We start from the raw sequence: 136,710 nt of genomic DNA, 5'->3' as shown, positions 1-136,710 counted from the left end.
GGATCCCAATATAAAGATAACCCAATCCAGCCGCTAGACAATTTAAAGTTAAAGAGTAAAGTTCCTTTTCCCACTTATGGTGGTAGTGAAGGCAGCTGCTTAATTACATGGTACCACACCAAGGCCAACCGCAGAAAAAGAGATGGAAAAAGTCCATACCTGTCAGCAGAAAGTAGAGAAAGCAAAAGAACCTTCAAAGAGAGAAAAGTATAAGGAAAGTGAGGTTGGACTAAAAGAGGCTCAAAGCCTCACCAAGTGATGGTAGGTAAGGGAATGATACTCAAAACATAAACCTAAAAGTTGTTGCTCTTCTGTATATGACAACACTGTATATCATAAGCCTAAAGCCACTCTTTTGGTTTTGGGCAACCATGCTCACATAGCATACTGACAATACAATAATGATTCTGCAGTCTCTGAGCTAAAACAAAGGTGAAAGATCAAAATAAAAGAATTTATTAATCATCATATATATAGAAACAAAACTTCGGTGAAGCCTATGTTAAACGAAGCTAGTTTGATACTCGACCCTACCACCAATATTGCAGCTTGAAATCATGTAACTTAAAAGAGAAGTATTTTGCTTAGACCACAAGCGGTGGCATACACTTTTGCTTAAATATATTCAATTAATATTAGGTATTATCAAACGATGTCATTAAAAATTTGTAATTTAAAATATTCGTATTCTAATTTTTTTCATTTCAAATAACATAATTTTTGCAAGAATTTCAAATTCCTCTACTTTTTGGATGCCAAATCTACAGCGGATTTGGATTCAAATCTAAATATTTTCAAAATAATGCATCCAAATAATGGATTTGAAATTTTACATTCCAAATGACAAATTAAAGGGTCAACTAGCCCTATCCAAACGGACCCTTAAATTATCATCAATATAGATTAAAAAATGATGACATAGATATAAAAATAATTCGAGGCTATATGTCCTGAAAATCCCTCCGATGCACATTGATAAATATGGCATTTATCTTAGAAAAAATAGATTAGATCCCCTTAATCTAATAATATGTATCACTTACCCCTTCAGGTATAAATTGCAATATTAAACCTCTCATTTTATATGAAATGATCATTTTGCCCTTCCAGACTTTTATCCATTTATATAAGCTAAAAGATTTTTATCATAAGAGCAAAATGATCCTTCCACATAAGATTAGGGCGTTGTTTAGTACGCAATTTATACATGAGGGAAGTAAAGCGATACATACTGTTAGATGATGGGTATGGGTGCAATTTTTTCTACATCCTATGCCTGACACATGAATCCACTAAGTCGCGTGGTTCTTTTACTGTTTCACCAGAATTGACACCTCAAAAGCCATTATCTTGGAGAACTGAGTTGCGAAGCTGCTCCACATGCCACACAGCAACTTCTATAAGACAGGCCGTGGACTTGAATTTCAATCAGGTACTAAAGAGCTCTAAGTACTCGGAAGATTTTCAAATCAAGACATAGCTGGCAGGAGGACTACATATGCATAAATAAAAGTTCGTTCCAGCAGAGTTCATCTAAAGGGCAACATAATGGGTGACCTTGCCTCCATAATTCACTGGCAATCAATAAAAAATTACCAAATATCACAATGACAGAGAGAAGGAGAGGAGGGCAATATGAAAGAACCAAACTGGCGATCCTTCTCATCATTGAATAATCGCTTTATTTTAATTTCAGTAGAAATACAACTTCCCAGGTCTGGAGACCATTGGGTTGAAAAGGAACTACATAGTAAGAAAGAACAAGAAAAAGTACAAAATTTTTAAGCAAGAACGTTAAATAAAAGTCATCTCTGAATATAATTATTTTGTTTACCTCTCCAGAAGCATTACCAGCTCACAGTGTGGAGTATGAGGGAAAAGATCGACAGCCGTGGCTTTGACGGGTCGAAAAGGCTCTGAGTTGGGCATAGATTTGGCCCTATGCCGTGCCAAGCCAGCACTGCTCATGTGCCTCCATCCCCTGTTGTTCTTGTTCCCTTTCTCGATTTTGTCAGCAGATGGTGTGCAGAGTTCAATAGCATTTGCAACTAAGCTTTCAGGATTACAGGAAATGTACCTGTAAGGAAACAGAGATTGCAATATTACAATTCTAGGAAAAACAGCTAAACCCAGAAAGAAGAATGAAACTAATTCTGTGAAGAGACTAACACAAGTCTCCGTAAACGTGGATGAGTCCTCAGAACTTTGATCACCTACATCATCACAAAACAAGAATGACTTATATAAGCAATTCATGCTCTTAAGAGTTGCAAAAATCGGAATGCAAGCATTTAAAGAAGAAATGATCTTGTATATAAAGAAAAATAATAAAAGATGTGTCGCCAAGGTCCCCCATACGTGAGATTGCCACAATGGGTGCTAAAAAAAAGATCTAGAGCATCAGCATTGAAATTTGATCTAAAGCATTGGTATATAGATCATTGCAAATACAACATAAAGTAGCATGTCACAGTTGCCACTTACAGTAGGATGAAGTCCAACACGTGGAGGATCAACAATAGCAACAACATTTTTGAATTGCTGCACCGAAGGGGTACTGTTTTCTGAAGTGCAGTTGTTCTGAGATTGGTCACCAGGTCCTTGGCTACTACTTTCAACGCACACAGATGCATTTCCATCATTTTCAACTTCAAGGCTTGTCCTATCTTCACAATCTACTAAATTGTCCAAGGGGGCAATGTTCTTTTCAATATATTTAGGTTCTTCACAGTTGCTTTCAGAGGAATCGACATTTCTATCTTGTTTCTGAGGTGAATTTAGGTGCTGCTTTAAGAGAGATCCCATCACATCCTCAGCCTGTAACCTCATTGATTGGAAATAAGTTATTTTGAGTAAAATATCATAGGCTTAATTAAATCAAAGAAACATTTCATAAGACTAATCAACCAACCAAAAAAAAAAGTTACTGGAATTGTTTACATACTGTCATAAGGGTTGGGGGGGGAGAATATTCACCTTTGCACATATGAAGCTACAGTTCTTGATGCCATTGATTTCAGCATTCCTTGTAGCACTGGAAACAGCAGAAGCATTCATTTCAATGCCAATGACCTAGAAAAATTTGCAGTGCCAAAGACAACTAAGTCATTTTTTTTTCCTGGATAAGTAGCCCAGATATGAATCTCGCTCGAAAGAAGAAAGGGGGGGGGGGGGGTGTCTTTGTATATATGTAATATAACCAATCCGGACATCAGAGTAAAGAAACACAAGTCTCAGCACCATGGTTTCTCCATTTCTTCTAAAATATTTTCAAACAGAATGGCACAGAATTTTGTCCTGTGTGATACACCTCTCAAACCAAGAGAATCAAAGAACCATAAAATTGGATCACTGAGTATTACCTTACCAACACAATGAGCTAATGTAAGGCCAATTGTTCCAGTCCCACAGCATATATCAAAAAGCAAGGTATCAGGACCTAAACCAGCCCAATCCCCAGCAAGCGAATATAGCTTCTCTGCAGCAAGTGTGTTTACCTGCAGCATTATAAGATTGAAGAGTTTTCCAATTGCTTAGAACGAAGTTAAGGTGATATTTGGAGAGAAGGGGTGGGGAGACCTAAGGGCCCTCACTTGAAAAAAAGCTGTTGGAGATATACAAAAACAAAGATTGCTTATGTAGTCATGAATCCTTGCTTCTGCCCCATCATTTGCTGCCTCCTGTCCAGGGTGATTTTCCGCTTTAGGAATAGGAAGTGAACGCAAAGGAGCATCTGCTGGGGCTGCATTTGATATCCCCTGGTGATCCTGGATGAGAATAAACCAACAAAAACAATACCTTCAGAAAGAAGAAAGAAAAAAAAAAGGAACATTTCCAAAATGGAACGAGTGAATAGTCTCAATGAAAGCAATTGGAACTTCAGGAACCCAGTTTTCATGAACCCTGGCATATTATAAACAACAATATCTAATAAAATCTTTTTTGGGGATAAGCAGCTCATATCTGATAAAACCGAGTCCCATAATAAAGGCAAGTACATTAGGCATATGAGATTTAAATTGTTTTAAGGCAGCCATACATATTTAAGTTACAACTACATAACAAAAGAAATAATTACACATATTACAAGAAAATGTCATCCACCAAATACCTATATAGAAATAATGCTGCATTCATGAATAACTGCGAAGGCATGATTTGTCAACAAACAGCTTCAGTTGAATGTAAGAATTCTACTTTGAACCCCGCCCCAAAACAAAAGAAATAAGAGGATGATTTTATTTTGACCTGGAAAACATGCCCCTAATAGAAAAGGTTTTGGATCTGTATTATCAGGTTAGGAATGGTTATGGGGTTCAATTATAACCTATAATGGGATTGAGACTAGGTAGAGGTTAGATCTAAATAATATTATAATTTATGGAAGTACATTATTACGTGATAAATATTATAGTGTCGATTTTTTTTCTTAAGTAAATCATGAACAAGAGGAAAGGAGGTTGGATCTCCTAGTGCCATTGTAACTTTTCATGAAAAATCTTTTCATTTTGTTTTTGTATCATTTTTATATTTGAATAGTGTCACGACCTAAGGATTAATTAGAATGGTTATACTGTATTTCTTTTACTTTAATTGTTGCACCTATAGTCCAGCTATCAATTCTATTAAAATTAGAAATGCCACATGTGAAGCCTTACAAAAAGGACAAAATAGTTTGTTGTAACTACTGAAAGGGGGGATGACCTGTTGCATCCACACCCACGCCAAGTAGCACCTATATGTATTCATCCCATTTCATGGGAGAAGGCATGCAAAAATTGAATACAACATTATGCTATTCTCACTCTCTCGTCTCACTCAATTCTCTTCTCCCTCTGTTCATTCTATTCTTCCTAATCTTCTTCTAATCTCTCCCTCATTCTTTCAATTTCCTCCTTAATTTCCTTTTGTTCTGGCAGTAGTTGAATTGGATTCTTCCGATTCCCAAATTGATCCTGGGTTAAGCCCTAGGATCATGAAAAATTGGTATCAGAGTAGTCAATCCTTGGTTGTGATTTTGATTCGATTATCGGTGGAATTAATCGAGTAGTAATTCGGACGATTCAGTTTCATTTTCCGACGCTGTTAAGATCTAATGCGGAGCCACGTTCCTTAGTTGTGATTCCTGGAAGTTCTCCAGCGATATCGGTAGCAAGATAAGCCGGGCGAAGTACTGACAATTAAAGGTCAATCGGTGAATTGCGGTGATTCCAGCAAACTTGAACGAGTAAGTAATTCTTGGCGTGAGTCTTAAAGGCTAAGCGGAGCAGCGACTAGAAATTGTTGTCCGACCTTGGGAAACAAATTGATCTAGCGTTCCGATGGTGCTTCTGACAACTTTTAAGGGCGAGGTTGAAGCGATCAGAACCCAACCCAAATTCTGCAAGACTCCAGGTAGAATTGTGGCGGGCGATTCTTTCTAGAGCAAGAAAACGAGGCAGACCCAAAGAATTCCGACCGAATTCCTCTAACCAAGAACTGGGCAATCGCAATTGGGTCCAGCACGGTGAGACAAGCAAGGCCAGTAGTGTTCTTGGCATTAAACGAGGTCCACGAACGAAGCTGGGGGTGCAAGAGACTGGATGTTGTGGGCAAGCAAGACCAAACAGTTCCGATCGGATTTTGAAGACGAACAAGGAAGGTGAAATAGATTCGAGAGGTGTTCCAGCGACTCTGGACATCTGGAAGGTGGGTAGGTGCTGGGAGGTGTTAATCTCCAAGCAAGCAAATACCCTCAGTCAAACGTGGAAGGCACCACAGGCGAGTGACCCTCGGCCAATTCCGTGAACATCCTTAATCTTCAATTCCAGCAGTGTGTAAATTACAATTGTCCTAATAGCTGGATCCAAGTTGTTGTGTGTGATTGAGGCTAGCAAACCCAGGCGATCTTAGTTGTTGCTTTGTTGAAATGTTGTCTCGAGTATATGGTATAAGAAGAAGAAAAGTGAAAGCAGTGAGTGATGGTAGTGTGCTAGAGGGCCATTGAAGAATTAGATAGAAGTTTATATCCCAAACTGTAATTAGTGAAAATTTGGGGGGTTAAATTGTAAATATCTAATATCTTCTCTAGTGATAACCGCCCACTCTATAAATAGAGTGTTAGGGGGGGTGTGCGGTCATTCTATTCTCTTCTATTGTAACGAGCGCATTGTATTCTCTGAGAGGAAGGCTAGAATTCTGTTTTTTAGCTCTGTAATCTTGGGAGAGAAGTTGTTTTTGTACTCGGGAATAAGGGGGAGATCTTGCTGCTATACTGGTCTTTCTTCTCCTTAATAAGACTGCTAAGAAGGCTCTTTGAAGGCTGGATGTAGGTTTCCTCAAAGGAAACCGAACTAAGATAAATCCGCGCCTACTTGTGGTTTGATTGTTTCTTGTTTTATTTTCATTCTGTTTTGATTGCTTATGTTTCTGCTTTCAATTCCTATTATCGTTGGGAAGGATAGAGAGTGTTAAGAGAGGCATATATCATCCAAGGGTCATTCCGCATAGTCCTAGGATAACAAATTGGTATCAGAGCTAGTTTTTAGGTTCAAGAACAGTCCAAGAACCTTCAAGATTTCATCTGTTTTGAATTCTCTATCATAGAACAGTGTTATAATGGCTGCAACTAGGTATGATATTGAGAAGTTTGATGGCCAGAATGATTTCGGCCTTTGGAGGATGAAAATGAGGGCATTACTAGGGAATCTAGGATAAGAAAAGGCTCTAGATGAGGAAGAAACGCTGCCTGAAACCTCCACTGAAGAACAAAAAAAGGAAAAAATCAAAAGAAAAGAAAGATATTGACAATAAAGCTTTTAACACCTTGATTTTAAGTTTAGGGGACAAAGTCTTGAGGGAAGTAGCCAAAATGACCACGGCATCAGACCTTAGGAAAAGATTGGAGACCCTTTACTTGACTAAAACCCTATCTACTAAGTTATATTTGAAAACCAAAATTTTCTCCTTTAGAATGGATGAAGGTAAGAAACTGCAGGAGCACATAGATGAGTTTAACAAGTTATGTTTGTTTCTTGAGAACATAAACATCAATTATGATGATGAGGATAAGGCCTTAGTCTTATTGCACTCTCTACCAAAGTGATATGAAACCTTTGTTGACAGCTTAAAACATGGTAGAGACAAGTTGTCTCTAGATGATGTGACCAGAGCCTTGAGTTCCAAGGAATTACAACATAAGGTTGAGGGAAAGAACTTTATACATGATGCTCTTATAGTTGGGACTAGACCAGAAAATAGGGACCCTAAATTTAAGGGTAGGTCTAGGTCAAAGTCTAGGAATGGCAAGAAAATGATAAGATGCTATCAGTGCCATGATGAGGGACATATTAAGAAGAATTGTCCCAAAAGAAAGAGTAAACTCCAAGAGGAAAACCCTGGAATTTCTTCATCTGTGCAGATGCCGTATAAGTGTCTAGAAATGCTGGAAATGTAGCATAGTTTCTAGGTTTAGGGTAGACTCATCATAGGAAATGGTTTTTTTTTCAATTTATAGAGTCATAGTAGGTGTCAGGTGATAAGGTGTTAGTAGGCAATAATCAAGAGTAAAGTATCAAGCCCATTAGAGATCAGTTTCTAGGATCTAAGGGGACCTATCTAGGCCTTGTCTCATGGTGGAGCTAGGTGAGGTAAACCTAGTGAAGATGGTGTGTTCCTAAGAATTCCAAAGCGTATTTGAGCTTGCTGGAAATTGCTTCTGGTGTGAAGGGTTAGGGGTGTGGAGTTGTGTAATAGGTATACCTAGGTCTCCTAAAGCTAGGGTTCTTACCTATGAGGGAAATCTCTACTAATAGGATATGAAATTAGTTGATTCCAAGGGCAAGGGATGGAATCTAGAATGCTGTGTAAAGAAAAACAGCAAGGAGAATCCTTTGGGAATGTCCTAAACTAACCTATGAACCAGGATATAGCAATAGGGAAATCTGGAAAATGTTTTGATCAGATTCATTGTGTAAGCTTGGGCTGAATTGTGAGAGGGAGGAAGCTAGTGTTTAAGATAGCTTTGGCTCTTGCAGTAAGGGTCCTTGTGATCAGTGAGGGGAAAAGGGTGTGTGCAAGGGTTGTCAGCCCATGGTTGATCAAAATCTGGATTAAGCAAGGAAAGGGAAGTAGAATCATCTTGTAGGAAATGAGCAAGGGAATAGAAGGTTTAGAGTGCTGCCTAGGATGGGTAGTGATAGGTGTTAGAATGTTGTCTCAAGTAGATCCATATTTTAAAGCAGTCATATGAGCCGGTTTTATGGGTTTAGTCAGGCGGTTTCTCAGCTTTGTAATTAGTTTTAAGTTTGAGGGTAAAATCGGGAATGTCTAATCCTATTTTAAGCCTTAGAGATTATCACCTATTATTCTATAAATAGGGCAGGGGTCTAGGCTTATGTAAGGTTGCTCATTTTCTCACGAGTAAGTTCAAGAGTAAAGGCTATGTGTTCAAGAAATAGTCTTTGTAATCTTGGAGAGACTTGTAATTGTGAGGCGAGATTGTATTGCTTACATTCTGTATTAAAGAGGCTACTATCATGAGGCTTTAAGAGGCTAGATGTAGGGTTGTCCTAAGGGCAATCCGAACCAAGATAATCTGCTATGTTCTTCTTGTGGTTTGATTTTATTTTCTGTCATTTACATTCTGTTTTCATTGTCATTCATTTTGTTTTCTGTTATCATTGAAATCCGAGTGTGTGCGCAAGGGTGAGGTTGAGAATTCCGTCCAAGAAATCTAACTCTAAGTGCTCCTAAGTTAACAATAGGTCTTAAGTTAGTTTCCAGTGAGGTATGGAATGTTGGGTTTGAAGGATGCTTAGGCTCAGGTTTGAGTGCTAAGGAGCAGGCTGGAAAATAGAATCTCTTGTCCAAATGAATGGCATGGAGCCATGTAAATTTGGGGAGAATGTTGGACTTAAATGGTATATCTCTTAGGTTAAAGGGGTGGAGTGCTGTTGTAGTGTCTATTTGTAATTAAGGAAGTGCTGGAAATGGGAAAAGTCTAGGGAAATGGCTAGACATGGCCATTGGTTATAGCAGCACATGAAGGCTTAATTTGATCAAATAGGTAATCTCTAACAGCCAGTATCCATGTGGAAATTGAGAGAGAAAAGTGATCTTATAGTGTAGCCAAGGGATAATATGCTAGAGGGAAAGGTAAGCAAGGATTGGTTGCTTAGACGGTCTCTCTAGGTATGATAGTAATTCCCTAGATAAGATATAAGATTGTGATAGTCCAAAGGGTAAATTGAGTGCATGAGGAAGCTGTGTCAATTTCAATGGTATGCCTAGGATAAGTAAGGCCGCTTCATTGATAGTTATCCAATGGGAAATCTCAAGGTGTAGTTGAGGTTGTAGTTCAGTATTTGAGATTGTTGGAAGGAGGAGAAGCTGGAAATTCTAAGGCATAGAGGTTGGAATAAGAATAGGACAGCTTATGGCAGCCTAGTTTACCCAAATCTTAAGCATATCTTGGTAGGCTGGTAGTTAGAAGAGTCTCAAGAGGTTGAGCAGTCTTGCTCTGAAACAAACATAAGAAGGGAAGTCAGTGGTAAAGCCTAAAGGCCGGTTTTGGGAGCTAGGAGGAAGTCTAGCAGTGTTTAAGGCCAATCCGGGTAAGGTGCACTGTTGATGTGATGCTGTGTAAAAGTTTGGACCCTTTAGGATTAAGGAATAACATTGAGTATGGATTTGGTTTATGGTGGAGTGTTAGACACCATGCAGAGACCAATCATATTGATGTTAGGAATATATTCACTAGGAAATCCCTTTGAGGAGGATAATATCTAATGAGAGTTGCAGGTTTAGTTATTGCAGCTGGAATTTTATCAAAGGGGTGGTCCATTGTTATGTTTTACAGCATTGATTTGTTTTCTCTGATGTTTGCTTTGTGTTTGAGTAAGCAGGTGCAACGTGAAGATCCTAAGAGAGCAAGATGAGAGCAGGAGAAGTTCATCTATTAGAAGGCCAAGGCTTGATGGATGAAGGTTGAAGTATACTCAAGACAATGGTAGAGAATTGTTGAAATGTTGTCTCGAGTATATGGTATAAGAAGAAGAAAAGTGAAAGCAGTGAGTGATGGCAGTGTGCTAGAGGGCCATTGAAGAATTAGATAGAAGTTTATATCCCAAACTGTAATTAGTGAAAATCTGGGAGGTTAAATTGTAAATATCTAATATCTTCTCTAGTGATAACCGCCCACTCTATAAATAGAGTGTTAGGGGGTGTGTGCGGTCATTCTATTCTCTTCTATTGTAACGAGTGCATTGTATTCTCTAAGAGGAAGGCTAGAGTTCTATTTTTTAGCTTTGTAATCTTGGGGGAGAAGTTGTTTTTGTACTCGGGAATAAGGGGGAGATCTTGCTGTTGTACTGGTCTTTCTTCTCCTTAATAAGACTACTAGGAGGGCTCTTTGAAGGCTGGATGTAGGTTTCCTTTCTTTGAAAGTTGGATGTAGGTTTCCTCAAAGGAAACCGAACCAGGATAAATCCGCGCCTACTTGTGGTTTGATTGTTTCTTGTTTTATTTTCATTTTGTTTTGATTGCTTATGTTTCAGTTTTCAATTCCTATTATCATTGGGAAAGGTAGAGAGTGTTGAGAGAGGCATAAATCATCCGAGGGTCATTCCGCATAGTCCTAGTATAACATGCTCCTTAGCAACGGATCTCGACCACTGCCCAGCTTCCAATTCCTCTTACTGCCACTAAATTTTGTGGGGTCTCAGCTAAGAAATGCGGCAATTCTGGTATCTAATTACAGCAAGGCTCGTAGCAGCTGGGAGTGTAGTTTTGAAGGCATTCCTAAGCCGATGAGCCTCAACCATTGAGTGACAGAAGCGGACAGAGCAGCGAAAGTGTGGTGAACCTTGCTGAAGAACCGAGCAATGGATTTTCCGTGTTTGAGATTTAAGTCAGAAAGAAACAAGGTTGATCGAAAATTGACAGCAAGCAGTCCAGGCTGTCTAGGGTGCATTCACATCGATTATTGGTTGTGATCTCTATTCAGAATTTGAAGGAGACTTCTAGAGCAGTTCCGGTGATTCTCAATTGCTACGATTTGATTGTGATTCTCGGCTGACAGTTAAGACAGTCTAGAGGACTCTTGAAGGCCAATCAAGTCGCTGTAAGTGTGCAATTTTTTCTGCTATTACAATAAACTTGGTCTTGAAGCATAACAGTGGCTGCAATTTGCCACTTATTGGATCAATTTTAGAGGTGATTGGGTGAGGCAGTTACAGAAGGGAATTAGGATAGAAAGAGCTATTGTTTCTTGGCCTATTGCTTTTTCCAGCCAGTGAGATTTCGGCCAGGAGTAGTGCACGAAGAAGTCCAATGGAATCTCAATTGCAATAGAAAAATTCTTCATTTTCAGTTGGAATAGAGCCTCTATGGCAGCCAAAGAAGGCTGCATTTGTAGTTGACTAGCAACATCAAACATGGAGAAAGGATTTTGAGAAGGAGATCAGCCAAGGGAACAAGGAAAAAAGAAGTGGGATTGATGAAGAGTGCGAGGAATTTGGCCGTATGTTCCACGAGAACTACAAGAGTTTGAGATGATACTTATTAAGAAATATCATTACAACTTTCTGGTGGAATACTTCGATGATTATCGTGAAAGTTTTAACAAAGAAGAATTTCTCAAAATGGACCAGCCAAAGGAAAAGTCAAGATGGCGGGAAGGGGATTCATTGCTCACCTCCAATGTTGAGCAGAAGAAGTATACCGGTTTAAGCAAAATTGACAATGAAGATACCAACTCATTACCCTCGTTGGCTAGTGCATGGGCTGAAGGATTTGGTGGTGTTCTGGATCAGAAGTTCGTAGGAAATGGAATAGCATTGAATCAGGGAAATCTAACTAAATGATCCTCAATCTACACAGATATTGGGGTTGGAATCCTTCCTCCTATTTTGGACCTACCAAAAGCTAAGGATTCTTTGGCTTGGGCTAAAATGGGCAGCGAGAGGGTGGAGATAGCACTAGCTGGAGGATATCTTACTACCAACATAAAAGGCTCTAGCACCGAACAATATGATGGTGTTGCTGCCATTTCAAAAAAGGCAAGCCAAATTGCAGATGTGAACCCATTGTCAGTATTAGGGGTAATAGAGGTAACTAAAGAAGAGATTTCGGGAAAGGGAACACAAAAGTTGAAAAGAGAGATGTTGATTTCTCTTTCAGTCAAGGGAAATCCTTTACGAGTTATAACCTTGCAAGTAGTTCTCTCCATCAGTAGCAAATCCAAAGTGGTGAGGAATTTTGGAAGCCGGTTGTAGATGGCGAAAAGCTAAGGGAGATAGTGAAAGAAGTTATAGGTTTTGTCGAAGGCAACAAAATTTCCTCTGCTGTATTGGTTCCTCCTCCAGTGGGAAAATTCGAATGCTGGTCTATTGCATTGACTGATGAATAGATGGTTGAAGACAATGTGGCAGCAAGTCATGATGCTGTTACGGTTGATAGAAAAGAAAAGAAGAAAAAGCCTAGAAGGATAAAGAAGGAAAGAAGCATTAAACTGATAGAGAAAACTGGAATTGAATGAATAAGAACGGCTCAACGTAATAAGTTTCTTGGGAACAAGAAACCTTTCAAGGAGAGGGAATTGTCACGACTCAAGGGTTAATTAGAATGGTTATGCTGTATTTCTTTTACTTTAATTGTTGCACCTATATTTCAGCTATCAATTCTATTAGAATTAGAAAAGCCACATGTGAGGCCTTAGGAAAAGGACAAAATAGTTTGTTGTAATTGCTGGAGGGGGGGATGACCTACTGCATCCACACCCACGCCAAGCAGCACCTATATGTATTCATCCCATTCCATGGGAGAAGGCATGCAAAAATTGAATACAGCATTATCCTATTCTCACTCTCGTCTCACTCAATTCTCTTCTCCCTCTGTTCATTCTATTCTTCCTAATCTTCTTCTAATCTCTCCCTCATTCTTTCAATTTTCTCCTTAATTTCCTTCTGTTGGCTGTAGCTGAATTGGATTCTTCCGATTCCCAAACTGATCCTGGGTTAAGCCCTAGGATCATGACAAATAGCTCCATTTTTTTTATATTCTTGTTTATTTTTAGAGCTCTATGCTTGAATAATTCATTCCCACCTGCTCAATTCAATCCCATTAACTATGCAAGCTTGGATAAGATAAGCGTACATGATAAGAGTTTTAATCTGTCACACGTTTTGGGAGGTATGGGATGATGAGTTTTTATGATTGAGGATGGGTGAGAGATTGAACTAATGAAATCCCGATATCCCTGTTTTGTTGTGGTTTCCTTATCTTTAAAGTCAGTGATTGAACAGAAATGCATATTCCCATTCTCAGTCCAAACTTGTATTGATCAACCCCCAAGGACCAAGTCTGTCTTACCCATCAAAAAGTTTATTAAAAAGAGCATCAGGCCAGCAAAAACCACCACACGGTACAGAGGCAAGCAGAATTCTCCATAAATGCATAACAGAGATACAACTCCAGAAGATCTTTATAAAAAATAGTATCTTCTTCCTGGTTAATACATATAACCTAGAATTCCCTCAGATGCAATGCAGACTGTCTAGTCCAGTTAATCTCTTTATTTTTAATAGCATATACTGGGAAAGGTAAATGTATGCCAGCCCAGTGTTTTATATGAATACAGGGGTTCTTACAGCCTTGCATGTACAGGTCGAACATGCACCAGTACATAATTAAGAAACCAAAATATCAGATACAAAACAGGTAATTATGTGCTTAGAGGTAGTACCTGAACTAATAAGGCAGTCAGGGGTAAAGAATCAGTAGAAGCTCCGAGAGAAAATGCTTGAGCCATCCTCTCAAATTCCCTGTTAATTATTCCATCCTCAAAGCCCAGTGTGCAAACCTAAGAATTCAAAAATAAGGACTAAGGACCCAAAACAAAAATAAATGCAAAACTTCTAAGGATAAGGTTGGTGGTGGTTATATGCACCATTGGTTGGACAATCGAATGAAGTTTTATCTCTCATGAAGAAAAGGGTGCAAACATACTATGATTATTATCTCAAGGGTCAATCCCACAATTCTGAAAATTTAATTCAGATTTTATTCCCTTATTTTATTTTTCATCTTGTGATAGCAGTTAAGCAGAAGTTTGTAAACATGGAAAAGGAGCTTAAAAGCGCAACTTAACCAGTGTTAAACCTGAACAATGAGCATGACCTCTGAATTTTTTCCCTCAGAGTTTTGGAAATCGGCAACCTTGCTTGAAGAGCGTCCTTCCCGTACCTTTATAGAAATCATCAAACAAAATGAAAATTGTAGAGAGTACACCACCACCAAATGTTTCTGTCTTATTGAAAAAGCAGACAAAACAAACTCAAACCCTAAAGCCATTCAATCCAAGTACTTGACTTAGAAGGGTATAGGAGATATAAATAATCTACCACCCATAGCTGTAGGTCAGTTAAACTTACAGTTAACTGGCGCCAAAATCCAGTGTTATTCAATCTGTTCCAAATTGGTAATGCTGAATTTTCTAGAAACTCTTGAAAGATTGTAGCATATTTGCAGCCAATTCTAGAAACATTTGGGCAGTCTGTAGGTTCTTCAACAGCTGTCACACCCTCTCTGAAATAAAAAAATTCATCTTTTTAACAAAGAAAAGATATACAAAAAAGTTTATCACAAAAAGGTGAATTCAACAATACCTAAAGTTCCCAAGCATAAACCCTACAGTTGGCTTTCCTTGTATAGAATATCCAACTGAAAATTCACATTTGTTCCGGTACCCATTTATGAGAGGGGATTCAACTATACCCTCAAATTTGCATGGAAGACCGCCTGCAGTGTTTAAGATGGAAAAAGGAAGCCATAAGATTCCAGAACATTTTATTCTGCTCCAATAAATGATTAAGAGGGTAGGATTTGAACCATCTAAAAATAAAGAGCACATTTTCTATATTTATATAGCCAAGCAAATGCACTTACTGCATGAGCTAAGCTTCCCTCCAGTTGAATTTAGAATTTTTCTCTTAGTCCAATTTTTTCTGTATTGATGGACTATGCACAAACTTAAAAGGAGGAATCTTTGAACAATAAATTTATAAAGACTTCTTTCTCGTTTGAATACATTTTCTGGAAATTATTATTGTACTTAAACATACATGTAAAGGAGTAAAATAAAAGGAAACACTTGAATTTTTTAATCTTTTAAACTAAACATGTAAAATGGGATATTTCTGGAAAGTAAGAGATAAAATGGCACAAAGTACAAAGAAGCTATTAAAATTTTCAAGATCATCTTATTCGAGCGGCCAGCACAATAAGAACAGCACCTATTTCTTTAGATTCAAGAATCCAATCAGGAAGCGAAACACCGTGAGGACAAGCTTTGCGTGCATTCCTAGTCTGCAGATATGAAGGCAGAGAAAGCTCTAATAACTCATAGGCGAAATAGTAGCTAATGAACACAAAATAACATCTCACATCTCATACTAGTAAAAATTGAGAACCTGAAAAGAATTAAAAATAATATAGAATTGCCTCTATTGAGAACTTAATACAGTGATAGCAACAAGAACAGTAATAATAATAAAGGAAGAAAAATAAGCAATGATAAATATTTCTAACTAGTTTTTTGAGAGTTTGCATGAGATTGTTCTTCTTGTGCTCCAGCTGATCAATGTAAGGCATATATGCAAGTGGAGTCACTACATCACGGGCACTTTTTGCCTTCAAAGCAGAAGAATCAGGTTTTGAACCATCATCATTTGTATCAACATCTTCGCAGCTGTTTGAAGATGCAGATACAGCTGATTTAATTTTCTTCTCAAATGACCGGGGAATAACATCTGCAAGCTTTAAATTCTTGTTGCCAACAGATCTTCCATCCAGCTCCTGCCACAATGAAATTTAAGTATCCAAGACAGTATAGTTATAGTAGGTCTTGTGGAAGTCACACTTTTATATTTAGAACAGGCAGTACCTCTGTTGCCCTCTCTACTTGTTGTGCACTTTCAAAATTCACAAAACCAACACTCATCCCTTTTTTTTTCTTGGCTGATTTATAGACAACACCCTGCAAGCAAAAAAAATTCATCAACTTACAGATGAAACATGTGTAATCCTTATCTAAGTCTTTCTTTTAACGCATATCCATTACAAAAATAATCACAAGTCTTAATCCCACTGGGCGGACTCAGCTACATGAATTTTAGACAGCCAACCATGTCTATTCATGGTCACAGCCTCTGTAAGACCATTATAATATATGCCATGTTTAAGATTTTCCCACCAAGTTTTCTTTAACCAATTTCTATTTGTGCTTTAAAAAACAAAAAAGAATCAAGGCAAAGAAGAAACTGAAGAGGGATATTTGCAACAAAGTTGGATGTTTATGGCACACTTCCTAAACATAACTTCTTCTTTTTTCCTGTAAATTTCCTAAGAGTATCCTTTTTGGTCTTTTCAACCTTAACCAACCCTTTTAGGTCCCCAAGATTGTCCCATGAGAGCAACCTGAAGAGCTGGGAAAGTAATCCAGTCATCGCATAGGTTCTCTTGAGGATGATGATGCAAAAGAGTCTGGGAAAGTAATCCAGTCATCGCATAGTAAGAGTATTCTTTTTGGGTCGCAGATGAGGATTAAAACCCCTAATTTTCAAAACCACATTGATTCTTTTGAGGCTCCTAACTCGCTGCCAAAGAGTTTCAGAGTTTCTTCCTCTACCCAGATCAAACCATCCAATCTTCAAATGGCTAGACAAACAAAAGCTGAACCATTTGGAAAGATCTTGTCTTGTTCCTAAACAGAACTTTATCATCTTTAGAACATAAGTGAGTAATATACTAATCTGTGATAACAAAGATTGCGGAAGAATTATAGCCTTTGAGAAATTGCTACCAACTGCTTATACATCATGAGCCAAATTCTGTTACAGAGTTTTCTTTTGCAAAATTAAGGCATTCATGAATTGAATACCTTGCCTTTCCCTTAGCTAGATATCACATATATGCTACCAAAAACCAATTGCTTATAGTCAAAAGTGGCATCTGCCAAATGCACCATGCAACTTAGAGAATTCAGGACTGCATCCAATAGCAACATTGAACCGCAGTCACTGAAACTTACACCAACTTCCACCAAATGCACCATGCAACTTAGAGAATTCAGGACTGCATCCAATAGCAGCATTGAACCGCAGTCACTGAAAATTACACCAACATCCATAATCCTTACCGGCCCTTTCTTTAACTATATTTCTTGTGAATTGCAGATTTCATGTCATGTGAGATTTAAGTTGTTAGACTCCATATTCTGTTTAAACTTTAAAGCATACCTATAAAATTAAACAAAAGGCGGGTTCTAACTGAAAATCCAGAACTTTGTGCTGTTATGTGTCATGACCCTAGGGTTTAGCTAAGGTCTTAGAAGGGATTGAAAGGAATTTGGGGAAGAACAAAGAGGAAATGAAGGGGGAGATTGAACAGAATTAGGGAGAAAGTTAAGAGAAATGAGAGGGAGGATGGAGAGAAACTTAGAGAGAAAACAGAATATTCATTTATCATTCAAAACATGCCCCTCACCTCCATTTACAGCAGCCTTATATAGGCATTTTAGTCTCCTAACAGCCTTGCACATCCAGCCATGTGCACCTAACTAATTGCTAAAATATCAAAACAAACTATTATACCCTATTACAATAATACCCCTTTATTGCTCATAAGGTCATGACAATTCTCCCCTCCTTAAGAGAGTTCTTGTCCCCAAGAACTTGCAACAAGTAGCCATGGCTCTTCATCCAATTCCAGTCTTCTCTATCTGGTTCATCCTTCTTTCTTTCTTCCTCCTTCTAGGTCTCTTCTTCTTCATTTTTTTGGTTCTCAATTGAAACAAAAATGATAATCATTCCAGACAAGGCTGCATCTTCCTCCAAAGAGTAACATACTATTTCCCTTGGGTTCGCAATAGCTACCAAATTAAGGTTGCTAGTACTCATAGTTTGGGGATCCAATATAATGCCAAAACCTGTCAATGTATTCACATCAAATGCCTTCAATGAATTTAGCTGTTCCTTGTCACAAGTAGCAGTTGAAATCTGCAACCCTACAGCCTTCAAATGTCGATCATTCCGAAACTCTAACTAACCAGCTACCACATATATTCCCCTCTTCTCATTATCTTCAAAATTGGCAGCAATACGGTGGCATCGTTTAGGATCAACAAGTCTTCCTTTTGCTGGTGCTGTCTTCGCCTTATCATTAGCTAAGGAATCCTCAGCATTATCCAAAACCATAGGCAATGGAACCTTATCATTAGGAACTCCACCACCCATTCCCTTTCTTATAGAATTCTGATCTTGGACACCCTCCAATCCTTCAGTCCCTACACTAGTCAACAGAGGTAACAAATTGGCCTTGGCTTCCTTGGTTACTTCATCAAATGCTTCCTCATTTTCCTCCTTCGACTGCTCCACTCCAAGGAATTCCTCCTTGTTAAAACTTCCATGATAATCATCAAAGTATTCCACCGAAAAGTTGTAATGATACTTCTTAATAAGTATCATCGCAAATTCTTGCAACTTCTCGCGGAACATTAGACCGAACTCCTTGCACTCTTCATGTATTACACTTCTTGTTTCCTTGTCAACTTGGATGATCCCCTTCTCATATTCCTTGTTGCTGCCAACTGAAAATGCAGCCTTCTTTGGCTGCCATTGAGGCTCCATTCCAACTGAAAAGGAAGCTTTCTTATGCTGCAATTGAAAGCTCATCTGCTCCATGTATGCACTGCCTCCAATAGCTTCACGAGTAGGACACCCTACTAAAAATACAACCTTCTTTGGCTGCCATTGAGTCTCCCATGGCCTCATATACACACTACCTGCCTTGGCAGAACTTTCACTAGCAGAACGAGACACAGGCCAAGAATTTGGAGCGTTGTCCACCCTGCTTCGCCTCCCAAATTCAAACGTCTGAATGAAGGGTTGCTCTCTTTCTTGGAATTTAATCATGTCAGCTGGCAATAGACTAAATAGATCGAACTTTACCTGGCTACGTTGCCGATGATGTCCACCTCCCGAACTCCAACCCACAATGCTATGACAGTCGTCTATCAACCCAGACATCGGAATCAATTTCCGGAAATCAGTCTTCTGGAAATCAGCCTGTTTCTACTTCCATTATCCGTAGAAGTATATAATTGCCGGAGTTGAAATCACAACCAAAGCGACTCACGATCACCTATGTCCACCGTCATCGTCAAAATCGCCTTCAAATATGACTCAAAATTCCTTCAAGTCAGCTCGCCTCAATCACAATTCAGTGGTCGTGGATCACCAACTCAGCTACCCATATCCACTCACTCCAGAATCCCAGTTGAAGTTGCCTGGGTCCTTTTCACCTTATCTACTCGCCAAAATGGAAATGGTTCAACGATCTTCCCAACTGCGCCTCTTCTTTCGGCCTCAGCTGTCCACCTTCCTCTTCAAGACTCGGACAAGAGTGTCCAAAATTCCCAGGCGACAACCGCCTCACATCAGCATCGAAATCACCAAATCCTGCTTCCCCCTTCGATTCCAAATAATAATTACTGAAATTATAGGCCGAGGGTCACTCACCTGTTGCGCCTTTCAATTCAAACTGAGGGGGCTCGCTTGCTTGGAGATTAATACCTTCCAACGCCTAACCACCTTCCAGATCTCCAGAGTTGCTGGAACACCAGCCCAGCCAAATCGCCTTCAAGTTTTCTCAATCTGGACCTAATCACTGAATCGGATTTTCCTACCTTCAACTCGAGTTGAAACCACAACAATGCAGCTACCACCCAATCACCGACCAACACCACTACTGGAGGACCACAGCACTCCTTGAGTTTGCCTTGATCAACAAGTCCTCGGAATCCAATTACGATCGCGGTAGGCTCCGATCGTACCACCGAAATGGCTCGACTCCTTCGCCTCGTCTGTATTGTTTCCGGAATCGCCTCCTACGACTTGTTCCTTTCCGCCACTAATCGCTAGTCAACTTCAACACCTACCGTGGATTGGTGTCCATCACGTCTCTCATTCAAATTCGAGTTGACACTCACCCCCTTGCAAGTCGGAATCGACTCTGAGATTCAATCGAAATATTCTGGTTGTTTCTCTATCATGAATGCACAGTTCACTAGAAGAGAAACTGACGGGTGTCGTCGATATCCGTTGGACCTAAATCAGTAACGGACACCGCCGAGGAAAGAAGCTTTGATACCAATTGTCATGACCCTAGGGTTTAGCTAAGGTCTTAGAAGGGATTGAAAGGAACTTGGGGAAGAACAAAGAGGAAATGAAGGGGGAGATTGAACAGAATTAGGGAGAAAGTTAAGAGAAATGAGAGGGAGGATGGAGAGAAACTTAGAGAGAAAACAGAATATTCATTTATCATTCAAAACATGCCCCTCACCTCCATTTACAGCAGCCTTATATAGGCATTTTAGTCTCCTAACAGCCTTGCACATCCAGCCATGTGCACCTAACTAATTGCTAAAATATCCAAAACAAACTATTCTACCGTATTACAATAGTACCCCTTTATTGCTCATAGGGTCATGACATTATGCTAACTGAAACTTCTTGAATGTTTTAGCATCAAGCAAAAACAAGACAAAATGAGCAATGCTAGAATACATCAAACGCTCGTCTATAGCCAAAAAATAATTTCATTAGTTTACCAGATTCCCTCGCCAATCAAACAACCAATATTATGGAAACAAGACGATTATAAAAAAGCGCATGGATAAAATGAGTGTGTGTGATTACCTGCTCGGCAAGAAAAGCCCTCAATTTGTCCGCAGTCCACTTCATGGGGAGATTCACCAAGCACTTCGATAGAGCGGGGTCGGAAGAGTCGTCATCCAGAGCGTCCGTCATCAGAACATCGCCAACTCCTTCAACGGCGTCGCCCACTGGCTTCGACTTCTCCTCAGCATCGTCGTCGGCATTCAACATCTCCTTTGCCCGCTCGGAAGTCGGATCCCACGTGGTATCGGGTCGGGGCCGGAGCTCCGCCTCGCCGTGGGCGTACCGGCAGCCCTCGCCATGTCTGCACACGCCGTTCGAACGCCGGAAGTATGAGCAGAGGCTCGTCTTCCACAGGCGATCCCGACCTTCTCCTCCTCCTCCCGCATCGTTTTCGTTCTCCGCTCGCTTTCGCTTCTCGCCTGGTTCGACGCCGTCCACCGTGGAGGGCGGTGCTGCTTCGACAGGTGGGCCGGCGGGGCGGGGGTCTTGGAGGGGAGGGTTTAGGGTTTGGTCAGTTGAAGTTGCGGCCATTGGCGGATAGAACACCGTGTAAGGCTCAGTTCAGTTTCTTTTTTGTCTCTGGTTTGCCGTAGTAGTAAAAGCGATTTGGATTTCCCTCCGAACTACACTCGCCACGTCTATGTTCCGCACGAGTCAAGAAAACGAGAAATTGCCAACACAGCCAACTGGGCCGGCCCAATTACCTTGGACTTCGGTTCGGATCACTTTTTATTGGCCCGTGAAGGCCCTTTGGCGGGTGGGCCAGCTTCAACCTCATGAGGTCCAATATATTAAAATTGGGAAAATTTCATCGTAACCATGTTGTGCTTAGCACACGAAATTTTACAAACTTGGATGGGCTACAATTTTACGTTCTCAAAATACATTTGGAAAAAACCAGGAACATATTGAAGTTGAACACCCTTTTTTCTTTTTAACATTTGAAACAGATTGAAGTTAAGACCTTTTCGGTAAAAAAATTAATGCATACATGGGTTAACTAAACTGTCACTCTTTAATTTAATATATAAAATACTAATAATTAAGAATGAAAAGGAATATGGTGCAGCCTTAATCTATGTTACAGAAATAGCTCGTAAGAGTTATTTCCCTTGTTTCTGAAATGTTTCCGAAACGTTTTCTATTCTCGTTTTGAGCCTTATTTATGTCTATTTTTTTTTAGAAGAATGTCCTGTTTCCAACCTTATAGAAAATGTTTCCCGTTTCTATTTTCGTGCAACTTAGATCTTAATCTATTTTTCTTGTTTCATACATAATAATAATAGTAATAATAATAATAATATAATAAGAGGGAAGCACCTTGATTTGTTTTTCGGTTGGCGTGGCATAAGAGAACAAAGATACCCCTTCCCACCCTACACTTGCCCACAAAAATGCCTTGTGCCACTTTTGGCAAGGCTCATCCACATGAAAGCTAATAGATTGCCAAATCAAGGGAAGCAAGCACTCACCTTGGGTGTATGGTTTGTCCCCGCATTTACTTTTTCTTTCTCCCTCTTGGCTTGGGAATTAATATACATCAACCACCATTGACATAAAAATTTTATTCCCAGTCATTGGTATTAAGTGTGTTCCAATCACATGAATTTTACATCTTTAATCAAATTTTATTTATTATTATATTCTCTATAAACTATTATATCGTGCATCTACAGGCTTTTGGCGATTTTTTTGGTCGTTCTCTCCATCTCTTTCTTTTGTTATTAATTTCTTCCATTTTTATTCAGTTGTCTTGCATGTGCTACGATCAATCTTCTTCTCAAAAACAAACTTAACTAATATTCACTTCATTCCAACTTCTTTCTAAAACACCATTTTTACTTCCGTTTCGTTTGGGGAGGGGAGGGGAGGGGTAGGGGAGGAGTTATGCTTCACAAGCTAGCCTTAATTTGATACACCAAAATGTTCGCTTCGCAAAGGTTAAAAGAGAATCACTGTTGTGTAGAGCTTTACTCTCCTCCACAAGCAGTACAGAGACTCAAATTCTATTGTATTTTCCCCCCAGCTTTGTCCCTAAACCCGAAACAATTATCAATCATGTGAGTTACTGTTTATGAAACCTTATTCACTTGAATGGGTATCAATGAGACTCTGGACAACACCAAGAAAACAGATACCTAGAAACATATTCAATTCAAACACGACTGTCCAGCTGGTTTCATTCATATTCATAGCATACAAATTAAAAGCCAGGAAATTGTTTCAACTCATTGACTCTGAATAATAGCAAGCAGGCTTTTTTTCACATTTAATGGGAATCACGGGACACTGGATTGATCCACAAATAAAAGCTTACTATTACCAAACAGGGAGCCTACTACAAGTTTTAAATTCATTGAATGAGACTGCAATTTAAAATAAATAGAAAGCAGCTATGAGGTACAAAACCTGGAAAGGTCTTATGGCAACATAATAGCCACCCTCTTGAAGCAACAAGACTAGATTCAAATTTTGCAACAAATACAATGGCCTTAATCTAAGTATAGTCCTAACCAGCAGGTGTTCTATCGGTCCTTGCAATTAGAGACCTCAAAAGAAGCAAAAATCAGCCAATAATTCTATACCAATTCATTATGGAAATTCTGGGTATGAACTCGTTCAGGGAAAGCACAGCAGAAAAAACAAATGGAAGCTTTTAATCAAACAGGGACTGACCTTGCGTAAAATCAATAATCATTCTCTCAATCTATTCAGAAGTTTCATTTTTGTAATTCAGGGAAGGACGTATAAGGGAGAGTAGATTCTGAAAGAGAACTAGCACCTGAAGGAACACAATATATGTTGCTCTGCATTCCATTGGTGGTAAACTGCTCAAAATGACTACAGCAAGGAAAAAAATCTCTGGTCCTCAAAGAAAAGTCGCAGCATCAGCAACAAGAATCCACATAGAGCAAATGAGAGACTAATATATCCTAAACCAGATGACAACATTGCAGAACACGTCAAATTAACTCCAATTCAAGTAAGCAGACCTGTTTATCCATTGATTATCACATAAGCTGTAACAATTTTGGTTTCTTCAGATCATGGAGACTTCATATGGCACCTTAAAACACAAGCACGCACACACTAAAAGCATCCCGTTCAACTTACGGCTCCTGGAATAACTTCCAGCTCCAACATTGCTCTCAAAATTCTATGCCATTTTCTATATTTGTTTGAAAATAGACGTCCAGAGTCACAACACCTTAAAAGGATATGCCGTAGGTGGCAGGTAAAGGATTCCATACTATAACTGTTTCACAAATTTACAAATATATAATATCAAAAACATTAGGAAAAAAACCAGGGAGGAGAAGATAAAGCTGCAGACAGATTATAACTATCAGAAATCTGCAAATAATAAGTTTCACTCTCATGTTATTTAAAAGAAATAAAGGCTCTGCATTGACGCATAAACAGTGACATTAACTCATGAATTCCTTAATGCATTGAATTAAAATCCTGCAGCAGCCCTGGAGCAAAAACGGAAGCTGATATATAGATAGAAGCAAATGGAAGAAAAAAAGAATTCATAGGATGAGAGATAGATTAAAAACCCAGGGAACAACAAAACTTTGAAATTTATTGGTATGAGGCTGTTTGCTGTAAATCAAAACATGACATGAAAAACCAAGATTATAATCATATTACTTCTAACCAATAACCCATGAATGAAGCCTTCAGGATCAGTGAAGCGAGGAGCACCCAATATAGGAATGTTAAAACAAGTAAAATTGTCATCATCTTGCAAGACACTAACTCAGCAATAACTAACTCCAGTCAATCAGATAAATGTGTGAATGCATAGAAGGCCAGGTCTGATATTCTTGATCCTTCGGGCGTTTCATTCTATAGCAGGAACAGTCAACAACCCATGACAGCACAATTGTACACAAACACCCCAACATGCTCCTTCGCGCCAAGCACCTTCCAGCCCAAAGTGCCATCCTTAATACCAGACTTTGGGCAGCAGGAGTTCAACACGATCGCTTCACCTTCTGGGCCTCTTTGCCCACCCACAACTAGAAGTTCCTTTCCATAAGCCTTAAAAGCCAGGCCCCAACCGTTGGAAAAATCAGCCCTTACTGGAAGCCTTCCCAACAGATCCCATGTGTTCTTCTCCTTGTTGTACTTCTTCACCATGTTTGTCAAATACTCAACTGCATATAGCTGGTTATCAACGACTGCCACAAGCGGAGGTGCTTGAGCAGCCCTATTGACGTTTGGATACATGCCCTCAATTTTCCTCCACTTCCTTGTCTTAGGATCATACTCCTCCCCAAAAGTCAATGAATCAGTAGGACTACTCATTCCACCAATCACGTAGAATTTTTTATCCATGAAAAAACCCGAGCACAACCTACGTGGGGAGTGCATATTAGGTAACATTTCCCATCTACCCGTTCTGGAATCATAAAGTTCAGCAGATTTTAAGATATTCCCTTTCTTGTCGCTTCCTCCAGCAATAATAGCAATTGAACCTAAACTGCCGGACCCAAACAAACAACGAGGCTGATTCATCCCTTCACACTTCACCCACCTCTGACATATTAACGAATACTTCCAAATGGCAAAATCCAACAATTCACGGCCAAAAACAAGCAATTCGCTACCAACAGCCAATGACTCCTTATCTGCATGGTTGAAACACTCATCACATGGGATTTTAGGTAATTTCATCCACTTATTTCTCATGGGATCAAATGCTTGCCATTCCCTCGGGTCACAGACCAGATACACCCAATGCTCCATGATTCCAAGCTGCTTCCTCAAATCATACATGTACCCACTTTTCATTAGCGAATTAAACCGTATATTTAGGCAAGACAAGGAAGGATAATCAGATCTACAAACCCGGGCAAGACAAATTAATGCAACGTCATCATGTAGGCTAGGTAGAAGAGAATCACTTGATCCAAAATTCTGTAGACCATCATCAACTCTTCCCTCCGACCCCGTTTCCAGGGCAGGGTTTTCTCCTCCTTTTTCTTCCTCCACCACATGATCTGGGCAATGACTTCTCTTCCTATAAGAAGGACACAATTGTTTCTTCGACCTATCAGTTTGTAAAGCCATGCTATCAAATCTTTAGTATACCCCAACTAAACTATGCAAATTCGTCTCAAAACCAACATCATTTTGAAGTAAATTCGCTAAAAAAACCAGTCCACTTAAACAGTTTCACTTCCAGAATTCTCAATCATTTTCCCAGTAACCAGAGAACAAGTTGCGATCTTTGCATGCCACTGTTCTCCGCCTATCAATTCTATCCATCATTCTATGAAATCAACCATATCATTCACATATATATCACATTCCATATTCACACAATCAATTCAACATGCGGAACTTACAGGACATCTACAACGAAGCAAAGCCCTTATCTCTCAATCCAGTGAATTCGACCGATCTCAGGCGATTAATTTGAGCAGATCACTAGGCGACGACTCCGGACTCCGGAAACACCATTAAAATCCAAATAGTTTCCAGTTCATATCGTCCGAGAATCTGAAGAGAGCTACTCGAAGCACACGAAATAACAAACGGCAAATTCAAACCAAACAAAGAGGCTTTTACCTATATTGCAGAGTTTTCGTTGGATCAATAAAAGGTCAACCAAGCGATTCGCTTCCGAACCGACCGGATGAAGAATCATCCGGATCTCGACGCGAGCGGCCGGATAAGCCGGCAGTGAGTCTAACCATCCAGAGAGAATTGTATACAAGACAGAGTTTAGGCTGAAAATAACGAACCTTCGGTCCGGTCTCCGAGTGTCAGAGCACCGTAAACGGTGGCGGGAGTTGTTCTCCGACGAGCATGCTGCCGGCGGAATCCGATTTTAGAGAGAGAAAGACGGTGGAGGGAGCGAGAGGGAGGGAGAGGTGGGGGAATGAGAAAATTGTCGATATGGTTCGGCTCTTATTAGAACGCAGAAACGGACTGGGTAAGAACAAATGCATTTTTCTTTATTTTCTTTTTATTGAAAATTACGTTTGCCTCTCAATATTTTATGATAAATACAAAAATTTCCATCATTTTCCCTTTAACGCTTATATGCCCTTATTATCTATTTCATCATTTAAGTCATAGGACTTTTGCTGTTATTTCCGCTGAGCCTTCTCTAGTTTTTCTAAAATTTTCCTCTCATTCCGACATTCTATCAAATTGTTCAAAATGTTTAACAAAATTGATCTTAGAACATTTATAATACAATATAAGATATAAAATCTAATGATTTTGATTTGTTATCTGACACGAATAAAATGAGAATTAGTTTGGAACTTACATATCATCTTCTACAAACTTTATCAGACAACATAAAAATTGCTCGACGCAAATAACATAATAGAGCCTTTAAACTTAATATATAATATTATAAGAAATGTTCCTTTGATAAATAGGATTTGACACGTAAACAACATGAAAAAAAATCTTTTGCTAAAATGTAAATAAACTTAGTATAAGATACACATAGTATTATAAGAAAAAATCTCCTATGAGATGAAATGTTTGACATTTAACATCACGTGAGAGGATATTCGTTAAGACATTTATGAACTTATATCATGTCACACAAATTAAACGCAGTACGCCCTATAATTAAAAAAGTTAAAAAAAATTATAAAGTAACTTATGACCAAAAAAAAATAAAAACATTATTCTACCACTTCTTTTATTTTCTTCCTCTTTTCTCCCTCTCTCGTACTAAATAATATAATATAAATGTACGTATCTACGTTTATGTATCAATTTATTCTCATTTGTTATTTTTATGGAATTCAAATAATTGATGTCGAAGACATTAATAATATGTTATTTACAAAACTACTAATGTTTTGAGGGTTAATCAATTACATTAAGCATTATGGGTCTTAATTCTTGAAATTATTGGCTCTAAATGTGCCAACATTAAGACTTATTTGTTTATGATTTTTACCTCTTTTCTATTTTCACTATTGTTCTTACGTGACAATTTTGAAAATATATTTATTGTTTACACGGTATTTAATGATCATATTTCAAATAATTAAATATTTTTCTTTGCATCATTTAACTTATATTCCATATTAAAGTTGATGAAGTCGAACAAACCTTCAAGAAAGATATTGCCTAAGCTTAAACCGCGGCTTCAGCACAGGTTTCTTGAGAATTTTGGTGGACGGACAAGTTAGAAAATGTTTTTTGGGTCGGTTTATGTAATTTTAAAATCATTTTAAAGGAAATTTTATAATAAAGTTAGACTATTGAAAATGAGTTTTAGGCAATTAGAGATACAAGAAATTTCATCTATAACAAGTAAATATATAATTGATATTTTATTAAATTTATTTTTCTCATTCCTCAATCCTCGTTCCTAATCCTAATTTTTTTGATCTAAAGACCGAAATCATCTCTTAACTTAATCATCTCGTCTTTAATCGTGATCGATTGTCCATTTGTTATCATTCTCCTGCTGGCCAGTTGCTCAATGTTTGGTGTGATTGCTCGCGAGGTCATCATTTTCAAGTCTGATTGCTCAATTCCCTTTCATCATTGATTACTACATGTTCGTGGTCGACAATTGCTCAGTACTCGATACTTGGTGCCATTGTTGATTGAATAATTATTTTTTTATAATTTTATATATTAAAAATTATATTTATAAAAAAAAACTTATGTTTTTTTATTTCCATATTTACCCTTATTTTTGTTTTTTACTTTTTTAAAATAATATCATTTTTCATTTTCATTTTCAAGCAATTTAACTTGTAACAATAGAAAAAAAATTTCACTTGAAATTTGAAAAGAAAAGCTTTTTTCTTATAGTTAATTCAAAATTAGAGCAACCATATAAACAAGAGAGGAAAAAATAAAGAGAATAATATTCCTACTCTTTTATTTCTTTCGACCCAAAGAGATGGTCAAATGTGGGCTCACAATGACAAAGAAAGGACTTCGATGATTGGTCCGTCGGGGGGGCGACACCTACAAACACTCCGACGTTTCAATAAATAAAAGAGTAAATGGGCAAAGTATCAATAGGCTAAAGAAAAACATACATTGACTCTGATGAAAACTAGTTTATATAGAAGAATGTGAGGTCTTCCTGCATGCATGCGTCGTGTGTTTGCAGGGTGATCGGACTGGACATCTGACGTCAAAACTTCTTGATGACAACATGATATCGATGAGACTGTCATTAATGTGGAAGAGATCTACTATAAATGAGTTAGGATGAGATCTTAAATAGGTACGGGAGTATCTAGCATACGGCTATAATGATGTTATTGTAGACTAGTGTAGGGGCAAGATCGAGCCGCGGGCTAGCTCATGGGTCGAGGGTTGAGATTGAGCTACGGACTGAGGGTCGAGACTCGGCCATGAGCCGAGTGATAATACTAGCCTGGGACGGTTCACTTTTCTTGACTAAGCTTTGTTATCTTTATTCTTTGACTCTTTAGATTGTCCATTACATTGCAAATCATATCTAATTTGTGTAATTATATTGGATGGATTTTCTATATGACCCCTTAAAGCGTTCTTAGCCAAAACACATGATTTTTTTAGAGTTGGTCAAAGCCATGGAAGTTGAACTGTGACAAGTGTGCTCCTGCTCAAAGGCCATTCAATATGTGATGTACAGGCTCATGCAGGTCCTAGTGAAGGGATTTTTTCTTACAACACTATGTATGAAGCCCTATATTTTAACAAAGATTCCTTCAAGTAGAGCCATCTGTCAAACCAAACCCTTCCCCTGATCATGGATCATTTCTGGTAACACTATATCTTGAGCCTTATATCTTATATTGCATCAGATCAATTTTCATAAGCATTTTGAATGTAAAGTTAATTGTTCTATTAGTATAGTTACTATCAGGATAGCACTTGTTATTTATGTACAACTAATAGAAGACTAATTTTATTACTAGGTATAGCAACAAAAAAAAAAAAAACTTATTTTATTACTAGGTATAACAACTTTGGTGGGACAAGATTGTAGGGTTGTGGAGGAGATGGTGGTCAATAGAATCACTCCACCTTCCAATTAAAATTGGATTTGCTTAAGTGATAAACAAAGCTTTTAACTTTGAACAAAGGTAAAAAAGAGGTAAAGGTTTTTGATCAAACAGACAGGTCAAAGTGACGACCAACCAACCAACTACAAAAGATGTTCTTTTTCTGTAAGGTGTGACCGGGCCTTGGGGCACAGCCCAGTTCCCAGCCAACGGATGGGTGCCAAATTAGCAGGTGCCAGGGCCACTGAATTGCCCACAAAAATTGTGTTTTTTGGGGGGGGGGCGTAGTGATCCATCCACTTTACAGTTGGGTGATTCCCCAATGCCAAGGCAAAGGCATAGGCATAGGCATAGGCATAGGGATAGGGATAGGGATTGATTGCAAAAGAGTGGAAGCCTGGGGTGGCCTGGTGAGAGTGGTACTTTGGGCATGCAGTGGGGAGTAATTAACCCACAAAGCCATTTTTCTGTACTTGCTGCTTTGCTTGGCTGGCAATGGCCTTCAGTGCCTAAAAGTTGTGGGGGCCCAGCCGCTGCTGTCCCAAGTACATTGGTGGGTAACAACTTTTGTCTTTTTATCAACCAATTTCTTGTCTAAAGGGTAAATATTCCATAATGTTTGTCTGCAACATTGAATCATAGTAATTGCATTAGGATCATGGTAACTGTAAATGTAAGGACAAGATGGTAAATGAATTATTATTTTAATTAAATAAATTGATGACTTCAAAATCATTTCTTCTTAAGTTTTTTTTTTTTTTTTAATGGTCCTCTTGACTCTTTTATTTTTTTACTTTTCTAATTAAATTGAAAAAATTCAAATTACTTATAAACTAACTCATATCTAAATTCTAATTTCCTTCCTTCTTTCTTTTTGTGCATAAATAGATTTCATATCACTTTTAACAATAATGTTATTTAAAAATAAATTAATTTTATAAATAAAAAATTGACCATTAACTAAATTAAATATAAGAATAAGTAATAATTATACGTACACTATAAAATAATAATCACTCATTATATTAGAAAACGAATTAAGTGATAAAAAAATTAATACAAAATCACACACAAAAAGACAAAATTTACGGGACTAGACGAAGAATGCCTATGTGCATTAAATGTTTTTCAGTAATTTGAAAAAAAAAAAGTATTACAAAAATTATGCCTATATATTTAGATAAAAATAAAACTTCTAATTAAAATAGAAATCCTAATCTATTTAAATTTTGGGGTCACCCCCTAACCCCTGGCAAGGGGCAGTGTCCTCTCCCCTTGACCCTGCTCGTTGAGAAAAATTCTAAAAAGTCTAACGAATTTATCGATTAGGTTATTGAAAAAGGATAAAAAGATGATTTTACCCTCACACCTTATTCTCTTTTTTCCCCTCTCATAGATTACCCCGTCCCTGCTGTTCTTGTTTTCTCTCGTTGAAGAGAGCAAAATCATCTTTTTGTTCTCTTTCTGTAAAGAGCTCGATAGACTCGTCGAACGTTGTAGAACGACTCACTCGTTGATTGGCCAACAAAATTCTAACACCATACCAAACCCTTATAAGTATCATAAATCTAATTAAGCTTTACATATTCAACACATTATCAAGAGGAAAAATGTAATAAATGCTTGTGGGATACTGCCATCATCTTAAATAATCTCTAAACGGGCTATGTTAGGGGATTAAACAATTTTTCGTGTTCCATTTAGTTGAATGATGATGATGGAAGCTGAGGTCACGATGCATTGCACGTTTATATATACATATACACCACCTACATGCTTAATGGACCCATAAATAAAGGATAATATGATAGTGACTGGCCTCAATGATGTGGGTTCAATACACTTATTTGTTTGAGACACAAATAATTGAAGCAAATTATATCGATAAAAGTATTACTAAAATATTATTATGTTTATAGTCTTTTTTTTTTTTATAAATCAAGAAAAAAGAGTGTACAAGAGAGAAGAACACATGGTCCAATACATCAACAATAAGAAACAAAAAATTAAAATATGGTGTTGGTTGGAGAGACAGAAAAAGAAACCCTTCTTATTGTTGCATAAATTAGAATAATTTTAGATCGGATTTTTTTGTCGAAGAAATTTGATCTCAAGATCAACTAATAATATGTTGCTCACGAGCTACACATCCCCTTCTGACAACTTAACAGGAACAAACACTGAGAATAAAAATGTCAGTTCCATTTCTAGCAATATTCCATCCTATCCCAATCAATGGAGATTAAAAATAAAAAAAGTTCCACTTATCTCCTTCGAACAGAACAGTGATTTAGTTACCATTCCCTGTTGTAATAATCAACAAAAGAACCGTCACTTTATTCCGCCTTATCACTCTCATTTCATGCATTTGCACACAATGACACCATTTTGGCATATAAAACGGATAGACGGCAATCAGCATGATTGGACAATTTAAGCATTTGAACTGAATGGCAAGCACCTGAAAACTGTACCACAATATGCCTCTGATCTAACATATCGAAGTGTCCAACAAGAAGCTCTGGAAACTAGTTTTCTTGATGGTAAATGAACAAGAACAAGGCTAGACTACTACACAAAGTGACACCCAGCTGGGAGCAAACTAAAGGACTCATATCGGCACCTCAATATCTGATCTCTAGCACCCTAAAAACTGAAAAGGACTGGTCCGCGGCGAACAGGCCATATCCTAGTCGGCATCCCACCTACCTAATGCTTGGTGTCAACTACAGTTCTGGTTGGCAAATCAACCACTTCTAACATCCCTCATCCTTTTAACTCTTTACTTATATGGCTTTCCTTTTTTACTCTTTTCTGTTTCTTCCTCTGGTAGTTCTTCAGATATGTACTTCCATGTTGGAGCCAAACAAAACCTCAAATTATGACTACAAAAATCCAAATCCAACAATTCAAAGAACGGTGTCATTATGAGCCTGATCATCTCTTCTGCTCCCACTACACCCTTCCCTCTGCAACCTACTGCGCTTGCACCAACACAAGTACTGAGGTATAGGTCCTCCTCCTCCAATTACCCAGGGATGTTCTGCAACAGCCTGCAATGTCATCCTCTGACTTGGATCTGCATAAACCAAGTGTTTCAACATGAAAAGAGAGTGCAAAATATGCAAATTTCTAGCCTATAAAGTACCTGCTGGAAGAAAAGTAAAAGATCCAAGCTGGTAGGAACTCACCTTTGCAGAGTAAACCCTCTATTAATTCCTTTAGCAAGTGGTTCATACGACGAGGAAGAGATAAAGAGTTGTTAACAATCTGAGAAAAGCATTTGTTCTCCGTTTAGATCAACAACAGTTAAACATAATAAAATGAAATTTTACTTATAATTTTTATTATCACATTGCCAAAGTATTGTGGTACTGGTCATTACTATAAACATTATAAAGTGACAAAATTAACAAGAAGAATGATAAATATAAATCCACAGATAATTACTCATCCAGCAATATGAGCCATCCACAGTACCTTGTCATATGTATCATGGAGAGAGTCCCCAAGAAATGGGTATTTAGCAAATATCATACAGTACAAAGTAACTCCGACTGCCCATGTGTCAGCAGCTTTTCCATGGTATTTTGAACCTGTTAAGGACATAAAGGCAATCTGGGTGGTTAACATAATCTGTGCACCTTGGGCTTGAAATTTTGAAAATATATAAACCCACAGGAAACTAACCTAAACAGCACTCCGGTGCAGTAAAAACAGGAGTCCCTGGAGAACGACGAAGCTCATCATTATCATCCTGCATATGAAAGCCAAATCAAACAGAGAGTAAGGCAACCAGTAATAATATTTCCTAGTGATCGCAGCAGAAAAACAAGCACAAACAGAGAAACAACGTCCTCTCATAAAAGATTAATGGATTTGCAATAAATATCATGCCTTGCCAATATATGAAGTTTCCGACTCTCTACTACAGATGGCAAATAGGTTCAAAACATGAAAATGATGGGCACTAAATTTAAGCAGTTCCTTTCACTTTTAATGTTAAACCTTTGTTTCACATTAAAGAGAGAAAAATATGTGACCACCTTTCATAAATATTTAAAAATTACTCCAAGAAGGTTCAGAAAGAATTTTGATAGCATTTCACCACAGCATCTACTAACTATTTTGTTACTTGAAATACTTGAACATAGTCTGAATTGCCAGTCTTTTTTGCCAAAACAATTGTTCGTCAAGTCAACAAAAGCACTTCCAATATGAAGTCCCCAGTGTCAATGATGAATTTAGCATTCACACATATGTATGGGTAAACTTCCTAGAGAAGAATATCCAACAAGTGGATGGAACAATCAAATTTTCCAGGAACTTCAAATGCATTTTCTTAACAATTGTAGGATGTCTCAACAAATGACTGGATATATGGGTTAAAAAGGCAATTTATTATAGCAAATGGTTAGAAAAAGGAGGAGGTGAACATCCAGATTTTCACCATTCTAATATATTCAGAGGACGCAACCAGCAAGTGTTAGAACTCAAATGTATGCCATATAACAGTTACAACTTTAGGTAGGCTAGATATATATCCCTCTGTATGTGTGCTAAATTGCGCAGAGGTAGCCTAAAGTTAGAATACCTGCTAAAACATAAAACTCTGAAGCTACAGTCTAAAAAAAAATTTGCATTCACAAATGGTTGTTGTACCTCTACCTTACAAGTCATATTAAATGGCTGACCCAGCCTCTTGACCATTCAACTACCAGAGCATTATCAATATCAAGCTGAAATAAAATAAATGTAACAAAGTTAAAGCTCAATTTGTATTTGGGATGTTCCATGGTCAGTGAAAACTATCTTATCTGCAATGCTTGGAAACCAATAGTGCTCTCAAGATCTTATATTAGCAAAGTAAAAAATCCCCCTTCCTCTGTCTCACTTGTTTCCCTTTATCCATATTCAGTTTCACAACCATTCCAACTGGTAGCCATTCTTCTCTTCATTCTGGAAACACACCTCCGTAATTACCTAATTCTCAAATATGGTTTTTAATCAATGACATTGCAATATTAATATCAAAGTTCATACTTCAACAACAAAATCTATTAATGCAATAGGGATGAACACAAAAAAGCAAGTAAAACATCAACTGGTATTGTTAGCATAACTGCAAAAACATAAGATCAAGTCATATTAAGGTCAGTAATGAAACTTGTTATCAGCCCTTTTTTAAGTATCACAACAATAATTATAGAGGTTCAACCAAGCCCATTACTACTCTGTGGTATACTTCACTGAAGCTTAGATAAAAAATAAATTGCTCCACTACATTAGTGAACTTGAATCATTTTCTCTCTGGCTTGACTCAGGTAAGTCTCTTCCTTAGAAGCTCAAGTTAATTGATTCATTTAGTACACTTAAATATTGCCTATTAGACAATTCAACATAAAGTTACCAGATTATTTAACCAAGTTACAGCCATTGCAAAGTCTATGATTGGCAAATTGCTTATAAGATGAACTCAAATTTCTTGGATATGTTTAGGTGCTAATTGTTATTCCTGATTTTAGAAAGAGAAAATCATTGTGAACAGAAGCTAACAAAGAGGTGTTTGTCAGGAACTTGAACCTGATGGAACCAATTCTCTTCAATTGATGAGAATTGGGAAAGAATTTGGGGGAGAAAATGAGAGAAGAATGGAGGGAGCGATAGAGAAAGAAGGTTTGAGAGGGAGAGAAATTGAGAGAGAGAGATTGATCTGAAATGACTGGAAATTCTCGATAATTCTTATTAGGATGGATTAGTTGCTTATATACTAATCCCAGCTGCAGTGTGAAGTTGGCACCAAGCCAATTTACAGGGTACAACCCAAACAGCAGCTTGAAGGTGTAACACCCCTCCCACCACAGGTGTCACTAGTGAATAATCAACCAAACTACTCACATGTCAAGGTAATAATAAAAAGAAGGGCTATGTTTCAATGAGAAACGCCCTAGGTAGGAACTAGGCTTCGCCCCTCCCTTCTCCTCACTCAAGGATTCGGGGAACAGAATATCAAAGACCTCGCAGAATTAAACCCGAAACCTTGGTGAGCGTCACCCTTTTCTAGCTTATGATGATGAGCTAAGGATGACTTACCCAGGACTCAACAAGAAACAACCAAACCACAACTCACTTTACTTCACTATAGCTCAAGGCCTTAATTATTAGAAAAATACATTTGGCCTAATTATTAACCCATTTCTCACTCCTAAATTCCCTTAGAAAATATTTGGGTTAATCTCCCCTTTGAAAAATTTAATCAATTTCTAAATTTAATCAATTTCTCCTTAGCCAAACCTCCATTTATTTTTCCAAAATATATCAAACTTCCATCATTTAATAAGTAAATTTTTGGAACTCAAACACCAATTTTTCCCTCCATTTTCCCAAATTCAAGGAAAATACTCATTTATTTTATTTTTCAAAAGATCGGAATTTCTTTCCAAAATGCTTCAAATTTTACATTAATTTAATAAATATTTTTTGGGCCCAAATCCCCATTTATTTATTTATAAAATATATTTTTAATCCAGAAATTCCAGCAATTAAGGAAAAACCGAAAAACAGCAACAAATGGGCAGCAGCAGCAGCACCAGTTGCCCACCCACAGCGCGCCTGCCGCGTGCACGAGACGCACGCGTTGACCGGCCGCAGGCACGGACCGCCTGCGCGCACACCAGCTGGCAGCAGCAGCATCTTGGCCTTTTTTTTTTTTTTTAACATATTTTTCAGAATTTCAATATACCCCAAAATACCTCCAAAACATCAAAGTTTTCCTCCATTCTCTCACATCAAGTAATCATACACATCAATCAAAATGAAATACAACTTAACCTTACATCACAATCCAAAACACATAGGCTACACAAACTAAATCTTCCATGCTCAAAGCCATTAGCCTTCCGAGATACTCTTTTCTTTTGAAGTTTCCCCACCTACAAAGAGGTCAAATTGACCTTATGAGCCATTGCTCAGTAAGGGTGCAATGCATAAGTAAATGAAGAATGAGAGAGCATGTAATGCAAAATGGTTAGTCTTCCATGCCCTCATAACCTCCATAGGTTAAGGCATCAACCAACCATTCCCACAACACTAGTCCTCCATATGGCCATAGGTACACTAGAACACATATCCTGCAAGTGTTAACCACTACATGCAACTCATAAAGAAAACATTTACCAATGCATGCAAGACCACCACCCTTGGGGTCATTCCTTACCTCTTTTCTTCTTGGAGCTTCAAGCCCTAACCTTCCAAGATTCTCTTTGATTCCAATCACCTTAGGAAAAAAATAACCTTAGATCATAAGAAAAATAAAGGTTGCTAAATGAGGGGAAAAGAAGACCCTTTCTCAAGAACACTAGAGCTTACCTCTTACTTAGTCTTTCTTCTTCCTCCTCTAATCCCACTTACGGCCAAAGGAATTTGTCCTCTTACTCCTTCCTCTAATTTATATTACTCCAATTTCTCTATTCTTTATTTTTTTTTTTCTATTCCAAAATTTAATCTAAACTCTTGGATCTTATTGGGTTGAGAGAACCAATCTCCACCCTTCACTATAAGCATAATCCATGTGCTTAATAAACTTTAATCTCATCCTTTGATCTCATAGGATTCAATCTCTACCCTTGAGAAGAAACACAATCCTTGGTTAAAAAGACTTTAATCTTAGCTATGGATTTAAAATAGAGATTGAATCTCTACCCTTCAAAGAAGCACAATCCATGTGCTTAAAGAAAACATCATCTTAGCCCTCGATTCTTACCCAAGAATGGTCTCTACCATCCATTCTAATCCTTTAAAATTAATTTTTCAATTATGTTGGCAATCCATGCCAACTTTCAAGACTCATTTGTGGCCCTTGGATCAATTCTCATTCCAAGACCAAATCTCATCCATTGGATCCATCTTGAACTTTTAATTTCTCCCATTTATTTTAATTCTTCCCATTTTCAACAATAATTGCATGACCATTTTCTATTTTCCTTTGCATTTTCTTTATGCAACATAATGATGGCTCTCATTGAAGGCAAGAATGACCCATTTTATGTTTCTTTTAATTAAATCTCACTTCTCTTTTAATAAGATCTTGTCAAGTGTCATCCATACACTTGATTAGCCATCCTTTATTTCTTTAATATCTCTATATATCCAAAACTAAAATTAGGGAAATTTCTCACCGATTAAATTCCCAACATGGAGCTATTTTTCAAATTACCAAACTACCCTTGATGGCAAATTTATCCATTTTACTAAATCGTCCTTTCCAAGAAGCCTTAAATTTCCTTTTTATCCCTTTTTCTCCTCAAGGGCATTTTTGGAAAATCCCAAATGCCTCTAGTCCTAATTTATTCTTTATTACCCTTAAACACTCATAACACCGGGTGTTACAGAAGGTACAACCAGCTACTTAACTGCCATACAAAAATAATAAGGAAGCCCTTTATAGAACATTAGGGTTCCTGATAGTGTTAACACTATGAAATAAAGGGAACAAAAGAAAAGAAAGAAGAAACAAATGATAGTTTCATTTTCAATGTCCTTCATACTATTACAAGAGAAGAACATATGCATACATGTTAATATTCTAATAAAAGTCTAGTTTATAGAAGAGCTCAGTACCTCAAAAATCTGGCTGACACTGAAATCACCTATCTTCACTGTACCAGCAGCAGTGACCAAAAGATTATCAGGTTTAATATCCCCATGTACAATATTCTGTTGAGGAAAGACAAAAGTCCAGCACAGATAATTTAGTGTCGTGAGAAGGCCTAGACAGGCAAATCAGAATTGAATATTGATTTAAACAGGCTACATAACATGATCAGTGGAATATTCATCCTTTATAGTGATAAAATTTGCAACACAAATGTGATTTAGTATCGTGTCTGGATATGTCAATGAATAGAATGTTTAAATAAAAAGTATAATGGGTACAATCCAGCAGCATTAATTGATAGATGCTATGAAATGGATATGAAAACTGAAACACCCTTCACAATTCAAGATAAAAAGACTAACAGATCCCACACAGCCGAAGACATCAGCTATAATTCAAACATATGAAATTTGGGCTTTCTAGAAACATTCCTAATCGGCATTTCTTTTTCAGGCATTTCTCAGCAAAGCATAAAATCCAGCCAAAATAGGACAAGCTGGTATGCTTGTATTTTTTATAAAAATATTACATGTTTAAAACATTTAAAAGATACTACAATTTTCAAACTATTTATAAAAATACTACAAAAATTTTCAAATTAACAACACTTCTTTTTACCAAGTACACTTCACTCCTCATGGGAGAGAGTTCCCACATTGCAAAAATGCAGAGCACTTTTGCACTTCAGAATAGACCCGTGTGCTTTGCACTTGTGAGAATCGCTCCTCATGAAAGCGAGTTTTACTCACTCAATCAGTTCATGTTGGCATTGTTGCTCACATGGAAAAATTTTGTAGTATTTTTACAAATAGTTTAAAAACTGTAGTATTTTTTAAATTAAGTTTTAAAATTGTAGTATTTTATTTTTACAAAAAAATCTGGCACACTTTGAGCTTCTCAATGAGGAAACTGGCCAATCAAGATTTGACAGTGCATCCGCTAACCACTACAAGTGACACATGCTAGTATAACTGTTCTTTATAACAGTTAAAACTTAGTATAAAACTTCATGATGTTGCAAGAAAACCATTCATAAAACATGAGTAATCTGAACAATTATTTGTTGCTTTCAGGTAGTAACAAACAATGATGGATTAAATTTACTTAAAATTTCAAGTGATTATACAAGCCAACAGGATGCAATACATATGTATCAAATCTAGAATCCAGATCCACAATATGAGATATGACATCGCTACTAGTTTTAGAATTAAGTTGGGAAATTCTGTACACTATCTTCAAAATCAATGCTAAAAAACCCAGATCAGGGTATCAAATCATAACAGATAGAGGTTCATGGTTCAGCGGTCAGGCCAAGATGTACTTTTATGAAATAAATAAATAGATTTATTAAAACATAATATAAAAATTTTAAAAAGATAAAATTTATCACATAATACTTAATAAATTTAAAAGTGTATTACCATTGTTGTAAAATTTGAAAAAAATTATATAGCAATATTAACACAAATTTACGATGAAAATAAAATAAAACTCAAGATTCAATATTTATATTACAAATAAAAAAATTTAAAAAAAAATCCATGTATTAACAAAATGATAGATGGCGTTCAAATAGTAGACATCAACTCCTTTCAAATATCTCAAATTTTTATTATATTTTCTAACATTTAAATATAAATAAAAAGGTTTTTTTTTTAAAAAAAAAGCCTTGGTTGGTTAACAAGCTGGACATGGTTGATTCAGCCAGTCATCAGTCCAATCATAGTTCCTGCCCAAAAAAGAAAATGACGGCCGACTGTTTTTCCATGAATTGAGCTAATTTTGACTGGTCCAATTCTCAAAACACAGTTTACAATAAGTAAAATTGCACAAAGAAAAGTTGACTTGAATATTACCACGTAATTAAAAGATAATTTCTTTTCTTGGAGTATATGTTTCCAATTAAATATACTATAGACCACACAAGGATGTGCAAATGACAATAGCAAAGAGCAAATAGAGGGACCACATGTTGGAAAGAGACAAGTACAGTAAGTTGGTCTCACATGATCATGGAGATATATCAACCCAGACACTATATCCCGCAAGTATTTTCGTGCCTTGCTTTCTCCTAGGCCATGTGGAGAACCAGAACCTTCACAGACCCACTTGCCTTCCACATATTCCAGAACTGGGCAAACAAAAGAAGTGAATGACCATATGCACAAGAAAGGCAAGACGGGAGAGGAAAATCAAATAAAGTTGCAAGAAATACCCATGTAGAACTGATCTGTGGTAGGGTCATTGATCACCTCAATTAGGTTAACTATATTAGGATGGCCCAACATTTTCATAATCAAAACCTGCAAAGCAAAAGAATTGACACATTTAGCAACTGATAAATGAGAGGACAGAACTGTCCAAGAATATAAGCACATATGATAGTAGTATATGCTTAATAGATTGAAAACCCAGAAAGAGTATATATACCATCTCTGTATCACAACCGGAACAAAAACTATTCAATTTTTCAAAAAACCTCTCTGATTCATACCAATGTTTTTATGAAATGGATGAATACCAAATATATCCTACATATTTCAGTGATGCTCAAGAGTCTTTTTCATCCTTTCCCAAATATCTTGTGCAACTTTCATGCTTTTAAAATCTACCTTTCTTCTTCAATAGTCAAACCTACCCAAAAATTATTTAGGATGGTTATAAAAGAAGCATGCACATTTTCAATTTTTTCTTTTTTCCTTTTTATAAATGTTTTTGTAAAAATCACTGCTACTTATCAGATTCTTCGTATTTCCTGCTCCAAATTATTGTAGATATTTTCCAGAATCACACATGCTCTGTATTCTGAAACTTTTCTAAATCTTGATTTTGTGTATGGTAACAACAGAAGAAGCAGTGCTAACATGATCTATCTAATCCACCCAACACTTTCATTGACAACGAGAAGGAAGCCCATGAAAGAGAGTATGAGAATTATAGTTATCTGCTACAAGTTCTCAACACGTTAAATTAAATGTCCTTATCCAACCAATACGTAAACCACCTTAAAAAGCTTCCAGTTATACCATCCATGTTGACATGTTAGATAGAGTTCATGAAAAATTATGCAAGTTAAATTACAACATAAGCAAATACCTCACGAAGAACATCATTCATGGCAGTCTCACGAGGTCCAACTCGCTGTTTTAACAAATGAGACTTGTGAAAGGCCTGCAAGTTAGAAATTGGACATACGCAATTATTTGCAATACCATAATAATTTAAAGAATGCATTATAGATATGAAATTGAACCTGTAATCTCAATTTCATAATGCCATGCAGTTAATATCCCATTAGATACCAAAGAACAACAACGACAAGCCTTAATCCCATTAGGTTGGGTCAGCTACAAAAATTCTAGATCTCCAATTAGCCCTATCCATGGTCATATCCTCTATAAGGCCATCATGTCCTATATCATGTCTATTGTCTAAGAGTTTCCTACCAAGTTCTCTTTGGTCTTCCCCTCCCTTATTCCCTACAAATTTCTTCCATTTCATCCACTTGCCTCACAAGTACTTCTATCAATCTTCTTCTTACATCTCCAAACCATTTCAATCTTGCCTCCCACGTCTTATCTTCTATAGACGCAACTCCCAACCTTATTACATATGATCTCATTTCTTCTTTTGTCTTTTCTTGTATGGTTGCACATCCACTATAGCATTCACATATTAGCACCACTCATATTTTGCAGATATTGGCACTTAATTGGCCAACATTCTAAGCCATACAACAAAGTTGATCTTACAATCATCCAATAAAACTTCCCTTCTAGCTTTGAAGAGATTTTACGATTGCATAAAGTGTTGTAAGCACCTCTCCACTTTAACCATCCCACAATGATTATTTCCCCAGTGGGCGCGGGGACAATTAATCTAAGATATTAAAATGATCTTTTTGTTCCTAGAAACTTGGTCTCCAAGTTTCACAATACCATCATCCACACCTATATCTTAACTTACATTCCACAAACTTGATCTTTGACCAACTTAGTTTAAAACCTTTGGATTCTAAGGTGTTTCTCCATAATTCAAGTTTATTATTCACACTTTTGTCTCATCATCAAGAGTCAAGACAAATCATCTGCAAATAACATACTTGGATGTGTTTTATGAATTATCCTTAACAAGAGCAAAGAGGTGAGAACTCAAAGCAGATCCTTCATGTAGTTCAATTGTAATTGGGAAAGCCTCAGTATTTCCACCACAAGTCATGTTTCTGCTTGAAGATAATTTGCCCTCAAAATATTCCTTTCTTCTCCAACACCTTGTGCAAAATTTCTTGAGGTATATTGTACTAGGATTTTTCCAAGTTTATAAATACCATATGCAAATATTTCTGTTTATCTCTAGTTCTTTCCAATAAGTAGACAGATTCCAGGCACAAACCCAACCTGGTTTATAGAGACCTTAGTTTCTCTTCTTAAACTTTGGTTAATTACCCTATCCTAAAGTTCAATCATGTGGCTTTTTTTTTTATCATTTCATAATCTTCACTACTTTTAAGCTTCTCTTGTATTCTTCTAAATAGGCACTAATGTGCTCTTTTTCCAATGGGGCATCCTTTTTTATTTAAGGATGGCATTAAATATTCATATTCGCTTTCCCTATATACTAACCATATATGTGATAATATTCGTAGTCTCTTCTCCTAGAATGACTTTTACTGAAATAACATTGTCCATTACTCTCTTTTTGACATCCACTACCCATCCTTTAAAGTCTTATCCAAAATAATCTCCCCTCATTTCCCTACACGATCTTTGCCTGAGTACCAAAGTTCATATCCAGACTCTGCCAACAATTTACCCATTTCACCAACCCATCTTGTATCTTGGTGCAAGACCCATCTAGTAGAAAGCATCTTTACAGCCTTGACAAATCAGCGTTGTATAGTATTTATTGATCTTTCATTGTTGCTTTGTACCTATTTGGTCTTCATATTTATATTTGTCCCAAGAGTGAGCTAGGGTTTGTAATATCTATATCAAAACTTCTTTTCAGGTTGTTGGCTTCTTAGAGCCTGAACAAATCTAGGTGAATGCAATCGAGTTTTTTGGGTGAACTTATGAGAAAACCTTGGTGGATGGGTTGGCAGTGGTTCACAAGGTGGGTTTTGCCTAGTAGAGTAGAAAAAGGTATAGAAAAAGTGGATCACTATAATTCTCTCTTGCAAACTTGCATTAACTGTTGTTGCATATTTGCATGTTACAAATCATATTTTGGCACCAAACTATAAACAAGATTCAAAGAAAATATTAAAATTTGTTGAACTTAACATACACTCAATTCAGACCCCTCCTAGACCCTAACCACAAGGTATCATCACTATGATCTTGGACCAACTTCTTTAGTCTCATTCGTCCACCTTTAGATACCAATGAAAGCAAATTTACTTCCAAATTGAAATTAATTAATCCAAGGTGATACCAAGTGAACAAATGATGAGATCACCTGAAACTTTTACGTATGGTTTGTTGAGAATATCAAGAAATGAGATTCAATCTAAATCAGGCAATTCATTCCTCAAAAGTACCTTGAGACGATTGTTATGAATAACTTAAGTATAAAAGAAAAGAAAAATAATATGCCTTTATGCTGATAAATAGCATATTCAAACACTATATCCCCTCATTGATAAAAACCTATTTAGTAAAAGCAGAAAAAATTCTCCTGGAGTAAGAAGACATTTTTCACCTAAGAAGCTAGGCATGGACTACAAAGTTCTAATGACCTTAAACAACACAGGTATATTCAACAATCCACAAGTTCCAGCATGGTGAAAATACTACCTTAATTGCATAAAGCTTCCCGTCATCACTGCTTCTGTAAAGAACCTGCCCCATTATCAAGCCACAAGATTAAAGAATAGCAACCTGGAGCAAGTGAAAATATACAGAATATCATAAAGACGTATGCTTACCACTTTTGCATAGCTACCAGAACCAATTTTGCATACACGAACATATTGATTAATCATCTTGCTACCATTTTCATCCTGATGAATAACCCAAATAAGACCAACATATCAAGCCTTAAATGTTGAATAACCCAAAAATTAACAATAATCATTCATACTAGAACATCAACTTTAAATGTCAACATTCCTATATGTAAGGTTAACCAACAGACTTTTGGTGCAACAGCAGACACAAAATATAATAACCCAGATAATATAGTGGCAAATAGACAAACTAGCAATGGCATACACATGAAAATTGCCAGGCAATTATTCTAGAGTAGACAATCCTGATCTATACATAACAAGTTACCTAACAAACCAACAAATTATGTAAGAAAAGAGAAAGTACAAAGAAAACACGAGCAATTATCATCATTTGAATTCTTTATAGTTATTGTCCCTAAAATTGTCTAATTAAACTATTAGTAACTGAACCAAATCATAACCTATAATAGTCATCAATATTTGATAACCATGGAAGACATTATGGTTCATAGGCCTACGACAAAAACAAATTCATGATAGGCATTAATAAACAGAAACAGCAGCATACAAAGACAGTTGACAATCTTTTGTGCCATGCTTTCAACGATGGATAGCTCTAAACAAATTATTCAGCAACAGACCAAAAACAAAGAAATACTCTTGTGGATGAAACAAAACAAAAAGTAGAGAAAAAAGCAATATGGAAATTTTCAGTAGCCTAGAGGAAGACCAACAAAACTAGGTGGGAGAATCTAGGTGTGGTATTAATTATAAGGGCCTAGCACAAGAAATGGCAATAGATAGAAATGATTGCCGAGCTAAAATTCATCCAGTTGACCCAACCTAGTGAGATTAAGGCTTAATATGCTGAAATTCAAAGGTTGAAACATGAAATGACAAACTTCTTTTCTCAAGTGTGGAAAATTCAACAGTATAAGACAAACTTGTTTTCTTCAAATGCGGACATCAGCATCAGCAATGGTAGCCTAAGAAATTCAAAGCCATCTCTTTCTCTATTTATCTAGATAGCTGCAAATCAAAAAAGTGAAGCATCATGCAGCCTCTAAAAACACGTTTCATATTTTCTCTTACATAAATTAAACTTATGCAATTTCCCTGATTGTATTATTTATTATTTATTTTGCACATTAAATACTTATGTTAGATAATTCAAAATTTAAAACATAGAAAGGCATCTTACTGATAAAATACATAAAAATAATGGTGCCATCTAATAGAATAATTATTCTTTCAGACCATTACTACATTATAGTTTCTTCAAATGTGGACTAGAGGAATGGTAGCTAATGTACATATTTAAAGCTTATCCCTTTCAACCTTTTTATCTAGATTTCGACGAGATTCAAACATGATGAATGTGGCAAGCCTCTAAAAGTACAAGATTTACTATTACGTGCCTATTCAAATTTAAGAAATGCATTTCCCCATTTGTATTTGTTCAACTGCACCTTCATGATAGTCATTAATAACAGAAACTGCACAAAAACTGGCAGTAGCTCACAATCTTTGTTCTATGCTTTTAGAGATCAATAATTTCTAAACAAATTAAGCAGCAAAACAATTTGCTAGGGTATTAAAGAAAAATAAAAGTAGAGAACAGAAACATAGCAAAAAATTTTAATAGCATCGAGGAAGACCAAGAAAAACTTGGCAGGAGTCTATTAGGTATGATAATGAGTTATAAAGGCATTCCAGAGGACACATCATACAGAAATGATTGGTGAGCTAGAACTCATGCAGTTGATCCTACTCCATTATAATTTAAATGTTGAAACATGGAAACTACTCTTCTTGATGAAAGTGATACAAAGAAAGAAGCCCTTTCAATGAATAAATTTTATTAACCAAGTAAAATGTGGGGAAATAGTCACATTCATTTCATAACAATGAAGAAAGCATTATGCAGAAGGCATCATTAACAAAAATACCAATCAATTTGACATAGATTCAGGCTTCAATGCTTGAGCTTCAAAACTACCTGCATTATAAAATACTGTTCACGAAACCACAAGAAGCTGGAAGCATGAAGTTACATGCTTTACTCTAATTAGACCGGCTCAGAGAATACTATTCCAATTGGACAATACACACACAAAGCTAGAGGTATTCATGTATGATAGGGATGGAGCAATCTTAATCTTTACTATATGAATTGAAAAGAAAACAATATAAAAAGACCACTCCCAGGTGCACCTTAGAAGTACTTCCAAAATATAGTCCTTAGTCAATCGATTTAATTTGGAAAGCGAAACAAACAAAATCATTTTGAAGTTCTTAGTGGCATAAAGCTGCATGCATGACCCTATAAATAAATTGGAGGCATAATAGCATTCAGAGGCATGACAATATTGGAAACCATAAGAAGTAGGATAGTAGCAGACCATTTAATCTTTATGTTACACCACATCTATCCAGTTAATCAGATTTGGGTTTCCATCAAGTGAGATACTTTTATTCTTTAAAACCACTTTAGCCTAGTAGCATCTCGATGGCAACCTTCCATGTTCCAAACTTAACTAGTTGGCTTTGGTCTTGGTACTTTTACAACCATGAAAGCATATATGAAGAGAAGTAAATGCATTGACGGACAACAGATAGCAAAAAGGGAGCAAAGCATGAATTGAAAAAAAAAAAACTAGTATAAGCTAAAAGGCATTCCCTCACTACCTCTGAATGAACAAGTTTATGGGTATCCTTAACAGGGAATTCCCTACAAATCAATCCACGTTGAGTTCTGTAGAGAAGAATATCTTCTGAAGATTTTGTTGGGCTTCTCATATCACCATCATCTCCATGTCCAGAATCAGATATATCACCATTATATGAGCAATTATCCTCATTTTCTAGGTCTTCATCCAACAAAAGCTCCTGTGACAAGTTATTGCCCATTGGTGCATCAGGCCCAACTAAACTGTCAGATCGTCTTGACAAGGCAAATCCAAAACAGCTACAGCAGCCCATTTGAGTCACGTTTGCAAAATAGCTCGTAATAACCATGAGAAGCTTCAATTTTTGAAGTGAGAAATTACAATTTACAGAGGCAACCAACAAACTCGATGGCAAAACCTGAACAAAACACCTTGGATTAATATCAAACGTAAAGACAACAATGCTCCTACACATGGAGCAATTGCGTGGGGAAAAATACCTTTCCATGACACAAATCAAGTCAAACATGAAAAGAGAAGATAATTTATTGTTTGAGAATAGGATTGAATGAAAGTAAAATACTTCTAAATTCGTTCTTTTTTTCATATATGTATTGATGAAACCCAAAAATAGATAAATCTGACCAAAAAAAAAAAATAGATATCCAATTCCTTCATTCTGATTTTCTTTTTCCCTTCCTAATCTTTTACCTCCACTAATCCTAATTCCAAACACGGGGAAGGTAAACTGGCTGTCCAGCTAATTCCCCATAAAAGAAGAACAAACTAAATTTAGTACAGTACATGCATTTATTTGTGCTCGTGTACTGAATTGGGTATAAACATGCACAGTTTCTAGATGCCAACCTAGTTTACGAAGTTCCACGGGCCCGAGCCCCAGTCTGCTCAGCTATTCGAGTGGATGCCATTCAGCAAAAAGAAGGAAACAACAGATCACATTGACGCCATTTCTGCTCAACGCTAACATCGCGACGGCTCCACCATAAAGAACTATATCAGGATAATCTTCAGCCCTCGCCTCCCCCTATACCGCCATTTATGGAAAACAGAGAGAGAGAGAGAGATAACATTAGGAATCCCATGAAAGTTGAAGGAAACAGGAGAACGAACAGTATCTATGACTTCAACAACATATGCATATATATTGACAAATAAGAGGGAATCGAAATTAGCTTCACCCACATTTGTTCCATAAGGAAAGTGATTAAGAACCCTAACTCCAGATCACTAGGCGAAAAAATGGATCAAAACATCGTTTCGAGATGGAGAAAAGAGGAAATTGGGTGTCCAGACTTGGATTGCAGCAGCGGCGAGGAGCGAGAAAAACCCTAGAAGGAGATTCTGGAGCGGAGGGATGGGATTTGAAAATGGGAAGCGACATGCGAGAGAAGGGGTGGGAACGAGAAAGAGCCGAGACAGAAGAGATACTGTGCGTACGAGTGCATCGCGAGGGATACGGACGCAGGAGGCTTTTTCCTGACAAGGAGCGGGCCGGGCGTGGCGTGGGTCGTGTTCGTGCTAGAACTTCCAATAGATGACACGTGGCATGTTCTACCCCTGACGTGGCAAGCCGAATACTTCTCTTTCCGCCAACAGGACAATCGTATTATTATTATTATATTAAACTTGTCTTTAAACCTTTTTAAATTTAATGTAATATATTCTGTCACAAATAACGTTAATTAAAAGCATTTATTTAATTTAATTAAATTAAATTAAACCAATCAGCGGCAGGGATGTAGCAGTACAATAATTTATTTTCTTTGGGTATGTGAGGTTAAATTTTAAAATTACTGTGGATTTAATAAATTTTAGGATATTTTAATAAATTTAAATATTTAATACTTGACACTCAATAGAACAAGTGACTTATGTTTTAATTTGGCTAGACATAACATTAGATTAATCTCTTATAATATGTTTTACTTTTAAATGATTTAAATATTAATAAATATATTTCACTCCATGTCTTCCTTTAAAATATTTAAGATAGTAATGATTACTATAATATTTAGAAATCTTATGAATCTAAGAATAGGGTTAGAGTTTGAGAATGTTTTAAAAATATATGTTGGATTGAATCTAAAGATAAGATTAGGGATTGATAAAATTTAGAGCGAGATGTGACTTCTCAATCGACGATTTGTTTGGAATGATCAATGAATTACTTATGATAAGTAAATCTCTCTCTGATGATTGACGTTTATTTTTTTTCTAGATTTAAAAGTTATCTAGTAAATAAATTTTGACACAAATATATTCTTCATGTAAATGATCATGTAACTAGACTTCGACTTTCAATGATCTCATATGGTTATTTGTTTGGCTTGATGATCCAAATTTCTAGCAGAATATGGAATTGTTTCCTTCTAAACATTGAATCAATAATTTACCATATTCATCAATTCGTCCAAAGTTGGCGATTTCAACTGTCGTAACAGTTATAGGGGTAGGGATGAGGACTACGAGGGTAGTCCAGATGATTCAAAGAAGATAATGAATCAAATATGCAACAAACATAGAAGCAAACAACTCTGTTGATATCAAATCAGGTTTCAATTCCTAAAGCAGTGTTGGATTAGATACGGGCAAGAGGGCAACCTTGTGACGCCTATAAACTCCAAAATCATGTTGCCATGGGTTAGGTTTTTAATCTGTCCATTCAATGCAAACTATAGATTTGTATTTCACAGACTAACTTCGAAACTTGCCAAGCTCGGATGAGGCCCATTTGATGATCCCCTAATTTTGGCGATTCCTAAATCTACGACACTCCCAAGGATTTTGGTGTGATTGAAACAATACACACCACCAATATAATCATGTAAAAAAAATCTTTGAAATTTGTATTACAAACTAGGCATTTGATTTTGATTAGCAATACCATCAATTTAGAAAACTTGATTCTTTGCAAGGGATGGGGGAGTTCAAATCCTAGAAGGATAAGTCTTCGTAGAAATCTTTGTTACAATCCAACTATTAGTACTAATGTTATAATTTTTTTTTCTCCTAAAAGCTACAGCTACACACCAAGAACAAAAACATATATATATTATACGTTTTTTTTCTTTCTTTATTTATTTTGTTAATTTATTTATCTTTATTTCTTTCTCCCTTATATTTTTCCTTTCATGGTTCAACCAATAGATAATGTCATCAGTCACAACTAGTATTTTTATATGATTATTTTATAATTAGAGAGAGAAAGAGAGAAAAAAAAAGGGTAAAATTATAATTTAACTTATTTTTAATAAAAGTGGAGGTCAATGTCATTTTCTAAACATGAGAATACTCTATGCAATTAAGGTAAACATCACACTCACCATTATAATTTATTGAAAAAATATATAAAGCAAAGTTAGATCTATTAATTTATTTATTTTTTTTATCATTTTTGTTTTTAGGGTTGCTTCCAAATTATTATTACATTAAGAACAAATTGATTGTATATCTTTTAAACTTTGAATTTTTGTCTTAAAATACTCATTTATATTTTGACAAATAAATTCTTAAACATTTTTGAATTAGCTATAACACCCTATTCATTACCATCAATGTTAAATAAATTGATCATATACCCCTAATATTTTATTTTTTCCCAAATTAGTCATGCAACTTTCTTGAAATAGTTAGGATATTCCTTTGTAAGAGATAGTGTTTTTCAAAACAATTTAAGTTAAAATGATCTCTAATCTCTATTTAATTTAATTTAATTAATGTTGTTTTTTGCATATGGGTTGTCGTGGACATTTTTAACAAAAAAATAAAATTCAGGTGGTGGTGTACGATCAATTTATTTAATATTGTTAATAATTAAGAGAGTGTCCCAAGATTTAAGACTGATTCAAGAAAATATAAAATCTAGATAGTATTTGGGGTGTAAGGTTAGTTTATCTAAATATTAAATATAAATATCTAACATTTTCATCATCACATTTTCAAATTTTAAATATTTTTTTACTTATTTTAAATTTGTACCTTTTATCATTGCTCTTAATATTCAAAAAAATCAGATTGAGATATTGAATTAAAAACATGACAGTTCAGTAGTTATATCATGGTTGAATTGAGATTTATTTTATATTATAAATAAATATATATTAATGAATACCTATATATATTTTTAAAAATAAAATCAATTACATAATATTTAATAAATTTAAAATATATTAAGTAAAATAAATTATCCTATAAATAGAAAAAGTTTGTACAACAAGAAGATTAAGTTATTAACATACATAAATTTATGATGAAAATAAAATAAAACACAATTTCAAATATTTAAATTACAAAAAAATCCATATATTAGCAACACGATAAGTGATATTCAAATACTGGGCATCGACTGTTTTTAAATATCTCAAATTATTGTTACATTTTTTAATATTCAAAAAATTAATAAAAAAAACATACCTCGATTCATCTAATTGGGCCGGCCCATTTTGACAGCAATTTTCAATGACCAATTTAACATTCAATTTATAAAGCATTGATTTCCTTTGGTGTTTAGTTGGGTTTTTTTTTTTTAATTTTAATAATATTTTATTTAACAAATAAAAAATTAAACTTCAAATATAAAATATAATTTTAGACTACATAACACAAGTCACACTTCTTATACATATAAATAAGTTTGAGCCTTCAAAGTATGGCGCAAGTGATAAAATTCTCAAATTTCTTAAGAAGTGGTGGAGGATTAACTTTTGGTAAAAGCAAAAATGTCTTATTTAGTAAGGATTGACAGTATGTATGCTTGAGAGTTTATAATCTACATCCAATTTATCCAGAGACCGAATCAAAGGAGAAGGTTGGTCTTTTTCGAGACTAGGTGGACAAAATTCGATCACCGAGTCATTAAAAAAAAAAAGTTTTGAGTTTGAAATATACAAAAAAAAAAAAAAAAGTATGAGAAACGTAGATTGGGAAGCCAAAGGCATGTGGCATTGGCCATTGGGTAGTGAGGTGAGATGCAAGACACCCAAAAGGGCATCGCTGCACAAAGCAAAGGAAACAAAAAGCCAAAAGGGAAGAGCATCACTTGGCGTTGGCGTTAATGGTGGAGAAGATGAAGCCTCAAGTAACGCACGCTTCATCAACCTTAATGTTTGTATGGGCCGGTGAGAAGTTTGAGTTGGTAATTAAAGGATGCTGAAATCTGAAGAATGGAGGGAGGATCTATCTAACAGGGAATCCCATATGTGCAAGGGTTGTCTGTCTCTCCCTTGACTTGAAAAATGGCCATTATTGAATTCGTGGTTCCTTTTGAAACAAACCCCCCCCCCCACCATTTGGCTGCAAGCATGTGAGCCTTGCTTATTCAAGTACTTTTAGCTTCTTTTTTTTTATATATAATTTAGAAAATATAAAAGGAGTCAATATCATTTTGTCGGTCAAAAAAAGGCAATAAGTATTTGCCAACTCTTATATTTTAGGGTGGATTTGCTAAACAAACAAGATGGGGATGAAGATTGGGGCTAAAAAGAGAATCAATGAAATAAGGGTTAGTAAAATTTAGGGGTTGTAATTTTCATGGTTTAGTTTTGAGTTTATTTTTAGTTTTATATTTTAAATATTTATTTTGAGATTATTAGAAATACATTCTTTTTATCTATAGTATTTTTCGAGTTTTGAAAATTTTGAAAGTATTTGTGATAAAAACAGACAAAATCATTTTGTTATTTTGAATTTTTTTTATAAATTTATTTTTTATTTTTGAAAATACAGTTTTAAAAATATGGAAGTAAATAAGTTTTCCCTGTTTTTAAAAATTAAAAATTGAAAATAATTTAAAAACAGTAAAAAAAATATGTTCTTAATCATTTAAACTCAAAAAAGGGAATGGAAGAAGGGTGGGTTATCTGATGAAAACTCATTGTCAATATGTACCAACTTTTGACACATCTTAATAATCCTTAATTAATACAGCAGCAGAGGCTATCTTCATTGGCATTCTTCCACATAAACTTGTGGATTACATATATGGTGGCTTCACACTAGCATGGTAGTTTAATTAATAATAAAATTATGAAGCAAGCAATGCGAATAGCTTCACGTGGTACGGAGGCAATGTTGCTAAGTAAAATTATTTATTACTCTTAAATTAGTATCCAAGGGTACAAGAAGTTAATACTTCAACAGTTCAGCAAGTTATACTATTATTTATTACATAGATTTGTAGTTTACCCCTCTCAAATCTATACTAGGATGGGAATGTGCTTTCAACGTTGCAAGCAAAGACAACTGTTCTCTAACCACTAGCTCTTTTAATATTCATGCCCTGTGCTTGAATTGTTCCCCAAAACCATGAAACAAAAGCAGGTCAAAATTAAGCTCATTGAGATTTGTGTACTTGGAAGGTATCTACAGCCGTCTGGTCAAAGTCATTCATACACTGGATGAAGCAAGGTCACAAGACTTGAGCCTAAATTCTAGGCCTTTACACCCCTACCCACACCATTATATAGGGCTCCTCTTCAACCCAACTGAATCCACGTTCCCTCCATATGTATTAGACAACCAACAGAAGAAGAAGAAGAAGAGCAACATCCAAATCTGCAGAGAGATGGATAACAAAAGGTCATTGATTGTTGTTCTACTTGTAGTGCTATTCATCTCGACGGAAGCCATCTTTGTTCATGCACAAAGCAATGGCAACGGCAATGACCATGGAAATGATAACAACGGCGAAGGCAAAGGCAGCAACGGCGACGGCAATGTCCATGGAAATGATAACAACGGCGAAGGCAAAGGCAACAACAATGGCCATGGAAATGACAACAACAACAAAAAGGACAATAAGAATGGAAAGGACAAGGAGAAGAAGCCTTCCAAGGATAAGGATATGACCCATTATAAAATGCTGAAAGAATTAACACCATATGGCCAGCAACAAGCTCAATGTGAAGCCAAAGGAGCCTGCTACAACAAGGTCCTTGCATGTCCAGCACAGTGCCCGGAGAGGAAGCCTAAGAAGAACAAGAAGCAAAAGGCATGCAGGATTGACTGTAGTAGCAAGTGTGAAGCCACTTGCAGATGTAAGAGCTCTCAAACTATATCCACATACCATATTCCATCCTCTTGTTTCCCATTTGAAAAATGTCGTTGATCTTCATCTTTCTGGCAGGGAGGAAAGCAAACTGTGATGGGTATGGTTCTCTTTGCTATGACCCTCGCTTTGTTGGCGGTGACGGTGTAATGTTCTACTTCCATGGAGCAAAAGGAGGCGACTTTGCCATTGTATCCGATGACAGCCTTCACATCAATGCTCACTTCATCGGATCCCGCCCCCAGGGAAGGACTCGTGACTTCACTTGGGTTCAAGCACTCTCAGTCATGTTTGACACACACACCCTTGTCCTCGCAGCAAGAAGAGTCTCTCACTGGGATGACAGTGTCGATGCTCTTCTCGTAAAGTGGGATGGCCATGAGGTTCAGATCCCTGTGGATGGGGACGCAGAGTGGAAGATTAGCACTGAGGACAGAGACGTGGTAGTAGAGAGAACTGACGACACTAACAATGTAAGAGTGAAAGTTTCTGGGCTGGTGGAGATGGCTGTGAGGGTCAGACCTATTGGGGAAGAAGAAAACCGAGTTCACAACTACCAGTTGCCCGCTGATGATGCTTTTGCTCACCTAGAGACACAGTTTAGATTCTTCAACCTCTCAGAACTTGTTGAGGGGGTTTTGGGGAAGACTTACAGGCCTAGCTATGTTAGCCCTGTGAAAAGAGGGGTCCCCATGCCGATGATGGGTGGGGAAGACAAGTACAAAACTCCATCATTCTACTCAACCGTTTGCAATGCTTGCAGGTTCCAGAGGCCATCTGGGTTCTCTGCAATTTAAGGACTCAAAAACGCATTCGATTTGGTACATTTAAGTACTATCTTTACTTATTTCCTTCTAAAATTTCTTAGTTGGTTCTCTGTATTTCAATGAAATGTGTAATAAGGGGTCACAAAAAGTCCCCAAAGAATTTCAATGTTATTGAGTTTTCGTTTTTCAATGAATTGTGTAATAAGGGGCCACAAAAAGTCCTCAAAGAATTTTAATGTTATTGAGTTTTCTCCATTCTGATCTTGTTCACATATTACTCTATGTTCAAATTCAACAAGTGGCTTCAAGATTAATTAACAACACTCCTCACGAGACCTTAATTCTATCAAAAGTAGTAAATTACATGAACTCTAGACTTTTTCTCATCGCAATCAATGGTCATATTCTTTATAAGGTAATTATATTTTTTTTAAAGATTTTTCACTAATTTTTTTTTTGTCTCTCTCTCTTTTTTAGTTAAAGATTTTCTCCATTTTATTTGCTTAGCTTACTAATATTTTTATTGATTTTCTCACATGCCTTAAATTATTTTAATAATGACTCTAACATTTTATTTTTAATAGATGTCACTCAAATTTTATAGCGTATAATTTCTTCTTTTCTTTTAATTTTTCATATGCAAAAATTCATAACATTCTTAAGATTGTTTAAGCAAGACAAAAAAAATTCTTAGAGATATCTCTTCACAGGAGGTGCAGGACAGAACAAAGGCAAAAAGTTTCAATCAGTGGATCTTGCCATAGTTTATTTCTATTGTTTGTACGGATTGGTTAGAAAAAATCTATAGATCTCAATGTCTAATTATAACCGTGGCAATTTTGTTACTCTCGTATCTCTTTTACAAAGAGCATCTAGAATACTAAGATAGCATTTATTAAAATAAGATAAAATTATATTAAAATAATATCTGTAAAGTTTAAAGTAATTTATCTGAAGGGAGAAGAGATAAATTTATCTGAAAAATTTAAAATAAGAAATCGCATGACTTTTTTTTACATAAATTTAATAAATACAATAAAAAATACTTTTGTTCGAGATACTTTCTATATCTCATTTTTTTCGATTTATATCTTAGTTAATAAGCACTTCCTAAACATATAAAATAAACTACTGCACCTAGGTAACTTTGCGACTGTAAAGCATGTCACACTGTCTAATTTTTAGCTAAATGCAGCCCGGACCTATAGGCAAATTGAAGAGCCCATTGTCTCAGGGCCTATAAAATATGCCAATTCAAGGGGTCCATAAATTTGAAAAGAAAATTACTATTTTACCCCTATGTCAAAATGACCATTTTCCCCCGTATAAATCTCTGCCCACCCCCCAAAAAATCTGTAGAACACATTAATTTCTCTGGCAAATTCTCTCTCCTCCTTTCTTTCACTCCTCACCTCCCAAAAATTTGATTTTATAGTTTGAAATCAAGACCCAACAAATATATTTAATTGGGTTTAATTATTTATATTTTATTTAATAATTTAAATTTATAAACTCAATTATGATTAACTAGAATCTCTTGTAATGAGTTATAGGTAACTAGGATTTTATGCATTTATTGAGAAAAAATACTCGAACAACTTGATTATGTAAATTTGATTGATACTTTTGTCTCCAAAACTACAAGGAGAGTAGTTTTTAATTGATTAGTTAGAAAATTTTTGATTTTATTCTAATATGGTATGAATATTTTTTTATATTTTATTATAAAAAATAAAATTTGAATGTATATTATGGTTCGGGGGTCCATTTTTATATTTCGAGTCAGAGCCCCAAAATCTCAGGTACGGCACTGGCTAAATGTCAGCTTGGTCTAAGGGAGTACTAATATTGTGGAGACTAGCATATTGGGGATTCCTGGAAAATCAAAAAATAAATAGGTATTTCAGAAAAATACATCTTAATTTTGCGACAAAAATAACAAGCAAGAACAATAATTTATTTACCAGTTTATTTTACATTTCACTTTAGAAATCCATATCCAAATATAGCATAAGAGAATTTGATGGGAGGTGACTAGCAAAATATAAAGCCTATATGTCCTGATGCAATATTCATTATTAATGTATCAGTTCTTCTTGTGTTTTTTTTTTTCCCTTTGTCAGTGACCTATTGGCAAACATACCATTAAAAAAGTTTCCATCAAGCCTAGAAGGTTGTTGCTTAATATGCACCACGAGATCACAAAACCAGGTGTGAAGTACTATATTCGCACATTTCGACAGCCATGGAGTATGTTTGTTCTGAGTACTAAAAGGTAATCGTATACATAATTCCTTTTTTCCTGGAATAGATGCAAACAGTAGATAATTTCTGACTAAGACATTAACTTTTGTTTAAGGAGAAGGCAAAATGTAGGATGAGGCACCACTTCTTTTCTGGCGGTCAAGCATTTTATTTCAACATTATTGATCAATCAAGTTGTTTACTTGATTGTACATTTAGGTAGGGCCAAAGCTTTGCTTGCTCCTCCCAAGGTAGACAATACTACACTGCAAAAACTTTTCATGTACAGGAAGCTTCTACTGCTAAACTTTTGGTCACTCCAACACATGGGTCCCCAAATGTATCAATTGAGACTCCGATGCTGCAACTCTTTGATCCAACGCAGGTCTGTAAAAGAATTGTGCTTGTAAGTGAAATCCAATGGAAGGAGATTAGATTAAACATAAAGCCATGTAAAGAACAAAAATGATCTGTATCAAAAGAGTAAGCAAAAGGGAACCTTCTGTATGATGGAAAGAGCTCTGGTGCTGCTGCACTTTCCGTGGCTAAAAGTTCCACAAGTCCCATGAGGAGTTCCAAAGCTTGCAAACTTGATCGAAGAAATGACTTGATTAGGAAAAGGGCATTCCAGTGATAGCATAGGCCCTGGTCCCCTTCCAGTCGTCTGATCTGCATTCCACATGTCAACAGGTTGTGGGTGAGACTCGGAAACGCGCGAGCACAAATTTCCTATCTGTCTTGTGGCAAAAGATAATTGTGTTGGATCTCCACCCATTTCCTCAAACAACACCAAAGTATTCCCACTTGGTTGTAACCATGAACGAGGCACATGGTACCTGCGATGAGACCAACATTAGGAATCATTCATCTATTTGGACAAAGTACTTAGAGCAAAGATCTTATTAAATGCTTTTTCTTTTGGTTTTAGTTTAGTAAAAAGTGCAACACTTACAATTGCTGAGATGGTTTCCCACAGTTCTTGATGCATTTATTTGAATTATATGGGCCTCTATAATTACAGGAATCCGTACAACCAGCATTTGAAGACGTATATGTTGGCCAAAAACGTCCAATGCTTTGGCCGTTCACCCATGCCTCACCTTTTCCCATTCCCGTGAAATCTATTGCAATTGGATCATTGCCAGATGGGCCATCAAAGTTTGTCTACAAAACAGGAATTGTAGATTAAAGAGGAGTTAGAAGTCTTGCATAATAACCTAAATAAAAAGGCATGAGAAAGAAAGTAATACAAGACTAGAGGTGCAAGATATCAAGCGATGCTAGGACATTTATGGAGCATAACTAATCACGTAGTTCATATATTCAACAAAAAAGGTAAATGTAAGAAACTGAGAACAAACAATGCCTTGCCTCATCTACCAAAATCCAGGACTAACCCAATTCCCTAGTTGGTCCATACAACTTTCTTTTTCTTGAACAATTTTCAGTTGGATTCTATGTATTGGAACCTGATATAGCAAGATGATATATCTCAAAACATTATTATATTCATCAACTTTTAGCAGTAATCCAACTAACTAATATCCAGTTCTTCATTTCCCACTAAAATAATAAGCCAATGCTTCTTATTGGTGATTATCTTTCTTTCTTGAGTTATTGTATATTGTCTGTAAAAGTAACCTTAAACTACATTGCTTTTTGTTCCATAATAGTTCATATTACAACCAGGTTCATTCTAATTAGCAACTAAGGCAAATTCTTCAAGCTTTATTCTTGTTCTACGTCTTTTCAGTCCACAAGTAAGCTTTTAGTATCTTTAGCACAATTACCTGTTTCCTGTTAGTTCACTTCAAAAATATCTTACAGTCAAAGAACTCTTTTTGGACAACCTGATAAAGTTGTAGTGCATAACCTTTTACAGCTTTCTGGCCCTAGTTCTTTTAATTTTCCTAATTATGAGCAAAAGAAATAAATTACCTTGTACCAAATCAAGGGTTGCTTCTTGGGTAAGGTGGGTTCTGATACCCAACCTGAAGAACCCCCATTAGAGAGGCCTAATTCTTCACCTTTCAGTCCAACCTGCCCCAAAAGACAAAATTGCATGCATTCTTCAAGTCAAATCAAACATATACCCTTGAAAAGCCAGGAAAATATGCAGTAATGTAAGGATTAATGGTAATGATTTGCTGTTTTACTCATTGTACCCCCTGCATATAACCAGGTCATAGGGAGAAATTTCATGAATGTCACAGTGCCATTTTCCATATGACAGTTCATCTCCTAAATTTACTGAACAAGTACCATTTAGAAATTAAGTAAAAGACGACATTGTAAAAAGCCAAATCAACTTGCCTGATACTTCCATTGTTGTGAGGAGAGATCAATTGTAGATCCATTATTTACACCTTTCAGCTTCACTGGACCAGTAACCCCAGCACCTGATTTGTCAAAGAATGCCCCATAGTTCTGGACAATGTTAATAGGCTCTGATTAGATAATTCTTTCTAGTGTTGTTATGATTGTTGCCAGCACAAAATTGGTAGATAAAAAATTTCTCCACATGGAACCCAATAGTTGAGAATGTAGTGCAGATAAAGGTCTCCCCTTATGAATTCCAATACAAATCTTAATCAGGAAGGTCAAACCTGAAGTCCCACTGTCAAACTCAAGAGATCAATTGTGTTCTTTCCAGGGATGAGTGAGATGGGAAGCTCAATGGCAACTTTGGCATTGTTGCTACTGCCTTTTCCACTCCCTGCAATTGATCATTTGAAAATTTTACATTCATAAGGCACAAAGCAAGAAGAGGCCACTATGATACGAGTGACCAAAACTATTATGTTTTAAGCAGACATTTCAAGCATTTAGCAGCCTTAAAGAGTATACTTAGCAGATATGTTTAATCTCATAAATTTCCAAATTGTTCTAACAGCATTTTAAATTGAAGCAAAGGTAAATATGATAGGTAAAAACTATAATTGATTTTGGGGATCTAGGGGGATGTTCATATAGATCGTGTTCCATTACAACTATGCCACATGGTGATGAATCCTAATAAGATGTCACTTTCTCAGTATCATTTTTGCAGGTGATCAGATTAGGTTTAAAGTGACATCTCCAAAGTAACAGAGTAGAAGTAAAAACTGCAAAGAAACAATATATTTGAGAGGGGGGGGGGGGGGGGGGACACCCTCCCCAAAACTCATTTCCTTGCAACAAACACTTAGTTTCCATCACCTGCAAGTTTCCCATTAACAAAAGCATGAAGAGCATGGCCAAGTGACTCCACATGAAGAACTGTTTGAGATCCACCTTGAATGTCAGTGCTGCAATAAATATTCAGGAAAGGTTATTGAATATATATTTGTGCAATAAATATAACAGCTGACAATATATATATATATATTTACAACTACTGGCTTTCAGATCATTATGAAACAACAGATTTTAATACCTAAGTGAATACCACAGATAGTCACTTTTGTCGGCTGTTGTATTTATTTGTTCCAATAACCCAAGTTTCATGAAGGCATTGTGACTTGAGATACCAATTGGTTCATTAAACCAACTCCAGCCTGCTTTAGAAGCATCAGCATCATCATTTGAAGGTTGAGTCATGAATTTTAGAACTGTAGCCTGAGAATTAATCTGCCATAGGAAATAGAAAATTATCTGATTTGATTATTGGAATAAAGAGAGAGTTTATTTATATGGCCTCATATCTAGAGAAAATGATTAAAAAATCAGATATTGTAAATCTCACATCAAGAGGAAGAAAAAGGATGTAAAGATGTTCACAAAAATAAGAATAGAGACAAGATGGGTTGGAAACCTAAACACTTAGGGGAGAAGGGGCTTCTTTTCCTGAAAGGGTTTTAAAGTAGATGATTACATGGCTCTCTTTCAGGAATAGTGACAGAACTGGACACAGAGCTAGTATCAGATATCAAGTCCAAACATTAATCTTAACTTCTAGAATTGGCTCTCTGGAAATTTAAATTCAAGGGACCTAGAAACTTGTGTTCTATTTTTTCCCCATCCTTTTCTGGTTAGGTTTATGCTTCATGTCAAATCATTGCACAATGGCAATACATATACTGGGATGAGAACTCCAAAAGGCTCCAACATGTAGATGACTGTAACTCTAGTAGCATAGAACATTAGGTACAGCATTAAAACACTTGCACGTAGCTATCACAGATCCAAACCAATGATGAAAAATTCCTAGAATGGACCAATACTGTCATAAGCCATTGCATAAAAGGGTTAGATGCCTCTTTCTTTACTAATTCACAGTTTGATTAGCCAGAATTCTAACAAAGAATCAAGCATTAAAACTGAATACCGGTTAAGTTCTTAACTGGGTATGTATAAAATTGCTAGAACAGACACATAAATAAAGTGGAATAAACATCTTATCTTGATCAGTAAACTTAGAGCTACACTGTATTTATGTTAAAGCAAGGTGTCCTCTATCAAGTCCATGCAACGCTGGACAACTAAGTTTGAAGTTCAAGTTCGTCGTCAAATGACCTGTTGAGTTGTCAGAGAGTACAATTTTTGGAAAAGAAAAATTTTCCTCCTATAACTCAAGGAATATTCTTGCCTCACCACAGGGTTTCAAATTGATTGTGATAGATCTTGCCACAGCCTCATAATTGCTTTCCTTGATTATTCATGAATGGAAAAAAAAAAAAACTGCAACTCCGCAGTTCAAATATCAAACAAAATTATCAACAAGTTCTCACAACAGCATCATCCATCTGTGGTCAAATTCAAAACTCATTATGTTTGATGCAACATATAAGGATCAGAAAGTAAGTCTCCATCCAACTTGTTTTTGTTTTCACTAATGTCAAAGAAAGAAAATAGTAAACTCTACTAGAGTGACATCCTGTAGTCTCAAACCAAAAGAAACAAGCATGCATCTGACAGAGTTTTTCTGAGTAGCATGGTAAAACATGGGACATATTAAAACAGATTGAGCTAACCTTTGCAGTATTAAGCACTACATTTTTGCAGTCAGGTAAGATGCTCACAGACCATGCAGGTAGATGATATGAATTGCCATTGAAGTTCACAGTTGCATCAGATTGTGTACCCACATTGGCAAGAAAAGCAGCACACAAACCTGACTCAGCTTTATAGACACTTGCCTGAAACATCAAAAGGCCATCTTAAGATGAATAAAAAAAAATTCAATGAGCATACAGGAGGCATTATAACATATATCTATAAAACTCTTTTGACCAATATATTTTCTTTGTTCTCATAGCAATGTAGTTTGCCCTGGCATGCAGCCTCTTCATCATAACCCTGATTTATCACTGGGCTCAAGACACTACTACAAATAATGCTTATAATGGATGAGGCCCTGAAGCAGCATAAAGATTACATTAAAAACAAAAACCAACATTTCATCATTCAATTTAATCTTCATGGTTCCATATATAAGAATAAGGCACAGGTGTTGACAGTTCTCGTATTCACACTGAAGTGGCTGGAAGGGAATACAGTTTTTAGACTTCATAAATTGGGATATAAAAGTGAACACACATGCATTCCTCTAGGGAAATGATAAATCATGTCTGACTAATTTCTTAGAGAAGCTGAGTGGAGGTTAACAAGAGTTCAATTAAGACAAGATTCTTCATATTTGAGAATTTGTAGTTAAAGGTTTAACTTCTCACAATGTGTGTTGACTGTTGGCTCTTTTCACACAAACTCGTGCACTACATAAAAAGCCAAGCAATGGACTTGCTGAAGTTGAAAAGGTGGTATGCTCGTACCAATGATAACACTTAGAAAAAAAAAACCCAACAGTAACATAGTTGATAACAAAGCTATTAAAAGAAGTTCAGAAGTTCAATGTTGGATGAAATTTGACAGAATTGGGGGTGTTCCAAGTGCACATGGCTCTCAATTTTGCGAGGGTCAAGGGAGGTTTGTTTTTGTACACAGCCTTACCCTTACTAAGCAGAGAGGTTGGTTCCACAACTTGAACACATGACCAAGTCAAAAAGGAGCAACCTACCATAGCTATCAAGACTAGTCTTCATGAAATTTGATAGAATGAAACACCCACTTTTTTCCTTCAGTAAGTTTGGGTCTAAAACACATCAGTAGCAACTATCAAGTAATAATTCTCCATCCAAGCCTTATCAAAACTTATGGCGTCTGTAACAGGGTATGGAACCATTAGCTATTCATGTAACCAAATTGGTGCAGCCATCATTCGTTTTTCTTTTTTCTTTTCTTTTCTTTTTTTTTTCTTTTTTTTACAGAAACAATCTCAAACAGATCAGGAAAATTTTTTGTCCATGTGGTTACCTTTTAACTCTCACTTGGTATAGAAATTTTAGACTGCTTAATAATCATGGAAACTATTCATGTGATATTGACCACAAAGTAGAGAATGGTAGATATACCTCCAAGTTTGAACCCAAAGACGTAATTGTTGGATCAGTGGCTACCATTGCAGGTTCACAAAGTTTTATGGCTTTATGCAGATCTTTTAGGTGGCCCCACTTGGGTTGTCTAACAATTCCTGCCGGATTAGGGGAAAAATTAAAAGCCTTACATGGAAGATTAATTCAACTATTAAAAGAGGTGGAAGAAAAGTAGGAGCATAGTAATTTAAAGCTTGATGCATCTTTCAGACAATAAAAATACTAATACAGTAACATGCGTCAACCTCTAAGACTTTTAATTGCAGTAATTCATGAGATGGTTATAGTAGTAGTACAGTGGATATGAGATGGAATAATAGTCCTTATTTACACTAAAAACCACAGCCCAAAGTATTTGCAGAATAAGCAAAAATTATAAATGTAAATTGAAGAGGAAGAAATTCATACCATACTCATCGATTGGAGCATCATAATCATAACTTGTAGCAATGAACGGTCCACCAGTAGTCCGGCCAAAGTTAGTCCCACCATGGTACTGATCAAGGGAGGAAAACATATTTATTATGAAAACCATGCTATACCAGGATAAAAATTATCAGGTTCAAGGAAATAGAATAAAATTAGACTACCATATAGTAATTTTGGAAGGTTCCCCCTCGTTGGAAAAAACGTGCCACAGCAAAAGCAAGGTCTTCCACAGGTCTGTGGGGCACAGCTCCACCAAATGAAAGAAACCTGATGTTGCAGAAAACACAGAAAAGTTAAAATGAAGCAAAAGCCAAAATGTTGATAGAAGAGATTTCTGATTGGAAGAAATAAAATATTTTGAGGAACTAAGAAGCCAGACGTCTTACCATCCACTCCAATTCTCAGTCCACATTTTTGGTTTATTGGCAGAGTTGGGGGTGAATTGGTCACAGTAAAACCCATTGCAAGTGTTGATCTTTTAGCATTCAAACAACAAAATGTAGGTAGGTAAAAGCATCAGACAGAGATACTTGAACCATAAAATAAAGCATACTTCCCAAATACAAAATAACACACCCACCCAATAGAAACTATACATAAAATTGAATAATTAACTCACTATAGGATCAGGTGCATCTGATTGCTGGCACATCACCCATGGTACTCCAGTATCCAAGGATGTAGCCATACTTGCTGCCCATTTAATATAAGTTTTTGCAGCAGGTCCATATGCTGCATCAATGTTCCCATATTCATTTTCAATCTAGCATAAAATTAACAATTACCCTCTTATTAGCCCACTCAATTACCAAAAGATGAAATCTAATAAACAGAAAATATTGAGGTAATGCCACACAGAAGCTACAAATACAGAATGCTGAATAATATTGCAATTCAAACTGAATTGTTAAAGAAAGTAACAGACTAACCTGAGATAAGATAATGGGTCCACCTTGAGATGCAAAGAGATTTTCTTGCTTCATCATGTCCACAATCTTCGCTGTGAATCTCTTCATTTCAGCCTAAAACAGAAGATACTAATAAGGATGCATGGACCGGCAGCTTAAATTTTTAAATGCAGGAACAGCGTTAAGACTTGAGGCTATACCTTGAATGGCTCATTATCAGTTCGGAATTGAATTCCAGGTACGAAATGCAACCAAAGAGGAAAGCCACTGTTCAAAAATGACAAAACAATTTGTCTATAAATGAATGTTCACCGATAAGAATTGTATAGGCCAGACACGATAATATCAACGGAGCGGAGTTATAAAACTGTATTACTTTACCCGTAGTTCCATTCAGCACAAACATAAGGACCGATGCGCAGATGGACATATAGCCCAGCTTCCGCAACCAATTTGACAAATTTAACTAAATCTTTTCTTCCCTCAAAATCATACTGAAATGACACAATTCATTGGAGTGAGTTCTCATTTACTCTATCTTTGAGTTTGATGATTCCATCAAAATAAGGAGAATTCACCAAATCCCTGTTTGGTAGCTTAGAAAAATTAGGAAAGTAAAATTTACAGCTCATCGATAGCACGAACAAAAATATCGTTATCGGCCTATCTTTTTCTTCCGCTTTGCTTAACAGTAAAATTGAGACCAATTGCAAGAGAAACAACACCTGTTCTCGAACAGGTTCGTGCAAGTTCCAGAAAACGTAGGTCTCGATCACATCCAGTCCTCCATCCTTAGATTTCTGAATAAGGTCCGGCCACATCTGCACGAATTTTTCCATGTACAGTACATACATTTAGATACAGACATCGGCAGAGAGAGAGAGAGAGAGAGAGAGAGCGCCTACTTCTGGAGTGCTGCGAGGATAATGAATGGAGCCGGAAATGAACACCCTGCGCTGGCCGTCGATCACCAGAGCACGGTGGTCGTAGGTCACATTGGCGGCAAACGTCGCCGCCACGACAAGGCCGACCGTCAAAAGCCACAGAATCGAAAGCCTCGTCCCTCTCATGGTCATGGCGATGAGAAACAACACCTTCAGCCGTTGCAACTGTTCTTAAAACCTGTTTTCGTAAAATACTTTCGTGGAAGCAAGAATTTACTTTGATTTTTGCTTTGCTTGGCTGCGATGCCTTTCCTGTTGCTTAACCGCCTTGTAAAACGCACGGAAAACACGATTGCTAAGGTGAAACTGAGAGGGAATCAAAATGTAGGAAGGGAGCTAAGCTATCCTACACCGGAGACGACACGCCTCCTCTCGTATGCTTACGCGAATGTGTCATCCTCTTCGTCTGCTTCTGCTCTGTCTTCTTCTTCGTCGTCCTTCTTTCTCTGCCGCTTTTAACACTCACTAAGAGCTCAATTCCCTTCACTCTTGCGGGACAGATCATTTTCCGCCCGTCCATTCCATTGCTTTCACATTTGCAAGGCACTTTCCCATTTTTATCCTCGCCATTTGATGTATATTTCTCCCGCTGGCCACACAGGTCTCCCTCACGCCACCGACGCGGTTCAACTGTACTTTTACCGCTGACACCGTAGCAAACACCATAGCAGTTGCTATTTCTTCATTAAGTAATTATTATTATCATTTCATAATCTTTCAGTTAGCAAATCAGTAAGGATTTTTTTTTCAATATTTACGGACCACATGGACTTAGGAGGGGTGCTTTATCGCCACGTGTCTCGGGAGCTGGTTGGGCCCACCACAGCAGTAGTGGAGTTGTAGGCCGATGGAGTCGGTGCGAATAATCGCGAGGCTCACCATCAAAGTGATTTCTGACGTGTAGTCCTCGACAGCATTCAGCATCATCAGCAGCAACTCAAAATTCTTTGAATTGGTGATTTCCCACCCAGCTTAAACTTTGCTTCGAGGTGCTCAACGCCAAATCTAGGTACTAGTCACCGATTCCACTCCTACTACTACCCAACAAAACAAATAGAATTGGGATTAGGGGTCACAGGTTGCTCATTTAAACTAATTGGTTATTGCTCTAGTTACAGCCAAAGTGCCTGCCTCCTATCCCATCAATCGGCCGCGCCCATTGCCATCAATCACGGCGATGATTGAACCAGGTTTAGATGGCAACAACACAACGTGGTGGACTCCTTGTCGCAATGCTTTCTACCAAAGATCCACTACTACCACTGAACCAGATATATTATAGGGACGATCTGTTAAATTAATGTTCAATTTGCCGTGATAGCTATATCAAAATCAATAATAAACATATAAATTAAAAATATTAATTTCTAATTTTTGTATGTACACATTATTTTAATTATATTATAGATGTCACAATCAACATATTATATTACAAAAAAATTACTGCAATGTAATTGTTGCGTTATTACTTGCTATGTTGATTTTGTTGCGAATTATGCGTGTTCATAATGGATCGAATATATTTTAGCACTCGTTTATAAATTTTTAAATACATAATAATTTTATTATTTTATTAAATATTATGAAATACAGTCCATTTATAATCAGTAATGTTTCATAACTAAAATCAAGATGCAACATTGTCTAAAAACAAGAGATATTTATTATATTTTAATAATGACCTTAAATCAACTAATAAAAGTACTTGAAATTGAAAAAGAATATCATAAATGGATCTCGTAAAAAATTCAAAAGTATTTATATCTTATTAACTAATATCCTAATAACACTGGCTAACATTGTCCATAATTTAATAGTTATTAAAATTTTTAAAGAGTAATAAGTGTATCTTATTTTTAAATAAAATACCAGTATTGTGCCTAATATCTAAATAATTTAATTAGTTAATTAAATTGTTTTAAAATATATTTTGTTTTTCAGTATTTACAAATAAAATAAAACTATCACATCTTAAATATTATCCTTAAATTAATAATTAACATTACACAATTTAATATGATTGAAGTTTTTGATTTCTAATTTTCTTCTCCAGCCAGTTTGATCACCATTTTGGACGTGCCAGCTGCCCCGCTGTCCTTTTGCATGACCCATCTGTGTCGTTATTCAATGATTTCGTATTACTAAATTTAGACCCCAAAAAAAGGTTAATTTGACAAAAATATAATTGATTTAAAATATTGAAAATAAGATAGGCATTATATTTTTAGTAAGAAAATTTTATTTTTAGTAATTATTTTCATAATTTGAAAATGATGCAATACCATTTGAATAAGATGGGCATTATATTTTGAGGAATGCTAGAGTAAACAGTTACAAAATAATAATAAGTATATTTTATTTTTAAAATAAGATAGGCATTTATAATTTGTTTGGTAGGGGTTGGCCAGGGGACCCAATACTCGTAATGAGGCTGATATAGAAATAAATAAATATTATCTTTTAACAGAGCTTTCCATTTAAATAAGTCTCGTACCTTCATATTTTTAAGACACTAATTAAGTGATTAAATTATAATAAATTATGATTCATACTAGTAAATCGTGAATTCGATTCTTTATCTTACACAATAAGACAAAATCTCTACTTGTGATTTACCTCATTTGTCAAAATAAATGGCACGAGCAATGAAAAAAACATGCAAAAACAATAATACCAAATCTCGCCTCTCCATGTTTTCATAATTTACAAAATGTTATTTTAGATTCCACGATGTCTCTCCCAATCTCTTATTATTATTATTTAGAGGATCATTATATTCTTCTTATCATCATCAAAAATATATAAATTTTAATTTACATATTATAACAACTAGACGAGGCACTATGAGATTAAGGTATACAATAACATAAATATCATTTATATTTGTCTAAATTTATTTGAGAATTTTCAATTACTACCTTCAATTTGATTTTTTAATTTAATCAAGGTATAAATGGAGAAACGTAATGAAAATTTCACCTAAAACTCCCTTTTTGTTATTTGTGCGACTTTAAAGTGCTGAGTTCCTTAATTTTTGTAATTTATTTGGTGATGACCAAAAGCATAAATATTTTATTTAACTTGACTCTAGTAACTATTTGACTCCTTAGGGTGGATTTATTAAATCTTTGAACTTTTAATTTTAGAACAATCGCACATATTATTTGATAATATGTTATGTGTAAATTAAACGTAGTTTGACTGTGGATTCCTAATGAAAAAATGTCACGTATCTCAATGCTGCAAGAGAAAAGGCGATATCGACGATAAACGACGTGACAGAGGTAGAAGTTGGCAACCCTGTGCTTGTTTGTTAATATCAATTATAAAAAATTGAATTGATTATAAATATATTTTATTCTTATACAAAATTACTTGTCAATAAGAGCATTTTTAATTTAAAATAAAATGTAATAATATATGTTATTTGAAAACAGGTAGAAAAAGGTATCGTGTTAAATAAGTTGCTTTGTTTTAATTATGGGATAATTTACTTATAGTTTCGAACTTGAAACTAATTTAATCATTATACTTTTTAAGGAAAAAAAAAAAAGGTTCCTTACGGCAAATAGCCCGTTATTCAATTTCACAATGTTTTCTGTAATAAAAGCCCATTAGGAGGGCCAGGATGAAGGCCCATTGTCATATAAATAGCCCAATTACTATTGGACTCTGGAATTTGAACGGCTGTGCCCTGACGCTGATTGAGGGGGTTAGAGAGAGAGAGAGAGAGAGAGAGCGAGGGAGAGATGGCGAAGGCCAAACGGAAAGAAGATGAAACCGGGAGAGGAAAGAAGAGGAAAACAATGGAAGATCAGAGCAAGGTGCAGGTGCAGAGTAAGAATAAGAACAGAAAGAGTAGTAAAAGTGTCAGTAATGGCGTAAAAGATCAGATAATCGAGGACGATGAGCCGGAAGTTCTGGTCGCACCGAATTCGAGTTCTGACTCTGAAAACGACCAGGAAGACGAATTTGCTCGAGTTGAAGATACCGAGGGCGAGGAAGAAGAAGAAGAGAGCGCTGAGGCAGCGAGGCAGCAACGAGATGGGAACGAGAAGAAGAAGAGGAAGAAGAAGAAGGGGGATACGGATAAGAATGATAAAAAGAAGAATAAGAAGAAGAAGAAGAAGGGGGAGACGGACAAGAATGAGAAGGAGAAGAAGAAGAAAAGGGACACGGATAAGAATGAGAAGAAGAAGAAGAAGAAGAAAGGGGATACGGAAAAGAATGAGAAGAAGAAGAAAGGGGACACGGAAAAGAATGAGAAAAAGAAGAAGAAGGGGGACACGGATAAGATTGATAAGAAGAAGAATAAGAAGAAGCAGAAGGATAAGGATAGCAATGCGGAGAATGAGATTGATTGTGCATTTCCTATGAGCCGTGTCGGTAGGATGATAAAGAGCGAGGATCCTGATATTCGCATATTCAACGACGCCATTTTTCTCATCAACAAAGCTTCGGTACGCCTAGTTTCAATATGTTAGGGTTCTTGCATTGTCTATTTTAGGTGCGTGTGCGTGTGCCTGCAATGTATGCTAATTGTCTATGAGGACATACTTGCTCCGATGGTTGTGCAGTACCCCTGTTTGTATCAATTCCTAATTGATAGTCAATGTTTAAATTAGGTAACATGATCGTTGTTGGACAAAAACCATCATCACCGTACCGGAAACCTCTTTATTCCCTTTTTCAAGTCTGGAACATTAAGAAGTTTGAACTTATTGGCTAAGCAAAACTAGGATTGGCAGTCACTACATACTCAGTAACGATGAATCATGTTCACAACCACAAAACTTCTTATTCCAGGCCACATGTTTCAGATTGAAAGGGAGTGGCCCCTGATCTGAAACCCCACATTCCAAAGCTATAGTAGTATGATCATGGACCTCAAACTAGAAGCAAGTTTGAACCACATCCAAGAAATGGTTTCCCAACTTGGGGACAAGAGAAATCATCTATCAATATGGGCCATAGAAGAACTACCCTTTGAAACAACCTTAGTGAATGGGACCCCCTACCAGTAGGTCTCTTATGCCCTTCTGTATGAATGCGGAGAAGGTTCTCATCACTCTTGATCTAGGAGATGCCGCTCCATTCTCGTCCTCCAACACCTAGGGCTTCTCTAGGGTTGCCTCACAATGTATAGCTCCTCCTAATGACCCTTGTGTATTTTTCACTCCAAAGACCATTGAATCATGAGAGCACTACTTAAACAATCTCGAACATTCCTAAAAAGACTCAAGATAGAAAAATTGCCTACTCTCACCTCCGCTTGGTCACCCCTCTAGAGTCCCAAAGAACTAATACACAAATGCAATACAAATAACTCCAAGAAACTGCCGATCTACCCACTGAAAATAACCACAAATTCCTAAGAAAAGCACGGGAAACCTCCTCCATCTTTATTTCCTCTAAAGATTGCTTTTCCTCATCTAAAACCTTTGACTTATCTCCATCTGCAAGGATCATTTAAATCCGGCATTCCAGTACACTAACCTACACAAGACTAAAGATCTAGTAATACCTGCAATTCTCCACCTTGAAGGGTGGAGCTAGGGATGGCAATGGGTTAGGTACGGGGTGGTAAACCATGAACCAACATGACCCAGTTAAGATTACCCCATTTAGCCAGCGGTGGAAATTTAACTCAACCCTGGGACCCTACCCCATGGCCACTGATCAGGTCTGGACGAGGAGGGGATGGGATTTATATAGCTTGCCTCACTCCAACCCTCTACCTATGTTTAAATCATATTTATATATCTTATGTGAGTGTATATTTACATTATTATACATTAATACTCAAATCCTATCCAATTAGTTGTCCATTAAGTAACTTGTTTATATGCTAACTGGTTTTTCATTTGTTTGCCAAAGATGAACCTATCTAGTTGGTAGAGGTCATATGTGATAGATGAATATGATTGACTGTTTTATTTCTCAAGTAATGGTGTATAACTTTAGATGGATATTTTAAACAAGTTTTAGTTGTCACTATAAATCTGTAAACTTTATTTATACTCATGACGTTATGGTTGCTGTGAACATATTCTACAGACGGAATGATTTATTATTTTTGGCTTAAGTTATAACATGGTGTACAACAACAAGATTTCTGTTTTATTAAGTGTCATTTTTTTGTTTGTTATTTTTATAATTTGAGAGAACTTTATGTATTATTGCTACCAAAAAAAAAAAAAAAATCATTATAAATTATTCATATATTACGAGTCTGGCCATTTCCCAGTTGGGGGCAGAACAGAAATTTCGTTAAAGATTTGTGCCTGGCTGGGTATGAATCGGGGTGAGAAAAACCCACCTTGTTGTCACTTTCCCCATTTTAATGCAACTCATTCTGCCTGTTTATCATTCCTTTTACCTGTCTGCCTAATTCATTCCTTTTACCTGTCAAATCCTCTGACCACTCCATTTATACTTTGTGCCTACCAAGCTGATACTTTACATTATTCAACTAGTTTCCTGTTTAGCCTCTTAAAACATTTTAGCAGGTTAATTTCAATGTAAAACTATAGGAACATGAAATAATTAAAGCATTTCCCATTTTGACCAGCCACACAAATCATAAAAAATCAAACAGTGCTGCATTATTCCAAATATGTATATAAATCATCCATATGTGATAATAAACCATAACTTGCATTCCTTAATTTCCAATAATCATCATATTTAAGTAAAATGTAATTAAAAAATATTATAAAAATTTAAAAAAAATAAAAACTAACTATTTTACCCTTGTTGATATTTCTAAACTTCTTTTCTTGATGCACACACTAATACAAATCAGATTGAAACATAAATATTACGACAGGTTGCAAATCACATATCAAAATCTCTACACAAAAATGAACTGTAAGTCAATTTCCGAATCTAGATCTTGACCTCAAATTGCTACTTCAAAATCAAGAATCTTGCCAAAATAAATAAATAGAACTTATTTTAGATCACATGCTTTCTATAAAGAAAAATAAGCAATATAGGACAAGATCTCCAATTAACATAAGCCAAAAGTTTCCTCTAGAATGACTAATATAAAAAAAAAATATATCTTCAAATATGAAGGAATGTATCCATATCTAAAACAAAGGATAATTGCATAAAATCTGTCAAATAAGTGTCCATAGTTACCATAAACATTGTATGTTAGGATGCTAATTTTGTGGTACAGAGGGGGTTGGTTTAATTGGTTTGTTATTTTGGGTTGTGGTACGTTTTGTTGTTATACTTTGAAATTAGTTGGATTGATACTTTGCTATTGCAGAAGTTGGTTTGTTTGGTTTTGTTTTTTAATTCTTTCTGGTGTTCCTATACAACTTATCCATTGAAGGATCCCACACAAATGAAGCTAGGTTTGAACATAAGCATAATTCCAACTGTAATTGAATATACAAGAAAGTGACGTAGACAAGTTGCCTTTTCCCAAATTTTCTTTGAAAGTTATTCTTATTTAAGTTCCCTAGTGTCAGTATCCTAAGATCCGACAAGCAATTTCTCCTCAATGAATGGAAATTAGGGCAGAAATTTGGGGGATAATTGAGAGAAGAACGGAGGAAGAATAGAAGAACAGGAGGGAGCGAGAGAAATTGAGAGAGAGATATCTGAAAATGACCGGATAATTCTCAATACTTCTCATTAGCTGGGTTAGTGTTTATATACTAAGCCCAGATGCAACTTGACATTGTTGCCAAGCCAACTACAAGGTACAATTCAAGCAGCAACTTGAAGGTACAACCGCATATAACTGCCATACAAAATGAATAAGGAACGCGAGGGTTCCTGATAAATACCCCCCTCCCCCCCTAGAATTTATTGTCCTCAAGAAATACAATGACTTCCTTTATTTGTGGACTTCCAGCTCCCCAATATCAGCCTGTCTGTTTCTTCTCTTCCACAGCCTGTATGGAGCAATCTTGAAATTTTTTTGTAATTTCTTCCCTGTCAGCAGTTTTCATGCTCCCCTCTCCAAGCTGCCAGTAAGTGTCACCTTCTTTCCTTCCTTCTCAAAGGTAACCTCCAATTTGTTAAAATCAAATATGATGGGGCTGAATGTGCTCATCCAATCCACTCCTAATACAATATCACATTCGCCTAATTTTAACATCCGAAGGTCAGTGATGAATCCCTCCCCGTGCATTGCCCAACTAAAGTGGGTACACTTGGAATTTCTGTACATCTTACTTCCATTTGCCACAGTGACCAACAAAAGAAGAGTATTCTTCAATTTACAACCCAAGTCCCTGGCAGTGTTTTCATTAAGAAAACTGTGTACTGCCACTATCGACTAATATCATCAGCTTCCTCCCTTTTGTTTGGCCTTCCACTTTTATGATTTTATTAGAGGGACACCCTTCTAAAGCATGCAAGGAAATTCCCCCTTCTTCAATCTCATCAGTGGCTGCTATTTCCTCTGTCAACTCGTTTTCTTCTTCTTATTAGAGGGACACCCTTCCACTTTTACAGTTGTGTCCAGGAGAATATTTTTCTCCACATTTAGAACATAGTCCCATCTGTCTCCTCTGTGAAGTTGATGGATCTTGGGGAGGTTTTTGCACCCATTTTCCCTTACTGATCCCAGAGTTGAAATTCCTAGTAACTGAGTACATCTGTGCCTCTCCTGATTCAAATCCTCTAAACTGAATTATGTTCTTTTTTGCTAAAGCTTCTACTGTTAATTCCTGCAACCAAGCACTGTCCGCAGCCTGTTTGACTGTCCTTGGTTGTAACATCTTGACTGTAGGCCATAATTCTTCGCTCAAGCCACTGATGAAGCTTGAGACAAACTACGTCTCAGTAAGATATGGATTGAGATTGAGCATCAAGGACCTCAATTCCTCAAACTTCACGTGATATTTCTGGACGGAACTCTCTTGCCTCAGTTTATTAAATTCTTCTACTACATTTGTCATGTTTCTATCTCCAAATCTGCCGCAGAAATCTTCAACAAAATCTGTTCAAGTGTAATTACCTTGCAACAGGGTCCAGCTTTGAAACCATGAGTCTGCCACATCATTAAAGTATGCAGAGGCTAGGGTGTTCCTCTGCTGTTCTGGTATGTGGTACAAGGAGAAGAGTTTTTCACAGCGCTGAATCTACCATCTCGGAATCTGGCCTTCGAACATCGGAATGTCCAGCTACCAGCTTCGGCATAGGAAAACACGGCTGATTTTGTGTAGCTGGTATTTCCTGCCTCCTTCCGACAACTCTCTCTAAATTCTCTCCAATCACCACAGGTTCCACCTCCAATTCTACAGAACCAGCTGTCCTAGGAGCTGGTCCGAATCCTGGAAGGATCGGATCAGTCTGTTCCCTAGGAGGAAAATCGGGAGAGATACATACTTGAGGCTGCCTCGTAAACATCACCATGAATTGCTGCATCTGCTCTCGCATCTTATTGCTCATCTCCTTGCGTATTTGTCTGACAGCACAGCTTTTGATCCATGACTTCCAATCTCCGATCCATCGATTCGACTTTCTGATACATCACGAGGATCGCCTCATGATTCCTGTTGGCTCCAACTTCCGGTGAATTCACACGCGATTGAAGATTGGTTACTGTCGTGTTCATCTACTGCAGCTGGGACTCAAAATTCTTCCGTGTACTGTCGGCCATAGCTAGACCTCACAGGAAACAGCTTGAATCAGTAATCTAGCTTCAGTCAAATGTCCGCCTACGATCGCAATTGCCATTGATCAGCAATCGCGTAATGAGTCTGCACTCGCTTCAATTGCTGTTCAACCGCCATCAGCCGCCGTCCTGCTTTGCCTTCACAACTGAGAACGCCAGAATTCTCAGCTGAGGAACGATCAGCATGGATACCTATTGTCAGGATCCTAAGATCCGACAAGCAATTTATCCTCAATGAACGGAAATTAGGGCAGAAATTTGGGGGAGAATGGAGGGAGAATAGAAGAACAGGAGGGAGTGAGATCTGAAAATGACTGGACAATTCTCAATACTTCTCATTAGCTGGGTTAGTGTTTATATACTAAGCCCAGATGCAACTTGATGTTGGCGCCAAGCCAACTACAAGGTACAATTCAAGCAGCAGCTTGAAGGTACAACTGCACACAACTGCCATATACAAAATGAATAAGGAATCCCTTTATAGAACATGAGGGTTCCTGACACCTAGTTTTAAATAGTTCTAACAAAATTCGTACATGGCTTGGGATTGCCATTCTTGGGGATCCATATCTAGTCTTATCTACAAGTAAAAGCTGTAGTTAAAATTGATGCAAGAAATGAATTTCACTTGGTGAGATCAAGTCTATCTACAAGTAAAAGCTGTAATTAATATGTTGTTATTATTGTTTGTAATGATGTTCATATTTTAACTTGTTATGCTTGCTTTCCTTGATCATAGAGAATTCTCTGAATATATAATTTGGAACTGTAGAAGTAATCTGAAATAAAGAAAACCTTAAGACAATAATAAACACATTAACACAGGGTAACACAATCTTTAAAAAGAAAAAAAAAAGGGGGAGGAGAAAACATTAAGAAACAAATTGCTCTAGGAAGGGACAGCTCAAAAAGTGAAGATAAATATGTTTGAGATATATAAGAAAAGACATTATATAATTGCTAAGGAGAAATGATTATAACGAATGTTGACTTGCTAAGGAGAAATTATGCCTGAATGCTTTAGGCTATCTGAATGAACTTGCTGCTTTTGGACTTGTTTTATCGCTTCAGCAATTAAACACCAGTGGGGTTATACCTTGGTAAACACATGAGTTTCATGCACAATATTTCCAAAATGTGCATGGTGTTGAACCACATGTTCACCTTGAAAATGAAAATACTGGTGATGGGGGAAGAGATGATTGTGGATAGAACTATCCATGATTAAATATTGTTTTGGCATGAACTTGTGTTTTCCTCGAAGTTCTGGGTTTGGGAAATATTTTCCAGCCCACTGCTTTTGAGGAAACCAATCAGTATAGGATCAGTTTGTGTCAAAGCTTCTCCCATTATACTATTTTATCTCACCTTTTGTTTTCTTTGGTTGCAGGTAAAGTTTCTTGAATTATTTTGTAGGGAAGCATATGCTTGTGCTTTTCTGGATCGTAAGAATCAACTCGAGTACAAGCATCTATGTAATGTCTCTTCTGCTGCTCTATGGTTATTAGAAATCAATTTGATTGGTTATGGTTATAAATCAGTTATATTTAGCATCTGCAGGAGCTTTAAATGTTTGTTTTCTTTGTATGCATTATTGTGATCTGGTTTTTGGACTGGAAATTCATGAAAACGCCAGTAGTCTTACTGGTGCTATTCACCCAATTTCTATAGCATTAAGACTTTTTTCCCTAGTATTTTCTCTGAGATGCTATTACTGGAAGTGGTTTCTCCCAGTTTCTATGGCATGCAAGTTTATGAGCTGACATTATAATTCCACCCGTGAATTCCCAAATGGTATTTTTGATCTTAGCTGCACATTATATTGCTACTAGGTCATTATCCCTTGCAATCTGTTTGGAGTACTTCATTCTTGGAATTATTGTTTTTATGACCTCCTTTCCTTTTAAGTTTTTTTTTTTCTTTTCCTGTTTATATGGTTTTCTGAGGGTGCCATAATAGCAATGGTAAGGTTGGTCCTCTGGTTCCAGTCGTGAAAATAGCCTCTTTGCAAAGCATTAGTAAGGCTTTGTAGAAAGATGCCCTTCCGCAACTTTCACAAAACGGGGAGTCTTGGTGCACTAATGAGTCTTTTTTTTTTTTTTCTTGTTTAATATGGTTTTGTCTAACTAAGATTGTAGTACTGTTTACCGAAGTAGTCCTGATGCGTTCTCTTAACATGAGTTGAAAACCATGAGCATAATGCGATCTAGCAACGGGCAAGGACCGAGTGCATTCAACGGTGTATTGAATAATTTGAAGTCTCTTGTCGGCACGTGGCATTTGAAATTGGTAGCAATAAAGAATCATGCAGTTGTCTCCAACAGCATTCAGATTGTGGAGCAAGTTTGAATTTAATTAGGAGAGACTTAAGCTTTAATTTTTACGTATTAGAGTAATTTAAAGTTTGGCCATATTTTGCAATGGCAGGTTTTTAATTTGAATCTTTCTTTTGTGTTGTTTCAGCATCGGTTGTTGGTAAGAGAAAGAGATTTGACTTCCTTTCAGGTACTTCCAACCTTCCATTTGCAGCTAATATTTGAATGTTTTCGTAAATGGAGACTATTTGGAATTTATGATGTTATATTTCTGCATATATGTATCCAGATTTTGTTCCCCAAAAAGTGAAGGCTGAGGATGCTTTGGCGGAGGTTTCATCTGCTGGGACTTAAAAAGGCTATGTTTCTCAAGGTGCATATTCCGTGGGCCCTTAAGCCTGATCTTAGGATCCCTTAGCCTAGTTTTGGTCTTCTCCGGGCTGGGGGAGTAGGATGCCACGACAACCTCTGGGTTAGGATGTCTCTTCTTTTCTTTAAGGAGCCATGGATAAATCACCTGAGAGCTCATCAGCTAGCTTACGAGTTCATCCTCGAACTCATCATCGGGTGTCTTCTTTATGCAAGGATGGGCGCAGTTTGGAGAGGATATTAAATACATTAGAAAAGGCCTAAGAAAGCAACCGTGCTCTTCAATTTTTCTCTTGTAAATTGCATATGTATGTATCTCTACTAAGTGGAAACTAATGGGTCATAGGAATTGCTTCTCAGGCTTGGCTCCTTGAAGCATTGTTATAGGGCTACCTTATGTTGAAATGCCACGATTTTAACTGAGTTGCTGCTGCTGCTTCAGATTCAGATTCGAGAATCTTCTCTTTGAACAAAGGCTTTTTTAACTGTGGATTTGTGTGCAATAGTTCCATTATCATGCACGAGCATAATCATAAAACCAACCACCATTGCACGAGTCCTGCCTATCCAGCATTTTCATTTATACAAAATAAGGAAAAAGAAAATTAGAAATGCTGCCGGATAAAAAATGACAGAAAAATTAAGGGTCGTTCTCTTTGTTATTTTTGGGTCTTTTTTATTTTTAGTTTCTTAAGACGTTCAAAATGTATTTTTTCTTATCTATTTTTAAAAATAATTTTTTTTAAAATACAAAAAAATTTACACAAGTATCACAACTTGGCTGTTTTCAGTTTAAATACAGCCACTAAATTCAAAACACCAAAACACACCTCCTCTTCCACCTCTCTTCTCTCCTCTCTTCAAACTCGGATGTCACCAGCCACACCTGTCCCATGCCCTTCACACACGATCCACACCCAGATTTACCATTATCGCCATTATCTATTATGCTCAAACCTGCCATCCATGCTCGCCAATGCCAACACCCTCCACGCCGAGATCTGCCATCACACTTGTCACCATCAATCATTTCTTCCTTCTACCACCACCCTCAACACTCTAATTGAATATTTAATATGATTTTTTATTAATTTTTTCGATAATATTTTTAAAATTTTGAATAAATTAATATTTTATTATTTTATGATTTATTTTTTAAATATTTATATTATGAGTAATCTAAATCTTAAAATTAATATCAGAATTCAATTTTTAGGTATAAACAAATTTACCATGAAAGTAATAGTTGAGTTAAATGAAAAATAATTTTAAAAAGTACTTTATAATTTTAATATATTATATATATTTAAATTATCAACTATCTCTTGTATTGTATTTTAAATTCTTGGACTTAGATTTAAAATTTATTTTGAATCAAATTTAGTAGATAAAATATTATAAAATATTTTTTTAAATTCAAAAATAAACATTTTTTAATTTTTTATTTTAAAAATAACCAAAAAAAACGTATTTTTAATAATTTTAAAATAAATACTCAAAACATAAAATTAAAAATAAATTCAAAACTAAAAATTAAAAGCTGAAATAGAAAGAGACCACCGCTTAAATCTTTGTAAAGTTCAGTATATAGCCATGGGTCAAAAGTCCCAATTTGGGGGAAAGTTGGTCAATGTATACTACTATAAGGTGCTACAACCAAAGAGACCTCAAAAGGAGTCCAGGGCTGGAGCAACTATCCATTATTACCTACCCATATATGGTCAGAAATCTTGCAACGGCGACTCTCTATCGCACCTTTCTTGCAGTTGATAAATAAGATGATCATGGATGGTACTCTTATACAATAGGGCCAATTAACTGACTAGTTTCACTGCACATATGATGAGAACTTGGAATTTGCACGAGGAGTTTACATGCTTTTTTTGCAGCAACCCAATTGGGATTAGCAGGGGCATAAATACTTGCTTATATACGCAAACTGCAACTCAACTTTGTAAAAGCACCTTTAGCAACAAAACCTTTCTGATGATGTTATTTGTAACTTGAGCTGACAGCTTTGCCCGAGAATATAGTCTTCTCCTTTAAACTAGAACTTGTAAGGGCTTCAGAGTTGCTAGATTGTTCCGAGTGCCCGGGTCTTGTCCAAATCTTCACGTGCCCTTCTCGACATGAAGTGAGGATAGATCCCTGTGTGAAAATTAAGCCAGATAGTGGTTCTGTATGGACACGGTGTGCTACTACTGGGGCAAGCTTCGGGACATCTCTTATGCTTGGAGCAGGTTGGAGAGCACCCAATGGGACTACACTGTCCCAGTGAGATGACTGGTTCCCTGCGCTAAATGTAGGGGATGCACCTGGTGGACGTCGGCGAAGTGGCACCACAAGCTCATCCATTGACAGGTCCCACAGAAGCAACTGTGTATCCTGCTTTAAGATAAGCATATAGTTGCAAGCCAATAAATTATACTTCCACTGAACCCAAACAAGGATGTAATTGAGTTCATTAAATGTTGTGACGACATGATATTTTATAATTTTTACCAATGTTTTTCATATCAGACCCTTTTTGGATCTAGTAATAATTTTGAAAAACATTGACATGCAAATCACATCAAAGTGAGGTGGAAGGATATATGAATACAGAACAAGAAAGCATAATGCACTTACTTATGCAGGTATTTACTAATTATATTGGACACTGGTCACCAATCAAGAAGCCATTTAAAGTAAGAAAGCAGCCTGATTCTCTTGATTCCCCAATAAAGATTCACACTGATCTATGCTTAAACATGGTATTGCTTGTCACAGATTGACCAGCACAAACCCACACAAGTGAATGCAGATTTTTCAGTATGCAGAACAGAAGAATAAACACGGCATACTACAAATTCTAATATAGCGAAGTATAAATCTATACTAGAATAGAATTACCAGCAAAAAACAACAATAATAATAATAATTAATACTAGAGTCTAGGCCTTGTTTAATTACAGAAAACATTTTCCAAATTTTTATCTCCAATTTTCTATTTTATCTCCAGTTTTCCTTTCCCAAAAACTTTGAAAAATGCATTCAATTGTCAAATATGAAAAACTATCTTCTTATCTTAGAAGTTGATAGAAGTGTTCCAAAAGGTTATAGAAAACATGACTTTAATTCTTATATATGGAATATGTTGTTTTTAATAATATTATTGTAATATTGAGATATTAACAATTACATTATTATAAAAATTAGAACACTTCCATGAAATAATGCGGTTAACTAAAAATGCCCTGTTCTTACATGCATTTCCATACTTCTATCGAGATCTAGTCCAATTGCTTTACTATTTTAATCTTTTTCAATATTTTCTTTTATTTCATTTGGAAAAATATGTTTGTAAAACATACAAATCTTATTTTCTTCAAAATTATTAGGATGCCCTAAACAAAGCACCTATTTCTCCACCTTCATTGAATAGTGTCGAGAAATACTCCCCTTCATCTCTTTGATGCCCTCATTTACTAGTATTTTTTTATTTTCATCTTCTATCCCTTTCAAAGTTTCACTTGGCTCAGATCCCTTATTTTTCTACCCCTTGCTTTAACTAGTTTATATATATCTATAATATGTTGTTCCCTATCTTTTGTGTTAAGTTAGTATAAACTTTTAACTCTGCTTATCTAATGGCCTTCTTTGCTGCAGCATTTTTTTTTTCTTTTTCGGGGTCAAATAAACCTCTGCAAGTTTTCTTCATTATGTTATGTATGTAAACTCTTGTAGCAAAAATCTCTCTTGATATCAAATTTTCCTTGTACCTCTTAATTCCACCACCAAGACTTTTAGATTTGGACCTTCTTCCTTTGGCTCTCCAAGAACTATTTTGCAGTATTTCAACTAGCAATAGCGATCTCTATCCATATTTGGTTAGTCCCCCCTTCTACTATCCAATCTCTCCTGTGACACTTATTCCTTGGTTTTGACCTTTTAAATCCCATCATCTGATTCTTAGGCTTCATTCTGTATTGTTCTTCCACCTCCATTTTTTGATATAGACATCTAGCACCATGAGTATATGTTAAGTGGTTAGGTATTCTCTTGATATAACTTTAGAATCCTTATAGCATAAATGGTCTTCTTGTCTCATAAGAAAGTAATCTATTTGGGCCTTTGATAAGCCATTTTTATATGTGACCAAGTGTTTATATCACTTCTTGAACTTAAGTATTAGCTATGATGCTCATATTTCATGACAAAATCCAAATTAGCTATGCCTTTATTATTTCTTTCTCAAGATCCATAAACTCCATATGTATTATATTCATTCACTTCTGTCTAGATAATCAAGTCACCTCCTAGAATGATCCTACAGGTATTTCCTTATACCAACTCCTATAAATCCTTCCAAAATTTTGTTTTTCTCTTATCCAAACCCAACTTATAGTGCGCATGTACTAACAATATTTGTAGCCTCTTTATCCTAGAATGACTTTAGTAGCAATAATACTACCTCATTTTTTTTTTGTTTTGTTTACATCCACCACCCCGTTCTTCAAAATCTTATCCATAATAGTCCCACACCATTCCCTGAGTAACAAAGTTTATATATACCTTTGTCAACATTTTATCTCTCTCCAACCAATCTTGCCTCTTGGAGGCACAAAATATTAATTTTTCTCCTAATCATCACAGAAATCACTTCCACAGATTTTACTGTTGAAGTCCTGATGATCCAGGATACAATCTTTAATATATGATCCTCAAATAACTTCTTAATTGTATCTGTCTACAAAAATGTAAGAATGCTTACAGATTTGACACTACATCTGGGCATATTGATGCAGTGACCTTAAATCATTTTTCACTGCACTTGGCAATACACTTTACAAGTTATGCTATGAAATTATTCAGTTCAATTGTTCAAATTTTTTTTCCCAAGTAACACATGGGTGCAATCCCACTTGGTCATATATTAAAGAAGTGTTCACCATGGTCATTGACATGTATAACATTTGCATTTCCTTCATACTTTTTAACACAATATTTTGAGAGATGGTTACAATTTTTGTTCTATTTGCTCAGCAATCTTGTTTTTGTTTTTAAGATGGTATACTTCTATCATGAAAAGCTAATTAAAAAATAGCGTAAGATGGATGAATTTCATAGGGCCATCAGAAACATTCAATTTCCAACTAACTCTGTATGATTCTATTAAGTAACCATACACATCTATAAGAAAACAGACTAAAAATCCAGGTCCCTCCCCTCTTCTAAATCCATAATGCTTGAACCCTGATATGACATGAAGGGATAAATCATAAATCAAATTCCTAAAATGATAAAACATGCAGTAAATCCACTTTTCTTTTTATCAAGTAAACTAATTAATATGAGAACTAGAAAGCAGAACACTTGAAAAGATTATGTTTCACACTAAAAATTCTAATTCTATAAGGAATTGAGAAGACCTAAAATAACTAGAATTACAATTTATCCTGTGCAGTAGCAGCATGGGGCCGAATGAACTCTATATAGCTATATTTTTTACCCATGTCCCTGACAATAATGTTTAGCCATGAAAGCTAAGCACTTTTAGAACCCATATACAGTTAGCTGATTCATGGGTGCACGCCACCTTTTATTAACAATAAGGCCTTTCATTAATATATTTTTTTTAAGAAAAAGCAATAGCTCAAGATAGTTGTTGAGGAATCAGAAGCATATTTAATGATTAAATGAAACCATTAGGTCAGCATATTCACTTCAGCCAATGCAAGATAAAAAGGTTTAAGATGAGGCGAGGCAAGAGAAGGGAATAGAATAACAGAGATTGTGAAAGTGGTGAACAGAGATTGGAAGTAATCTTATCTCCTACAAAATATATAGGGTAAATTGCACTCAGACCCCCCTATGGTTTAGGCCAATAGGCCCCTGTGGTCTAGAAAAATAATGCTTAGCCATGAAAGCTAAGTATTTTTAAGGCCTACATACAGTTAGCTGATTCCTAGGTGCATGCCACCTTTTATTAACAATAAGGCCTTTCATTAATATTATTAATATAATTAAGAAAAAGTAATAGCTCTAGATAGTTGTTGAGGAATCAGAAGTATATATAACGAATAAATGAAACCATTAGGTCAGCATATTCACTTGAGCCCATGCAAGATAAAAAGGTTTAAGATGAGAGTACCCTCCCTCCGGTTCTGGAATTCCAGAACCCACCACGATGGATGGGTCCTGGAATTCCAGAACCCATTTCGCATTGGATTCTGGATTCTAGACCAGAGAGAGAAGCAGGAAGAAGAAGAAGCCAGCAGAACCTTTGCCGGCGAGGGATGCCAGCCTGCTAGGACTCCCCACCAGTGACACCAGCAATGGGTAGCAGCAGCCTGGAAACCCTCTACGGCAAGGGTTCCGCCCGGTTTTATATTTTTGTTTCGATTAAGTTTATATAACTTAATAGCCAGCAAAAACTTTATCATGCGCATATTCTATTAAAGAGAGGATTGTAGTGCTTTTGTAGTTGATATATGAGCTAGGTATATAATAATGCATTGGAAAATCAAGGAAGCTAGTCAAACCTGACCGACAGAACCAAAGCGATACATGACATTTTCTTCTGTGTCTTCTGATGTTGGCGGGGACCAATATGAATCAAAAGCCACTCCACTGACCTGAAGGCATTAAGTCCATGGGTAAGACAGGTATCAAAATAAAGCTAAATAAAGCTCACAATTTAAATAAAGAACTCACCCATGAGTTATGTCCCTCACACCATGCTACTATCTTCCTGTCTTCCATACTCCAAACTTGAACAAGATCATCTTCACCGCCAGTCAAGATGTATTTTCCATCTCCACTGGAACAGGCATGCAGTCAAACACGAAGGGAAATAATAAGTCAAGAGTTGTAAAGGTGACATGAGAAAAATGATATTGAGATCATAAACAAAAATATGCTGTCTAATCAGCTACTTCTTAGGTAGGACAACAATAAAACCTCTTCTACCTCCAGGCACAGCAGAGAAGAGCTCCATAATAACTTTTGCCACCACAGATCAGTTGTTCATTTGCATAATCAAAAACTCGCAAATAACCTACACCAAAATAATGATATCAGCATCAATATATTATTAGCAGTTTAGCACACGTCCAAAAATTCAAAGGGGACAAAAATGCAATACCATCTCGACCAACAGTTGCCAAATATTTCCCATCAGTTGAGAAAGCAATGCTATTAATAGAACCTTGGCAAATATGCCATCTTGCTATTGGATTACTCTGCAAAGAAATCAAAGTTGAACAAATTAGGCAACACTAGGTAGTCCAGATGAATGCTTCCCCTGAAGATTAAGAAAATAGTGTGGAAGGGGGCATGAAAATTATAGGCCACAAGCCATACAAAGCTCAGAATCCCACATTAAGGCACCCTATGTCAGTTGTCAAACATAACTTAATGTACAATAAGAATGGGCAAACATAGAACAGGATAAATACATATGGCACACATGGGTACCCCTCTAAAGATCTCTTGTGCATATGAAGAGAGTCATGTAAGTAGATAACATTCTGGATGTTCTAAAGTAGTGAGCAATATCTTAGATATTTTGAAGAAGTATCCTAGAAGCTAATATTGGCTGCTAGATTGAATCAATCTTGGCAATCTGTTAAAGGTGGGAGGCTATATATACCTCCCCTCCACTCATTCATAATTCTTTCTCCAGTCCTCCAATTCTTTCTTTCCTACTTCTCTATCCAGCTTACTAGCTTTCTTTCACTGTTCTTGAAGCATAAGTTGGGTTAGGCCTACTTAGCTATCAGGAGGCTTGGTTCTAGCTAAGTATCACATGAATTACTTAGGAGAATAATCATACTATGATGGTATCAAAGCTCTGGTTGTGAATACCAAGAGAAGTGATGAATGCTCACAGAGTTTGAAGCTTGATTGGAGGAAATGCGATACAAATGGGTGCTGTGCAAAGCGAAACTCACTTAGGGTCCCATTGAGGCATGAGTGGCTACTAAGGTGGAGGTACCAAGCTTAAGCATATCAACGCCAATGAGATGCTAAGGGGATTTGGTGATTTCCTATGGGGTATGGAGCAATACTTTGAGGAAGTTGACAATGGCTTGGCTCCAAGGTACAGGTTGTTCTGCTCTACCTCACTGATGATGAGTTCAAAGAGGAGCTCAAAAGGCAATTCCATACTGAAGACAAAGGCTTTTTGGTGCAAAGGCTTCTAAAGAAGATACAAGAAAACAGGTCTATTCAAGAGTATATTCAAGAATTCTCCTCCTTACAACTTAAGCTCCTAGGCAAGACCCTGATCAAGTTGCTTTTCAACTTCTTAGATGGATTGTGGTTGTGAGCACAAGAAGACTTAAGGGAATAAAAGGTGCAAGACCTTGCTTCTACCATTGGCGAGAATCATTGGTAGACCATTTTGAGCCCAAGGAATTAGTCATCCTTTAGGCCAAAGCATCCCATAGACCATAATTCTGCCAAAAGTAAGGGAAATAAAGGCCAATGACATGAACCAAAGAAGGGCAATAACAAGCAACAACTAACAAGACGGGCCACAAAGGACAAAAAGATTGAAGGGGTAGCTTTAAGCCTAAGAAGGATTGCTCCCTATGTGAAGGTGCCCATTGGATTGGGTAAGGGATTGTGGCATTGTGCCAAGACAACAGCACTTAGCTCCATGATTAAAGAAAATGAAAGAGAGGCACAGGAGAACCAAGAGCAACCAATGGTACACAATGGGCAGTGTGCAACTCCTGAGCGTTATCAAGGTCAAGTCTTTGTCAAAAGCAGAGAAAAGATAAGGGATGATACACATAGACATGTCAATGTATTGTAGGTGACTCATACCAGGACTGAAATAGGTAATACTCATAACTTCATCGCACCTAAAAAGCCAAGAGTGTTTATTTAAAGGTAACTAGCTGAGGCAGGTTGAAGAGTGGTCATAAAAAAGGCTCTCGCCAAAATAGCTCGTGACATGGTGTTGTGTCTTGGTATGTGGAAAGGAATGGTAGTGCTTGGGAGGAAGTTCCTACAGAAGAAAATGTTGTACCCATACCATTATATAACTTAGTGCAGATATTGAAGAAGGGTATTCCATGCATGGTACACTACTTCATCAAAACCCAAACCCACCAAAAATGTTGTCTGCAATGTAGCTAAGTGAAGATTGTCCTAAAGAGCTAGAAATATTATTAGGAACTAGAATGCTTGATAATTATTCTTTTGGTAGCACCCATCAAAGTTCTGTATAATTGTTTTCCCGGATTTTTCTTGTACAATAGCAAGCAAGGTGAGGATTAATAACATAGCAAACTCAGCTTGTATAAGAATATCTCTATGTTCAAATTCTAATATTGTATGGATGAACTAGACATGAACAAGATCATTGTAGTTTTCAATTTTTCATTTTTCAGATGCTCAAAAAGCATTGCTACGCTAAGCACAAAGCAACTTGAAGGAAGTTAAAACCATAAACAACTTATGATACTAGAAAGTTGATGAGAAAAGAATAAAACTTAGTTCACCAAATAATTGTGTTCAGTAGTCAAAGGAAAGTTAAAATAGCAGGCTTAATCAACAAATTTAGAGTTAAAAAGGGGGCTAAGAGGTGAAACAATTTATAGTAGACTGTAATATAGGACCAGAAAATTAGAATTCATGGCTTCTTCTACAAGTCTTCGGAATAATTCATCTCCAGTTTGGATACATGATGTCCTCTGTTGATATTCAAAAGTAATAAAACATCACAAAGACAAATTGAATTATAGTTGCCTCACACATCAGATTCCCAGATCAACATATGTAATTGCCAGGCAAAAAATTGAAAAAAAAAAAAGTAAATGAAAAAGCACATGGCAAGGTAGGGAAGAGGTTAAAAGTAGCCAGAACTTATGCATAATTAAAACATCTAAAAACCTACACCCACCCCCACCCCCCCCAAAAAAAAGAAAAGAAAAAAGAGACACATGATGCATTCTCTCTCACCCGCAACCATAATACATAATTTTTAGAAACTTATAAATTGGAAAGAGAAAAAAAAAACAGGATAGAAGCTTTATAACTCAAATATGCATACTGATTCCAACTTAAATCAATACACAAGCTACACCCAGAATTTATTATCACCCATGAGAACAATTTTCGACTAATAAAATTTTATATGATTTGAACATGTCATATCTCAGCAAAGTACAGCATTCAATTGCTACTTTTCACTGCTCCAGGCCAAGCCACAGCATTTTGTTTGTCTCAGCCACATAACAGAACATCAAAGTAGGTAGAAGGGCATATACTAATACTGCACATTGTGGTATCTAACTGAAAAACATTGCTGAAACATCAACCCCAACCACCTTACTGGACTTCGCATGTGCAACAGAAAACTGATTCTGATCCTTGATAACCGGGAATGAAGCATCACCAGTGCCATCCTTGCCCTACCATACAGATAAGAAACTACAATCAGTCAGTAGATGCAGCAGAAGTGGAAGCTGAAAACAATGCAGACAGAGAACAGACACTTCTAATGAAAATTGAGGCTTGCCTTTTCATATACATACAAGTTTCCATCAGCATGAGCAACAACAAAAGCACCATCACGCCCGGGTATCCATGCAATACTAGTACATCGACTGTCAAAACCAGCCAATTGGTTGCCCATTCAGACTGATTACTAGATATTAAGGAACCATTCAATAAACAAAAAACCTTTCCAAGAAGGTAATTTTGTGACTTTATGAAAATATATAAATGAAAAAATAAATAATGATTTAAACTCAAGAAAGTCGCAGAAGCAAAATGATGACTTGAGGCATGCCATTGCATATGCTCAATTAAATCTACAAAAGTTAGTCCTACCTAAATCCTATGTACATAAATGTATTTAACAAAAGGTTTTGTCATGAGACCAGGGGTGATGAGAAAGAAATCAAAATTAGTTGGCAGTTGTTTCTTTCCATAAACAGGAGGACAACTGAACCATAACAGAAGAAATGTACAGAAAGCAACATTACATCTCAAATAACATCACTTAATTTCCACCCCCAGCCTGCGGGTACAACCTTGTTTGCTGTAAGTTGCTTGAGCCCTTTCCACATTTGCAGTTTGTACCCACTAGAAACTACTGTTGCAAAATTCTCTCCTTGTGTTAGCATAACCCACTTGTTTCTAGCCTGCCTTCACTGAAGATTTGACTTCTACTCATTATTATCAAAGGTGGTCTTGGCAGTTGAGAAATGACATAGCCTGTTTCACTAAATATTTGATTGATGGGCAACGGATCTAAAAGTTCTCCTGGCATGCTATTACAATCTTCACACGTTGCTAACTAAAAAATTTATTATCTGATCCCACTCATAGTAGCTGTGAAACAAGCAACTTAATGCTGAAAGAATATCCTCGTCTCAATTTCAGATGACAATGAAATATATCCGAATGCTTAGCACCCCCTCTTTGGTAAATGTAGGCTATATATGCTATTTAAATAGTTTGTTATTGTCTTTATGCTCAAGCTATATCTATTGGTCCAAACTTTTTGTTGGAAAATCCATCCAAAAACTTATTTACATATTTTGAAAATTGTTGTTTAATCATAATGCATGATGCATCTAATTTAAATTTGGTCACAGCAACATAACTCCTTATGCAAATCTTTTACACACTTCTTTCCTCTATACAAAAGAGTGAATAGAATAGAAAAATTCTTCAGCAAAGGAGGTAGAGAAAGATCAAGAAAAACTTGGTGGCTAACTCTTTGGTATGATATGAGTTATAAAGGCCTTAAAGAAGATATGACCATAGATAGACATACTTTGCGAGCTAGAATTCATGTAGCCAATCCACCTAGTGGGATTAAGGTTTGATACGTTGTTGTAGATAGGATGTATTTTCAAACTTCATCCTTGTTTTCCTGCACTTCAATTCATACATTAATTCTTTCTATTTCTTTACAACTTTAGAATAGAGGGAGTTTCAGAAAAATGCATTCAAACATGTAATTTGGAAGGGTGTTCAACATGTTCCAATATACTAGGTGTACCTCTTATTATATTCTAAAAAACAACCTCAACTTAACAATTGAGTTGATACACTGAACTCAGATCCATTCTTAGTTTGAGATTTTTTCTTATTATTTAGGGTTTTGAGATTCATTTTGTGCCCTAGTTTTGTATGGTCATATCCTCCATTATTAGGATTTTTTCCCCTCCTGAAAAACCATTTGATGAAGAAAAATTGACAAACTTTCAAAATACTTTATATTAATAAATTTATGAACTTCGAATAGAGGAATTTTTTTTTTAAACATCCATTAGAACATGTAAATTGAAAGGGTTTTCGGCATGATCTAGTAATACTAGGTAGCATATTATGCAGGTTCAAATATTTTAATCCGCATACTATGGTTTGTCACTTCATTTTCAATATTTGGGATCAGTGATTCAAAAAGATAGAGAAATTCACGAGAATGTCACGCATAGAATTAAGGCAAGTTGGCTAAAATGGAGAAATGCATCGGCAGTGTTACGTGATGGTAAAATCCCATTAAAACTAAAAGGAAAATTCTATAGGACAATTATAAGACTAGTTTTGTTATATAACTTAGAATGTTGGGCAGTCAAATACCAGCATGAGCAAAAGACGAGTGTAGCGGAGATGAGGATGCTAAGATGAATGTGTGGCCATACAAGAAAAAAAAAAATTAGAAATGAGGTTATTCGTAATAAGGTAAGAGTAGTGCCAATCGAGGAGAAAATGAGAAAGACTAGACTAAAATAGTTTGGTCATGTGAGAAGAAGACCAAGAGACGCTCCTGTGAGGAGAGTTGATGAAATATAACAATTAGTCAAAAAAAGAGGTAGATGCAGACCCAAAAAAACTTTGGGAAAGACATTAAAGTTTGATATGAAGTGTATGAGCCTAAATGAAAATATGACAAAAGACAGAAATACATGGAAGTCTAGAATTCATGTAGCCAACCCCATATAGTGGGATAAAGGCTGGATATATATGTATGTATGTATGTACCATAGGTGGAATTTCAAAGGTCTAGGGATGTCAATTTATACTTAGGTAATTGATCTTCTACTTCATATTTTAGCTCAGAGTATCTGTTTTCCAATTTCTGAAATTCATTGATAAATTACTTGAAGATATATCTTTTCACCTAGAGCTTTGGCCTTACTGTCCAAAATAATTTGCCTGTCCATAAGTTGCTTCATCTTTGCTGCACCAACTTCTTTTTTAATTAAGTTCAACTTCTGAAAGATCCTAATTAATGCAACCGCTTCTACTAATTTTGAACTGCTGTAATAATATTATGAGACATATATCCATCAATCTTCCCAAAGCTTAACTTCCATGTATGTCCTACAACTCTAGTTTATACAGTTACCAGAAGCTCATGCTCCATATGTCTCATTCTCTGTCCCCTCCACCTCTCTCTCTCTCTCTAAGTAATAAATCAAGAGTTCGTAAAGTCATTTGTTGAGGTGCAGCCATTATCTTGTGCAACAAATTGCTCCATATCAATTTATTTCCACTTATTTTATTTATGATGTGAAATATTTTTCTCTAATTATATGTGGTTATAACAATTTGAATTCAGTTTCCTGCTTGCCCCAGCTGAAGAATCTTCAAACAATGATGAAGTTTGGCTACTGGAACTGATTTTGTGAACATATCTGCTGCATTATTTTCACCTGCCACTTTAGATAAGAAAACAGATTTATTTTCAATCATTTCTCTTATAAAATGAAATCTTACATCTATGTGTTTTGTCCTTTCATGGTGTGCCTGATTTTTAGATAAATGTACGGCACTTTGACTATCACATAACAAGGTTGCCTTAACATCTAAACCTAGGAGTTCACTAACTAAACCCTTAAGCCATATAGCCTCTTTAAAAGCTTCCGAAAGAGCTATGTATTATGCCTCAGGTTGTAGACAATGCTACTACATGTTGGAGACTTGATTTCCAACTAATTGTAAAGTTCCATAGTCTAAATACCCAACCAGATGTGGACCTCCTCTTGTCTATATCAGCAGCATAATTTTCATCCGAATAACTTAGAATACTAGGTTGAACTCCTATCTTAGCACCACCATATGTTAGGACATGACTTAGGGTTCCAGCTAGATATTTAAGCATCCATTTCACTGCATTCCAGTGAACTTTCCCTGGATTGGCCATAAAACGGCTCACAACACTCATAAGATGTGCTAAATCTGGCCGAGTGCATACCATACTATACATTAAGCTTCCTACCGCACTAGAGTATGGGATATGACTCATTTCCTTTCTATCTTCCTCACTTTTAGGGGACTGGACTGAAGACAACTTAAAATGAGGTGCAAAAGGCACACCAACTGCCTTTGTATTTAACATTTTAAACTTGGATAAGACCTTGGCTAAATAGGACTTTTGGGATAGATATATCTTCCTATGTTGAGTGTCTCTAGAAATTTCTATTCCTAGAATTTTTCTAGCTTCACCTAACTCTTTCATTTCAAATTCAGCTTTTAACCTTTGTTTTAGAAGCTGGATTTCTAGATGGGATTGACTTGCAATGAGCATGTCATCCACATATAGGAGTAAATACACTGAAATGTTAGGGTTTATATGCTTATAGTACACACAACTATCATAGGAACTTCTCAAATACCCTTGGCTAATCATAACTGTGTCAAATTTGCGGTACCATTGCCTTGGGGACTGCTTAAGTCCATATAAAGACTTCTTAAGCAAACATACCTTCTCCACCTCTCCTTTAGCTTCAAAACCCTTTGATTGATCCATTAGAATCTTTTCTTCTAAGTCTCCATGGAGGAAAGCAGTGGTAACATCCATCTGCTCTAATTTTAGATTTAAGTGGGCCGTTATGGCTAAAAGAACCCTTATAGATGTATGTCTCACAACAGGGGATAATACTTCATTAAAATCAATGCCTTGGACTTGGGTAAACCCCCTAGCAACCAGCCTAGCCTTATACCTAGGCTTAGGGTTAACTCCTACCCCTTCCTTGATTTTAAACAGCCACTTGCAGCCTACTATGCGCTGCCCCTTTGGTTTTTCAACCAATTCCCAAGTCTGATTCTTATTTAAAGAATCTATTTCCGACATCATGGCTTCTTGCCATTTTCCAGCATCCTTAGAAGACATTGCCTCTTCATAAGTGAGAGGTTCTTCCCCTTCTATTTCGATTGCACTGGTAAATGCATAGGCTACCAGATCAGAATAACCGAATCTCTTGGGAGGTTTTCAGACCCTAGGTTGCCTATCTCTAGTAACACTATATCTGTCCGAATTTGGTTTATCACCTAAGCTGGAATCTGCATCACTGTCTCTTCATCTTCTTCATGATGGGAAGGATCTTGGGCTTGATCAATAGCCTGATCATTTTCGAGGTTACTTTCTTGAAACTCATATGCAGTTTCAGATTGTTCTGGGGTATCTACTGGGTCAAATTCTGATATTTCAACTTGGTATCAGAGCTGGTCGCCTCTAGATTTGATCAACGCCTCAAGAAACTCAAGTCGAAGAAGGCAATCTCAGGAAAATCAATAATGGCGTCGATTGCTTCGCGGTCAGATATCGACAAGTTCGATGGGAGCAATGATTTCGGCCTATGGAGGATCAAGATGGAGGCACTGCTCTACAGTCTCGGTCTGGAAGAGGCGCTGGAACAAGAAGAACCAGAAAAGGGAGAATCAACCGAGAAAGAACTTCAAGCTCTAACCGCATAACAGAGTGAGGCGCAGGTGCAGATCAAGAAGGAGGCCTATAGCCTTCTTATTTGTTAAAGATCATTTGTTCTAGATTAGGGCTTGTAATGTGAGGGAAAATATTATGTTATATTTCTGCTATTATGTTTCTAGAAAGAGTTTTTTTTTTTTTTTTCTAGGGCTGACCGAGTTTGTTGTAACTGCCGGTTTGGGCAGTCGGTCAGGTAAGTCTCTCACCTCTATTGCTATATAAGTAGAGGCCGAGGGGAAGGCTTGTATGTATGCTTTCTTTTGTGGGTTAGCAAGCTGTCTTGGAGTGAGATTGTGCAGTGAGGAAGAGTGAATATCTTTCTTGTAACAACTCTATATAGCTTTCAAGTTTATGAGCTAGGTGAGAGTTGAGTTTGAGTGCACTTGTAATCTTGCATTAATATTCAAGATAGTGGAGAAAGTAGGGGCGAAAGCCAAGCTGGATGTAGGTTTTTCATTGAGACCGAACCAGGGTAAATTCTTGTGTGTTGTGCAGTTCTTGATTGTATTCTGATTGCTATTCATTTGCGAATTAGAGAGAGATTTCGTTGGGTAAGTTTGAGTGATTGAGTGATCATATAAAGGGTGAGATCTAGGTTAACAAAACTAAAATTTAGAAAATTCTTTCATCTAATTTTTCCATATGAAATAATGTCAGCAGGCAATGATATGATATAAAAATAAATAAATTATATCAAAATAAAAGAAATAAGAAAGAAGCTTGTCTATGAATTGCCTCAATTGTGCCAGTGGCATCCAAAGGGATACAATTAATTGTCTGAAACTATATGTAGAAATGCTTATCACAATAGTAACAAAGTGTAATATTTATTTTTCTCTGCCTCCCCCTGCTGTTATCTAAGGTCAAACTTTGACTGCTACTGATGCAATTAACCACTTTCCAAAATGGAAAAACAATGCATTTTCCAATTGGGTACCATGTGAACCCCAATCCTCCAATTTCTGATGTTTTGGAAGAAATAGGGGAAAATATCCTCCAGTTTTCTTCTTGGAGAATTAACATGTAACTTTAAACGAGTGAGCTATTTCAAGCCAGCTTATCTGTTACAAATCCCTCTAGCGTAATAAACAAAAAAATAAAATAAAAATTGAAGTACCTTGAGATAATTAGTCGCCAAGGAATATCATGACAGATAGACAAGGATAAACATGAGAAGGGATGGAAATGGAATTCAGTTTGAACTTCAAACAAACCAAACCAAACCAATCAACAACAGAAAACCAAAACAGAACTTGATTACTACTTCAAGAAGATTATTAATGCCTTGCCTGTTGTTGGTAGATCCATCTTTGTTGTAATGCTGGGCGCCTACAAGTTTCTTGCTAACATCTTGTAATTGCTGTCTCAAGGATACCGAGTAAACTACAAGAACAAATCCAATATAAATTAAGACATAGGGCTAATTCGGACACAGAATTTACGCCTGCTTATTGAGGGCAGTAGCTCCTTACTATCCCCACTGTTCAATCCAATCAGCAAATCATGCCCATCCCTGGCTTCACAATCGAAAGCATGAGAAATAGGGTTTAAATTACTGAAGTGAATAGCCTTTATCGGATCCTGCACACCAACAAAATCAACAACTCTTGCTGAAATTTCGAATCAAATAGATCAAGAAGTCGCCATATCAGAGTCAACGCCAAAAACTACCTTATCCTGAGAATTGAGGTCACTCACATACACCGTATCCCCTACATTAAATATCAAATACGTCCCCTTGCCGTCGAAATTCGAATTAATCATCATAGAATGAGAACCAGAACCGTTCAAACCCCCGAACGAACCACTCCTACTGCTCCCGCCATTGGCCTTGCTCGTCCCGTTCCCTCCCACAAAACTAAGCCCTCGGCTGCCGTTGCCGCTTCCGAGAAACCTCGCCGCCACATACCTCACCCCGCTGCTCGCGCCATAGCTCGAGCTCGGCGCCGCAGCGGCCGCCTGCACAGGCTTCTCCTTCAAGTGCGCTAGGGTTACCTATACAACAAAACAGCCAATTCACAGCCATTCCAATTCAATAATTACCAGAAACCGAACCGAAACACCACTAACAGATAAGCACATATATCCGTCAACGGGAGAGCAGGTTCACAAGCCCTAGGAGGAGGAGACCTGAGAGACGGATTTGCCGAGGGCATAGGGGAGGAGGCCGGCGGGGTGAGACTTCTCAAGGTGGAGCTTGTAGCGGCCCTCGGGGGTCTTGAAGTAGGTTTTAAGGCCTTGGGATTGGGGATTTGCTGCGGAGGAGGAGGACGACGGCGACATCGAGCCGTTGACGGTGGAGGAGGCGTGGCTGTTGTGGCTGATCATGACGGCGGCGGCGGCGATCTATCTTGAGGCATGCGTTCATGGCAATTCCGAGTCTCGCTGCGTTTTCTCTCGCCTCTGCGGTCTGGACTATTGTGAAAATGTTGGGGTTTGAAGTTGGAAGCGGCGGAGGAAAGAGAGAGAAAAATAGATGGAAGGGGGAGGTTCGATTTGATGACTGTGGTAGAGTAACTTGGGAGTTGCAGCCGCAGGTGATGATGCTCGGGGGGCATGAAAATAGTAGTGGGCTGTTACACGCGTCCGTTTGCCTATTGCTGGCTGGCCCCAATCTGCTGTGTACGGATGCACCGTTTACAAGGACTGGTCACAGGGTCTGGATCGAACTGAGTCGCACCTGGCAGAAATTTATGCCCAAGACCAGATCAGTTTGAGTCGAAAATGAACCAGACCTGTTCAGTTTAATTTGGCATTAAATTACTTATTTTCGAACTTTAATGTAAACTTTCTTAAATTTAATATATATTATCCAAATCAAAAAGCTAAAAAAAACATACAAACAATAATTAACAAAATACAATATTCTAAAATTAGCTTTTAATTTTATTATTATTAAAATATAACAATAAATTTGTAATTACCAAAGTGTTTGTTTTGAGATACTAATTTCTGATAAACAAATAAAAAATAATAAAGGGTATAAAATGTTTTTTGTGGGACCCTTCAATGATAAAGTCAATATTTATCAAAAAATATATAAAAATAAGAAAAATATAATTTGAATAAAATTATGATCGTACCTCGATCGAATGAATCATTCACTTATTTTTAAATGTTAAAGTTGACAAATAAAAAAATATTCATATCTTTCGAGATTATTTATTTTGAATTTTCAAGTAAAGACATCAAATGTGACTTAATATATTCTTAGATTCAGAAGATATTTATACGATACTCAAAAAATGCTCCCTAGAAACATCTCGCAAAAGTATTCCAAAATAGCATCCTAAAAGTCTCACACAGACTATTCTATCAGGAGGTCTCTTGAGTTTCATTGATTGGGTTCTCTTTCTCTTGGAAGTTATCTTAAATTTAGACTCACTTTATTAGTTACAACAAATTTTATAAAATAAATTAAATAATAATTAAATTCAACATTTTATTTAGCATTGCAAAAAAATAATAACAAAATATAACATTTAACTTCAACCTCCATAAAACAATTTATAACCAAATATAACAGTTAAAGTATGTATTATGTATATTATGTATTGCATTTTACTTTAATTATTATTATTATTAATATTTAATAATATTAATTAATTATTGATCATAAGAAGAACATCCAACTAAATCAAAAACCAATCCTCTTTAAAATTAGGATTGAGGATTAGGATCGAATTGTGATCTATTTAATTCTAAACTTGTTTGGACTAAAAAATAAAATTTAGACTGAAAATAATTTTAATCTTACAATTTTATTTTTGTTAAGAATTTTTTGTCAAATTATGTTAATAAAATTCATGTGATATATATTAATATAAATATTAAAATCACTTAATATGAAAACTAACTTAAATGATCACAATCGAGTAATTTTAATGTTTATATTAACGTATATGCATCAATTTTCTCTAAACAATTTAATGAAAAATTATTAAAGTGACTGGATTTTAACAAAGATTAAAATTTAATCACTGTATTAATAAAGATTGAAGTACAATAACTAATTTAATATAAAATACAAAATTTAAAACCTAATAATATAATTTATCCTCCAACGGAGGCAAACTCGTTGACCAATATAAACTAATGTGATTGAAATTTGGTTCCCTCCTCTTTAAGTTGGTTTGACTTTGAGGACGGATTCAAAGTGGAGAAAAAGTCAATTTGGTCCTTGAATTTTTTAAATTTAATTTCGTTACCAATTTAGACCAAATATAAATCAGTCACACCATCAATCACGCACAATGAATACAAAATTTTATATAAAAAAATTAAATTAAAAAAATTACAAATATAAATAACAAAATATCAATAAATAAATATTGATATAATAAAAGTGATATTACCACTACAATAGTATATAGTTATAATTAGTTCAAGTGTATTAAACACATATTTATATAAATAAATCATCTATAAATGTACACAAAAATTATTCACCATAATATTTGTCCAAACAAGAAAAAATTTAATCAAAATTAAATTTGACAACATTATAATCACAGTCAAATTCAAACCGTTAATCACAGTCAAATTATGAAATTCAATCACATAAATTTAAATTTCAAATCATAATTATAATAAGTTTATTTTGTTCATGGAACATTTTACTCCCTCAAATATATGTTGAATTTTTTTATTTATTTAGTTTAGATGTAAATTAAATCACACACAAAGAGGAAAAAATTAACATATTTAGGTGTATAGGAAACCAAAAATTACCATCATAAGAGTCTTGGGATGAATTTAGAAAAAAAGGTTGAGTACAATTAAAAGTTTATGAATTCAGCTGTAGTGATCCCCACGGCATGGACCAAGTAAGTCACTGTTCCAGAGAACAAGGACACTAACCCAGTGCACAACACAACCAATCACAAGTTTTCACCCAAGGCGCCACAAAGATACGAGTCATATGGCAAAAGGGCAAGTGATACATCGGTGTAATCTAGTGAGTCATGAATTCGATTTCTTTTTTACACATATACAAAATGTAATCTACGATTTATCTCTCTCTGTGTAATTAAGAACACGAGCATAAGAGATCATATAAGGACGATGATCCCAAATTCACTATCAATGAAGAGAAACCAAAATCAATCTAATGAAAATGTAGAAAAGTTTAACAAAACTTTACCCCGAGCTATTGAAGTGAGAATAGCAACTAATAAAAATATATAGATGATTATTATGTTATTTTCTTTATTTTTTTATTATTTTCATTTATTTGTTTTTGTAGCATTTTTTTTTTAAATTGAAGCATATCTAAATTTTCTTAATCTATTTACAAACGTTGTTTAAAAAGCCCGTAATTCTATATCCTTAACTTTCATCATTTATTTCAAGCTTTTATTGCAACAATGGTGGACCCAGATTATTATATATTTTAAGTATCTTAGTACTCAAAATGTTATTTGGGACGATCGCTCTTGTGTGGCTCTCGATGTTCGTGTTCTTGATTACATCAAAAGAGATAAATCACAAGTTAGACCTTTAACTCTTATACAAGATAAGGATCAAACTCACAATGTATGTAATTGACACTGACATATTGATCATCCGACCACTCAATCTCTACCCTAGAACACCCACAATGTTATTTGGTTGGACTTGATCTTCTCTAAGTTGGATCAGTGTGATTCAATGTTACGATTGAATTCGTTTTAGGCTTAATTACTAGCTAAATCAAATTTGGATTAAATTTGGGCTACTATCAAAATTGAATCGATATAATAATTAATAGGAACAACCAATTTAAGTTGAATTTTAATATCCGATTTAATTATGCTATAAATTGCCCAAAAACAAATGCCTTTTACCTAATCTCTCACAAACATAGATAGACATAAAAGCTAATGTCCAAACAGCTTATAATTGGGCTGCCTAATTTACTTTTAGACTGATATTAATTAGGGTCGAAAATAAGCTCATTTTTTAATCACCAATTCCATACAGGCCGTTCGTACATAACCCATTCAAGCCCAACGCGCCATGTCAACTGCCCCACTTTAATTTAAATTAAAATTTGATCCATCACATTAGTGGATTTTAATTTTACCACAATTGGATCAAGTGATGTTTAATAGACTCGTGTTTTAAAGAATAACTTACTCTCTTATTTCTCCATAGTTGATTTCAAAATATGATTCTAAAATAGTTGATTATTTACGACTTAGTATAGGGACATCTTTTTATAATAAATTGAAGTTATAATCCATGAAAGATGAATAACGGTGATATAATAATTTATGTAAAAGTATTTAATTAATATTATTTATTTATTTAAAAATATAAAAAATAAAATATATTAAACGCTCTTTCATCTCTTTTAAACAAATACTTTTATATAAACTGTTAGATCATTGTTGTTTATCTTTATTGAAGATGAATAACATTACTCACAGTCTATTGATAGTTGATAAAGTCAATAAATGCGGTATTTTGAATTCAAATTTACTAAGTATTAATTACACTTTTCACTAAATTTAAAGTGATAATCTTAGTGTATGTAACAATTTTTGTAATGTTAAAATAATAGATTCATAATCAATCACATCATTTGTAATCATCCAATATGACCTTTGATTCTTCATATCACAGCCCACTAATTATAACACAAAAAAGATGGGATTGGCAATCAATCTTTCTGTGCCATGCCACCAATTTGACAATATAGCTAGTTGGAATGTTAATGGAGGCCATACCAACTTCAATAATTGTGAAATGAATATGATATTTGCTTATAAAAATTAACATGACGTGACAACTTAAACTTTATAATTCTTTAAACTAATTATAATCGCATACCTGAAAAGGAAGAATGACATCTTCACTATAGTTTTATACAGCAAAAGAATGTTAACAATAAAAAGAGTTTTAGTTCTTTTCTTAATTATTGCATTTTAACTATTTATTAATAAAAAGAGTTTAGTAGTTTTCTTAGAGATTTTTGTAAAAATGCTATTATTTTTTGTTGTGTCGTAGATAAAAGTTTATTAAAAAAACAAAAAAACCTTAGAAGCCTAAAATAACTTTTTAGCTTAAAAAAGTGTAATTTTCACATAATCAGGAGAGTCCACATAAAATACAAACAAAATAACTCCGACATTTAAAAATTTTTTGAGAGTCATATGAAAATGATAAATATTATTCATAAATAATTTTAATTTTAATAAAGTTTCAGAATATTAAGATAAATATTATCCATAAAAATTCTAATTCCAGTAGATTTCAAAATGTCGAAATAGACACTATCTATAAAAATCATAATTTTAAGAGATTTAGGAAAACTCCATACTTATTTATAAATAAATAAGTTATTATTCTAAAAAATGTATATATCTGATATTAATTTTAATATGACTTTTAAGTATTCAGTGTTTGACTTAAGCATTGAAATGTTTGCCCGAGAGTTTCCCTATACCCTTTAATCGTCCTCTTTGTTATAAACTCGGGTAACTTAATTGATGTCCTCAATTCATATTTGCTAATTAATCCAGCGATCAAAGGCAAGCACACATTATATAGTCTCAGGAATGACCAAAATGATCAAGAGTATCTGATATTAGTCCTCACTAATGTGCGTGTTAATTAAAGGTAATTTAATTGTAATTTTTTAATATTAAATAATATATTTATGTCCTATTTATACCATGTTAGTTAAATTATCAAACAAAAATTGGTTGAATTTCAGTTTAAGTAATCCCACCCAAATGAAATTATATAAAATCAGAATTTATATATGTAGCCCAACTTAAATGGCCAAACCCATATTTTCTCATCTGAACTTTATATGAAAAACTTATTATCCCTCCCTTAAACTTTAAATATGATATGTTGAATACTTAATTTTTATAATTTATATATATTGATTTATCTAATTATGTAGTTAACATTGAGCATGCAATAGAAGTGCCATTAAGCACATGAAAACAAAGCAGTAAAATACCACACTAAGTTGCTACTGAATTACAAACTCACCAATAAATAAGTTGAGTCACCAGTCAAAGTAAAAAGGAAGGGGAAGGGTAGGTCGGTCGCAACTCATGAGTTGCCAATCAAAACAAAGAGGATGAAAAATGGTGGGTTCAGTCGCGAGTTACTAGTCAAAGGAAAGAGGAAAGAAAATGATGGGTCGATCATGAGTAGATCAAAAAAGGGGAATGATGAGTTGGTTGTGACTTACAAGTCGCCAATTTGAACAAAGAGTTGGAAGGGATCAGGATTGATCTAGACAATAACGGTCGACGTGATACTAATTGGTTATTTCGTTTGAGTTGATGAGAGATGAGAAAGAGAAGCAATGACGACGACCAAAAATCAAGGAGAAGGCAAAAGGAAGGATCAATTCGTTTTTCTTCCTTGTTTTAATTTGTTTTTCTTCTTTTTTAGCTCACCTTGCATGTAATTATAGGGATCAGTTGAGACTACGATAATTGGCGGGAGACTCAGTTCTTTTGTTCAGGTCAAGAAGAGACGAAAGGGGAAAACAAATTCGATGACTGAAAGTGAAGGGAAAGACGAAAAAATGATTGGTTCGATTGGTTCTTTTTTGTTCTTCTTTTCTTCTATTTTGTTTATTTTTAGCTTATAACTCATGTATTATTTTAAATCAAATTAAATAATTAATAAGTATAAATTAAAAAAATTAATTATCCAGCTGTTCAAATTTAAAATTTAAAGGGTGATAAGTTTTCCATGTAAAGTTCTTAGGAAAATTATACAATTTAGCCCAACTTAAATGGTTAATGTTCCCCATTCTTTGCATCTACAACAACCTAACTACGTACACACATGATAATTAAGAGTCTTAATTATATTAGTTCTAATTATAGAACTTATAACACGCAAAATATTCGTCATCTAAATATATTAATTAAAAGTGATTTACGAGTTTATTTAAGATGAAACAATTATATACTCAAAATCACCAACATAGACTACAAATCTTGACATTTGCCATCAAATGGTTCACAGCAGGATCTGTGTTTATTTCTTAAGTTTGTGGCAACAAGTACGTACTGGCAAGTCCTGTTGTTCCATAATATATACTTGCGTAAGCGTATATATATATAAGCTGTGAATAGGCGAAGGAAGCATATGCAATCATAGAAGCCAACGTTCCATCTCTCAGTGCCCCACTTGATCAGCTGCATATATATATATATATATCCATCATGTCTTCTGATGGTTCTCTCTGCCTTCACAGTCAAGCAAACCCATGCATCGATCGGCGATCGGCTGTCGGCTGAAACAGTACCCATTTTAGATCTCAAAAACCATTTCCATGGATCCAACTCCAACAGCTCCTCGCCACCTAAAACATCCATCCAGATATAAAAACCCTCACTCTCTGCATTTCCAAGCACCCACCGTATTCCAACACTTGAAGAAGAAATTAAGGACTCCACAAATTGATACGTACGATGAATTGCCAGCTGCAGCGTGGCTTCTCTCTCTCGATTCTCTTCCTCTTTCTCTCCCAGTACTCCACCACAATCACCGCTCAGGCTCCGGCGCAGCCCCCGCTTCCTCCAGCGGCGAAGCCGCCTCTTCCGCCCGGGCCGCCCAACATCTCGGCGATCCTCGAGAAGGCCGGCCAGTACACGATCTTACTCCGGCTTATGGGCACCACCCAGGTGGCAAAACAAATAAACGGCCAGCTCAACAATTCAAACAACGCCATGACCATGTTCGCGCCTCCCGACAGCGCCTTTTCCTCCCTCCCATCCGGCGTTCTCAACTCCCTAGACAACGAACAGAAGGACGCCCTGGTCCAGTATCACATGATTCCCACTTTCCTCTCCATGTCACAGTTCCAAACCGTAAGCAATCCGGTGCGGACCCAAGCCGGCGACTCCACGATCGGCTCGTTCCCGCTCAACATCACCACCTTCGGCAACCAAGTCAACATATCCACTGGAATTGTGAACGCTTCGCTAGGTCACACGATTTACACAGACAACCACCAACTTGCCATTTATCAGGTGGACAAGGTGCTTCTTCCTCAGAGCATCTTTGGGCCCCACCCCCCTGCTCCGGCCCCGTCCCCGGCAGCTCCGAAGAAGAAGAAGACGGCGGCGGCGGAGGACGCCACTCCGAGCACCGACGATACGGGGTCTAGTACTGCTTCCGGCGCGGTTCGTCTCTCGGCTGGTACTGCAGCAGTGGCTTTGGTGGTGTCCATTGGAGTTGCTGCGCGCGCATGCAGGTGATGATATTGGTTTTGGGATTGGGGGTTGTGATTGTGCCAGGTGGGCAAGTGTGGGGTCCTTTTATATTGATTTCGCCATGTTCCAAGTCCAATTGTATAATTAAAATTTGAAGCTGGTGCCTTTCCATGTTTTTCTTTTTTATTTTCCTTTAATTTGGATCTGTAATTTTCTCTCTCTCTCTCTCATTCAGTGATCTGCATCTGTTTACAAATTCCATGATTAATTTCAATGTCAGTTTATAGCCTTTTTTATTTTTATTTATTTTTTTTTTTGGGGGGGGGGGGACAGAACAAGAGTATAAGAATAAATTATTATTGAATTTTTATACAATAAATTTATAAGAAAATATTTTGGACATATTTTCAAGAAAAAATGTGTGGAAATAAAAGGAGTAAATCGATGGATAGAAATGTGAGAAACTGAAGGGGAAAGTACAAGGAAGAAATAATGGAAGTGGGGTGGGCTTGTCTGTTTGGGCCGAGCCCAACAAATTTCAAATTATCAAGAACGGCCCATTCCATCAGCCTGGTGATCTTGATTAAATTGAGGGTTTGAGATCATATTTGTCATAATTCATAATAAGCTCAATATGGGAAAATAATGGATTGAGGAAGAAATTATATATAGGAATCAAAGGCTCCACTCGTTAATTAACAAAAAAAAAAGAAAAAAAAAGAAAGGCTCCATTTGTTTTAACATAAAATGGTTATACTAAAAATATTGGGTAAATAGCAAAAAGAACCCAAACATTTTTACAAATTTGTAATTTTATCCAACCGTTTAAATTTTGACAATTATATCTCAATTGACTCAATTGGATGTAATTTTATCCAATATTTGAAATTGATTCGTGAGTTGTGTATAATTGCTGAAGTGGCAAGTCATGCGTCATAAAAAAAAATAAAAAATATGAATGGAATTCATGTGTACATATAAGAAAAAAAATAATAAAATGAAAAAGAAAATGGCTAACCTGAGAAAATGTTGGATAGTTTATTATGTCTCAAATTATAAGTATTTTATTAGTTCATAGTAGCAGGCATCAAACTAATCAAAGATACCGAGAGCAAACATATATTGATAACAAGGATTTTGATAAATCCATTCTAAACGAATTGAAAAAAAATTATATACCGCAAGTGATGTCCTGCACCTATGTGGACCACAATGGGATTGTCTCGGCTCGGTTTGAGGTTTGGATTCCTTCCTCGTCTAATTTCTCTTCATCTTCCAAGTTGGGTATGTCTCCATCGTCAGATTACAAATCACGACCTCGAAACACTAATCTTCTTTGATTTCTTTATTCGTGTCTTCCTAACGCCTTTCATCTTCATGTCTTTCTTATTAGATTCCTTCCTTTGGTTTCTTAGTGCCCCGTTTTCTATATGTCTCTCCTTTGTGCCAAAACCGATTCTTGTATGTCTCTCCTTTGTGCCAAAACGATCTCTAAAATCTTGCCATTAACTTTAGTTAGCTATTTTTATTTTATTTTATTATTTTTTTCTTATGTATACATGTGAATTTCACTTGTATTTTTATTTTTATGACATCAACAATTACACAAGCATCACAAATCGATTTCAATTGTTGGATAAAATTGCACCCAATTGGGATATAATTGTCAAAATTAAAACGATTGAAAAAAATTACAAATTCACAAAAATATTCGGCTTTGTTTTGCTATTTGTCAAAAAATATTTTATATAAAATATTTAGAAAAATACATGCAATTCCTTTGAGGTTTAAGATAATTACAACTAATATCCCTGATATTTAAAAAAATGTAATGACTACTCTCAACTTTTAATACTATATTGTAATTACCCCTTATTGTGAACTTACCACTGTTAATTTTTTATAAATACTCAAAATATTCTTATCTCTACGGTCACAGAGCTTGCCTATTCTTCCTCTCTTTCTCTCTCTCTCTCTCTCACACACACACACATCAAACCCAATTTGACTTTGAAATTCATGCGGTGATAAAAATGCAACATGAATACACAGTGGTCAACTTTTAGGCATAAAGAAAGAAGGGTAGAAAGAGAAGAAGACGATGGACGTGGTAACAATTTACTTAAAATCGAGATTTTAAGTGGGATTAATTTTTTTTATAAAATTAAATTATAAGTTTGTAAAAATTTAGAGAAAATTAAAATTATTTTATAAATATATGTTTATAATAATATAATTTTATAAAAAATAAATTAATATTATTTAATAACCTAATTATTTTTTATTATATTTCAAAAGATGATGCTTTCAAAATATATCTCAAAAACTAATAGGTTGATATAGGTAATTTAAAAACAAAATATAGGTAATTTAGAGGTAAAATACAGTTTAAAATTTTTTAGAGGAGGCTTCCAACGTCTTCCATTCATATTTAAGTTGTAATTTTTACTCGATTTAACATTAATTAAATCAAGTAAAATCTCGATTTGGGATTGGGCGGTCCATTAATTAATTATTTGTTTGTCTTGACTTACGTATGCAATTAATGTTAAATCAAGTAAAAATTATAATTTAAATCAAGTAAATTGTAACTTATGTAATCAATGTTAAATAAGTTTCAATTTAAAGGCAAAATATAGCAATTCATTGCAGAATGTCATATGCTATATGACATTTAGACATTGTAAGCATCCTCTAAATTGCAATTTAAATCAATGGAGGTTTTGAATTGTAAAATCTTTTGGGAGTTTCTGAATTGTAAAATTGTACACGTAAAATTGAGATTTTATAGAATTTTACCCTAAATTGGATTTTATATAGGATTTGAATCGTTTGAGAGCCTTCAAAGTGTAAAATTGTACACATAAAATCAAAATTTTAACAACAATATGGGTGGTAATAGTGAATGAAATAATAAAGATAATGATATTGAAAAGATGAGATGGAGTATAGTTGGCCCTTGTTGACGACACGAAAACATTAGAGAACAAGGCACCGGTGATGACGATTGATTTTAGGGTGTGTTTGATTGAAAAGAGATGGAAAAGAAAAACATTTTTCAATTTCATAGAAAACAATTCCCACCTCTCCCTAGTTACAATTTTCTATGAAAAATGAGTCAAAATATGCTTCAATGTGTTGCACCATAAAAATTTTCTATGGAAAATGTTAAACCATTAAACATGCAAGCATGGAAATTTTTTATTGATGTGACATTTTTTATAAAAAATAATTCCAATCAAACACAACCTTCTCTTAGTGAAAGAGAAAGAGATCCATTAATTGGGGAGATGATAATGATCTTAATTGGGGAAATATAGTGATATGAATAAGAGAGATGACAGTGATACAGTGAAATAATTAAGGTATATATAGTAATGATCAGTGGATGTTAGAAAAATGAGAAATGAATAGAGAATGAAAGAGAAGACGATAAGAAGACAATGGCAAGAAGTAGTTGGTACAATAACGCTATAAATTAAAGTGGTGGAGGTTGGTATGTAGTCAGCTAGGGTTAATTTGGAGTGGCTGCAGGTGCGCAATGAAAAAGGGACACAAATTAAAAAGCAATATATATGATTTTTTTAGTTTTTTTAATTAAATATCTATTTTTTACATTTTTAGGAATATATATGTATATATTAGAAATTGTTTAGTCCTTGCACTTCTTTCTTTTACTAAGAAAAATATATTTTTAAATAAAATTTTAGCTTATAGTTTATACTTTAAATATAAATTATAAAAATATTTATTACATATTTATATTTTTGTAGTTAAATACATTTTTTTAATTAAATAAGAAAGATAGAGAGAAAAAGGGTGGAAAGTGTAAATTAATGTAGGAGTAGAGAGATAGTGTAAAAGATGAGAGAGAGAAAATAGAGGTAAAGGGTGATTATTGTTATTTAAAAAAGGTGAAGGGTAATCTTTATAAGTAAGTCAAATCTTAGAAATAGTTATTAAAAATTATTTTTTATATTAGCTTGCATTTTAAAAGAAATTACTTTCTGAATTTCTTTTGTATTGCATGTAGCAATTCCCTTTCCATTGATTCAACGGAAAAATTATTTTATTTTCCTTGATTCAAGAGTAATACCATTCATCTAGACTGTAAATAAATATTTAGTCTAATTAACACTTTTTCATTGAAAAAGAAAAGGTACACATGTAAACATGAACACCTGTACCTCTTCAGTTTTCAATAAGAGAATGCCAATTAAACTATCCGGTCAAGATGAATAGCAACAAACAAAGCCTAAAATGAAAATTTTCAAAATATTCTTTAAGAAATTATAAAATTGCTGCAGTAAAACAATCACTGACTTCCAGATAGGAATATAAGAAAAAAGTGATTATTTCAAAGTTTTAAATAGTTAGTTAATATTTAATTAAAAATGTTGGGTAATAATTTACTTTACAAGGTTGCATCATGTAACCTAGCTAGCTAGCTAGCTCCCCTTTCTCTCTCTTGAGAGTGGACATTTCATATATACATATCTCATATATATATATATATATTTCAACCTCTAATTTATCTTAATTTGTAGTTATGGTATTTAATTTTATACTCCTAATCCTAATAATTGTTTAATAGTTGAATCCTTTCTAATTAAATATGCTAATTAATTGAGTTTCATATATATAGTTTGAGAGGTTGGCTTTTGAATTGTATTTTTTTTTTCAAGAGGAATATATTGTACTCGATTGATATTAATGATCTAAAATATTGTAATTGCTGGTGGATTTTGTTTCCACCATACATATATAAAAGAGTTTTTCTAATAATCACAATTCAAATATAACCAAAAGATTAAATTATTTTTGATTTAAAATGTCACAGTGCTCACTAACGGTTATATATATATATATATATTGAGGATGGAATTAAATATTTTTTAAGGTAATCCACAATTACAAAAACGTATCGAAATGATATTTTTCTTGAAATATTAATTAATTCCTATATCATTGCATATATGATTGTAATGGCAAGCTTATATATAGTTTATAATGTAATTAGATACTATCACTCTCTAATTTTGTTTTGGAAAACAAAAAAACTCAGAATGACCCTATTTTTGAGGTGCACACACACACACACACACATATATATATATAGCATGTATATTATCAATTTTCTAGCTATTATATATATATATATATATATATAATATGGTCTATGTGACATGCTAATATAAAAATAACTAAGATTGAAGAGACACTAGAGTTAGAACTTGATGCCTAATTAATTAAGTTAAGCAATATCAATCATCATACAGTTATCACTTAGGATAGTGCTCTTGCCTAAAGTAAACCCTATATGTTATATATTGTAACATTTTTTTTTTTCGTGGAGATGACTCTAATTAAACTGCATGCATAACGTAACCCCATATCATATATAGATCAAGGAAACATATATGGTGATACAAATGTTCATTCAGACAGTTCATGCATGCATGAACACACACACACACACACACACACTATATATATATATATAGAGAGAGAGAGAGAGAGGATTAGTTTGCAAAACAAGATCATATGATGATTCTATTTACTTTGTTCCAAGCAAACCATATATCTATATCCATCCATCCATGATCCAAGCATATATATATATATTGGCTGGAAGCAGCTAAAAAAAGTTCACCAAAACACAGTTCCAGTCAAAAGTTGATGCTTGCGTTCATTTCCACCAAATATATATTCTGATCCATCTATCGATCCCCTTTAATTTAAAAGGCAGGCAATCTATCCAATGTTACATAAAGAGATCATATATATATATATACACATAATTATGAAAAGATACGGTGGCGATCCTCTAGGGTTTGTGTGTAACTCACACACACATATTAGCCTGCATCATTTTGATTCCACTCCTTTTATGAAAAACTAATTATTGTTATTGTTATTATTTTACAAATTTTCTATCGATTTACATTTCTTTACAAGCAAACTATACAATTAAATATATCTATATATATATATATAGAGAGAGAGAGAGAGAATATAGTATGGAATATATGGAAGTGGTCCAGTGGAGACAAAATTCTAAACCTTATAGTTTCAAAGTTTCAGTGACGACGGGCTGCATATATAGCAGCCAGCCAGTCCATAGGGAAGAAATTAAGCAATGCAGTCTAAGTCAAAGAGATGACTAATCTTCCATGGCTATCGAATTAGCAGCCAAACCCTCCTTATCATGCCAAAGAAATTAGGCATGAAACGAAGAACAACAAAAAAGGAGATCTTATGGCTGCGGTCATCCCAGTCTACTTCTGCATGATCATACATACATACATATATATATATATATATATAGTTGGAACTAATAATATGCATTTTGATAGTTTCCAATCCGACGTCCATACTTGAGCCGTGACCAAAAAATGGTCACAGTCGGATCACTTGATCACAACACACCAGGGTCTTCAAATTAATTAATATAAAAAAAAAGGGAAGTGGAAATTGATTTGATTTAATATTGATTTTAATTTACCCCCATGCAGCTAGCAGCAGCAAGCAGCAGAGTGAGTCCAAGAACGACCGCCTGTGATCTCCAAATTCTGTCTTTCGCTTTGTTTAGTCTCTTCCAAAATGCAGTGGCCCCCCATTTCTCTGACAAGTCACGGGATCTTTTCTCTTGCTCTCTCTCTTTCCCTTTCTCTCTCTTTTTCTCGGGAAATTTTGAGTTTTGTTCAAACCCTTTCTTCTTCTGGTCTATCGGTGTACTGCCGCCTATCTATCATAGATTAGTCTTGAAAACTATATGGTACAACATATGGACTTAACATATTCGATTTGGAGCTTACTGAATATTAATCAATTGCCACTGTAATGGTGGCTTAGGTCCATGGCTGAGCCCAGCGAGGCAAAGTTGGCCGCCAGTTCTTGCTGCAATAGTGCCCCGCTGCCACGATCGCCGCGCCCAACTCCAAGAAAATCTCTGGTCATGCTTCGTTCAGCTTCACTGCTTGGCTTCATGATCAGAGACTCCAAGCTCTTTGCATTGACCATTAGTGATGAAGTTGATATGGTGGTAGTAGTATTCATCAACTCGTTCAACTTATTCTGCTGGTTGAAAGAATGGTTGAAATTGGGGAGAGAGAGTGATGATGAGCTCGTGAACAAGTTGGTGTTGAAAAGAGGCGAATTGCTGCTACTGGTTGATCCCATTTGGGCTGCTTTCTGAAGCAAAGCCGTCGCCGACATGTGAGCCGGGGCTTCTTGCTGGTTGAGAGGATTGAAATTATTGTTCTCTTCTTCTTCCTTCAGAACATGAGGAAATGGAGCTGACAATCCAAACATATTTGTTTGGATCAATTCAGGCAAGAAATTGGGATTGGAATTGGCGGCCATATTCCCAATAGGGTTAAGATGTGAACTATTGCCATGGTCCAGCCAAAGTGGCAGCTGCCTAGGTTTCTGGCCGTCCAAGTTGAGCTGGCCAGCCTCTAAACCGATGAGATCCGGCCGGCTGAACGTTGGTGGAAATTGGGGGTTTCCGGCGGCCTGAAGATTAGTTCTAATTGTTCCGTTAATCAGCTCGGTTCGGAAGTTCAGATTTGGGGTCGGAAGTGAAGTGAACCTTGCGCTTTCTTCAGCTAGAGCGTCACAGAAGGCCCTGTGGGTGATGAAGCTATCCTTCCTGTACACAAAGCGCATCTCAAAGATATTAAATATGTCATCAAATTCTATCCTAAATCCATATATAAATGAACTTTTATTTTCTGAACAAACTAATCATATGACCTAGAGAATTAATTTCAGACTAGGGTAGAGATGCTGCAAATTTATGGAGAAGTACGTACCTGGAGAAAATTGTTCCACAGTCACATTTATACTCTCTAGTGCCACAAATTTTGCTGTGAGCTTTCCAATCCGACTGAACAGCATACTTCTTTGAGCATTTCTCACACTTCCACTTCTTCTCGCCGTGTTTCCGGCTGTAGTGCTTCTTTATTCCGGTGAGGTCGCCGAGGGCTCTCGCTGGTTCGTGGTGGACGCAGCTCTTCTCCGGGCATATGTACACCTTCTTCTTCACCTCTTTGTTGGTTCTTTGCTTGAGCTTCCATGGAAGGTTGTGGCCTCTTCTGTGAAGCTGCAGGTTCTGGTCCCTCTGAAAACCCTTGTTGCATATTTCGCATATGAATCTGTTGGTCGCCATCAGAGACTTTGGCGAGAGCGCTATCACTTCGGCATCTGGATCTGTTACAAAAACAGGAAAAAATTGTTAGGTAATCAGCTCTGATATCACTTGTTTCTGTGTCACGAATCAAGCTCAAATAAGTATCAATAAGAAAATCCAAAACGATAGAGGGAAATGATTTGAAGTATGTAGGAAAAGGGTTACTTACCTGGAGTACCGGGAAGATTCCGCTTCCTCTTAGCAGGATTGGGGTTAGGGTTAGGGTTAGGGTTTGGATTTGGTTCGTGGGAGAAGCCTCTGATTGTGGGTGGAATCGACGAGAGTCCATCATCGGACATCATTGTGTAACTGAAGTTGCAGTGACTGGGTGGATATGTCCCAAAATAGTTGAACCAGAAGAACAAAAGCTCAAAAAGCAAAGACAGTACCAACAAACGAAGAAACAAACAAAATATGTGCCGATCGTGGATAAATCTCCAGCTTGATTACATATCCTACAAGTTTCCCTGAAAACAAAGAGAACCCAGAAGACAATCGTGGCCTCAATCTAAAACTTGCACAGATCGTGAACACCCAGTTTGAATCTTAAAAGAAATCTCTCTCTCTCTCTCTCATATATTCCTTATCTTGCACGGCTTCTCCAGAGTCGGTCAGCCGTAGACTCAGATGGACCTTTCTCTCTCTCTCTCTCTCTCTCTCTCTCTCTCTCTCTGTTTATATTATATATATATATAAAATGCATCTGTGTAATTTTTTTATTTTTGCAAACAACAATAATATAAATCATTAATTAAAAAATATATTTATAGTACTGTATATATGCACATCTAGTAGCTAGTTATCACAATTTTCGCAGTCAAACATGTGTAATTGAATCATTACTTGGATATTTGAGATGCCATAGTAATATGTCCATAATTTTAAATATATTATATATATATGAGTTGTAAAGGTATAATTTTTCATATGGGTAGTAATATTGGAGCCTCAATCTTGCATTGTTCTTGAAGAATGTGAAAAACATGAAAAGTTACTGTAAGAGATATACTCTCTCTCTCTCTCTCTCTCTCTCCGAGGAAAAGTGTCTTGCCTTTACAGCCAGCCAGCCAGCCATCAGGTAAAAATGATTATGCCATTATTGTATCTGGACCATATATATAGAGAGAGAGATGTAGAGAGAGAGAGAGAAGCAGCCCGTGAAGAGGTGGAAGAGGATTGGATGTGAGAAGATTAGGTGGGAGGTGGTGGGGACTCTCCCATCGACGAGAGAGAGAGAGTATTGCTTATCGCATAATACGGATACAAAGACAAGAGCTCTCTCTCCCTCTCTCTCTCTCTCATAAAACCTATAAACCACACGTTTCTCAAGAAATTCGATCATCAGATGATGGCTGCGACATACTGTTCGAGAGAATCTTTCTCCGGCCGGTTAACTTAACTGCATATATTGCCATTTTCATCATTATCGCAGTAATTCTGTTCCTTCCTCAAGGCATGACAAGCCGCCGGCCGGGCGGCAACACTTTCTTTTTCTCAGCCAAAAAAGGGAAAAAAAATCGATCTTTCTACCTCCTTTAGTCTATCCATTCATGTCTTATTACGGGAAAATGAACGAGGAAGAGGAAGAGGAAGAGAAAGAGAAAGAGAAAAATCAAAATTTGCTCTATCGATGGCTTTCTTAGGGAGATGGTCCCCTCTCAGGCTGTCATTATAGTCGGGAGCTATACATATATATAGATTGGGGATTTAGGGTTTGTTGGGATGAAAGTGGAATGAAAGAGAGATCCCAGCTCTCTCACTCTCTCTCTCTCTCTCTCTCTCTCTATAGACACACACACACATATATATATTTCAGCTGCTTGTTGTAGTTTAGCATATGGTTTCAGAAAGCGGAATATGTTTTGTTTAACTAAATTTCCAATGGGAGAATTAAAATACTATAAATATGTTTGGAATGTAGTAAATATGTTATATATGATGTAGCTAGATTGAACAAGTGATGTATATATATAATTATATGCAGCAAGGGATAATAATAATAATATGTCCATTATCCATATACATCTTAATTACTTTAAGAAAATATATATGTTTAATTTGCAGCACGATCGAGATCAGTAACAATTTCATATCAATTCAATACATAATTACAAATCGATCGCCATACTTCATGCATGCAGCTTTAGATGCCAAATTAATTAAACAGTTAATTAATAAGCTAATTGCACTAAAAGAAATTAATTAACGAGATCTGCATTTATTGATGCCAGAAGCCATAACCCTTTTGCATGGTAAGCTTAAGGAGGTAGATGTTGTAATGGAGGTTCTCATTCTTTTAATGTTTGTTTATTTTTTGACAGGTAAAATATGGAAGGAAGACAATCTAGCTAGCTAACAATCGATCTAGTCAGTGGCCCTATAAAATAGAGATAGATTCAAATGATTGCATATATATAGCAAAGGAGTTAATTACAGAAAAGAAATTTTAATAAACCACAGTGAAAAATGTTTTAACAAAATAAACACAGAGACAGATACTATACTGATTACGAGCTAGCTAGGGTATTATTAGCTAGAGCAACAACTTAAGCTAGTTTAGCTGACAAAATTGTATTCTTCTTAATATATATAAGCATTACATGAGGCGGAGCTTCCAAGACACAGACAAAACTGCCCCCGGCCGGCCAGCATAACACTAGCTAGCACTAAAGGTTCTCAATTGCTCTTCTATTAATGACTTAAATTGAGTAGTCATATAGAAAAAAACCAAGCAAACAAACAATAGAACAGCAACCATGAGACTGGGCAACAAGCAAAACTAGCTAGCTAAACCAACATGTATCAAAAAGACCCCAATCTAAGAGACTCGGGATGGCCAATGTAAGAGTGAAGTGGGAACCTTGTTGGGGACAATAGGGCTAGCTATATGGTGGCTTAGCTTCAAAAGCCCAATTATAATTAAGTAAAAGGGTGTCCAGTTTCTTTAAAGTATTAAAATTTATGTCTTGGATTAAGCCGTAACACTACCACAATCTTTTTTTTATATATATAAATAAATATTCATAAGTTAGGAAGGAGAAATTAACATTCATCGAAATACTAATTGATAAGTATAAAAATATTTAAATATATAGTTAAATAAATATTCAACTCAGCCGTCAGCAGGTGATCCTTAATGAATTATATTATTCTGTGAGAAATACTGCATAAAATATTAATTCTATACCACCTGTAAGTACACTATTGTCCTTTTTTTTTTAAGAAAAAAAATTGTAGAAATTTGATCCTCCTTGGAAAAACTGTTTACTGAGAGCTTATGGTATGTACTTGAATTCTTATTAAATATAATTAAGGAGGAGCTAATTTATTAGGGCAAAAGGCAGTGATTAATACAGTTGTCCAGTTCTCGAACTGGAAAAATTAAAAATCCTCTCTACGGAAAATGTTTGAGCCGAATGTCTACTCACTCACATGAATCAATTAACTTCATAACATATATATATATATATATATGTAGATGAGCTGATTGATGGTTATGCATGGATAATAAGTCCTACGTGTGGGCTCATCATTGGCTGTTTTATTTTCATAAGCGTGTCTCATGATGTATACATGTTTTTTTTATATTATATTTTGAAAAAAAAAAGGGGGAAAGAAATGAATGGTTCATAAAATAACTTGACGTTACGAAAAAATAAAAATAAAAAGCAGGAGTTTTTGGCTGGAAGCATTTGGGAGCATGCTTGTGAAACGACGAAGATGCTTTCTTAATCTTCACACACTCTCTCTCTCAGTACTCTCTCTCTCTCTGAGAGGGAGGAATAATACACAAACAGAGAGAGTACAGTAATACTACGTACTGATGAAGTGAAGACAACCAACACACACACTCCCAAATATTTTATACCCAACAACAAACCCTAATTCTTTTGTCCTTCTACTGGGAAAGGGAATTATATATAAGGAACGCGCAGTAATTCAATTAATCTACATATAAATTTATTATAAATAAAATATTAATTAATTTTGTGTGTATATATATATATATATACATGCACACAAACACACACTCACTCGAGAGAGAGAGAGAGAGAGAGAGAGAGAGAGAGAGAGAGCTTGGCCGAAAGACACGGCATGGCATTCCTGAGACACCCTCAGGCCAGGCCCAGGAACAGGAACAGGAAGAGCATAGAATTCCCTGTGGAATGCGTTAAAAAGTTTTGTTTATTCCTTTGAATCAAACTGTACGTTTTGGGAAATGCAGAGTCTCTCTCACATGCAAACCCTTATTATTATAGTAGTTGTTTCCAGGTACAAATTTAATATGGATGTGTCGGGTGCCACTAGGCCCAGCTACCTCTACACCACTGTAATAACCAAAAAAAAATCTTTAATCTCTGTGATGATGGGTTAATTAGGTGCCATATGGCCCGAGCTTACTTTTCTTTTCTTTTTTTTGGAATTTGGCTTGCCTCACGTGCAACCTTAGTTCTTGCCTTTTTCTTTTTCTTTTTTCTTCTTCTTTTTTATTTTTTATTTTTTTTTGGCGTTGGCGGGGGACCCCTGGGGGAGAATAACACTAAAATTAAAAATGTCAGTCTGAAATTCCCCCATTATGTGGGCAAACTATGTACGAAATTTCTATGGAGATTGGCGATGATCTATCTGTAATTACGAATTAATTAAATGATGAGTGTTTAGATTTGAAAATACTATATCTAGCTAGCTATTCTCATAAATAATAATGCCATGTGTTCAGATGATTATGTTTAATATATTAAATTAAACATGAAGATATATACTCTTTAATTAGAAGTGAAACTAAAAACCATTAATCTTCTCTCTTCCTAATTAAGTTTTATGTTTATATAATATTGATATTTAGACAAATACTACTGATTGATGAAACATAACAACGATCACATATCAAACTTTAACTTTTGCCCCGCCCCCGCTATTTAGGGTCAGACAAATGCTGGAACCCACGAAGGTGAAATGACACTGTCAAATATGAGAAAAAAAATAAAAATCATTTATTAGTTCACACTGGGGATGAGCATCTAATTTAAGTTGCAAATGTTCCCTTTGTCTATGAATGGACAAAGGAAAACAGGCAAACAAGAGACTTGGGCATGGATGATGGATTCACGCCCAGGATTTTAAGGCCCACGCCATTGCCCTCTGGGAGGCAGATTTAAGCCCACATGCATCTTGGACCATTCTGTGGCCCACTCCAATGTTAGCCTGGACCCCCCCTCCTCCTTCATTTGATCTGCAAAAGGTGCTTTTAACTGCTTGTACAATGCAAGCATAACTCCCTTCGCTTCGCATAAAATGCATATTTTGTCCTCTTGATTAACAGAGTTAAACAAAGTCTAGCAACTGTCAGAATAACTCTTTATATTGCATCTACACAAGCACACACGTCCAAATTAGAAACCCAAATCAATTTTTATATTGGTCCTAAGTATACATGCAAATCACGACAGCTAGGCCCAAGGAGTTTTATAGAAGACCGTTCCATATCTAATTTCAAACAGTGACAAAAACAAACAAAAAATTAAAGAGACTGAATATTCTCATCTCTCTAAGATTAAAAAGTTCATGATGTCAAACACATTTTAATCATATAAAGAGTTCTTTAGTTGAAAAGAAACAAGTCTTTCCCTGGACTTTATTTGTATGCTCCACTTTAACACAAGTAAAGGCTACAGTGAACTAAAATTAGGTGACCGCCATTCTCAGGTAATGAATCTGTAATATAGACAACAACCCACAACTTGAAGAGGGGAAGACCCTGAAAATGAAATTCAGGACATCAAGATTTGTATGAGGGAAGCACCCAAACATATTGGATAAATACAACACCAGACAACACTCAAGACCACCAAGAGCTATATGCGGAGGCTCCTTCCATACTCTACCTCAGCAGACTGAACCAAACAAAGCAAAATTCTGTTAGATAGATCAGTAGAAAGAGGGAGCAAAAAGTTGGTAACTTAAGCTGGTTGTCAATAGAACAAGAACAAGTGCAACAGCTGAGAATTGTTGAGCATTTGAATCGCAGTTGAATTGCTAAATTGCAAAATAGGGTAGATTTACCATATCGTATTTGGTGCAAATAACAAAATTCCATACACACCTTCACATAGCAGGTACATACAAAATGGAGCTAAAATTTTTAGCCGCGGATACTTTTTAAATTGCCCCTACCCTTTGTTCTGTACAAATGTCAATAGAAGTCCAGCAATTTTTAGAAATTATGAGAAAAATGAAGAAACAAAACTAGGAAAAATAAAGATCTCTGGTGCCATATGGGTTAAAACCATCAAAATCGAGTACTTCAAAATTAACAAAAAGAATATTAGAGAGAGTCTACTATTTTGTTTGGTTCCACATTTTGTTAGTTTGTTGATAGCCAAAATGGACCACTGTACTAAAAAAGGAAGGAATCTTCTTACTAGTTCAACAAGTTAGTCCTGCACTTGGAAGATTGAAATTGTCTAGGGACTCAAAATTTCATGCTGGTTATGTCATCGCAAGCGTATTGCTATCTGATGATTCTGATTTATATCCTCAAATAACGATAGAAAAATTAAAAGAAGAAGGCAAAAGAATTTAGAGCCTCTTGGCGGCTGGAACAGGAGTCCTGAAACCATGCCACATATATCTAGGAATTGCTACCAATATAAATAGTTCCCAAATGAGCTTGATTTCTTCTCATCACAGCAATAAAATTCAAAACCCAATTTTCCAGTTACGACCTAACAAACAAATAGCCATCGGATATAGACATCTATCTGTCTCAATTCTCACCCATTTTTCTATGTTTCTTCTTTCCTCCTACTTCTACTCTTATCTTCTTATAATTTGTTGAAAAAGCCCATAAACCAACATTTTTCCTTACAAATTTGGTCCCTGGATGAGTAATTGTGCCATTACTTGGCTACCATGCTGCAGACCTCCCATTGTTCACAGTATCTTTTCAAACTTTGCTTCTGGTGACTCTGAAGATGAACGCAGATATTTTCCTCCAGTGCTTCTGGACCCTCACAAGTAAACCTCAACCCACTATTTTGCTAAGACTCTTGACAAAACATGGTTTTAAGTCCATGCATTCAAACTAATAAAAGCTTAATAGGGATGGATCAATTTTAGGTACTATTACACGAACTCTTCTACTTGCACTGGAAACTGAAGGGTAGAGGAGGATGTGAAATGGTGAGAGTATGGAATATAAGTTCGACCTTGTCTGCAAAATTGACACTTAGCTCCACATATTTTTTGTAAAAAATTTGAAGCAGATGAAGCTCGTGTTTAATTGTAAACTAACATTTGTAGCCTGTTAACATATATAGGAAACGGAAATATCTTTTTCCCCTATGTCTCATGTGATATGAGGTAAATATCTATTTAAATCCTAAAATAAAGTATTCTAGACTATATCAATACAAAAGAAAAAGAAGAGGTTACATGCTCCTGTTGTGTCTGCTTGTCAATATTCAATATTTTGGCAGATCGTTATATCCTGATAATAATTGTTTAGGTAGGTCTGCAATCTAGACACACAACCACACCACCAGTTACACTCAAGGATGGCTGGAAGCCTGGAAAGAAAGCCTTTTCAGGGAACGCTTCAGAAAATGGACAATCAGCATCTGAAGAAATTAGGGCATAACCTTAGTTGTAGCAGTCAAATTCTGGACCTTAAGATACAGGTTGTATATTGCCTTAATTAAAGCACAACCTAGTGGTTAGATGCACATGAAGCCCGTAACAGATTTGTGTACCATCCATGTTTCCCTGACCATTTTAGTGCCAAGATTTCTAAGTAGAGGTGGTTGATGGTTGGATCAGTTGACAAATCCAATAACAAAATGAAGAAACTTTAAATGGATAGAAAAATTTGGTTTGGATAAACTCAAAGATGTGTTTTCAATTCATGAAAAACATCCCAACTATGTTGGATCCCAGCTGAATTCTGATGCATGGGCTGGACACCTTTTATATTCTTGATTGACCTTGATTTTTGTAAGAATTCCTTTCACCAAAATGCAATAGATTTGTAGGTTTGTGGCATCAACTTAAAACATGTTATGTACAGCTACAGTTCATGCCCAAGAACATGCTGGCCTGCATTAACTATAAGGAATCCACCACAGCTGTCAGGCAACGAACCATAAGGTCCCACTCAAACTGGATGACTCTGAAATGCAAAGGCAGGCAATGCTAGACTTTTCTTTCTCTAGTTCTTTCTTGTTTGGCAGTTAACGAGTTGTGGGTTTTGAATGTCAATTATGTGCATATGGCACCAAGTGGATGAGGCAAAGGCTTAATTGAGCTGAGTTTATTCTGCAACTACTTTATTCTTCATCAACTACAGTAAGGAAAAGAGACCCATAGAATCCCCAGTCCAGCCAATATTCTGATCACAGGAAAAATCCAACAAAGCAGTTTCTTGATCTTTCTAGCAGTCTTAATGGAGAAAATATGGGAATTTAGAAATGCAATCAGAATTTCAGAAGGTAGCATGGGGTATACAAATCATCATAAAGGAAATAAAAGATCTGTGGCAAGTACATTTTCAGTCAATGGAGGAGCTGAACAATGTGCCTTCAAACTCTTTCGGATACCCCAAATCCAGAGTTACATTAAGCTGCATGTGGATACAGCCCTCTCCAAAGATTCAAGTTTTGGTGGAATGATAGCTAGGAATTCAGAAGGCCAATTCATATGGGCTAAGACTACTGTTTTGATTCTCAAGTCCTCTCTAGCTGCAGAAGCTTCATTGACCAGAGAAGCTCCGGCTTCGGGCTGAGGATCACGGTTGGCAGTTCTTAAATCTAGAATCAGATTCTTCATCTCTAATTATGTTGGTGGAAGGCAGTATCCATGCTCACCAATGATCAGTCAGAAGTTTGATCTTAGAATTTGACAGATCCTCCTGAGAAACTCCAGATGGTCAATCTCTTATACTCAAAGATAAGCTATTAGACAGGTTGATTACGTAGGTGAATAGTAAAAGGCCACAAGTGTTGCTACACCTCTCCTCCCAAGCAATCTTCCCTCAGCTGTAGAAGCTATGGGGCTGTTTAATTATGGAAAATGATTTCCAGTTTTCTATCTCCAATTGTCTATAAAATCTCTAATTTTCATTTTCTATAGAAAATTTGAAAAGCGCATTCAAATGTCAAACTAGTTTCCAATCTAGAAAAATTAGAACATATGTTTTAAAAAAAGAAAGATGTTTTAATTTCTTTTATGTAACGTAATGTTAGAGAAGGAGATGGAGATTATTTGTGAAAACTTTTTGAAAAACTGCATTTTCCAAATCTCCAAATTAATAAGGAAAACTTAGAAAACTCATTTTAGGAGTTTTCCAAGTTTATCTCAGTTTTGTAAAACTTAGTTTTCCAAATGTCCATTTTTTATTTGAATTTTTTTTTGTATTTGAACAAATTCTCTAATTTCTCATTTTTTGTAGAGCAATTTTATGAAAACCTAGGATTGTTTCCCACAACTAAACAGTCCCTAGAAAATGATTTTCAGTTTATTATCTCCAATTTCCTATAGAATCTCTAGTTTTCATTTTTCATAGGAAATTTGAAAAATGTGTTCAAATGTTAGTGATGTATCATAAGCAAAAGCCCCCTAAAAGACAAAAAAGCCCAAAAGCCTAAGGCATCATTTTGGCCCAAAAATGATACTCTTGTCTCCCGGAAACACGGAACATCTCCAAGAGACCGTGTCTCCCGAAGACCTAACATTTCGGGAGACTAATTACTCTCGAAGACTATAATCGAGCCCCGAGAGACTATATCCCCCCAGAGCTTGTCCCATAAATTTCCCCTGTTTAGGCCAAATAAAGCATGAATAGGATAATTTTGACATCTGAAAATCCCTTAGAGAGTTCCGTAAAAGAATAAACATTATCCATAGAATCCTAATTCTAGTGGACCTCAGAACACCAGAGATACTTATTACAAATTTTCTTGCTCCTTTATAAATAGATGAGTTCTCATTCCAAAAAAGGTACGTCTCTAATACTAATTTCAATACTGCATCCAAATCTTCAATGAAGTTGAGTGTCTAACTTAAGCGTCAGAGTATTCGTGCGGGGACTGCCCAACGCTCTTTAATCATTCTCCTTCTTGCAAAGTCTGAGTGGCTTGACGAAGTTGTTCCCAGTAAATAAATTCATTGTTATGTTCAAACGACAATAGTTAGAAATACAAAAAACTAATTTCGGATCTGAAAAATTGGAACATATGTTCCAAAAAAAGAGAGATTTTAATTTCCTTTGTGTAACTTATGTTAGAGAAGGAGATGGAGATGATTTGGGGCAAATTCATGGAAAACTGTGTGTCCCAAATCTCCAAATTAATAAAGAAAACTCATTTTAGGTGTTTCTCGAGTTTAGTTCAATTTTTGGAAAATTACATTTTTAAAATCTTCATTTTCTATTTGGAAATCTTTTGTACTTGAACAAGTTTTCTAATTTCCTGGAAAACTGGGGCTATTTTCACAACGAACAAACCCTATGTGTTCCCAAGATCTTTTCTTTTGCAGATATCAACTCCTCTTGAGGGAGCAACCTATGTCCAAGTGCCTTCTGTGACTGCTCCTGGACAGAGGGAGCCCTTCTCTTTGTGGCTTTATTTTGTTCTCTTATGATGTTTACTCAGCCAAAAAAAATTAAAAAAAAAAACAGAAAAGGAAAAAGGAAGGCTGCAAAAATATCAAGAAACTCAACCCAAATACAAGATAAGATATGCATCTCCAGCTAATATTGAAGAAGATAGGAGCTTACTTGTATAAATAAGATGCAATTCCAAGAAGAACACACAGCAGAATGATGTCAATAAAGAAGTTCCGTGTAGACCTCAGCTGTGAAATAATTGGAGAACGTGAATAACTGGCAGCATCTTAGCAGATAAATTTGTTGCAAGAAGATCCAAGGGACAAACTATTTTAATTAAATATTTGATCAATTACCTGAGTAATTGTTTCCTTCAGCCTAACATTTGTATTCTTAAGATCAGCTGTAGCTTTATCCACCTGCAAGGTCACCAAAACCAATTCCAGATTATGAAACTTTACCAAATAGTTTGCTACTTTGATTTTATCACAAGGGAGTTTGATGATAACTCTCCAACCTTTGTTTCAATTTCATCAACCAGTGGAACTTGCCTATCCAATTCCTGTAAAAAGCAACAAATGAGTCACTTCTATTTGCTTTTTGTCAGTACTACCTATAAATGCACAAGAGCGAACCTCATTCATATCATGGGCCAAATTCTTCAGAGTATCCAAGCCATCTGATATAATGTCTAAACCTTGATCCTGTGAAAAATCAAATAAAAACACACGAGAATACAGATTATCAGCAAAAATAAAATAAAAATAAATAAAGCAATAAGATGCTAAGCATTTATCATTTCTCACTTGCCTGCTTAATTTTCCGCATTTCATATTCCTCCCTAAATTGACTTGATTCTTCACTCTGTTGAAAGAATTCACTACCAAAGTTCCCATCTGTGGTCATCGAAGAAGAAAGAAAATAAAACGATAACAATAAATAAGGCTATATGTAATAATTGACAATTAAAAATCAAAACAGTGGTTAGTAGAGCATGTCACCTGAGTCAAATTTGATATTTTTATGAGATGAAGATCCCCAGCCTCCTGTTTGCTTTGCAGATGTGGTTCCATCTGGAATTGATTGAATCCTCTCCGACAGTGCAATAACGATATCGCTACGATTGGCCAGGTCATCTTTGGAAAGCCCTTTGACCTGTGGTTGGATAAGATTCTGTTGTCAGACTTAGACACCTGAAAATGATGTCTCAAGCAGGGTATAGAGTGTACACTATCATATTTCCGAAATGTTGATACAGTAACATATAAATACATTTGTAGTTACAACAATTAAAAAATCATTGTTCTCATAAACACGTATAGAAATAATGCCTTTTCAGTTACCTTTGAAATTTATCTAAATTATGCAGTATCCATGTCACACATCCTCCATCTCCGTGCATGCAATTTCAACAAGCTAATCAGATCATTCTTGCCAAATTGGATTCTATCTCTGAATTGTTTTTTCTTTCTTTAGGTAATACCGGCATTAATATAATCCAATATCCTACAATGATGTCGCCAAATGATGACTTGAGAAGGGGGTAACTTAGGCATTTGATGAAATGGTTGCCAAGAGCATTGGCTTATAGACGTGTGAAGTGAAATATTGAGGATGCTAAACGAGTGTGAAAGTCAAATGTGATCAGAAGGAATTTAATTTGATGTCTTGGTCACAATAACTCGTCCCATACCAACAAATGCAAGACCAAAGCCAGGAAGGAAAGATAATCCACGGCAACTTATTTCATGCAATTCATTTTCCTTTAGTTAAAAATACTCCATATGTTAATCCACACTCATTACAGTCACCATCTGGAAGAATTCAGGAAGCAAATTGAGTGGAGGGTTTCTCAAAATTGGTACTCCAACCTCTCGGGGGTTAGGTGAGGTTATCTTCTATGTACATACAAGTGATATAACACATTGAAGATTATCTGACTTCTGGAAAAACCTTTAAACGCGTCAATTATTTCTATAAACTTAACGAATGGGCCAAAATAACTCTAATTCAAAAGGAAAAAAATGGTTCCGTTTCAATTCCACCTTCTTGAGAGCCAATTTTTGTAACTTGGGAACTTCCTCCATCATCCGAGCCTTTGCTCGACGAATCTCCGCATTCATCGCGGCAACAGAGGCTCGATTCGTCTCCATCGCAGCCGCCTCCGATTTCTAAAAGCATTCTCAAAAAATCAACAGGACAATACATTTAATAATCAGGAATACAATTTCATTTGATTTCATATATGAAGGAAGGAATTCTAACGAGAACAGCGGCTTCGATTTGAGACTGGACGGCGGAGAACAGTTGAGCGAAGGGATCGTTGGGGGAGGCATTGAGTTCTCGCTGCTTGTCGACATCGTAACGCTCGTATTTCTTGCATATGACATCGACGCGGAAAATAATGTCGATGACGCTCATGATTTCTTTCTCGGTTTTCTCTGCGATGAAAACTTGGAGAAGGAAATTGGGGATAAGAGGTGTTTGGATGGAGAGAAAGTGGGAAGGGAAGAGATCTGTCTCTCTCTCTTTCTGGCATTCTCTCTTCCTCCCTCTCTCTCCCTACAGGCGAAACCAGGCGTTTAGCGTAGAAGGCGGTTGAGAGAGAGAGAACGATGTGGCGGGAGCCATAAATTGGTATGCCTTGTCAAGCGACGCCGTTTTAGGGAGAATGGAGAAGGATTCGGTAACAAAATAAAAAATAATAATAAAATGATAGATTCCCCTAGAGAAATAAAAAAAAGAAAACAGATTTAGCTGCTGAGTGTCGTCCAAATTAATTAATATTCACCGCCTCTATAAAATTAAAAAAAAAATAATTAATTTGTAAAGCTAATTCTAACGATGGCAAAATCTTCTCTCCAAATCAAAAAGCCTCACCACAATTAGCAATTGAAATTTTCTAGCTATCTCTCTCCCATCCCATCAATGCAAGAACAGAAAGAACTAAGCGTGACAAAAGCTAAATCGACCAAAAAGTGACAAGATTTGACGACGATGACGACCAATAGAGGCGACAATGAGAAGTAGAACCAGCAACAACATCAATATTTTCTTTTTTATCAAGTAGATCGAACACTAGTATGTGATTTTGAGGTATTTTATATTTATTTTTTTATTAAATGAGTGATATTGTGTATTTAATTATTGATTTGTATATTTAATTATTAATTTTATGTATGCGTATATTTAATTATTTTGATTACGTGCATGTGTATATTTAATTATTTATTATGTAATTATTTCAAACAAATTTGTTAAATAATTATTTTTAAAAAATATTAGTAAATTAATTTAAAAATATAGTAAATATTATTAATATTTAATATGGTAATATTTATTATTAAATTATAAAATAAATAATAAAATTTTATAATAGTAAAAATTACATATAAAGTAAAATAAATAAAATTAAAATTTATTAATAAATAAATAAAATAGGAAATCAAATAGAAAGGAGAATAGAGAATGCTATTAAAGTAGATATAATTTTAAAGATAAAATAAAAATAAAAATAAATTATTTATAATATAATAGAAAATAAGATTGAGATTACAGCTATAAAATGTGGATGGAGGACGCAAAGTATGTTGGGAGTCCACCTAAATGAGCAAATGAAGAATGTGCATGGAGGCTGCAGCTATAAAGAAAGCTTGTTAATGATTATTTGATCCTGATTACTATATAACTAACGGGTTGAATTTGAATCTGACTGTTTCAACCTGTTTCCAAGTCTACTTTGAACTGGGCGACCAGATAATAGATTAAATTTACACCACAAACCTTATGGCTGCACTATCGCTTCTTAGATATTTTTCATAGTTATTTTCATGTTTGTCTTTGCAAATGACTTACCACCTCCATTTGTGTTTGCTGCTTCGCGACGGGGTCAAGGGGGCAGCGCCCCCTCTCGCGGGGGCTCAGGGCAACGCCCCCAGAAAGTAAACAGAATTTAGATATGATCATTGGTTAGTAATTAATGTCGAAAGGTTGTGATATTTCGAATTAACCATACACATATTTGTTTTTATAATTGAAGAGATGTACCTCTTCCAAACAGACATCTACCCTCTGTATAATCTGTTTATCTCTGTCATTTGTGATGATCCAAAAAAAACATCTTATATCCCATTTATTCATTCAACATCATCAGATTTCCTATAACCAAGTTTCTCTTCAGCTTGATCAAACTCGTCACGATTCGAATCAAACATAAAACTCCATTATATCCTAAAAAAGATTCTCTCTAAACCCGTTAGTGATAATATAGATACGAGAAAAAATATCTCTTAAAAGATAACGTCATTTACGTGCCTTAAGGTTATTGAATCTTTGATATATTAACCCCATTTTTTCAACATAGTTGAGTTTCGTGGTGAAATCATCTCTCTAGGAAATAGCCTTGTGGTCCTCCGCAATGATTTAGATACCCTCCTCGTTCTCATTTTCAATGTTCTTCCCGATTGCTTCTTATGGTTGCATATGTGTGTGTGTGGATTTTACTTGCCTTGGCATCTATTTGCTTTTGTGTGTTATCCTTTTCATTGAGTTTCTTTGCTCGATTATGATGTGAACATTAGTTGAATAGTTGCTGGCCGTTGCCAATTCGTTATTTGCAATGTCAAAGGGATATTGCTAAGGAGTTGTTTGTTAAATTGCCCAAACCCACAATACAAGAACCTGGTTTGCAACTCAAAAACAACAGAGAACCCGATGATATTCCATCAGCATAGCCATATATATTTGTGTTTAGTTTCTGAAGCACTGGCTGTAAAAAAGACTTCTAAACTTGCTGTAATAGAGAAATAAACCTTGTTATCTTCGTTAATCTAACTCCCCGAATCTAGCAAGCAACTCAAGATGTTACAATAAAGAGCAACAATAACCAGTTGCAAGCCCTTCAAACCAAAACATTGCCAGGGATGATTATAGTTAAATAGAATCTGACCACCTTCGAATCTTCAAAAGCTCCAAATAACAGATTCTATAAAGCATGATTGGGATGTGTTTGCAGCCATCCATCGAGCATTCCCTCCGAAAATCGAAAGTCAAAAACAAAATATATAGAAAGTATAAAAACCTAAAACTGGCAAGTTAATAAACAATAAAAGAAACCTTTGAACTATGATCCAGTTCCAGATATAGCCTTAAACTAGCCAGATGTCTTTGCCAATAAACAAGGAAAGTAATAAGAAATTCAGAATCCACACATTTCCTACCCATTTCCAATTGGGGGAAAGGGGTTCTGGACATAGGATTTGAGGAAATAACTGAAAAGAAACCAAATTTACCCTCAACCTCACTAACCGAGATTGGGTCCACAAATCAAAATTTGATGTACCAAGATCTTAATATGAGAATAACCTCTTATCAAATTTATTTAATTTAGTTTATGGTAAATGGGAGGAGGTCAGTCAGCGGGAAACAGATTAGCATGATTGAAAACAAACACATGGTGCATGAGAAACCCATTTGAATAAGTTGCAATTGCAATTCAAATAAATGCAATTAGTGACCAACTCTACAAACTAAGATGACAACAAAATTTAGGTATTTGATTTTTTTCTTGTTTTGGGCAAGTTAATGCTCTGAACAGGGTCCTAACAAACTTGTAGTTCCGCAAGTACATCCTAAAACAACCATTAATTGAGGTACAAAGGTAAAGTCATAAAGTAAAGAACAAAAGGACTCGATGAAGAATACTAGGCATCCAAACCTAATAGGTTCAAAAAGTACTAAATATCCCAATGGAGAACACTTTTGAGAGGTAGTATACGGGAGGCAAATAATGCCATTCTGGAAGAACAAGCAAAGATGTGAAGCTCTAATAATGGCAGGGAAACAGGATAATCGGTTCATCAATACTTTGCATCAAACGAGTAAATCAGGGAAAAGAAATTATAACTATTTTCCATCCTTTTTTTTTTTTTTAATTTTTCTTTATGTACTTAGAACCTGACAGGAGAAAGAAAGATTTCCCTCTTTTCCATATCGATTAACAATATCTAAACACAACCAAAAAGCCAGATCATTCAGAAATTCGATCAAGAAAACATCATTACAAGGTCAATGAAAATTCAATCTCCACTGATCATAAGGATTTTCATTCGAGCAAGATCCTCTTTTATCTCTCGTCGGAAACGGATAGCAGTAAATAAATCCATGCAGCACAAGAACCCTAGAGAAACTTACATAGCTAAAATTCGTGGCGTTGTTTCCAATCACCGGTCCCGACGGCTCCAAAAAAATAGACATCCGAAACCTATGCTCCGGCACCGGATCGATAGCGGTAGAACTTACCGAAGACGTGGAGGGCGGTGACGAAGCCGATGAAGCAGAGGCTCATGACTAGGACAACAGTGGGGCTGATCTTGAGTCCCGGGGCGTCGTCGGTGTAGAACCTCAGGACGTTGCTTCCGGTGGCGCCACCGCCGGAGAATCCGCCGGAAGCAGCAGAGGAGCCGCCTAGACGGCGGCGGCGCATGCCGGCCGTCGCGGCGGCCGAGCCGCGAGGGGCGCCGCCGACGATACCGGGCCTGGATGTGGAGGACGACGATGCTTGGGACTGCGACGAGCCTCTCGCCATAACAGGAAAATTCGAGAGAGAGAGAGAGAGGAAAAACGGGGAGAGAGAGCGTAGGAGAAATTTTAGAAGCAAGAGGAGAGAAACTGTGGGTGCTAATAAAATAAAGTCCCACTGCTTACTGTTTGTGGGGTGCAGGGTGGTTCAATGGATAATGTCACCGGTTTTCTCTATTTTTGGATTATGTGCCATCATTCGTACTCCTCACCAAACTCACCTCTAAGTCATGATGTGTGAAATAAATTGTGAGATATGTCTAAATTACTAGGGTTGAAAATTGCATTTATTGACACTTATCAAAAATCATCCCAAGAAAAAAATTATTTCTCCCAGAAATTAATCCCACACTAATAACATAATTGCATCTTTGCAGCCCCTCCTTTTTCGCTTGGTTGTGCTGAATGCATGTCACTGATTTTCTCAAATATATTAACTGGTGTTAGTGGGTGCACCGGTTTAATTTTAAGTTTTGAATTTATTTTTATTTTTATATTTTAAGTGTTTATTTTAAGGTTTTTGAAAATATGTTTTTCTTATTATTCTAATTTTTTTAAATAAAAAATTAAAAAACACGCTTTACTTTGAAATTAAAAAATATATATTTTATAATATTTTATTGAATAAATTTGATTATTCAGTAAATTAGAACATTTTAATGCTAGTATATTATTAAAAAATATATCTATTTTGAAGTTAATGAATCTTGTAATTTTTTTTCTATTACAAAAAATAAAATACAAACAAAAAAAATTAATTTCCAACAATTAGATAGGGCTGGATCTGAAAATTAATTTCCAAACTTTCACTCAACGCCGACCAGTGGTTCCAACTATCAGGACTGGCCATCGGCTTCACCTCACCATAGTGGCCAACATACCCAAAAATGAGTTAGATCTGAATGTTAGATCTTTGTATATCTAATTTTTAATTTTCAACTCACACATTCGACGAATATATATATATATATATACACACACATAATGACGGGAATGAACAAAAAGATAGTCGATTTAGACAAAAAAGATGAAGAGGCAATGGCAAAAAATCACAGAGAAGGCAGAAATGCAATGGTTGTGGCATTTCACAATGGTCGAGTGTAGTGGCGAAGGAGACAGTGGTTGGGCCTCAACGATGGTTATTAGGTGACAATGGTGACATAAATGTGATGATTGAAAAAGTCTTGTTGACCGATGGTAGTGACAATGGCTGGTTGCCTAGAAAACAAAAAGGACAAAGAGATGGTGCAGTAGGCGATGAGTGCACAGAGAGAGATAGGGGATGTTCATTTTTCGTGTTTTGAAATTTTTTAGCATGTTTTAGCTGAAAACACTCAATTTTTTTTTTGTTATTTTATATTTTTCTTAAAAAGAATTTTATTATTTTCGAAAATATGTTTTTAAAAACATGAAAGTAACACGTTCTCACTATCTTGTAAAACTAAAAACTAAAAATAATATAAAAATAACAAAGAGAATAAGTCCTTAAATTCTTAATTAACATTACCTAAATGTCTAATTTAGTTTATTGTGTTTAGCAAATAGTAGATTTTGAGATAAGCCGTATAATATTCCAAGCCACCTTATTCAATCTCCCTCTTAATTCTTCCCAACTATTCCCTTCTCAATTCTATCTCCCTTTTTAATTTAATTTTTAGTAATTAAATAAAAAAATATAACATCCCGCATCGAATGATAGGAATGACCAGATTAACTTATCCTGATGAGTTTACAAGAACTTTCCAGGAGTCACATATCCTTGAACTACCATGCTCAAGCATACTTAACTCGAAAATTTTTTATCCACATTCAGCCTAAAACATATCTAGCCAGTGTTATTTTCTTTCTTACTATTCTCAATATATATACTTAGCTTCTCTAGAGTTTCTTCTTGACCTTGGACTCTTGGGGTATTACATTCTCTTTTCAATGAACTAGAGGTGTCAAAAGGGCTGGGCCGCCCGGCCCAACCCGTGATGGGCCGGGCTTTGGCCCGGCCCGTTACTGTTCAAACGGACCGAGCTGGGCCAAAGAAATTAAGTCCACGGCCCGGCCCATGGCCCTTATGGGCCAATAAGGCCCTTACTCATTTTTTTTTAATTTTGTTATTCTTTAGTAATTATTGATATTGGATACTAAAAAATTTAATTTCACAATATATATAAATAATAACCATCAATTTATTTAAAATTTTTAAGTTAAATTTTTTATATATTTAAATTATAAATAAACATTCTCCTTTTTATATGTACATTATTTTTCATATCAATTTACAAGAAAAATTATAAGGCATATAGAATTTTGAAATATAAAATAATGAAATAATATTTAAAACTTAAGAATTAAGATAGAAAATATTTTTAAAAGAAAAAAATTAATTTTTATATATGTATTATTTTGATATTTATATATGTATATATTATATGTATTATTTAAAAAAAAACTATTTTAAAAAAAGAAAAACAAAAGGGCCGGGCCCACCGGGCCGGGCTCGCTAGGCCCTGTGGGCTAAGGGCCCGGCCCCTTTGTAGGGGGGCCGTGGGCCGGGCCGGGCCCTATCCATGGCAAAAGGGCCCGGGCCCGGCCTGACCCGTTTAAAAAGCCCGTGGACCGACTCGGGCCGGCCCTTTTGACACCTATACAATGAACATATGACGTTTTCGTCATGTAATCTTACAACTGAGCTCAGATCTTCTCTTATTTGGGGACTGTCATCCTAGAAGAAGCTTGCTAGGAGCTGTTTCTTGTTTAGGCCGTTGCGCCCCGGTGTCACTACCCGCCCTCATTGGACCTCTTACTCTAAGGGTTGGCTCTGATACCACTTGTAACATCCCGCATCAAGTGATAGAAAGGATCAGATCAATTTACCTTAATGGGTCTACGCGAACTTCTCAAGGGTCACCCATTCTTAAGGTACTTTAACTCGAACACGCTCAACTCGAGAGCTTTTTATCCACATTTAGGGCAAAAAATATCCAATTAGTGTTATTTATTTCCTCATTATCCTCGATATATATATTTAGTTTCTCTAGAGTTCATTTTTAGATTTGACCTTGGTTTTCAAGATATTACAAAAAGTTAGGCTAATTTTGAGCAATTACTTTATATGGTAATGTGAGTTAGTTTTATATTATTTTTTTAGGGCAATTTAACGGTTCTTGTAGCTCTCCTAACTCAATACATTTTACAAATATTTTTTTAAGAGGTCGATTAAATTCTCTATTAAATTTTTATGATAATATTATTAGTTCTTTTACTCTTTAAATTCAATCAATATTGATGAAAACTTACATCAAAAATAAAAATAATAAGTGAGAATATTGTCTTCCTCAAATAATTACCAAAAAATTAATTTTTTTTTATATTTATTCTCAAAATATAAATTTGTCGACACTTAAACCAACTTGAGTTTAAATACACAAGAGCGACTAGCACGGATAAAAAAGTGGTATTTGGAGAATTATTTTTGAAAATATGATATTTTGAAAAGATAAATTTAGAAAAGATTAATTTAATGGGGAAATGTATTTTGATTTGTGCTTTTATCCAGAAATTATAATGGAAAATGTTATATTCGTAATAAATTTGATAAATTACTTTTATAATACAAACATAAATTTATAATAATTCATAATAAAGAGTTAATTTATTATTATTTTTAAATTAAATTATTATAAATTTATATATATCACGTTAATTTATAAAATAAATAATAGCATTTCGCCAAGCTTGTCGTCGTCGCAGGGCTTTAGGATTTGGATAGCTCAGCCACCCTTACCAGCGACAAAGCCGGCCATTCTGTGGCGGTTACTTTCAGAACAAAATGTAACATTGATAAAAACATATCGGTGAGATAAAATTTATTTTATTTTATTTATTTTTTATTTTTAGTAATCGATCACAAGAAAAACACAATATTTTTATTAAAATTTTTATCGTGTATTTCCATCGTTCATTTGGGCTTTTGAGCTTGATGAGAGTAAATAACCAACTTAGTAACTAATCTCTAAGTAATATGTGACCAATGAAAAATCATTGCGCGACGACGTAATTCGAATGATGTGATATATAGATTACTCAGAAGGCATCGAAACTCATCATGTGACAGAATCTTATGTCTTGTTTATTATGGCGTATGGTCGTTAATGTGGCTTAAAGTTTTAACACCGTGTCTCGATCATACCTAAGCTCATGTCTTAAATAAGATTTTTAACGAAAATCACACTTGGATTATTATTAGAAAATCACACTTGGATTATTATTAGAGAGGCTATTAAAGCCTTAAATTCTCTGATAAGATGTAGGCATTTACTACTCTTTTACTTGTTGCACTTATTCTCCATGTTCTTTCACCTATTACATAATATTAACTTAATCGTCATAATTTATCTCTAAATATTAAAACATTTAGCTTACAAAAAATTGACAAGTGACGTGTCGAATCTTAAAAACAATTTAGGTTAAAGGTGGGTAGAATGTCTATGGTGCACAGATCCGCCTTTCATATTTAGAATGTCTAAATATACTCAAGGTGGATAGATTTTTTAACATGCTTTAGTGTAACTTCAAAGAAATGTTAATTGGCCATATTTTTTTGCCTTCTACTTGCATATTTTTTTATTTCAATATTAATTTTTTTTGTTATTTCAATTACACATATAAACTATATAATTTTAAATTAATTTAATTCTTGCACTGTGACAATTTTTTATATAGATGCTTGAACTTTTTGTTATTTTAATTACTAATGAAAAATCCGTATATGACCATATGGAGAATTTTAATATTTTTATATACATCAGATGCATGTAGCGGAATATATATATATATGTTATATACATAACTTAGATATTTAAATAACACGTATAATCATCTTATTATGAATATGAATACATGCATACTTGCAGCCTGATGTAGGGTTGGTACAAAAATTATTTTTGTATTAAGATTGCTCCACCTCACGTTATGGTGGTTCTAGTTCGTCCACACCTAATATGATATTCGGTACTATTTTGATTTTCCTTTTTCGAGCTAGACACGAGGGTTGTTGTATCCTTTGTACTTGTGTCTCAAATTACCTCACGTAACTGTTATGCATATTAAATTTTTGCCGGCAAAAAAATTTACAAAATTAGCAGAATATGAAGAAGACAACAGAGAAGCACAAGATGCGTAAGCAGTAAAACATACTGCTTCTTTAATTTATTTTGTTCTCAAAACAGCTATCGATTCACTGGGTGACCAAAAGTTGACTTTTGCCTTGGCAGAAGTTGACTTTCGCCACCTCGAAAGTTGAATTCTACCATAGGAAAGTCAACTCTTTATGTAACGCCCCGTTTTCCCACAACGAGCATTAACTCGAGATTTCGAGAATTTTTTTTTTTTTTCCAAAATCAAACACAGCATAAATCTCTCGATATTCATACTCTCATCATAATCATTTCCCGACAATCCCGATCGTACCTTCTCAGTATATTAAAGTTTAATAATAGATTAAGACAGGCATTATCAATCACATCAGCGGAAGCAAGACCGAAACCTCAAATATATACAACTGATAATTCCATTTACATTAACCAAATCAATGTTTTACATGAAAATATCAAAATATTACATAATTTCTGAACATCGTAATCATAGACAAAACCCTACGATGACTAAACATAACAGCTACATCTCGATGACATTCTTTCCCTTGGCGCCACTGCTTTTACCTGGAACGTTTGAATATTCTAGGGACATAGTCCAAATTAGATGCTGAATCATCTAAGTGAGAGTTTGAAAACTTTTTCATGAATGTATGCAAAGTCATGTTCCAAAATCGATAAATCCCACATGCACCAGCCTAAGAGAATCCCACACAACATTTAGCCCTAATCGGGGAAAATACAATCTCTCTAAAGGCGACATGACCACATCGACCCATTGGCAAACTGATCCTGCTTAAGAAGGACAACCTCGGCATATGAACTTGGGAATCACCCTATTGTCATTGTTAGGCTTTACGCTCCCACTCAAAAGCATTCCAAAATTTAACGCAACCCTAGCCCCAAGAGTGTCACATCAGTACTATCCTCGGAATCGATGTCACCTCGGCATTAATGCTATTGCTCAAAAGAACCTGGGGTGGTGTCCACTCGTAGCCCCGCCACTTGAGCCAACAACCAGGGTGGTGTCCACTCTCAGCCCCACCACTTGGGTCCCGTAGAGTGAAGTCCATCTCAGCCCCGTCCCAAATGGGTCACCTAGCATTAATCCTAGGTACGCATCCCGAGTGCTGTCACTCTGGGCTATGTCACAGGTTACCAACCCACGTCCCACATGGAGGACACAAAACAAGCCAATGCCGAAAAATCATAACATGCATAAAAATCAACATCTCAATGTATGCAATTTACCGTACGAAATTCAATGCATGTGTAAATAACTGTTTGGACAACTATAATAAACCAAGCCATAGGGATGAACATTCACAGTAACCATTCATATGTCACTTAAAGTCTTTTCAGGTAGAACCACTCACAAGTCAAAACAAAGTTGGGGGCGAACACTCACCTTGTAACTCAACTTTCTTGAAGAGCGCGAGTCACCTCGATTTGCGTGCCTGACCTCCATTCTTGTGCTCGACGCTCTTATACTTCAACCTCGAGCTTCAACGATACCCTAGTCACCACGTTTATTCAAAATCATATCAATATCTATTTTTCCAATTTTTCCATAATTTCTTCCTAATTTCTTTATATTTCTCCTCAAAAATTCTAATAAATACCTACTCAAGATTTTTCCTCGATAACAATTCATAAATAAATAATTCCTAACTCTCAAAATTTTCTAAGGATTTTCCAATACCTCTTCCTATTTTTCATAAGCCTTATTTACTTTGAAAATTACAAAATGACCATTTTCTCCAACATTTTTCCAAATTTTCTTCCACCATAATTCATAATTTATTTTTCTTAAAATAATAAAAAAAATTCAAAATTACTTGAGGCCTCACGCGCCCTCACGCGCGGGCGAGTGGCTGATTGGTTTGAACTGGCGCGTGGCAGTCACGCGTCGATCATCTTCTACCTTGAGCCGGTCGCCGGCGACTGCTCCGATGGCCCCAAAACCGGTTCCGTTCGAAAGCCCTTGGAGAATCGATCACGATGCCACAAAAATCAGGCCGAAAGGCCACCAGAAAATGGCCCAAATGGCCGGTTACATGTCTGGCTAGGCGGACCGCCTCAAACCCTCGGCCGAACTCGAAACCCCCTCAAAAGCTCACCAAAATGCTTCAAAACACTTCCAAAATGATCCTTGATGCCTAGAGACCAAAAGCCCTCTATCAAAGCTCCAAAAATCGTTCAAGA

The 136,710-nt window shown here is 35.8% G+C and overlaps 11 protein-coding genes across 14 annotated transcripts; 3 read left to right on the top strand and 8 right to left on the bottom strand.

Moving 5' to 3' along the window:
• Positions 1–1,665: 1,665 nt before the first annotated feature.
• On the bottom strand, positions 1,666–21,424 carry LOC127803738 (zinc finger CCCH domain-containing protein 24). Its single transcript, XM_052340178.1, has 14 exons — positions 20,736–21,424; positions 15,923–16,015; positions 15,568–15,834; positions 15,273–15,345; positions 14,646–14,778; positions 14,412–14,565; positions 14,140–14,223; positions 13,724–13,840; positions 3,594–3,767; positions 3,363–3,497; positions 2,977–3,072; positions 2,485–2,817; positions 2,170–2,213; positions 1,666–2,077 (listed from the first exon to the last, which is right to left on the bottom strand). The coding sequence occupies exons 1-14, from the start codon at positions 21,246–21,248 to the stop codon at positions 1,831–1,833; spliced, it is 2,463 nt and encodes an 820-aa protein (XP_052196138.1). The 5' UTR covers positions 21,249–21,424; the 3' UTR covers positions 1,666–1,830.
• Positions 21,425–24,269: 2,845 nt separating this feature from the next.
• Positions 24,270–26,631, bottom strand: LOC127803744 (F-box/kelch-repeat protein At5g60570). Its single transcript, XM_052340188.1, has one exon. The coding sequence runs from the start codon at positions 25,794–25,796 to the stop codon at positions 24,585–24,587; it is 1,212 nt and encodes a 403-aa protein (XP_052196148.1). The 5' UTR covers positions 25,797–26,631; the 3' UTR covers positions 24,270–24,584.
• Positions 26,632–32,123: 5,492 nt separating this feature from the next.
• On the bottom strand, positions 32,124–48,481 carry LOC127813403 (serine/threonine-protein kinase GRIK2-like). Its single transcript, XM_052354361.1, has 13 exons — positions 48,198–48,481; positions 47,862–48,039; positions 47,014–47,412; positions 44,302–44,376; positions 44,171–44,215; positions 41,472–41,546; positions 40,591–40,678; positions 40,382–40,506; positions 38,336–38,431; positions 33,407–33,473; positions 33,197–33,312; positions 32,908–32,986; positions 32,124–32,795 (listed from the first exon to the last, which is right to left on the bottom strand). Exons 3-13 carry the CDS (start codon positions 47,341–47,343, stop codon positions 32,626–32,628), a joined length of 1,266 nt encoding a protein of 421 aa, XP_052210321.1. The 5' UTR covers positions 47,344–47,412; positions 47,862–48,039; positions 48,198–48,481; the 3' UTR covers positions 32,124–32,625.
• A 5,034-nt stretch (positions 48,482–53,515) lies between these two features.
• LOC127812473 (uncharacterized) lies at positions 53,516–55,082 on the top strand. Its single transcript, XM_052352873.1, has 2 exons — positions 53,516–54,049; positions 54,139–55,082. Exons 1-2 carry the CDS (start codon positions 53,578–53,580, stop codon positions 54,855–54,857), a joined length of 1,191 nt encoding a protein of 396 aa, XP_052208833.1. The 5' UTR covers positions 53,516–53,577; the 3' UTR covers positions 54,858–55,082.
• Positions 55,083–57,024: 1,942 nt separating this feature from the next.
• LOC127801309 (beta-galactosidase 8) lies at positions 57,025–66,302 on the bottom strand. Its single transcript, XM_052336296.1, has 19 exons — positions 65,724–66,302; positions 65,544–65,639; positions 65,200–65,312; positions 65,019–65,085; positions 64,840–64,932; positions 64,530–64,673; positions 64,297–64,385; positions 64,072–64,177; positions 63,890–63,977; positions 63,461–63,579; positions 62,024–62,188; positions 60,487–60,680; positions 60,270–60,358; positions 59,678–59,787; positions 59,385–59,498; positions 59,010–59,111; positions 58,024–58,235; positions 57,571–57,907; positions 57,025–57,458 (listed from the first exon to the last, which is right to left on the bottom strand). The coding sequence occupies exons 1-19, from the start codon at positions 65,892–65,894 to the stop codon at positions 57,351–57,353; spliced, it is 2,517 nt and encodes an 838-aa protein (XP_052192256.1). The 5' UTR covers positions 65,895–66,302; the 3' UTR covers positions 57,025–57,350.
• Positions 66,303–69,452: 3,150 nt separating this feature from the next.
• LOC127801317 (DNA polymerase II subunit B3-1) lies at positions 69,453–78,563 on the top strand. The gene is made up of 4 exons (XM_052336308.1): positions 69,453–70,222; positions 76,796–76,880; positions 77,869–77,910; positions 78,010–78,563. The coding sequence occupies exons 1-4, from the start codon at positions 69,512–69,514 to the stop codon at positions 78,072–78,074; spliced, it is 903 nt and encodes a 300-aa protein (XP_052192268.1). The 5' UTR covers positions 69,453–69,511; the 3' UTR covers positions 78,075–78,563.
• Positions 78,564–79,652: 1,089 nt separating this feature from the next.
• LOC127803581 (uncharacterized) lies at positions 79,653–96,350 on the bottom strand. The gene is made up of 11 exons (XM_052339928.1): positions 95,941–96,350; positions 95,482–95,805; positions 95,283–95,391; positions 95,100–95,193; positions 88,603–88,690; positions 88,412–88,495; positions 85,216–85,312; positions 85,041–85,128; positions 84,786–84,891; positions 84,614–84,706; positions 79,653–80,474 (listed from the first exon to the last, which is right to left on the bottom strand). Exons 1-11 carry the CDS (start codon positions 96,136–96,138, stop codon positions 80,082–80,084), a joined length of 1,674 nt encoding a protein of 557 aa, XP_052195888.1. The 5' UTR covers positions 96,139–96,350; the 3' UTR covers positions 79,653–80,081.
• Positions 96,351–103,037: 6,687 nt separating this feature from the next.
• Positions 103,038–104,259, top strand: LOC127786517 (fasciclin-like arabinogalactan protein 12). The gene has a single exon (XM_052313975.1). The coding sequence runs from the start codon at positions 103,242–103,244 to the stop codon at positions 104,028–104,030; it is 789 nt and encodes a 262-aa protein (XP_052169935.1). The 5' UTR covers positions 103,038–103,241; the 3' UTR covers positions 104,031–104,259.
• A 6,025-nt stretch (positions 104,260–110,284) lies between these two features.
• Positions 110,285–112,814, bottom strand: LOC127791545 (zinc finger protein BALDIBIS-like). 2 transcript variants are annotated; one of them, XM_052321528.1, is made up of 4 exons: positions 112,349–112,814; positions 111,803–112,199; positions 110,804–111,639; positions 110,285–110,729 (listed from the first exon to the last, which is right to left on the bottom strand). In XM_052321528.1, the coding sequence occupies exons 1-3, from the start codon at positions 112,479–112,481 to the stop codon at positions 110,814–110,816; spliced, it is 1,356 nt and encodes a 451-aa protein (XP_052177488.1). In that variant the 5' UTR covers positions 112,482–112,814; the 3' UTR covers positions 110,285–110,729; positions 110,804–110,813. The 2 variants fall into 2 exon arrangements, with proteins under 2 accessions (XP_052177488.1, XP_052177477.1); XM_052321517.1 differs by having other exon boundaries at positions 110,285–111,639; positions 112,349–112,813.
• A 4,905-nt stretch (positions 112,815–117,719) lies between these two features.
• On the bottom strand, positions 117,720–129,091 carry LOC127789258 (syntaxin-71-like). 3 transcript variants are annotated; one of them, XM_052318129.1, is made up of 9 exons: positions 125,045–126,872; positions 124,825–124,950; positions 123,781–123,934; positions 123,590–123,675; positions 123,415–123,483; positions 123,297–123,341; positions 123,136–123,198; positions 122,951–123,027; positions 117,720–118,073 (listed from the first exon to the last, which is right to left on the bottom strand). In XM_052318129.1, the coding sequence occupies exons 1-9, from the start codon at positions 125,198–125,200 to the stop codon at positions 118,061–118,063; spliced, it is 789 nt and encodes a 262-aa protein (XP_052174089.1). In that variant the 5' UTR covers positions 125,201–126,872; the 3' UTR covers positions 117,720–118,060. The 3 variants fall into 3 exon arrangements, with proteins under 3 accessions (XP_052174089.1, XP_052174081.1, XP_052174096.1); XM_052318121.1 differs by lacking the exon at positions 117,720–118,073 and adding an exon at positions 118,093–118,361; XM_052318136.1 differs by lacking the exons at positions 117,720–118,073; positions 125,045–126,872 and adding exons at positions 118,105–118,361; positions 128,972–129,091.
• On the bottom strand, positions 129,042–129,474 carry LOC127789276 (protein transport protein Sec61 subunit beta). The gene has a single exon (XM_052318147.1). The coding sequence runs from the start codon at positions 129,363–129,365 to the stop codon at positions 129,042–129,044; it is 324 nt and encodes a 107-aa protein (XP_052174107.1). The 5' UTR covers positions 129,366–129,474.
• Between the last annotated feature and the right edge of the window lie 7,236 nt (positions 129,475–136,710).

The sequence above is a fragment of the Diospyros lotus genome, chromosome 1 (assembly GCF_014633365.1).
Source record: "Diospyros lotus cultivar Yz01 chromosome 1, ASM1463336v1, whole genome shotgun sequence".
NCBI classification, from domain to species: Eukaryota; Viridiplantae; Streptophyta; class Magnoliopsida; order Ericales; family Ebenaceae; genus Diospyros; species Diospyros lotus.
Note: the sequence above shows the minus strand (reverse complement) of the source record. Positions and strands in the feature narration are given on the sequence as shown.

What these genes read in the sequence shown, in the direction of transcription:
- LOC127803744 (XM_052340188.1), bottom strand. Translation starts at nt 25,796, where the DNA reads ATGGCTTTACAAACTGATAGGTCGAAGAAACAATTGTGTCCTTCTTAT.
- LOC127801309 (XM_052336296.1), bottom strand. Translation starts at nt 65,894, where the DNA reads ATGACCATGAGAGGGACGAGGCTTTCGATTCTGTGGCTTTTGACGGTC. An exon ending in CAGATGCACCTGATCCTATA is followed by an intron (nt 64,386 to 64,529) that starts GTGAGTTAATTA and finishes GAATGCTAAAAG; the next exon opens with ATCAACACTTGCAATGGGTT. An exon ending in CACAACAATGGAAGTATCAG is followed by an intron (nt 59,112 to 59,384) that starts GCAAGTTGATTT and finishes CTTTTGGGGCAG; the next exon opens with GTTGGACTGAAAGGTGAAGA.
- LOC127791545 (XM_052321528.1), bottom strand. Translation starts at nt 112,481, where the DNA reads ATGATGTCCGATGATGGACTCTCGTCGATTCCACCCACAATCAGAGGC. An exon ending in GAATCTTCCCGGTACTCCAG is followed by an intron (nt 112,200 to 112,348) that starts GTAAGTAACCCT and finishes TTTTTGTAACAG; the next exon opens with ATCCAGATGCCGAAGTGATA. An exon ending in TGTGGAACAATTTTCTCCAG is followed by an intron (nt 111,640 to 111,802) that starts GTACGTACTTCT and finishes CTTTGTGTACAG; the next exon opens with GAAGGATAGCTTCATCACCC.
- LOC127812473 (XM_052352873.1), top strand. Translation starts at nt 53,578, where the DNA reads ATGGATAACAAAAGGTCATTGATTGTTGTTCTACTTGTAGTGCTATTC. An exon ending in GTGTGAAGCCACTTGCAGAT is followed by an intron (nt 54,050 to 54,138) that starts GTAAGAGCTCTC and finishes TCTTTCTGGCAG; the next exon opens with GGAGGAAAGCAAACTGTGAT.
- LOC127803738 (XM_052340178.1), bottom strand. Translation starts at nt 21,248, where the DNA reads ATGGCCGCAACTTCAACTGACCAAACCCTAAACCCTCCCCTCCAAGAC. An exon ending in GGGCTTTTCTTGCCGAGCAG is followed by an intron (nt 16,016 to 20,735) that starts GTAATCACACAC and finishes TTTTGCTTGCAG; the next exon opens with GGTGTTGTCTATAAATCAGC. An exon ending in GATTTTGGCGCCAGTTAACT is followed by an intron (nt 14,224 to 14,411) that starts GTAAGTTTAACT and finishes ATTTCTATAAAG; the next exon opens with GTACGGGAAGGACGCTCTTC.
- LOC127789276 (XM_052318147.1), bottom strand. Translation starts at nt 129,365, where the DNA reads ATGGCGAGAGGCTCGTCGCAGTCCCAAGCATCGTCGTCCTCCACATCC.
- LOC127803581 (XM_052339928.1), bottom strand. Translation starts at nt 96,138, where the DNA reads ATGATCAGCCACAACAGCCACGCCTCCTCCACCGTCAACGGCTCGATG. An exon ending in CACATGCGAAGTCCAGTAAG is followed by an intron (nt 85,313 to 88,411) that starts GTGGTTGGGGTT and finishes ATTTCTTTGCAG; the next exon opens with AGTAATCCAATAGCAAGATG. An exon ending in GGCAACTGTTGGTCGAGATG is followed by an intron (nt 85,129 to 85,215) that starts GTATTGCATTTT and finishes ATTTTGGTGTAG; the next exon opens with GTTATTTGCGAGTTTTTGAT.
- LOC127789258 (XM_052318121.1), bottom strand. Translation starts at nt 125,200, where the DNA reads ATGAGCGTCATCGACATTATTTTCCGCGTCGATGTCATATGCAAGAAA. An exon ending in AAATCGAAGCCGCTGTTCTC is followed by an intron (nt 124,951 to 125,044) that starts GTTAGAATTCCT and finishes GAATGCTTTTAG; the next exon opens with AAATCGGAGGCGGCTGCGAT. An exon ending in AAATGCGGAAAATTAAGCAG is followed by an intron (nt 123,484 to 123,589) that starts GCAAGTGAGAAA and finishes GATTTTTCACAG; the next exon opens with GATCAAGGTTTAGACATTAT.
- LOC127813403 (XM_052354361.1), bottom strand. Translation starts at nt 47,343, where the DNA reads ATGGTTATTACGAGCTATTTTGCAAACGTGACTCAAATGGGCTGCTGT. An exon ending in ATAAACTTGTTCATTCAGAG is followed by an intron (nt 44,377 to 47,013) that starts GTAGTGAGGGAA and finishes GTTATTCATCAG; the next exon opens with GATGAAAATGGTAGCAAGAT. An exon ending in CACAGATCAGTTCTACATGG is followed by an intron (nt 40,507 to 40,590) that starts GTATTTCTTGCA and finishes TTGTTTGCCCAG; the next exon opens with TTCTGGAATATGTGGAAGGC.
- LOC127786517 (XM_052313975.1), top strand. Translation starts at nt 103,242, where the DNA reads ATGAATTGCCAGCTGCAGCGTGGCTTCTCTCTCTCGATTCTCTTCCTC.
- LOC127801317 (XM_052336308.1), top strand. Translation starts at nt 69,512, where the DNA reads ATGGCGAAGGCCAAACGGAAAGAAGATGAAACCGGGAGAGGAAAGAAG. An exon ending in TTCTCATCAACAAAGCTTCG is followed by an intron (nt 70,223 to 76,795) that starts GTACGCCTAGTT and finishes CTTTGGTTGCAG; the next exon opens with GTAAAGTTTCTTGAATTATT. An exon ending in ACTCGAGTACAAGCATCTAT is followed by an intron (nt 76,881 to 77,868) that starts GTAATGTCTCTT and finishes GTGTTGTTTCAG; the next exon opens with CATCGGTTGTTGGTAAGAGA.